The following is a 110,039-nucleotide window of genomic DNA, read 5'->3' on the forward strand; positions in this document are numbered from 1 at the left end:
TACAGTTGAAGGTGATTTTATCCAGATCGACTCAATGTGTAATTTATTTGATGTAACGGCATCTGTTATTGCTTTTACTGCATAAGGAACTTTGTCTTGTTTCTGAGCAGAAGCTTCTGAGGCAGCTGCAATAGGAGGCAGAATCTTATTTGTCATCAGATCAGCCTGTGACAAATTGTTAGGCCTTTGTTTCACAGTTGCCATTTTTCCAGTTGAATCAAAGTCAGTTTTCTCTGTCCAAGGAAAGAGATCAAATGTTTCAACCTTACGTCCATAACTGTATTTGAAAACTCATTATTAATTAGTGAATCAAGTAACATTAAGAATATTTCACAAATAGTATTGTAGCAGATTAACACCAACATAATAGGTTAGTCTTCTTTGAATCTCAGACAGTAAAATTAAACACAACTAATTAGTTACCTGAGAAAAAGTTTATGAAATACATCCAATTCAATGGAACATGTATGTTAGTGACAGGCATGTCAATTACATCCCCTTACAATAGCGGTAGCCCTGGAAATTAGATTTATTTGAGCATTTTATTGAATATAAGTCATAATGTATAGGGATTTGTATAGTTTTATCCATAAACAACTACAGACATGAAAGATTAATGTCTGTTTTTGGTAAGTTATTGGAATCCATTAAGGACAGAATGGCTGAGCACTATGAAGAAATATGGGATAATTATAGCGAAAGTCACCATGGATTTCTCAAGGATAAGGCATGTCTAACAATCCTAGAATAAAGGCAAAATCCTGCAGATGTCAGAAATCTGATATAAAAACAGTAAACATTGGATAAACTCAGCAGGTCTAGCAATATCTGTGGACAGAGAAACAGAAAGTGGAATTTCACCACCTCGCCATGTCTGGCACAAATGGTGGCGAGCTAGCATGCGAAGCTAAAACTTCATTAGCGTCTGGCATCCAAACGATTTATGATCTTCCCACCCCTTTCAGAGTTGCGCAAAGTCTAGAAAGTGCACAAGATTTATTTGCATGATATTGACTGGATTTCAATATCATTAGCGAGCTCAACATGCAATTGCCCCCTTCCCAGAGGCTACCCACCTCTCTGGCATGACCTCATGCTGGCAACAATCAGTACAAATTTTTAAAAGTATTGCTAAGGCGCAGCAGTAGTGAAGGAGAGCTAGCAGATGAATACTTCTAAGCACCAACCTTCAGGCTGCAGTGGGGGGGATGTCAGCCTCTGCCGTTGTGTGAGATGGAGTGGGGGCTTGCATGGGTGCGGGGAAATTGAGGGGGGCTTGGGGTTGTCTGAGGGTCCATAGGTTGGGGTCACCACTGGCTTGGGGCTCATATTGTGTGCCTTTCTCCTGGCCACTGAATGACCCCTGAGAGGTTACATATGAGGTCAAGTCCCAACTAATGTTGCGCTGGTTACCCTCTATCTATTTACTGGAAAGGCTCTGTTATGTACTGCGGACATTCTACCCCAGGCCCCACTAATAGTAACAAGCACCAGGTCTGAGACTCGTTGCCCCAATCAAGGGAGCTCTGCATGCCTCCTCACACTGCATGAATTTTGCATTGCTCCCTAAAATGATCACCCGTTGCATGAAAGTCACGAGTGTTCTTCCCCACTGTCGGCCTGTACTGCATGCCATTCCCAGAAGCCGTGGTGGGTGCACATGGGCCTATGCACGAGGGTTCTCATTGAGGACCTCCTCATAGCTACCCTTATGCTCTATGTGAAATTTGGAGTGCCCAGTCTGCCACATGCTGTTATTAATGGCCTGTAGCATTAGGGGAGTACTAGGGGAGTTCCCCCACTGCTGGGACTGCTTGATCATAGAAACATAGAAATCATAGAAAGCCTACAGCACAGAAAGAGGCCATTCGGCCCATCGAGTCTGCATTGACCACAATCCCACCCAAGCCCTACCTCCTTATCCCTACATATTTTACCCATTAATCCCTCTAACCTATGCATCTCAGGATACTAAGGGGCAATTTTTATCATGGCCAATCAACCTAACCCGCACATCTTTGGACTGTGGGAGGAAACCGGAGCACGCGGAGGAGAACGTGCTGACTCCACACAGACAGTGACCCAAGCCGGGAATCGATCCCAGGTCGCTGGAGCTGTGAAGCAGCAGAGCTAATCACTGGCAGAGACTGGAGCAGAAGAAACCAGACTGGAGATTCCCACATCAGGTGGAGGCCGATGACCTTGTGACCCTAACTGCAGTTTTGGATGAACGTTTGGAGTACCATGGCAGTCAGGGGTCTGGCACAGATGCTGGGAACTGGGAATTGCAGATTCGGTAAGCTGAAAAGTCTCTGTCACAGAGTGATGCTCTGAGCCTCTACGGGTATGACTGGGATACAAGACTCCCTGTGGAAGGGCCGGGGGGGGTGGTCACAGATGAGTCACAGCTATGGGATGCAATAACATTTAATAGTGATAATCGACTGAGCAATTGCTCAATCCCTAACTACAGTGTCTGCTTTCACACATGCTCTCTTTGTGAATCTACAATTTTTTAATCCTACCTTGCCTATACTACATATAGGCAACCTTTCAGTCTGCATATCATTGGGGGAGGTGATCAGCTGTGTTCTGCACCTCTTGTCTGTGATCCCCTTGGCAGGGGCCTCATGAGGACAGGAGCCTGGGAGCCCTTACTGACTTTCAGGTGTCATGGAGGTAGCCTGTATCCTTTTCAGCCCGCTGCCTGTGAGATGCACCGGTGTCAGGGAGGGGGCATTGTCAGTGTCTCTTGGGTTGAAGGCCCTGACATGGGCTCCAGCTCTTCATCCTCCCTCAGGGTGTCTGTGGGCCTCTAGGACACTCCATGGGATGGAGGGGCAGTTGGAGTAAACTCCAGAAGCCTCTGTGTCACCTGGCTTCGCCAGTCCTGGAGGCCCAACATTGACTGCACCGTGGTATGTGAGCCTTCCATGATAGCCATCAGAGTCTGGACAAAGTTCCAGAACCCCTTGCAACTGCCCACTGTGACTGGGCCAAGCTCTGAAGCCCCTCCACAAGTGTGACTGGGGCATTTGTTCAAGGCTCGCAGTCCATGGCTCTCTTGTGTCTCTGGCATGCTCCCAAAGCCATCAGCCATGGTCCATTGAGACTGGGCCACACATGACTACCATTTTCTGCCCCAGATTTTCCACTGCAGTCACATCCTTGTAGTGTTGGCCTGGGTGCCACACAATGGTGGCACCATCTCCTCCTGAAGACTGTTGAATTCCATCAAACAGCCTTACAGATGGTCAAATGTCACAGACATCCCCTCCTGCAATTCCAGCTTTGCTTCTGCATATCCAACAACGTCTGTAGACTTGTTCCCAGTGCCTCAGCGCCTGGCTGGATCCAACAGTCTCCCTGGCTCTGCCAGACCTAAAACTGCAGTGGGATGCATCAACAGTTGTGTGGCACACACCAGAAAGTGCCCCAGAAGCCTGACTGCTGAAATATTCCACCGAGGCAACTCTATGTGCGCCAGTGGATGGTGCAGGTGCTAACTGTTTGGTGCTCTCCTGAGAGGTTCCCTTTGGGTGTCGCAACAGGGGAACCAACTCCTGAGAGCCCGGCTTCATCAGGTCCTGCTCCTGCGAAAAATGACACATGGTTCAGTGCAAGGAAGCAACAGGTATCTGGGCAGATTGCAACTTATTTCAGAAAGGCCACACGGATGAAGGTTTTGTGGTTCTTCACTTCTGTGGGGCACGGCAATATTACTGTCAGTCACGGCTCTCTCAACTGCCTCCTCTGAGCTCCATGGCTTACTCCTCGAGAAGACGCAGCTAGAATGGGGGTCAAGAAGACCCTAACAGCAATCTCCTCTTGCTCCTTTCAATGATGTGCCATCTTATCCTGCAGAGATAAAAGAGGATGATTGAAAGCCTGATGGTTGGAAGACCACAGGATGTTGGAGAATGGAGTGGGGAGGTGGTACATTTTGGCACGATGCCACAGCAGTCCGGGATTATAACTGGGGGTGCCAGAGAGAGATTTGGAATGATGCTGGGGTGTGGGAGCTGGGGGGAGGTACTGGGTGCTGGATGATCACTGTCTACTGGGGAGGGGTGTTGGTTGAGGGGCACTGGGACACTCACCTTGCTGCTCAAACAAGGTTGTTCATTTTCCTGCAGCACTGAGCTCCTTGTCAGTGTGCAGGCACTGAATGTCTCAGCTACCGCATCCCAGGATACATTATTGTCCTGGCTTCTGGGTCATCTGCCTTCTCGGGGGTACAAGATGGCCTGCCTCTCTTTCACAGTGTTCAGCAGCCACCTGAGCTCTTCCTCCGTAAACTGTGGGGTGGTCAATATGCTGCCATCTTCTTGGCATGTCTGGTGGTTGATGTTTAAATGGAGCTCCCTTTGCTTAATGGTGCACAGCTGCGACCAACTGGGCTGAGTCACTGGCCTGGAGCCTCTGTGATGGCATGTTCCATGTGACGGATCTTTTGGTATCCTAAGTGTCAAAAGATCACGATGCGGAGCAGGCCTCAGAAGTTGGCGCAGATCCCTCCATCATTTTTGCTGTTTTGACACTCAGAAACATTTTGGGAAAATTCTGCCCAACGTTAACATTTCAAGTCCATATGACTCTTATAACAATCTTAATTGAATTTTCTGAGCTAAGGTAGCAGACAGCAGTTTATCCATATAATTTACATAGGCTTCCAGAAAGCAAGGATTTCATAAGGTTCGGCATAAAACAGTGAACTAAATCTCAAGCACATGCAACTTGAAGGTAAGTTTTGATCTGGGTAGTTGAATGAGTTTGATGGTTGAAATAGAAAGCAGGGATAATGGGTTTGCACTCATATTGGAAAGATGTGGCTGGTAATATCACTAAATGATCTGTGCTGGAACATTGGAGCAATAAACCTAGATCCTAATTTTTAAAAACTTGAATGCCAGATCTCACTCCCTTTGAAAACCACATCATTCAGCTGATCGGACAGGACGTGGATTATGTCTGTGGCAACGGTCAGATCAGCAGCAAAACCCCATGTGAATATCCTGCAGTAGCTCAGTCCTCACTACCCTAATGGTGTTTTTGGATGGGTGCTTGGAGTACAATGTCAGGCAGGGTACAAGTGCTTCAAACTGGGGGTCACAGACTCAGTAAGCCAGAGGGCTTCTCTCGATAGAACGGCGCTCTGAGCCTCAGTCGAGGTATGGTCATCCCTGTGGAAGGTGAATTACAGACAGGGGAAGCACAGCTGTGGGTTGCAATAACATTTATTAGTGAATTTTAACAGTGCATATTATCCTATCCCTAACTATAGTGACAACTTTCACTCTTGCCTTCCTGGTGATCCCACAACTTTTTAATCTTCTGTAGCCTACCGTTATGTCTCGGTGAACCCCCAAGGACGCACATCAGGGGTGCAGGCAGTCATAGAAACATAGAAACTAGAAGCAGGAGTAGGCCATTTGGCACTTTGAGCTTGCTCTGCCCTTCATTTTGACATGGATGATCATCAGATTCAATACGCTAATCCCCCCATATCTTTTGATCCCTGAAGCCCAAGGGCTATATCTAATTTCTTCTTGAAATCAGACAACGTTTTGGCTTCAACTACATTCTGTGGCAGTGAATGCCACAGATTAACTACCCTCTAGGTGAAGAAGTTTCTTCTCACCTCAGTTCTAAAAGGCTTACCTCTTATCCTCAAACTATGACCCCTAGTTCTGGACTCCCTCATCATTAGGAACATTCTTTCTGAATCTACCATGTCTAACCCTGTTAGAATTTTATAAGTTTCTATCTTCTAAGCTCCAGTGAATGTAATCCTAACTGACTTAGTTTCTCCTCATATGATAGATCTGCCATCCCAGGAATAAGCCGAGGAAACCTTCGCCGTACTTCCTCTAAAGCAAGGTTATCTTCCCTCAGATAAGACATCAAACAAAACTGCAGACAATATTCCAGGTGAGGCCTCGCCAATGCTCGATACAATTGCAGCAAGATATCCCTATCCCTATACTCAAATCCTGTTGCTATGAAGACCAACATACCATTTGCCTTCTTTACCATCTGCTGCACCTGCGCGCTTACTTTCAGTGACTGATGCGCAAGGACACCAAGATCTCACTGAGTATCCATCTCTCTCAATTTACAAATAATAATCTGGCTTCCTGTTATTGCTACCAAAGTGGATAACCTCACATTTATCCACATTATACTGCATATGCCATGAACATGCCCACACTCACAGCCTGTGCAAATCACACTTGGCCTGATGGTGAGTTGGAACTTGTTGATGTCATCATATAGTTGTTTCAGTAATTGTTCTCCATGAGTCCAAAGGAAGAAAATGTCATCGATGTATTGAGTGTTCCATCCCACCATCAGACTCACTATAGACTACTCTGTGGAATCGGTCACATTCTTGGAAACACGCAGCTCCATCAAGGATGGTCACTTCAGCACTTCACTGTACCGCAAGTCCACAGATAACCTTATGATGCTCCACTTCTCCAGCTTCCACCCTAAACACGGTAAAGAAGCCATCCCCTACAGACAAGCCCTCCGTAAACACAAAATCTGCGCAGATGAAGAGGATCGCAACACACACCGACAGACACTGAAAGATGTCCTCATAGGAACAGGATATGGAACGCGACTCATCGATCGACAGTTCCGACATGCCACAGTGAAAAGCCGCACCTCAGAAGACAAACACAGGACACGGCGGATAGAGTACTCTTCGTCGTCCAATACTTCCCTGAAGCAGAAAGCTACGACATCTTCTCCAGAGCCTTCAATACTTCATTGATGAAGACGAACATCTTGCTCAGACCCCACTTTTTGCCTTCAAACAACCGCACAGCCTCAAACAGAACATGCCCACTCACACAGCCTGTGCAAATCACACTTAGTCTGATGGTGAGACGGAACTTGTTGATGAGATCATATAGCCCACAGCAAACTACCCAGCCTTCAGGAAAACAGTGACCACGACATCACACAACCCTGCCACAGCAACCTTTGCAAGACGTTCCAGTTCATCGACATGGATGCCATCATTGCACATGAGAACACCATCCACAAGGTAAATGGTACACACACTTGCAACACGGCCAATGTTGTCTACTGATACACTGCAGGAAAGGATGTCCCAAGGCATGGTACATTAGGGAGACCATGCAGACGCTACGACAATGGATGAATGAACATCGCTCAACAATCACCAGGCAGGAGTGTTCTCTTCCTGTTGGGGAACACTTCAGCAGTCACGGGAATTCAACCTCTGATCTTCGGGTAAGCGTTCCTCACGGCAGCCTACATGACACACGACAGCACAGAGCTGAACATAGACTGCTCAGTTCTGCACAGATGAGGGCAGTCTCAACTGGGATCTTGGGTTCATGTCACACTATCTGTAACCCTCACAACTTGCCTGGGCTTGCAAAATTTCACTAGCTGTCTTGGCTGGAGACAATACACATCTCTTTAACGTGTGCTTAACCCTCTCTCTACTCACATTGTCTGTACCTTCATCTGTACACCTGTACCTGTAAAGACTCGCATTCCAGCCATTGTTTTGTGAATTGAGTTTATGCCTTTATATGCCCTGTTTATGAATAGAACTCCCACTCACCTGATAAGGGGCAGTGCTCCGAAAGCCAGTGGCTTTTGCAACCAAATAAACCTGTTGGACTTTAACCTGGTGTTGTAAGACTTCTTACTGTGTTTACCCCAGTCCAACGCCGGCATCTCCACATCATAACCTCCCCTGTAGCCAGTGAGGATTATACAAAGATTTCTCTCAAGGCCCCAGCAATTTCTTCCCTTGCTTCTCTCAGTGTTGTGGAGCATATCCCATCTGGCCCTGGGCACTTGTCTACCTTAATGTTTCCCAAGGACCCCAATTCCTCCTCCCTTTTGATCTCAGCATGACTCAAAGTATCTACACACCCTTTCCCAGACTCATCATCCACCAAGTTCTTCTCTTTGGTGAATACTGACGCAAAGTACTCATTTAATACCTCGTCCATTTCCTATGACTCAAGCAGGTTCCCTCCCTTGTCCTTGAGTGGGCCAACCCTCTCCCTGGCTACACTCTTGGTCTTTATATAGTATAAAAAGCCTTGGGATTTTCCTTAATCCTGCTGGCCAATGCTTTCTCGTTACCGCTTTTAGCCATCTTTACTCCTTGCTTAAGTTTCTTTCTAATATCACACAACGTTATCATTTTGCTCTGGGCTTTGACGATTTAAGTGCAAACTGCAACCTCGCAATATTGACAGGGGTAGGCTAGCCCAAATTATTGTGCAGTATTAACTCGGACACAAACAGGCTAGGTGGCAGGGAAAGGACACACTTTCATTTCAACTTATTCCCACCAAGTTATCAAAACTTGCTCCAGGAAAATAAGATCTATCCCCTCTAGACAAGGCTTATAATTCCAAACTACGGATGTCTCTCACTCATAGGCCGGAATTTTATCAGCAAGCTAGCCCCGATTCTGGGGGCAGGCAAGGCTTGGGGAATGGCATTGTCCGTTAGCCTCGGGTGGACATGCTGGTAAAATTCTGCCCATAGAGTCAAGATTGTTCTCCTGGGACTAATCCTCAGCAGTCCTTCAACTTGGTCGGAGTCACGATGACCTTGATAGAAAACAAAAGTGAGGTGACTGGAAGCTCCTGTCAATAAAGGCAAACTGGTAGCTATCTGAGCTGCAATGGCAACTTTGAGACTAACCAGGCAACATTAAGCTGCTGGGCAATACTGTTGCATTAATGGAATTTACTATTTGATCTATATTGCACAGAACGGTGTCCATGGTCTGCTAGGTCTGGATAGAAGTTGGAGTTTGAGTTCTCCATCTGCTGAAACATTGGGCAGAAATTCCCTGTTCCGACCACCACGGGAATTGGAGCGGGTGGGACACAGACCATGCAAAAGTCAGTTGACTTTGGGCGGGATTTTCCGGCATTGGGGAGAGCACAGCCAGAAAATCCCGCTCACTGTGTGCAAACTTGGTGGTAGCCTGCCATTAACATGTAAGTTGAACTAAAGCACAGAGAAGGTGCCTAATTTAAGGCCAATTCAAAACTTTGCAAAGAAAATAGATTACTATCAACAACTTGCATTTGGATCATCGCGAGGGAGTGAAATCATGGGTTTTGATGCTTCTCAGATTTCTGGTAATGGAATGCAAATGAAGGCCTGGAGTGAAACCATCTCCTCCAAGCTCAATCCTCCATTTTGCCAGTTGGAACACGTCTGGACCATTGTGGCATGTAAAAGACAGGATTTACCTGAATAAGTCCTGGGGCTGTCTTTGGAGACTGGGATGAAGGCCTCCAATGATCCTGGATCCTCGAGTACAACAGCAGTAGGTAGGGGAAACATCTATCACATGGTGTTCTGACTTTAGTGTCTTTGAGGAGATCCACCTTCTTTCTTCAGGAGGTCCATTTTCATTCTTCAATAGTGAATGAGTGACATTGGGCATCTTTTCATTATAGCACCCAGGTATGATGACAGGATGCAGGCCATCAAGCCCAGCCTGTCATGGTAAATGATGCAAAATGCCCCAGATGCATAATTAATTATGCCAGGGATGGGAGATCTGGTGTGGTTTCCCATCCCTATCATGGAATTAGTCCTAGTTGTGAGACATTGGTCCTATGCCTCACTGATGAAGGATCACTGACCTCTGTTTCTCTTGGCACAGACACTGCCAGACATGTTGAGCATTTCCAACACTTCCCTGTTTACCAGCCCTCCCAAAAAGCAATCAGACTTCCTGTAAGTCTCTCATTCTCTTTCAGCAAGAAGCAGCTGCCTAAGATCAGATCTGGCACAATAACTATAAATTTCAACAAAAAGGTTAAGTTTTGAGGAAAATGTAAACAATTTGCCCAGCACAAAAAATTCACTGTCAAAGAAACAATTAATTTTTTTTAAAACAGTAATTAATATAAATTACAATTTTAAAATGCCAAGCAGCAGAGCTAATTAATAAAAACATTTTTTGCCATTTTGCTTCAGAGGCCGAGTGAGAGGCAGACAGACTGTGCCCCATGTCCTTTCCATTCTCACGCCACACTCATGAAAAGCATGTCGGGGAAGGCAATTTATTTTTGATTTTGGTTTTACTTTATTTTGAAATCACACTAGCCCAAATAAAAAAGTAATTTCGAAAGAAGTTAGATAATTGGACTGCAAAGATATTTGCCTAGTGCATTCCAAGTATATCATAATAATATATTATCAGTTGACTTTAGTATTCCAAAAAAAATGATTTTATAAATTACATAAAAAGCTAGTAATTAAGAAATATTAAGACTTGATAAATAGATTAATAGTAAGGATCATTAACATGACTTTTGATTGCAATTAAGATATTAGCTAATCAGTAATTAATCAAAGAAATAAAGTGAGAGAAAGAAATAATAGAGTAATGGTCCAACAGTAATGTTCCACCAGCTGTGTGTAACCCATCATATACAAGCTAAAACAATTGTAATAAATCAAAGGAGATTGTACAGGAGAAAAGTAGGAAACTTAAAAACTCATATTACGTACTCGCATCATTACTTCGCCAAGCTTGGATGATGACATAAGAACATAAGAACATAAGAACATAAGAAATAGGAGCAGGAGTAGGCCAACTAGCCCTTCGAGCCTGCCCCGCCATTCAATAAGATCATGGCTGATTGTCGTGGCTCAGTTCCACATTCCTGCCCTCTCCCATAACCCTTAAACCCCTCTCTCATCAAAAACCCATCAACCCGCGTCTTAAAAATATTTAGAGAGGCAGCCTCCACCACTTCAACGGGCAGAGAATTCCAGAGATTCACCACCCTTTGAGTGAAGAAGTTCCTCCTCAACTCTGTTTTAAACCACCCCCCCTTTATCTTGAGGCTATGCCCCCTAGTCCTACTATCCTTTCTGAGCGGGAAGAGTCTCTCCACCTCTATCCTATCCATCCCATTCATCATCTTATACGTCTCAATGAGATCTCCCCTCATTCTTCTAAACTCTAACGAGTACAAGCCTTATCTATTCAGCCTCTCCTCATAGCTCAACCCCCTCAACTCCGGCATCAGCCTAGTAAACCTCCTCTGCACTCCCTCCAAGGCCAAAATATCCTTGCGTAAGTACGGCGACCAAAACTGCACACAGTACTCCAGCTGCGGCCTCACCAACGCCCTATACAGCCGCAGCAAGACCTCCCTACTTTTATATTCAATCCCCCTCGCTATGAAGGCCAGCATCCCATTCGCCTTCCTGACCACCTGCTGCACCTGCAAGCTGGGTTTTTGCAACTCATGCACAAGGACCCCGAGGTCCCTCTGCACCGTCGCCTGCTGCAGTTTTTCGCCACATAAGTAATAATCCTTCCTACCATTCTTCCTACCAAAGTGGACCACCTCGCACTTGCCAACATTAAATTCCATTTGCCATTTCCTGGCCCATTCGCCCAGCCTATCTAGATCCTTCTGTAGACTCTCCCCACCCTCCGCACAATTTGCCGTTCCACCAATTTTGGTGTCATCAGCAAATTTCGACACCCTACACTCAGTTCCCTCCTCCAGATCATCTATATAAATGGTAAATAGCTGAGGCCCCAGCACCGACCCCTGGGGCACTCCACTAGTCACCATCCGCCAATCCGAATAGCACCCATTGACCCCCACTCTCTGCCTCCTATTTGACAACCAGTCCTCTATCCACGCTAACACCCTACCCCCAACTCCCTGTCCCCTGACCTTCTGCAATAACCTCTTGTGAGGTACCTTGTCAAACGCCTTCTGAAAATCCAGAAAGACCACATCCACCGGCTCTCCTCTATCCACCGCCCTAGACACATCCTCATAGAACTCCAGTAAATTTGTCAGACACGACTTCCCCGGGAGAGTATACTTTAAATATAGCACAATTCCTTTAGTAGGCCTGTTTCCTGTGTGGGAGGGCAAGAGCATGGCCAAGGATGGAAAGGAACATCACCACCCAGAATTCATCCTGGTTGCCAAACAAAATGGCTGGACAGACTCAGTCTTTTGCTTCAGGATAATCAGATCCTGAGCTCTTGTCCCAGAGTGTCCACTTTGCACTTTATCAAGGATATTGAGTCATGAGATTGCCTCTTGAGAGAAAGAGCAGTGCCATTTGAGCCCATAAGAACATAAGAACATAAGAAATAGGAGCAGGAGTAGGCCATCCAGCCCTTCGAGCCTGCCCCGCCATTCAATAAGATCATGGCTGATCTGTCGCTGCTCAGTTCCACTTTCCCGCCCTCTCCTCATAACCCTTAATCCCCTCTCCTATCAAAAACCCATAAACCCGCGTCTTAAAAATATTTAGCGAGGCAGCCTCCACCACTTCAACGGGCAGAGAATTCCAGAGATTCACCACCCTTTGAGTGAAGAAGTTCCTCCTCAACTCCATTCTAAACCGCCCCCCTTTTATCTTGAGGCTGTGCCCCCTAGTCCTACTGTCTTTTTTGAGCGGGAAGAGTCTTTCCACCTCTATCCTATCCATCCCATTCATCATCTTATACGTCTCAATGAGATCTCCCCTCATTCTTCTAAACTCTAACGAGTACAAGCCCAGTTTATTCAGCCTCTCCTCATAGCTCAACCCCCTCAATTCCGGTATCAGCCTAGTAAACCTCCTCTGCACTCCCTCCAAGGCCAAAATATCCTTGCGCAGGTGCGGCGCCCAAAACTGCACACAGTACTCCAGCTGCGGCCTCACCAATGCCCTATACAGCTGCAGCAAGACCTCCTTACTTTTATATTCAATCCCCCTCACTATGAAGGCCAGCATCCCATTCGCCTTCCTGACCACCTGCTGCACCTGCAAGCTGGGTTTTTGCGACTCATGCACAAGGACCCCGAGGTCCCTCTGCACCGTCACCTGCTGCAGTTTTTCGCCCCTAAGTAATAGTCCTTCCTACCATTCTTCCTACCAAAGTGGACCACCTCACACTTGCCAACATTAAATTCCATGATTAGCATACACCGTCTCGTGGACCCCTGAGTTATACTGCAGGACCATTAATGTGAAAAAAAAATCCAGGGAAGGTTGAACAGGATTAGCAAAACTTCTGTATTTTAAGGGGAGTCGGAAATAGAAACTGGTACTCCTTAAAGCAGTAGATCAGCAGGCATTGTGTGAGGGAAATCAGTAATAGAAGAATTTCGTTACATCTGTGGAGGCTCAGTGATAGCTCTTGGAATCAGAAAATTGTGGGTTCAAGTTCTACTCCAGACCAGAGAGCGCACAAAATCTAGACTGACTGAAGGAATGCTGTACCTCCTTTTATGAAACTTTAAACTGAAGTCTGTCTGCTCTCTCACAAAGAAAAGTTCCCTGGTACTATCTTGAAGATGGAGTTCTGATCAAACTTTATGCCTCACTCAACACTACTAAAGCAAATAATCTACTCATTATCAGATTTTTCTTCCTGGGATATTGCTGGGTGCAAACCTAGCTGCCAGGTTTACTATGACTGTGACGGCACATACAAAACACCTCATTGCTCATGAATTGTTTTGGAAGTCACAAAAGACCATCGCTGGATGGCCAACAGCAACAGTGACAACAGGATTGGTTAAGAGCTACAATCAAGCATGCTGGGAATTTTGGCCAAGTTGAATTAAACACAGATATAGGTGAGAGAAGGCTGAAGCAAGTCGTGACCTGTTCTGGGACATGTGACCTGACACTTCCTGTGTTGACCAAATAAGAATGGTTATTTGGATAAATGCCGGACATCCTGATGCCGTTTATTCTCGCCTTATTCCATATATAATGAGGCTATGTGACCTGCATGCAACTTGGTGCAAACATTTGGGAGTTGTTTACAAGTGTCAATTGGCCATTGACAACAATCGAACATTGTGATCAGTTTCCAGTGGTCTCATTGGCTGAGGACATTGGAAGAATGTCCAAAGTTTGGAATAAAAGAGGTATGTTGAGGCTTTTTCCTCAGCGGAGACTCGAGAATCACATTCACGATGTGTGTCCTTAAGATCATCTTCAGAGAAGAACAATGGACCACGAGGGAGATCCATACCCAAGGCAGACCTGGCCAATTTGTTCTAGCGGGTATTATCAGTTTTTCAGTGAAAAAGTTTAACATTAAACTAACTCATTTAACCTTCAAGTTAAAGATGAAGGTAAATGAATTAAGTTGAATAAGTTAAAGTACGTGTTGCAACTAATGTATGTTTATACTGAGTACTGGTACCTAAAATGTTAAGTAAAGAGAAAAGTTTTGTTTACGTGAAATCTGAGTTGACTCTCTGTCTTTTGTTGCTTACACAAGGGGAAAATATCTGGGGGGAAAGGGTTTAAGTATTCCAGATGTATAATAAATGCATTTTTTTTTCATATGGACTGTGGATGAAAAGAGGCTATGTGGATTTCTCTTGCTTTGCACTTGCTAATATTATTCTTTTGGATGCGATAGATGTGATGTGATAAAATATTATTAGCCAAAAAATAATTTCACAAAGCAGAAATATGCTGTGGCAGCTCTGAAAAAGAATTACCCAGTGCACTGCTTATTGCCCATACTGTTTTACAATTTTCTTTAAAATATTTTCAATTTCCCTTTTTAAAAACTGTCATAGAGTGTAGTTTCATCACTATTTCTGAAAGGGTATTCTTTGTACTAACATCCCTTGTGAAATATAATTTTCTAACTTCTCTCCTTATTCTTTTGGTGACCATTTTAGATTTGTGCCCTCTGGTTGCGAACTTTTTGATTCCTGGAAATGTTCTTTCTGCATTTAATTTATAAAAAACTCTTCACAATGTTGAACAGCATAATTGGATCTCCTCTTAACCTTTTCTCCTCCAATGAAAAAGACAATCCACTTTCTTTAACCTTGCCTCATTATGATAGTTGCTATTCTGGTGTTATTTCAATATCACCCATTGTCTGTAGCTTTGACAGTCATCCTAAAATGGACGACCCAAAAATGAATGCAATATTCTAGTCGCTGCCTAACCAATGATTTAGGATTGCCCCTGAGTGACCCAATATCCCCATTTCTGCATTTTACAATATCCTGCTTGCCATCTAATCACTCCATTGTTCATGGATGCGTGCCTCAAATTTTGCCATTGCCACAAGTATTCAGTAAATACAAAATTAGGAAGCACTTCTACATGAAAAGAGATATAGAAATTTAGAACACACTTTTGAAAATGACAGATGATCTGGATCAATTGTTAATTCTATACCTATGATTAATAAGATTTTTGTTACCAAAGATAATTTGGGATATGGGCCAATGTACAGGAGTAAAAATAATCAGCCATCTCACTGAATGGTGAGACAGACTCAAGGAGATTAATGACCTATTCCTGTTCCCACATTTCTGCACATGTTACCATCAAACTGCCCATTATCAATCTTCATTCCCTTATTGTGGTCTCTCTCTTTCTCCCTCTCTTCCCCTCACCCCAAATCACAGACAGCCTGTAATTCCCCTCAAATTCGCTGGACTCCGGGGAAGTGCCAGAAGATTGGATAACGGCTAATGTTACGCCGCTGTTTAAAAAAGGTAGCAGACAAAAGGCAGGGAATTATAGGCCGGTTAGTTTAACGTCTGTAGTTGGAAAAATGCTAGAATCCGTCATCAAAGAAGAAATAGTGAGGCACCTAGAAAAGAATGATTTGATCACAGACAGCCTGTAATTCCCCTCTTCCTTGACCTCACAGCATATGCGGTATCGTACAGGAGAAAGGCAGGTTCATAGAGATTTAAAGCACAAAATGAGGCCTTTTGTGTCATCATGTCTGCATCAGCCATCAAGCACCTATCTATTCTCGTCCCACTTCCAGCACTTGACCCATAGTCTTCTATGCTATGACGCTTCAAATTGCTCATCTAAATGTTTCTTAAATGCTGTGAGGGGTCTGCCTCCACCACCCTTTCAGACAATGATTTCCAGATTTCCAAAACTATCTGGGTGAAAAAGATTTCCTTAAGAGGTCTACTTCTTTAATAGGGTCAGAAGCCCTGTAGACATACATTCTGAAGGCAATGAGAGAATGGAGCAATATCAGTTTTAGTCTCACAGACCTGAGTATGTGTATGAACCTATGAGGGAGCGAGCTATCTTAGATCTGGTGTTGTGTAACGAGGCAGGTAGAATTAGGGATCTTCTTGTGAGGGATCCTCTTGGGACAAGTGATCATAGTATGGTTGAATTTTTGATGCAGATGGAGGATGAGAAAGTAGGGTCCCGAACCTGTGTCCTCTGTTTGAATAGAGGGGAGTATGATAGGATGATAGCGGAATTGGCGAATGTAGATTGGGAGCGCAGATTGGTTGGTAGGACGGCTGAGGAACAGTGGAGGATTATTAAGGAGATCTTTTTCGGTACTCAGCAGAAATATATTCCAATGGTGAAGAGATAACCAGCTGTGGTTATCGAAAGAAATAAAGGAGAGTATTAAATTAAAAGCTGATGCGTTCAGAGTGGCTAAAAATAGTGGGCGATTAGAAGATTGGAAAAGATTTAAAAATCAATAACGAATGACTAAGAAGGTGATAAAGAAAGGAAAGATAGACTATGAAGCCAAACTAGCACTAAATATAAAAAATGACAATAAAAGTTTTCACAAATATATAAAGGAGGCTGGCTAGAGTGAATGTTGGACCCTTGGAGGATGAGCGGGGGGATTTAGTGGTGGGCGATGTCGAAATGGCTGAGGCTTTAAGTAAGTTTTTTGCCTCGGTCTTCACAGAGGAGGACACGAATAGTTTGCCGGATATTAAAGATAGAAGGAGGGTAGGAGTTGAGGGCCTAAATGCGATTACTGTCACTAGAGAGGTGGTGCTTGATAGACTAATGGGACTGAAGGTGGACAAGTCCCCAGGACCGGATGGAATGCATCCCAGGGTTCTGAAAGAAATGGCAGAGGTGATAGGAGTGCCTTAGTAATTATTTATCAAAATTCGCTGGACTCTGGGGAAGTGCCGGAAGATTGAAAATGACTAATGTTACGCCGCTGTTTAAAAAAGGTAGCAGACAAAAGGCAGGGAATTATAGGCTGGTTAGTTTAATGTCTGAAGTTGGAAAAATGCTAGAATCCGTCATCAAAGAAGAAATAGCGAGGCACCTAGAAAAGAATGATTTGATCGAGCAGACTCAGATTCGTTAAGGGGAAGTTGTGTTTGACGAATTTATTGGAATTCTATGAGGATGTGACTCGTGCGGTAGACAGAGGGGAACTGGTGGATGTGGTGTTTTTAGATTTCCAAAAGGCATTTGATAAGGTGCCTCATAAAAGGTTGCTACAGAAGGTTAGGGTGCATGGAGTTGAGGGTAAGGTGTTAGCATGGATAGAGGATTGGCTGTCTAATAGGAAGCAGAGAGTTGGTATCAATGGGTGCTATTCTGGTTGGCGGTTGGTGACTAGTAGAGTGCTGCAGGGATCGGTGCTGGGGCCTCAACTGTTTACCATTTATACAGATGATCTGGAGGAGGGGGCTGAGTGTAGGGTGACGAAATTTGCTGACAACACGAAGACGAGTGGAAAAGCAAATTGCAAGGAAGGTGTGGAAAGTCTGCAGAGAGATCTGGATAGGCTGAATGAGTGGGCAAGGACCTGGCAGATGTTAGCAACTGTGAGGTTATCCACTTTGGCAGAAATAATAGTAGGAGGGATTATTATTTAAAAGGCGAAAAGCTGCAGCATGCTACGGTGCAGAGGGACCTGGGGGTCCTTGTGCACGAGTCGCAAAAACCCAGTCTGCAGGTGCAGCAGGTGATCAAGAAGGTGAATGGAATGTTGGCGTTTATAGCGAGGAGGATAGAATATAAAAGTAGGGAGGTCTTGCTGCAACTGTACAGGGTACTGGTGAGGCCGCAGCTGGAGTACTGTGTGCAGTTTTGGTCACCGCACTTGCGGAAGGATATATTGGCCTTGGAGGGAGTGCAGAGGAGTTCACTAGGCTGATCCTGGAGATGAGGGAGTTGGACTATGAAGAGAGACTAAATAGACTAGGTCTGTACACATTGGAGTTTAGAAGGATGAGGGGGATCTTATAGAGACGGAGAAGATAAGGAAGGGGATGGATAGGGCAGAGGTGGAGAGATTCTTCCCGCTTAGAAAGGATAGCAGGACTAGAGGACACAGCCTCAAGATAAGGGGGGGGTGTTTAGATCAGAGTTGAGGAGGAACTTCTTCACTCAAAGGGTGGTGAATCTCTGAAATTCTCTGCCCGTTGAAGTGGTGGAGGCTACCTCGCTGCTCCTCAGCAGACCTACCTTCCAACGCGCTCCCCCAGTCAACATTTGCCAATTTTTCTCTCATCCTACCGTACTCCCCTCTGTTCAAACAAAGGACACGTGTCCGGGAACCCACTTTCTCCTCCTCCATCTGCACCAGAAACTTCACCATACAATGATCACTCTCCCCAAGAGGATCCTTCACCACAAGATCCCGAATTCTACCCGCCTCATTACATAACACCAGATCCAAGATAGCTCACTCCCTCGTCGGCTCCAACACACACTGTTCAGGGAAACTATCCCGGCAGCATTCCAAGAACTCCACCTTGAGCCCACCGCGTCCAACATGGGTCGACCAATCAATATGTAGATTGAAATCCCCCATAATTATCGCTGTTCCATTCCTGCACGCCGCACTTATTTGCGCGTTAACAGCCCGCCCCACCTCCAGATCATTATTTGGGGGCCTATAGACGACACCCACCAGCGTCTTCCTCCCTTTGCTGTTCCTAATCTCCACCCACAACGATTCCACTTTCTGCTCTTTGGTTCCTATATCATCCCTTGCTACCACCCTGATGCTATCCTTAATCAGCAGAGCTACGCCCCCCCCCCCTTTTTCCTCCCACCTATCCTTCCTAAACACTTGATACCCCTGGACATTCAGCTCCCAGTCCCTGTCACCTTGCAGCCACGTCTCTGTAATGGCCACCAGATCACATCCATTTGTGCTGATCTGCGCCACCAGCTCATCCACTTTATTCCGAATGCTTCGTGCATTCAGATAAAGTGCCTTCATCCCAGCCTTCACCTGGACCCTATTTGCCAGAACGCCACCAACCATACTCACGCCCCCTACTCCCTTTATTATTGGGACATCCTCGGCCTCTTCCCTTACCTGTACCTTCTCCTTAACTTTAGGCCCCGTAATGTCACCTACCCTCGCACCCCACCCCCCCCAATTAGTTTAAAGCCTTGTCTACAGTCCTATTTACACGATTCGCCAGGACTCTGGTCCCAGCACGGTTCAGACCAACCCCATCCCACCTGAACAGGTCCCACCTACCCCAATACTGATGCCAATGTCCCATAAATTCAAATCCATTCCTCCCACACCAATCCCTGAGCCACCCATTCACTTCCTTAATCTTATCAACCTTACGCCCGTCTGCACTCGGTTCAGGCAGTAGCCCAGAGATAGCCACCTTGTCGGTTCTACTTTTTAATTCCATTCCCAGCTTTTCATACTCCCTCCCCAGATCCTCAGTTCGCATTTTGCCTACGTCGTTGGCACCCACATGTACCACAACGACCGGATTCTCACCCTCCCATTCCAGGTTCCTCTGCAGCCCAGATGTGACATCCCGGACCCGAGCAGCAGGCAGACAACACACCCTTCTGTGCACTTTGTCATTGTGACAAAGGACAGTGTCAATACCCTTAACCCCACTATCCCCAATTACTACTACGTTCCTTTTCACCTTCTCTTTGAACATAAGAACATAAGAACATAAGAAATAGGTCTTGTGTCTGCATCACTGTACTGTGTGCAGTTTGCTCACCAACCTCACCTCCCTCGTTCTCGTCCAGACTGGAAGCAAGAACCTCAAACCTGTTATGCAGATTGAGAGGCTGAGGCATCCACTCCCAACCCTCCTTCCTCCGCTCCCCGCCCTCCTTCCTCCGCTCCCCACCCTCCTTCCTCCGCTCAGCAGCCCCCTCTTGTTCCTGACCCTTAGAGTTAGCCAGTCTAGGGGGGGTGGATGTCACTTGCACCCCATTGCCAACGGCACCCTCTCTCCCCCTGATGAGCCTCAGTGTCTGTAGCTCAGAGGCCAGCTCATCTACCTTGAGCTGGAGCTCCTCCAGCAACCTGCACTTACTGCAGACATGGTCACCGGGAAGGACCCTGGGGTCCACCAGCTCCCACATCATACAGAAACAACACATCACATGCCCCTCCATTATTCACTGTAGTAGTATTGAAAATTTCAACACGAACTTACCTGGCCCTTTTTCTCCCCAGCCCTTTTGCTCCTAAGCCCTAATAGCTCACTCTGCTTCCCTCTCACTCTGCTGCCCGCTGTCTACACCAGGCCTCCTTTTAAACCTGGCGCTGTTTTAAAGCCTGCTCCCCCACAACTCCCTGCTATCCACTCCCTTAGAATTCTTAAAGCGGTAGATAATAAAGCCCGCAAAAATGCTTTTAAATGATTTAAACAGTCTACAAGGTAAGTTCTTACTACAAAAGTGCTTTAAACTTATTTAAACAGGTTTTTAACAGGTAATTTCTCATCTGTCTCTCTGCTCCTTCACTCGTCTGCTCCAGCAAACAATGGAAGGCTTCAGATTGTAAATGCATCTTCAAATGCCATTCTTACAGAAAAACCACTGCCCTCACATGCTGTTCAATTCACCACACACCCTTTTCACTCACTATCAATAGTCTACATGTTAAGCACAACTCGGACTAACATTCATAGCCTCACCTCAGCTTCACATACTTAGCATTGCTGTGGCCTCACATCAACATTACAGCTTGAACAAGCTGCCAGCTATTTAATTATAACAGGCATGTCACCTAAACACATTATTGTATAAAGGTAGTTCATGCAAAAGGTAGGCCAAGCTTAAAATTTCAGATACATTTTATTGATCTCTGATGAACAGTTCTCCAGAGAATCAGCACTCATCACACAAGCTAACAATTTTTTCCAGAGGTCTTCTATCCTCTGAAGAGGAACCTCTTAAGATCTAACCTGATCCTATCCTTGAATAACTTATATGTGTTACCTCACACATGGGCAAAAGAGCTGAACTCGAAGTGAGTGACTGTCCTTCACACTGAAGCAGTATTTAACTGGATATGGTGTCAAGAAGCCAAGGCAAAACAACAGTCAATGAGAATTGGGCGGAAAGTTATTCACTGGTTGGAGTCATACAGGAAGGTGATAGTGATTGTTGGTGGCCAATCATCATACTCCCAAAACATTACTGGAGGAATTCCTCTGAATAGTGTCTTAGGCTTCAGCTGCTACATCAATGATCTTCCCAGACCACTCACTATGTGTAGATCCTGCCCCTGTGCAATCTTAAGTATGCGCAATGCCAGCACCAGAACTTGTGGCTGCATCAATGACCTTCCTTCCATCATGAAGTCTGAAGCTGGGATGTTCACTGATGATTGTACAATGATCAGTAGCATTTGCAATTCCTGAAGCAGTCCATGTCCACAAGTAGTAAATCTGGTCTGCATCTGCAGTCCAATTGCAACTGCTGTCAGGCCACATGGATTGGTTACAGCTGCAGTTGGATACACTTAGAAGTATGCAGGTGGCAGAGAATGTCATAGACAGGAGTTTTAGAGACATGGTCAACCTAAGGTTCAGGCAGGTGACTGCTTGAAGGGGCAGACAGACAGTGCAGGAGTCACCTGTGGCTATCCCTCTCTCTAACAAATATACTGGTTTGGATATTGTTGGGGAGTGGAGAGGAATTGCCTATCGGAGATGGTGACAGCAGCAGCCAAAAGGTGACTGCAAAGGTGGCTCTGTTGTATAGAAGAGAGGGTGCAAGTGCAGGAGTGATAGAGAGCTCTATATCAGGGGCATAGCCAGATGTTTGTGCAGCCACAAAAGAGATTTCCTGGTGCCAGGGTCAAGGATGTCTCTGAATGGGCAAGGAACATTCTCAAAAGGGAGGGCGAGCAACCAGAGGCTGTGGTACACACCGGTACTAACAGCATATGCTGGAAGAGTGATGGGGTTTTACAAAAGGAACTAGGTATTAAATTGAAAAGCAGGACCTCCAATGCTGTAATTTAGGGAAAGCAGTGACGTTAGGAATAAAAAGATAGTGCAGTTCAATATTTGGCAAAAAAGCTGGTGTAGGAGAAGGGGCTTCAGATATGTGGATTATTGGGACATCTTCCAGAGCAGATGGAACCTGTCCAAGAAGGACAGGTCGCACCTAAACTAGAAGGACAAAAATATCCCATCAGGTAGATTTGTTAGTGTCACTCGGGAGGGTCTAAACAGCGGGGTTGGAACCAGAGCATTAAGTCAGCAAGTGAAATGACCAAGGAGGAGTTAGAGTCTAAGGCCAGTAAGGGTAAAAGGAAGAATAGACAGTGAGAGGTTTCTGGCCATGGCAGGACTGGCAGTTGTTTTAACATGAGGTGTATGACAGGTAAGGCAGATGAAATTATAGCTTGGATTAGTACATATAACTATGATGTTGTAGCTATTACAGAGACTTGGTTGAGAGAGGGTTAGACTGAAAGCTTAATGTACCAGGATTTAAATGTTTCAGGTGTGATAAAGAGGGATGTAAAAGAGGTGGGGGAGCTGCATTACTGATTAAGAAGAATATCCTAGCTGCACTGAGGGAGGACACCTTGGAAAGCTTATCCAACGAGGCCATATGGGTAGAGCTCAGGAACAGGAAGGGTACAGTCACTCTGAGGGAGATGTGCTACAGCCAGTGAGAGATAGAGGAATAGATCTGTGGACAGATTACGGAAAATGTAAAACAATTGTGGTGGGTGACTTCCCCTATACTGGCTGGGATACTCTTAGTGCCAGGGGCTTAGATGGGGAGGGGTATTTTTGGGTGTGTCCAGGAGGTTTCTTGAAGCAATATGTAAATAGTCCAACTAGGGAAGGAGCCATACTGGATCTGATATTACAGAATGAGCCCAGCCAGGTGATTGAAGTTTCAGTGGGAGAACATTGGGTGGCAGAGTAGCACAGTGGTGAGCACTGCTGCCTCACAGCACCAGGGACCCGGTTAAATTCCGGCTTGGGTGACTGTGTGGAGTTTGCACATTCTCCACATGTCTGTGTGGGCTTCCTCCAGGTGCTCCAGTTTTCTCCCACAGTCCAAAGCTGTGCTGGTTAGGTTGGTAGGCCAAGCTGAATTGTGCTTTAGTGTCAGGGGCATTTGCAGGGTAAATAAGTGGGGTTAGGGGGCCAGGCCTGGGTGGAATTGTTGTCGGTGCAGGCTCAATGGCCGAATGGCCTGCTTCTGTACTGTAGGGGTTCTATGATTTTGGGAACAGTGACCATAATTCTATTAGTTTTAAGTTATTCGTGGATAAAAATAAGAGTAATCCTCGGGTGAAAGTACTAAATTAAGTAGGGCAAACGGTCATTAGTTTAGAAAGGCATCATATATCAGCGCTGGTTTGGTGGGGATTCTCCAGTCCCATTGCAGTAAATGGAGTTTTGGCTCAGCGCCAGATTTTCTACTCTCACTGGCAACAGTAGCAAGGCATTTAGGATCGGAGAATTCCAGCTGCTATTTCCCTTCCTAACTTTTAGCCTGAAGTTAGAAGTCAGATCCATGGCAGAAGGTGTCCGAAGCATGGCTCAGTCTCTGAGGACTTTGGCTGAGGGCTTCAACAGCACGGTGCAGACAATGATGGGCCTTCATGACTGGCAGTGCCAGATAACAGTAAGGCTTTTGGAACTCAGTCCAGCTGCCACTCCACCCCAAGGGGTAACCCAGGCACCCATAAGCACCCAGGAGGAGGAGCATCCACTAGAGAACAGCTGGGGCCTTCCATGCAGGAGACTCTAGGAGTGCCCAGCTAATCTGACTACCCACTTCTTGAGACCGTGCCACTCAGACACAGCAGGGAGAACAGGGTGACATGACATCAGTGCCCCCTGAAAGTAGGGCTCGGTCCTCAAAGCCTCCAGGGGATGCCCACAAAGAGCTCTTTTTTCGTTCATTCAAGGAAAGTAGGCATCGGAGGCTAGGTCAGCATTTATTGCCCATCTCAATTGTTCTTGAATTGAATGGCTTGTTAGGCCATTTCAGAAGACATTTAAGAGTCAACCACAATGCCGTGGATTTGGAGTCATGTGGAGGCCAGACCAGGCAAGGGTGGCAGATTTCCTTCCCTAAAAAACATTAATAAACCAGACAGGTTTTTACAACAATTCGCAATTGTTTCCTGATCACCATTAGACATTTTAATTCCATTTTCTTTTATTGAATATAAATTTCATGATCTGCCATGGCCCCCAGAGGATAACCCTGGGTTTCTGGGTTACTAGTTCAGTGACAATATCATTGCGCCACCACCTCCGCAATACCACTATAGGTTGCCTGTGAGATAGCACAAAGATCCCCTGTGGAGCTCTGGAGAACTCCACATTGAAGAAGCTCAGGGTTGCCATGAGCTTGACAGCTACGTGGACAGTCACATGGCCTCCTCCACTACTTGGTCATGGCACATCATCTCCTTTGTTAGACAGAGTCTTTGTTGGCACATAGTCTCAGATAGGTCAAGGAAGGACACATGAGTCCAGTAGATCTTGGGTCTTCTTCTGTACTTTGTGCTCCTTGCATAGCTGATGTGGCCTCCGGCTCCTTATCCTCACCCCGCCCACCCCCACCCAGTCTTATTCTGTATGGTTTTCCCTTGGAGCTGTCGCACATTGCATCTGTGCTCCTCCAGCATTGTGATAAATAAGATAGCCAGCTACACTGGCTCCAACCTGATGTCAATCAGAATCCTGTGAGAGATGAGGGTGAGTGTCAGTTTAGGGTTGCAGCACCAGTTTTCTCCCACAGTCTGAAAGATGTGCTGCTTAGGTGCATTGGCCATACTAAATTCTTCCTCAGTGTACCTGAACAGAACCAGAGTGTGGTGACTAGGGGATTTTCACAGTAATTTCATTGCAGTGTTAATGTCAGCCTACTTGTGACACAAAAATAAGAAAACTACTGAACTTCGGCAAGGGAAATCGGCCGTCCTGACCTGATCTGGCCTATATGTTACTTCAGGGCCACTGCAATGGGATAGACTCTCAACTATCCTTCAAGGGCAACTAGGGATGGGCAATAAATGCTGGCCAGCCAGCAATGCCCATGTTCCACGAATGAATAAATAAATCTCCCCTAACTTATTGGCCTTCGTGACCGAGAGCAGTCACTCCAAGAGCTTTGCTGACAACAATTGCACATTCACAACTCAGGTACCCTCCCCATCTCCAGAATAGGGCTGTTCATACTTGCCCTCACCAACTTAGACTTGCATTTGGCCATTAGTCAGAGTTGCCGCTCCCTTAGGTTCACCACCACTGGGGGTTCTTTTAGGAGGGGAATGTGCTTGCTTATCCCAATTGGCTGAAGTCAACTGTATGCTGATGTCCACTTTGGAAGGTTGGGAAGGGAGCTGGTGGATCTTGACTGACAGGCGTTGGGAAATTGTGACAGAAGCAACCCCCTTCCCTCTTAGTTGTTTTCGCTACCCAGCTCTTCTGGCTTAGCTCCATGGTTCTCATCACATCCACCCGATGTGCCCTGCAACCACCCTGGCATACATCCCTGCCCCAGATTCACATACCACAGACTGCCAATTCACAGAACACAGACAGCACACCCACAAACACTGACACCAACTGCAACCCCCACCTCCCTTCCCCCTTCTCCCCGACGGGTAAAGCCTTCTGCCTCTGATAGCTGACCTCCTCTTTCTGTTCTGATGAAGAGCCAAACAGATTGAAAGCGTTAATTCTGCTTTTTCTGCTTACAAATGCCGCCAAATTTGCTGAGTTTTTCCAGTATTTTCTTTTCAGAATTCTACCACCCCATCCACCACAGATCCAGAGCAGATGAGGGATGGACTTGATGGACAAATGTCCATCAAACTCAGGCAGGAATTTCCAGACTTACTCAAGCTGTATAATCTCTAACTTAGTTGTTGGCTGCTCTGCTTTCACCTTTATTCTTTACTCTCCTTCAGAATCTTTCCCATCTTCTTTACTTAATTGAAAACACAGATTATTTCTATATTACTTTAGTTCTCTTTTTCTTGATTTACAGGTAAATATTGCATATTTATCTCCCTGTGAGCTGTGAGATTCCAGCATCTGCATTTATTTCATTTATTTTAGCGCTATATTCTTCTGCCCTGTTTTACTCTGATGGTCTCCCATTGCTCAGAGCTGTTATAACATTGTTAAATTCAAATTTATACCGTCTTACATAATAACTGACTGACACAAAAAAAAGCTAATCACAGAGTAGCTTATAACAGCACTTATTCATCAATTAAATTCCTATTATTGTCTCAAATAAGCATAAGGATAATGCATCAAATAAACATATGTAAACAGCTTTTCATAACAAATAATTTGAATGCAATTACGTAGGGTCAAAATACAATAAAATAGAACAGTAAGAATGCCAGTATGCCCCAATCACTTCCAATTAACATTAGCTAATTTGTTTTTACATGTCATTTTCAGATCTAAAGTACTTATACATTAGCACTTTTTTAATATTGAATTTATTTTGAATCTTCTCGGTCTCTAATTATTTTGTAAAAGATCTGTGCCACTGTGCACCTCCTGAAAGCATGAATATTATGGCTAGCACAGTGGCACAGTGGTTAGCACTCTTTCCCACAGTGCCAGGAAACCAGGTTCAATTATGGTCTTGGGTGATTGTCTGTAAGGAGTTTACCCATTCTCCCATGTCTGCGGGGATTTCTTCCAGGCGCTCCTGTTTCCTTCCACAGTCCAAAGGTGTTCAGGTTAGGTGGATTGGCCAAGTTAAATTACCGCTTAGTGTCCCAAGATGTGTGGATTAGATGGATTAGCCATGGAAAATGTGTGGGGATAGGGCAGGGGAGGGGCCTGGGTAAGATACTATGACAGAGAGTTGGTGCAGACGTGATGAGTCAAATAGCCTCTTCTGCACTGTAGGGATTCTATGATGAATAACAGGGATGTTATTACCCATATGCTGCTAATAACTGCTGTTCGTGCTGCTCAAAAATCAGGCAGTTGATGGGTGCGCTCATGGCGGAATGAATTATATCAGAATGAGTAGCTCTTCAATTATGAGCCAAAGCGAATAGCCATACCCAAGCAGGAATAGAGTTAACTCTTTCATTGGCATATCCATGGAATTAGCAATCCTCATATTTAAACCTGAGAACCCTTTAATGAGGAATATCGCTAGCCTGACTGTACAGGACACAACCAAGACTGAAAATAGTAGGAGAGTGGGTGGTTAAAATTAATTAAATAAGTAATGATCAGATTTGGCAAACCTGTATGTTAAAATGCTATGGCTTGTCAGAGAAAATGGAGATTAGGGCAGCATGGTGAAACAGTGCTGTCCAGGTGCTCCAGTTTCCTCCCACAGTCCAAAGATCTGCAGGTTAGATCATGTTAAGTTGCATTTTAGTGACCCAAGATTGGTTAGCAGGATAAATACATGGGGTTACAGGGTAAGCCTGGATAAAAGTCGGTGTAGACTCGATGGTCTGAATAGCCTCTTTCTGCACAGTAGGAATTCTATGATTCATAGTTTCAACATCCTGAGAAAAACATGAATTAAAATAGATATTTCAGTGGGTAGAGATTTTACATTAGGTACTTACAGGGAGAAAAATATGCAATATTTACCTGCAGATCAAGAAAAAGAGAACAAAGTAAAATAGAAATGATCTGTGTTTTCAATAAAGTAAAGAAGATGGGAAAGACTCTGAAGGAGGTTAAAAGAATAAAGGTGAAAGCAGAGCAGCCAACAACCAATTTGGAGGTTATGCAGCTCGAGTAAGCCTGGAAATTCCTGCCCGAGCTCGATGGACATTTCCATTGTCCACGCCTCATCCGCTCCGATTCCGTGGAGGGCGGGGTGGTAGAATTCTGGCACAACTCCCCATGCTTTCCAGATTGCAAAAGAAATGCTATATGAGCCTCACCAGAAATGAAATCAGAGTTAAGGGTAAACAAAGTAAATAATAATTATGGAATTAATGAGACAATAAAACTTCTTGGAATCAGCTTTAGGAGATATGAGAGTGTTAGTTCAGACTAGTGAAGACAGTAAGGCCAAATTATCAAGAGACGATGAAAGACTAAAGTGTTGTTCACCCCTATATTGATTAAACTACAAGTTCATTGCTGTAATTCAACTTCTTAAACACTTAAATATCCTGAATACCTTCTCACCTTAAACCATTTTTAAACTGAAATCAATTTGTATTGTTTCAATGCAGTGCACCTACTCAAGCAATTCAAATTGTTACTTTCAGATCAAACACTTTGTTCTTTGAATTGAATTTGTTTGTTGGATTGATTATCAGTATCAGGTTACTTTCTCTCCAAATACCAATTAAATTACTGACCATTTCATTCTAATTGTACATGTTTACCTGACACAGTCTTTGTTATTTTTAAATCACTATCTTCTCTCAGATGTAACATAATAACTATTTCTTAATAAGTTTTTCATCTATATTTAGGGAGAATACCTTTTCTTGAATGCTGTTGATTCCTTTCTTCACGTGCTGCGTGTTCTTTAACATCTGATAGGCCAAATCTATCCAAAATAATGCCCACAATTATTTGACATAATGCTTTGATAGATTCTGGACTGAGTTGTATTGGGTGAGGGGCCCTGTCGCCAGGCAACATTTTTGAAATTGGTTTTGTGTCTTTGCCTTTTAATTTTGATTCTTTTTCAGTTAATCGTTTTGCCTCCTTCTCCGCTTCCTCCTTTGTTTCCTTCTCCACTTGCTCCTTTGCTTCCTTCTCCGCTCGCTGTTTTGCCTCCTTCTCTGGGCGCTCTTTTGCCTCCTTCTCCGCTTGCTCCTTTGCCTCCTTCTCCACTCGCTCCTTTGCCTCCCTCTCCGCTTGCTCCTTTGCCTCCCTCTCCGCTTGCTCCTTTGCCTCCCTCTCCGCTTGCTCCTTTGCCTCCCTCTCCGCTTGCTCCTTTGCCTCCTTCTCCGCTTGCTCCTTTGCCTCCCTCTCCGCTTGCTCCTTTGCCTCCCTCTCCGCTTGCTCCTTTGCCTCCCTCTCCGCTTGCTCCTTTGCCTCCCTCTCCGCTTGCTCCTTTGCCTCCTTCTCCGCTTGCTCCTTTGCCTCCCTCTCCGCTTGCTCCTTTGCCTCCTTCTCCGCTTGCTCCTTTGCCTCCTTCTCCGCTTGCTCCTTTGCCTCCCTCTCCGCTTGCTCCTTTGCCTCCTTCTCCGCTTGCTCCTTTGCCTCCTTCTCCGCTTGCTCCTTTGCCTCCTTCTCCGCTTGCTCCTTTGCCTCCCTCTCCGCTTGCTCCTTTGCCTCCTTCTCCGCTTGCTCCTTTGCCTCCTTCTCCGCTTGCTCCTTTGCCTCCTTCTCCGCTTGCTCCTTTGCCTCCTTCTCCGCTTGCTCCTTTGCCTCCCTCTCCGCTTGCTCCTTTGCCTCCTTCTCCGCTTGCTCCTTTGCCTCCTTCTCCGCTTGCTCCTTTGCCTCCTTCTCCGCTTGCTCCTTTGCCTCCCTCTCCGCTTGCTCCTTTGCCTCCCTCTCCGCTTGCTCCTTTGCCTCCCTCTCCGCTTGCTCCTTTGCCTCCCTCTCTGCTTGCTCCTTTGCCTCCTTCTCCGCTTGCTCCTTTGCCTCCTTCTCCGCTTGCTCCTTTGCCTCCTTCTCCGCTTGCTCCTTTGCCTCCCTCTCTGCTTGCTCCTTAGCCTCCTTCTCTGCTTGTTCCTTTGCTGCCTGTTCTGCTTGTTCTTTTGCCTCCTTCTCCGCTTGTTCCTTTGCCTCCTTCTCAGCTTGTTCCTTTGCTGCCTTCTCTGCTTGTTCCTTTGCCGCCTTCTCTGCTTGTTCCTTTGCTGCCTTCTCTGCTTGTTCCTTTGCCGCCTTCTCTGCTTGTTCCTTTGCTGCCTTCTCTGCTTGTTCCTTTGCTGCCTTCTCTGCTTGTTCCTTTGCTGCCTTCTCTGCTTGTTCCTTTGCTGCCTTCTTCGCTTGCTGTTTTGCCTCCTGTTCTGCTTGTTCCTTTGCCACCTTCTCCGCTGGTTGTTTTGCCGCCTTCTCTGCTTGTTGTTTTGTGTCCTTTTCTGCTTGTTGTTTCAAGTCTTTGCTTGTCTGTTGCTTTGAGCTGATTGTTTGCTGTTTTTTATCTTTGCCTTTGTGCTGTTTTGTTTGTACTTTTTTCTCTCTGCGACGACATCTTCTGGGTAAGGTTTGTGTAACTTTTTGCTTCCTTTCGGCAAGAAGGTCATCAGTAGAAGTTTCTTCAGATTTCTTGAACAATTTCTCTAACAAGGTACCCTCAGGAATGTCTTTTGGTTTGTAAGCAAGTTCCTGCTCATTAAGATCATGCAGCTTGGAATCCTTCCTTGGAAATTTACCTTTTTCTGAATCTAGTGGGCTTTTGGCAGATGGGATGTCACTAGTTTCTTCCATTTGTGGATAAATTACCATTCCAGGAATATTCACAGCTGGAAGTGTTTCAGCTGGCTTTTTATGAGTTGTGCTCAGTTTAGATTTTCCACCTGAAATTTTTGCTTTTTTCGCCAATTTTAGTTTAGTGAATTCACCAGCGGTTTTCCCTCTAAGGAACTGCAAAATAGCGGCAAGTATTTCATCCACTAAAATGGCTTCTTTTAGCAGAGACACATCAGTTCCAGTTTTAAGTCTGCAAACAGCTTTTCTTTTTACTTCATTTTGAACAGCTTTAAGTATACTAATTACCACGCCCTTGGCTTGCACACTGAAATCTATTTCTGAGTTTTCACATGGTGACTCGGGAGGATCAGTACATATAACTGGCATCATCTTAGATGATGTGACAGTCTCAATTCTTGATGAAACATAATTATTCATGTCTTGGATAATATTGAATACCGCTGAGCATTGCAATTCTGAAGTGCCTTCAGATAGATCTGTTGTACCACGCAAACAGATTTCATGTGTATATATTTCAGAAGACTCTTGTTCTATGTTAATCAGGTAAAGGTCATCGCATTTATCACTTTTCTCTTTGAGCTCAGAATTATGAACCTGTTCATTTCTTTTGGCTATGTTACCTTTATTAGGTAAACATGAGTCGGCAGGACTGTATTTTAAAATGGCAGAAACCACGTCATTTGATATAATACAACGCAGTTTTTGAAGAACATAATTTGCAATATCTGTGGCAAGACAATGAACTTTGCAATTAAAAATTAATTTTCTGGAATTTTCAGATGATTTTTGAGTACTGGGGAAACCAGTGAGGATATACACAAGATGAGGGTTGTCAGCAGTTAATTTCTCCAGCCTTGCCCTTAAAACCTTTTCAGTGGCTGGAAGTATTTGTGACCTGGAAACACCAAGGACATCCTTACAAGCATCGTCTGTCTTCTCCAGAGGTTTACATAGCATTTCTGAAAGATAGCTTAATGAGGGAAGTAGTTTCATAGGTGCACTGAACGGATCCTCATTAACTGATGTAATAACATCATTGACAATTTCATCAGCCATGTCACTGGCCTCTGATGGAGAAACCTGATCATCAGATGACATCATTTGCTCATCAATGGCAGCTTGCTTCTGTATGGCCATTCGGCTTTCAGTTAGTTTTTGACTTTCAGAGGAATCTTGCTTCCCACCCTGGCGTTCAGCAGCAACTCGATCTCTTGCAGCATCTTCCATGCCATCTTGACTTTCAGCAGGTGTTTTACTTTTGGCTTTAGCTTTAGCTTCAGCAGCTTCTTGGTCATGATCTATAGCGGCTCCTGGGCTTTTGTCAAGATCTTGGATTTTGGCACCACCTTCAGCCTCAGAGAAATCTTCACACTCAGTGGAGTAACTTTCACCAGATTCTTGGCTTCCAACAGATTCAGGGCTTTCTTGGCCTTCAGTAACATCTTCAACTTCAACAACATCTACACTTTCACCAATGACTTCACTTTCATCAATATCTTGGCTTTCACCAATGACTTCACTTTCATCAATATCTTGGCTTTCACTAATGACTTCACTTTCATCAATATCTTGGCTTTCACCAATGACTTCACTTTCATCAATATCTTGGCTTTCACCAATGACTTCACTTTCATCAATATCTTGGCTTTCACCAATGACTTCACTTTCATCAATATCTTGGCTTTCACCAATGACTTCACTTTCATCAATATCTTGGCTTTCACCAACGACTTCACTTTCATCAATATCTTGGCTTTCACCAATGACTTCACTTTCATCAATATCTTGGCTTTCATCAATGGCTTGGTCTTTACTGATGTCTTCACTTCCACCAGCTTCCTGACTTTCACCAATATCTTGGCTTTCACCAGCGATTTGGCTGTCACTTTTCTCTTTGCTTTCATCAATGTCTTTGCTTTCACCAACATCTTGGGTTTCAGTTTCAACCTCCTCATCAACAACTTCAATTGCTTCAGTTTCAACTTCTTTTTCAGCGACCTCCTTTGCTTCACTTTTACTTTCCTCTTCAGAACTTTCAACCAAGTCAGTTTCAGCTCCTTTTTCAGCAAAATCAATTGCATCAGTTTCAACTTCCTTTTCAGATACTTCAGCTAATTCAGTTTCAGCTCCCCTATCATCCATACCAACTATATCAGTTTCAACTCCTTTTTCAGCATATTCAGGCTTTTTGAGAACAATTTGACGTTCTGTGAGATCTTTACTTTCAGCACGGTGTCGCCGGACAGCGGGGGGTTGGCGGTCAGCGGGGGGTTGGCGGTCAGCGGGGGGTTGGCGGTCAACGGGCGGTTGGCGGTCAGCGGGGCGTTGGCGGTCAGCGGGGCGTTGGCGGTCAGTGGGGCGTTGGCGGTCAGCATGATCTAGTGCAATGGCTTCATATTTTTGAATTGCCGGATAGACGATATTGGTCAATACTGTCACCACAAATATTATTATATTCTGAATTAAATTGTTGAGTTCTTCCAGAGTCATCTATACAAATAAAAGAGGATAATTTTAGTGATTAAATACTGTTTTCATTTCATTTTGAAACAGAAGATTTATGACTAAGGAGGTAATTTGTTTGGGCAGGCTGAGAAAGAGCTATCCAACTGAATTCCATTTTCCAGTTCTAGATCTATAGCCTTGTAAGTTATAGCATTTCAAATATACATCAAATTATTTTTTAAATGAGCTGAGGGTTTTTACTTCAACCATCCTTTCAGTGAGTTCCAGACCCCTACAAACCTCTGGGTGAAAAGTTTCTTCTCAGCTGCTTTCTAATTCTTGAGCCAATTGTGTTAACTTTATGTCACCCAGTTATTGACCTCTCAGTTAAGGGAAATAGGTCTTTACTATCCACTTCATCTCAGTCCCTCACAGTTTAATTCACCTTAATTGAATTTATTTGCAGTTTCCACTGTCGCAAAGAAAACTGTTTATCAATAGGTAAAATTCTCGATTCCTGTCAACATTCTCATAAATCTCCTCTATATCTTTCTACATTGAATTGTAGAATCATACAGTGCAGAAGAAGCACTTTGGTTCATTGAGTCTGCGCTGACATGTGAGAAACATCTGACCTCCCAGCTAATACTAATTGACCTAAATTCTCACCTAATTGAAATAGAATTAAATAATCCATTATTTATAAGCTAGTCATTCTGGCTTTTTAACACAAGCATATTATAAGAATATTTTTAAAAATTATTCAGTAGTAAATAATAAGATTCTTTGAGCCTGTACTGCTATTTCATAGGATCATAGTTAATCTTCTATTTTGACTTCCATTTTCTGCCCTATTCCCATAGCCTTGATTCTCTTAGTGTCAGAAATTCTATCAATCTCAGCTGAGCATCTGTAGCCTGCTGGAATTGAGAATTCCAAATAATCAGAACTCTTTGTGTTCAAATTTCTCATTGTCTCAGTCTTAAATCCATCATATGACCATTAAGAGGAGCAGAAGTAGGCCATTTGGTCCACTGAGTCTGTCCTCGTGCCTAGTTGTAGGCTCTCCAGCCAGGGGAATCCACTTTTCAGCATCTGGTTTGTCAAGCCAACAAATTTTTGTTTACATTTTAATGAGGTCATCTCTCTTTAAATTCTGCACAATATAGGCCCATTTTACTCAATCTCTCTACATAAGAAAACCCTCTTATCTCAGAAACAATTCTCATGAACCTTCATTGCACCCCTTTAAGGGGGTATATTCTTCCATAGATGAGGAGATTAAGGGAGGAGTTTTACCTGTATTTGGCAGAGTATGATAGCAGGTCGAAAAAGTGCTTTATAGCCACTGGCATCAATGGTGGCTTTCTCTGCTGTATCATTGAGAACATAGTGAAAATAAAAAGTAAGAGATGGGTCTCATGAAGTCATACTGGCAGAGTGAGCTTTGATTCAAGTATCAAGCCCACAAACAGGGCAAGGGCAGGGAGCGATAGTTGGTAAAAACATTTAAAAAATCAGCAGAGTAAAACAGAAATGTTGAAAGCTGGCCCAAAGTTAACTCAGTGAAGCATTAATCATACAAAACAGGAGGGAACCAACCTCAAAAGCTCTAGGAAAACCAGCTGCAATGAACACTGTGATTGCATGATTCGGTAGTGGCAATACAATTGTTTTCACTGAGTAAATAAAATATTTGGGTCAAAAAGTATTAATTTTACAAATTCAAGATGAAACATGGCAGGAAAATTAGCTCTGAAAAACAACGGCTTTGAAGAAAGATGATCTCCATGCAGCCATGACCAAAGTGTGAGCAGCAGACAGATGTAAGCCATCCTTTTGGAAAGGATCAGTAAATTTTGAATGAAAATTTTAAATGAGGTGAATGTTACCATTCAAAATCTTTATTGCATCAGCAATTACAACAGGTATGGGCATAATTAAAATGGAAGCAATACGGGCAGGTGACGGTACTGATTTTAATAATATATAGATTTGGCTATGTTACTGCCAACATAATTAGGTTACATCATTTAATAGCATCAACTTCACCATCCGCATACCTGAGGTTTTGAGGGCCCTTTTTTTAACTTCTCTGTAAGCGCTACTGATTGACCTTCAGGGAGTATTGCACATTCACCTAGAAAGAAACAATTGTGAAATCTTTCATTAAATTAAGACATTTGAGAGTATTCTTTTCTGGGCTAGACTTTCAGGATAAGCCAGAAACAATGGTATACTATGCAATTTCCAGGAGAAATCCCCCTGTGGAGTGTTCTTAAGCAAGTTTGCACTGTGGCAAATGTTATTCTTTCAACACCGTTTCCCAATAATCCTGAATTAAAACACTTCAAGAATTTATTTCAACAGTACATTTTATCAATGATACATTGCACCATGAGCCTCAATTATCGTTATCTACTTGAGGGTGCTGGAACTCAAGGAAAGGATACAGCTGTATGAAGGCTTTAGTTGTTTTTATCTGTTCTATTATTTGTTCAGGTTCTTGTAAGCCTCTGTGACAACTGACACAAGTATTTCCCAACATCTTTCTTAAAAAGAATTACAACATTGAGTGCCTTCGCTGGGCTAAAGGGTCCTTCTTGGGATGGGCTCTCACTTGTTATTGCAGCAAGAGTGAACAGCAGTCAGACTAGTTAGAAAGAAGGAAGACTTCCTTGGCAAGACAACTACTGAAAGCCAATGCTTCCATTAGTGCTATTAAAGGGATACACAGAACTCAGTGGTTTCACATCACAGTTGCTTCATCTCCAGAGTAACACTTAGAAATATAGATTTTGTGAATGCAGGCAACAGTGAAGGAGGCACAGCTGTATCACATATGGTATTCCATCAATGAAAGCCAGTAATGTGTTCACCATAAATGTCATTCTTAACTGGCCAAATGGCTTCCATTCATTGACCATGAGCAACTTGATTGGTCATTAATATGACACATTAGAGACTGCAGTACAGAGCTACTTTGGGTTACTCGTCTCATTTACACTTTATCGTCCTACAGGGAGCTTCAGATATCACTTTTCTGGGATGCTATCTTGGTTACCCCAATGTGTGCGCTAGCATTTCAGGGACAGGGCTCCATCTTCCGCCATACTGTAAGGCAGGAAAACCTGTAGGTTTCAATGGGTTTCTTATTCTAAGCTTCACTTTCTCAACTCTTTAATCATTCTTGTCTTTAACATTTCGTTTCAGAGAGAAGGTAAGAGGACTAATGGATCCGGGACTCAATGCTGCCTTTGTCAGAGTCCTAATGCAATGGAAGGGTGAAGGAGGAAGATGTGTCATTGAGAGCAGTTCCAACAGGAAACCCCTCCTGGAAGAGATAGTCAAGAGGAACCAGAGCATGTGCAAGAAGTTCAGGAGGAGAGACCCAAACAATGTAGGTGACTCACCAGACCTATAGTTTATCATCAACGTGTATCCTATTTACAAATGAAAAAAGCAAAATACTGGGATGCTGGAATCTCAAACACAAACAGAAAATGCTGGAAAATCTCAGCCGATTTGATAGCATCTGTGGAGATGTCTGGATAACCTGGACTTAAATACTAGCTCTATTCTCTCTCCACAGATGCTGTCAGACCTGCTGAGATTTCCCAGCATTTTCTGTTTTTATTTAAAAATGAGAAAGAGTCAAGATTGGGCACACTTGCACTCATCCCAACATCTTGTACCTCAAATATACCACATTCTTCAAGAAGACCTGATACTACATGTGGTTGGAGACTTTCCTCTGCCAGTGGCTTTGAAGGTGACCACAGTGCTCAGTTTCTTTGCCTCTGTGTCATTCCAGCAATCAGTAAGAAGTCTCACAACATCAGGTTAAAGTCCAAGAGGTTTATTTGGAATCACGAGCTTTCGGAGCGCTGCCCCTTCACCAGGTGACTGAATAGTTCAGTTCACAAACAGGGCATACATAGACACAAACTCAATTACAAGATAATGGTTGGAATGCGAGTCTTAACAGGTAATCAAGATGCAAACAATATGAGTTAGAGGGAGGGTTAAGTGCAGGTTAGAGGTGTAAATTACCTCCAGCCAGGACAGTTAGTGAGACTTTGCAAATCGAGGCAAGATTTTGCTAACCCAGAATGGATTTCATAAGGAAAAAAAAGTGAGGGTTGATGAGGGAAATATTGTTGATGTGATGTGCATGGACTTCCATGGATTCAGTGTCACACAGACTTGTGAGTAATTATATCTTATGAATAAAAGGGACAGCAGCAATATGGATACAAAATTGGTTGAGTGACAGCAAACAGAGAAAAGAGGTTAGTGGATATTTTTAGGCAGTGTGCAGGTGAAACAAAACTTGGAAGCATCGTGAACTGTGAGGCAGATGGTGTAGAGCTTCAAAAGAACTTCAAGTTGGTGGTTCCCAGTTCTAGGGAAGAGTCATATTGCACTCAAAACGTTAACTCTCTGTCTCTCTCCACTGGTACTGCTGATTTTTCCTGCACATGTTACATTAGACAGGTTGGTGGAATGAGCAGACAAGTGACAGATGAATTCAATATGCAGTTATGTGAAGTCATTTGTTTTGATTGGAAGAAAACGTAGAGATATTACAAAATAGAAGATACAATTCTAAAGGCTGTGTAGGAGCAGAGGGAGTGAGATGCATATCTGCATTAGTCATTGAACATGGCAGGAAAGGTTAAGAAAGTGGTTAATAAACTATATAGTAGCCTATGCTGAATTAACAAGGTTATAGATAACAAAGGCAAGAACTTTATTTGAACTTGTATGAGACTCTAGTTTGGCCTCAGCTGAAGTACTGAGTTCAGTTCTGGAGGCTGCACTTTAAGAATGGTGTGAAAGCTTTGGTAGGAAATGCAGAAAAGATTCAGAAGAATGGTTCTAGGGATAAGGAACCTCAGTTATAAAGGCAGATTAGAGATGTTTAGACTGCTTTTCTTGGAGAAAAGAAGGCTGGGAGGAAGTCTGATAGAGGTACTCAAAATTCTGAAAGGTTTGGAAAGTGTTTATAGGGAGAAATTGTTCTGTGTCAGGAATGGAGCCTCAGTAAGAGGACACAGTTTTAAAGTAATTGGCAAATGAACCAAAAGTGGTACGAGAAAAAAAACATTTCCATGCAACAAGTGGTCAATGTTGAATGTACTGCATGATAGTGTGGAAGACACAGGTTCAATCGAAACATTGGAGGCAATTAACTGACCAGTCTCAGGGCTGCTGTCCATTAAGGATGCTCACTCCTGGGACTTCTGACCCAATCAGTGCCGATGGCCATTGCTCAGGTTACAAGCTGAAGGAGAAGCCCTTCATGGCAAGACATCCTTGAAGATCTGGTAAGTTAATTTTAAAGATGTGACCCTGGCTATTGTGGAGAGGGAGCAAGGCGGTGGTATGCGCCAATGGCATGCCATAGCCATGGTGCAGGTTGCTGTTCCAACAGAGCCATAAAGAGGGGCATATCGTAACACCATTCCCCCTAGAAACATTCTAGGAGATTATCCTTCCTCATGGTGGCAGGCCCCCCGAAATGGATACAATGCCAGTGGAACATAGGTACAGACATACGAATTAGGAATAGAAGTAGGCCATTCGGCCCCGTGAGTCTGCTCTGTGACTTAAAAAAAATTGCCGATTTGATTGTAATCTCAACTCCATATTTCTGCCTATCCCTATTAAGCTTTCACTGCCTCGTTAATCAAGAATCTATCTAACTCTGCCTTAAAAATATTCAAAGGTTCGGTGTCCACTGCCTTTTACGGAACAGGGTTCCAGAGATTAATAGTCCTCTGAAAGAAAAAAATTCTCCTCACCTCCATTTTAAATGAACGACATTATTAAACAGTAAGTCCTCAGTTCATAGAATCATAGAATCCCTACAATATAGGAGGCCATTCTTGTAGAATCTCCCACACAGGAGGAAACATCCTCTCCATATTCACCATGTCAATACCCCTTGAAGATTCTGATCAAGTTGCCTCTTACTCTTCCAAAATATAGTGGATACAAACCTAACCTCTCCAACCTTTCCTCAAAAGACAACCTGTTGAATCCTGGTTTTAGTCTAGTAAACCTTCTTGGAACTGTTTCTAACACATTTACATCCTTCCTTAAATAAGGAGATCAATACTGTACACAAAAGTCCAGATACGGTCTCACCTATGCCCAAAATAATTGAGTAAGAAGTGTCACAAAACCAGGTTAAAGTCCAACAGGTTTATTTGGTAGTAAAAGCCACTTCATCAGGTGAGTGGGATTTCAGTTCACAAACAGGGCATATAAAGACACAAACTCAATTTACAAAATATCAGTTGGATCCACATCTTGTATAACTGAAACATAACTTCGATACTTATAATCAGCGCATCTCACTTAAACAAAACATTCTATTATCTTTTCCAATTAATTGCAGTACCTGTACACTAACCTTTTGTGATTCATGCACAGAGCATCCAGATCCTTCTGCATCTCACAGTTCTGCAACCATGCTCTTTTTAGATAAAAAGCTTTTTTTTTATTCTTTCTGTCAAAATGGACGATTTCACATTGTACTCCATTTGCCAGATTTTGTCTACTCATTTAACCTATTTATGTCCCTTTGAAGCCTCCTTACATCCCCTTCACAATCTGCCTTCCTAGCTCTATCGTCAACAAATTTAGTAACCATACTTTGAGCTCTTCATCCATGTAATTTATCGTATCACATCCTGCCAACCAGCAAAAGACCCATTATGCCAACTATTTGTCTCCCAATTGTTAGCAAATTTTCGTGTTGCCACCCCGAATTCCCAGCAAGAGGTTGGTTTCCACTTTTGGTGCTGTTGGCAGGACCTTTCCTCTGGTGAAGAAAATTGGCTCCATGTTGTTGTCTGCCATCACCAGGAATCTTGTGAACTTTTCTTTCATTTTATGTTATATTTGCTTAGTTCGGAATATATCCAAGTTAGAAATTTACAACAATGGGCAGGATATAACAGCCTCGCTTGACCCGAGCCGGAAAATGCCGCCCAAGGTCAACGGACATTTCCATTGTCTGCCCCTCGCCCACTCCGATTCTGTGACGGGCGAAGGGGTAGAATTAAGAACATAAGAACATAAGAAATAGGAGCAGGAGTAGGCCATCTGGCCCTTCGAGCCTGCCCCGCCATTCAATAAGATCATGGCTGATCTGTCGTGGCTCAGTTCCACTTTCCCGCCCTCTCCCCATAACCCTTAATCCCCTCTCTTATCAAAAACCCATCAACCCGCTTCTTAAAAATATTTAGCGAGGCAGCCTCCACCACTTCAACGGGCAGAGAATTCCAGAGATTCACCACCCTTTGAGTGAAGAAGTTCCTCCTCAACTCCGTTCTGAACTGCCCCCCCTTTATCTTGAGGCTGTGCCCCCTAGTCCTACTGTCTTTTTTGAGCGGGAAGAGTCTTTCCACCTCTATCCTATCCATCCCATTCATCATCTTATACGTCTCAATGAGATCTCCCCTCATTCTTCTAAACTCTAACGAGTACAAGCCTAGTTTATTCAGCCTCTCCTCATAGCTCAACCCCCTCAACTCCGGTATCAGCCTAGTAAACCTCCTCTGCACTCCCTCCAAGGCCAAAATATCCTTGCGCAGGTGCGGCGCCCAAAACTGCACACAGTACTCCAGCTGCGGCCTCACCAATGCCCTATACAGCTGCAGCAAGACCTCCCTACTTTTATATTCAATCCCCCTCGCTATGAAGGCCAGCATCCCATTCGCCTTCCTGACCACCTGCTGCACCTGCAGGCTGGGTTTTTGCGACTCATGCACAAGGACCCCGAGGTCCCTCTGCACTGTCGCCTGCTGCAGTTTTTCGCCACGTAAGTAATAGTCCTTCCTACCATTCTTCCTACCAAAGTGGACCACCTCACACTTGCCAACATTAAATTCCATTTGCCATTTCCTGGCCCATTCGCCCAGCCTATCTAGATCCTTCTGCAGACTCTCCACACCCTCCGCACAATTTGCCTTTCCCCCAATCTTGGTGTCATCAGCAAATTTCGACACCCTACACTCGGTTCCCTCCTCCAGATCATCTATATAAATGGTAAATAGCTGAGGCCCCAGCACCGACCCCTGGGGCACTCCACTAGTCACCAACCGCCAATCCGAATAGCACCCATTGACCCCCACTCTCTGCCTCCTATTTGACAACCAATCCTCTATCCACGCTAACACCCTACCCCCAACTCCATGTCCTCTGACCTTCTGCAGTAACCTCTTGTGAGGTACCTTATCAAACGCCTTCTGAAAATCCAGAAAGACCACATCCACCGGCTCTCCTCTATCCACCGCCCTAGACACATCCTCATAGAACTCCAGTAAATTTGTCAGACACGACTTCCCTTTAATGAAACCGTGTTGCGTCTGCTCTATCAAGCAATTCCCTTCAAGATGCCTCGCAATTTCCTCCTTAATGACGGATTCTAACATTTTACCTACCACAGACGTTAAACTAACCGGCCTGTAATTCCCCGCCTTTTGCCTGGCACCCTTCTTAAACAACGGCGTAACATTAGCCGTTTTCCAATCCTCCGGCACTTCCCCGGAATCCAGCGACGTCTGGAAAATAACCACCAAGGCATCCACTATCACCTCCGCCATTTCTTTCAGAACCCTCAGATGCATTCCATCCGGTCCTGGGGACTTGTCCACAATCAGCCCCTCCAGTCTGTCGCGCACCACCTCTCTAGTAACAGTAATGTCATTAAGACCCTCCAGTCCTACCACCTTTCCATCGCTAACACCCGGCAAATTATTCACGTCCTCCTCCGTGAAGACAGAAACAAAAAAGTTATTCAAGACCTTAGCCATATCCCCATCCCCTACCACTAGGTCCCCTTTCTCATCCGCTAAGGGACCAACGTTCACCCTAGCCAGCCTCTTCCTTTTTATATATTTATAAAAACTCTTGCTATCCTTTTTTATATTAAGTGCTAGCCCAGCTTCATAGCTTCTTCTACCCTCCTTTATCAACTTTTTTGTCAATCTTTGTTGACATTTAAACCTTTCCCAATCCTCTTCTCGCCCACTGCTCTTAGCTACTCTAAATTCCTCCGCTTTTAATTTAACACTTTCCTTCACCTCCTTCGTTATCCACGGCTTATTACCTCTCTTCCTACTGTCCTTTTTGACCATCGGAATAAATTTCTGCTGAGCACCAAGAAAGATCTCCTTAAAGATCCTCCACTGCTCCTCAGCAGACCTACCTTCCAACGCACTCCCCCAGTCCACATTCGCCAATTCTTCTCTCATCCTACCATACTCCCCTCTATTCAAACAAAGGACACGTGTCCGGGAACCCACTTTCTCCTCCTCCATCTGCAACAGAAACTCCACCATACAATGATCACTCTCTCCAAGAGGATCCTTCACCTCAAGGTCCCTAATTCTACCCGCCTCATTACATAGCACCAGATCCAAGATAGCTCGCTCCCTCGTCGGCTCCAACACACACTGTTCCAGGAAACTATCCCGGCAGCATTCCAAGAACTCCTCCTCGAGCCCACCTCGTCCAACATGGGTCGACCAATCAATATGCAGATTGAAATCCCCCATAACTACTGCCGTCCCATTCCTGCACGCCGCACTTATTTGCGCGTTAACAGCCCGCCCCACCTCCAGATCATTATTCGGGGGCCTATAGACGACACCCACCAGCGTCTTCCTCCCTTTGCTGTTCCTAATCTCCACCCACAACGATTCCACTTTCTGCTCTTTGGCTCCGATATCATCCCTTGCTACCACCTTGATGCTGTCCTTAATCAGCAGAGCTACGCCACCCCCTCTTTCCTCCTGCCTATCCTTCCTAAACACTTGATAGCCCTGTACATTCATCTCCCAGTCCCTGTCACCTTGCAGCCACGTCTCTGTAATGGCCACCAGATCGTATCCATTTGTGTCGATCTGCGCCACCAGCTCATCCACTTTATTCCGAATGCTTCGTGCATTCAGATAAAGCGCTTTCATCCCAGCCTTCTTCTGGACCCTATTTGCCGTAACACCACCACTTGGGACATCCTCAGCCTCTTCCCTTACCTGTACCCTATCCTTAACTGTAGACCTCCTAACATCACCTACCCTCGCACCCTCCCCCCCCTAATTAGTTTAAAGCCCTGTCTACAGTTCTCTTTACTCGATTCGCCAGCACTCTGGTCCCAGCACGATTCAGACCAACCCCATCCTGCCCGAACAAGTCCCACCTACCCCAATACTGGTGCCAATGCCCCATAAATTCGATCCCATTCCTCCCACACCAATCTCTGAGCCACCCATTCACTTCCTTTATCCTGTCAACCCTACGCCCGTCTGCACTCGGTTCAGGCAGTAGCCCAGAGAAGACCACCTTGTCGGTTCTACTTTTTAATTCCATTCCCAGCTTCTCATACTCCCTCCCCAGATCCTCAGTCCGCACTTTGCCTACGTCGCTGGCACCCACATGTACCACCACAACTGGGTTCTCACCCTCCCACTCCAGATTCCTCTGCAGCCCAGCTGCGACATCCTGTACCCGAGCACCAGGCAGACAACACACCCTTCTGTGCACTTTGTCATTGTGACAAAGGACAGTGTCAATACCCTTCACCCCACTATCTCCAATCACTACTACGTTCCTTTTCCCCTTCTCTTTGCCTATGTCCTGCTGCATCACTGTACCGTGTGCAGTTTGCTCACCAACCTCACCTGCCTCGTCCTCTTCCAGACTGGAAGCAAGAACCTCAAACCTGTTATGCAGATTAAGAGGCTGAGGCCTCCGCTCCTCACCCCCCTTCCTCCTCCCAGCAGCCCCCTTTTGTTCCTGACCCTTAGATTTAGACAGTCTAGGGGGGGTGGATGTCACTTGCACCCCATTGACAATGACACCCTCTCTCCCCCTGATGAGCCTCAGTGTCTGTAGCTCAGAGGCCAGCTCATCCACCTTGAGCTGGAGCTCCTCCAGCAACCTGCACTTACTGCAGACATGGCCACTGGGAAGGACCCTGGGGTCCACCAGTTCCCACATCATACAGGAACCGCACATCACATGCCCCTCCATTATTCAATATAATTTGTTGTGGGAAAAAATATTTTCCTTGTTTTTTGCTGTAGTAGTTTTGAAAAAAAAATTTTTTTTTTTCCTTGTTCTTTCCACCTGGCCTTTTTACCTTCCAGCCCTTTTTGATATTAAGCCCTAATAGCTCACTCTGCTTCCCTCTCACTCCGCTGCCCGCTCCGACGCTGCCCGCTATCTACACCAGGCCTCCTTTTAAACTTGGCGCTGATTTAAAGCTGATGGGCCACAACTGCCTGATAATCACTCCCTCACAATTCTTAAAGCAGTAAATACAATAAGTAAATGCTTTAAACAGTTCTACAAAGAACAAAGTGCTTTAAACTTATTTTAAACAGGTTTTTAACAGGTAAAGTCTTAGCTTTCTCTCTGATGCTCCTTCCTCGTCTGCTCCAGCAAACAATGTAAGGCTTCACCGTGTGGACACTTGATAATTAAAGCTGATGGGCCACAACTGCCTGATAATCACTCCCTCACAATTCTTAAAGCAGTAAATACAATAAGTAAATGCTTTAAACAGTTCTACAAAGAACAAAGTGCTTTAAACTTATTTTAAACAGGTTTTTAACAGGTAAAGTCTTAGCTTTCTCTCTGATGCTCCTTCCTCGTAATTCCGGCGAACAGCCTTATTTTGCTTTATAAAATTTGTGTTTAGTTGTTGTGGCACTGAGAATAGGCATTACAATTGAATCAAATTTTTGTACTGATGGGCAGGATTCTCCAGCCATTCACGCCAGCTGGATTCTCTGGTCCCACAGCAGTGAATGGTGATTTGGCTGACTGCCAAATTCTCCATCCTCACTGGCAGCGGCAGTGGGGTGTGAATGGCCAGACCTGATGTGTCCTTCTTTCACATGACTTAAGATAGAAAAATATAGTGTTGTATTTTATTGGATAGTTTCTGGGAAATATGCACTGTGTATATTTTACTGTATAATCTATGATGCAACACAATATTGTTTGTAGGTCCCTTACAAACCTTATTAAATCACAGAGCAGACTCATGGGGCCAAGTGGCCTACTCCTGTTCCTAATTCGTATGTCCATACCTGTGTTCCACTGGCATTGTATCCATTTCAAGAGGGCCTGCCATCATGAGAAGGGATCATCTCCTAATATGTTTCTGAGGAGGGAGGGTGATATGATTTATCCTCCAACATCCAAGCTTGTCACCATAGGGCCAGAGGAATTCAGACCATACTTTCTGTCTATCACAAACATCCTACCTCTGTGTAGCCGGGCCCACTTTTCATCTAGACATCTTGGATCAGGTTTCTTTGGTTTTTTAGGACCTCCTGTTCAAACAAAAGAGTTACACGATGTAAGACTAGAAACACAAAAAGAATTTGTGAAACATTGTACCTCATTAAGTAAACTAGCATATAATTTTTCTTACTGCTATGTAATAACAATATGATTCTCCAGAAGCTCAAATACCAGATTTTGCTGTCATTCTGTTTTCTAATATTTCGATTACATCAGCTACCATTGCTCAATAGCTCTAAAGTCCAGGTCAGGAAAATCACTTTGATTGCATTGGATCCATATTTGCTCAACATTTTCATTGATTGTTGGCATTGGAATAGCATTTGTACTCACAGATATTGGGACATGTTCCATTTCCAACAGGATTCCGCTTCATAATGGCTGTATTCTGTTTTCAGTTTGACCTGACGTTCTTGCAGTTGGTCTGCCAACGAATTGTGATGAACCGTTGTTTTTCAGACTGGAGGATGAGTCACAGTGGGGATTCTCTGGGATCAGTATCAGGACCCAATGTTTTTCTAGATCTATATTAATGACCTAGATTTGAGTGTGCAGAGCACAGTTTCAACATTTGAAGATCAGCTACAAAGTCAATATCTTTTCCCAAAGGTAGGGGAGTCTAAAACTAGAGGGCATTGTTTAAAGATAAAAGGGAGAGATACAACAGTGTCCAGAGGGGCAATTTTTTCACACAGAGGGTGGTGAGTGTCTGGAACAAGCTGCCAGAAGTAGTAGTAGAAGCGGGTACAATTTTGTCTTTTGAAAAGCATTTAGACAGTTACATGGGTAAGATGGGTATAGAGGGATATGGGCCAAATGCGGGCAATTGGGATTAGCTTAGGGGTTTTAAAATAAGGGCGGCATGGACAAGTTGAGCTGAAGGGTCCGTTTCCATGCTGTAAACCACTATGATTGTATAACACAAAATTTACAGGTACCTTATCTTTGAAGAGAATAGTGATAGACTTCAAGAAGCCAATTACAGGCTGGTGGAACAGATGAAGATGTGACAGATAAAATCTAATGTAAAAAAGTATGAAGTGAAACAATTTGGTATGAAGAGTGAGGAGAATCAGTGTAGATAAATGACACAATCCTAAAAGGGGCACTGGAACAGATAAACTTGAGGGTATATGTGTACAAATCATTGAAGGTTGAAGGGAACATTTTTAATAAGTGGTTAATATGGCAGATTGGGCTTTATAACTAAAGACATAGAGTACAAAAGCAAATAAGTCATGGTGAATTTTTATGGAACATTAATTTGGCCTCCACTGGATTACTGTGTCCAATTCTGCGCACCATACTTTGAGAGGGCTGGGAAGGATGCAGACAGGAGTTACAAAAATGGTTCTGGGTATGTTAGACTTTAGTTATGAAGATAGCTTGTGAAAGCTGGCTCAGTTTTCTTTAGAGAAGGTGGAGAGGAGATTTGATACAGGCATTCAAAATCATGAAGAAAAAGCTGGAATTCTCTGCCCGTTGAAGTGGTGGAGGCTGCCTCGCTAAATATTTTTAAGACGCGGGTTGATGGGTTTTTGATAAGAGAGGGGATTAAGAGTTATGGGGAGAGGGTGGGAAGGTGGAACTGAGCCGCGACAGATCAGCCATGATCTTATTGAATGGCGGGGCAGGCTCGAAGGGCTAGATGGCCTACTCCTGCTCCTATTTCTTATGTTCTTATTATCGGAAGGATTGAGAACCAAATGATACTGATTGAAGGTGATTGGCAAAAGAACTAGGGGCAACATGAAGAAAGGTTCCTTTGCACAGCAAGTGGCTAATGTAGAATTTAATGTTTCAACAATGTGGTGGAAGCAGATTCAGTTGTGGCTTTAATCTTATCTAATGGGAAAAATATTGCAGGTTCCATGGAGAAGGCAGGGAAGGGAGTGCTAGCTGAGTAGCTCTCAAGAGTGTTGGTATGGACATAATGAGTGAACTTGCCCTCTGCTGTAATTATTCAATGATTCAATTGATTCTGGATGGCAGGGTGGCACAAAGCCTCAATTGAGTCTGATCTATTTCAACCCTTCCCCCTGCCTTCTCCTTCCAGAATCAAGCATTGTTCTCAACTTGCACATCTTCGATCTCCACATTCAACAGATCATTTTCTTTCATTATGATCCTACCACCAAACATGTTCCCCACTACCATTTCCCATTTCAGTATTTTGAAGGAATAGCCCTTCTGACACCATATTTCATTCTTCTGTCACCTGTTTCCCTTCCTTTGCTGTTTGTGACATCACTGCTACCAGCCACTTTGATCCTTCATTATATTCCCATTTGACCTCTCTGTCTATAGCCTGATACACTGTTCAAGTGAAGCTCAGGGATAGCACCTCATCTTTCCAATGGATATTGCACACATGCTGACTTCAGTAACTTCAATTTCAATTTCCTTTATGAGTGTACAAAGTAATACAGTGCACCAACACTTTTGTGAATGGATAATGGAGAGGGTGAGTGCTGGGGATGAATATCCCACCATTGTGTGCCAGTGAGATGATTTGCACCACTGGTGCCATTGTTGTCTGACATATTGATCTCTGTCTTCTCCTGGACCATGATCTCAACTACTGAACATCAATGCATTATATCCAGGACTGTCACTGACTTCATTTCTTCTGGAGATCTTTCCCTCCACAGCCTCCAACATCAACCTAACCCCAAACAGCCCACTTCTGCTTCCTTCCCAAAATCCATAAGCAGGACCGCCTTGGTTGAGTCTTTTCCTGCCCTAGTGAATTTGTTTCTTCCTATCTCGAATCTATTTTTCTCCCTTGGTCTAACCTCTTCCGACCTATGTCTGTGATTTTTCTGTCACTTCAACATTTATGTTTCCTGGTCTGAACAGTTTCCTCTTCTCTATGGACATCCTATCCCTTTACACCTCTATCCCCATCACAATGGTCTAAGCATTCTGCTTCTTCCTTGAACAGAGGTCCAGCAAATCTCCATCCACCACCACACTCCTGTCTGGCTGAATGTGCTCACATTAAACAACTTCTCCTTCAATTCCATTCACACGCTTCAAATAAAATGTGCTCCTGTGGGTACCTGCATGGTCTTAGCTGTGCTTATCATTTTTGTGTGACATGTGGGAATGCTTATTCCAGTCATACACAGGCTCCATCCCTCATCCTTTTTTCCAGCATAGTGATATGAATATTGAGGTTAGTGAGCGAAAGCTGTGGGCAAGGACATTCGATCATGATTTTGGGAGGGAGGAACCACCGATGATTGTATTGGTGCTACTTCCTGCTCTTGCCATGAACAGGAAATTTGCATTTACTTTTTTTCCAATTTCCACTCTTCTTTCACCTTCACCTGGTCCAACTCTGACTCTTCCCTTACCCTCCTTGGACTTCTGTCTCCATTAGTGGGGATAAGATATCAACTATGATTCACTACAAGCCCACTACAGACTCTTACAGTTATGATGAGCACACTTTCTCATATCTGTTTGGTTGTAGGACTCTTCTATTCTCTCAGTCTTCCCTCTGTTGCATTTGTTCGGAAGATGCAACCTCCCATTCCAGCGCTTCTGATATGTCTTTCTTTTTCCTCAACCCAGAGAGGGTGACAGGATCCTCCATCTTGTCCAATCTATTTCAAACACTTGGCTCTCACCTCTTTTCCTCCCTCCCAAGATTATGACTGATTCTCCTTGCCCTCACCTTTCACTCTCAAACCTCCATATTCAATGAAGCATCCTCTGCCACATCTGCCACCTATAGTGTTACACCACCAGAAAAAACATCGCCCTCCTGCACTCTCCTTTCAGCATTCAGAAGGGACCATTCTCTCTGTGACACCATGATTCAGTCACTTCCATCACATTCTCCCTTTCCTAGGGCACCCTTCCATACAAACAAAGGAGATGCAACACCTGTCCTTTTACCTCCTCCCATCTCACCATTCAAAGACCCAAAACAGCAATTTACTTGTACTTTGTTCTTTTTTATTATTCTTTCAAGGGATGGTCAGTTGGTCGTGAACCATATTCTCAAACTGCTGTAGTCAATCTGATGTAAGTATACCTACAATGCTGTTTGGAAATGAGTTCCAGGATTTTGATCTAGTGGTGGTGAAGGACTGGCAATATAGTTCCAACCCAAGATGGTTTGCAAGGGAACTTGCAGGTGGTGTGTTCTCATGCATCTGTTGTCTTTATCACTCTAGTTGGTAGATATCGCTAGTTTGGAAGGTGCTTTTGAAGGATGTTTTGCAAGTTGCTGCAGTGCATATATATATGGTACATACTGCTGCCACTGTGCATCAATGGTGGACAGAATGAATGTTTTAGGTGATGGTGGATGGGCTGTCACTCAAGCTAACTGCTTGGTCTTGGATGGTGTCCAGCTTCTTGAGCAACGTTGGAGCTACACTCATCCAGGCTCATTTATATTTGCTAGAAGCATCACACCTTCATACACAGAGACCCATTCTCTGCAACCAAAATAAATATTTTCAAGCCTTGTGTCTTTTTTGAATTACCAGTGAGCTTGGGGAATCTATAGTTCCCCATTCCTTGCCCAGTCAATTGACTTGTCAACCAATTGGCACCCTTTTTTCCTGTGTATAAAATGTTGTGATCATTTGAAAAAAGCTCCAGCAATATTTCTCTTGTCACTTTAATCTTGAACAGAGTGTTCTCAATCAATATTAAAAGTGTGAATGGTTACTTGCATTGCAATTATAAACATTCAACAATAAATCACAAACTACTTAAACATGAATCAATCAGAATTTGTTAAAATACAAAGGCATAGTTGGCTGGCACCATTTTAAACAGTTTACCATGCACTTTATTCTGGTTGACGGGGATGGGACGCTATTTTAGAGAGTTGGAAGCAGAATTGTCACCTCTTCTCGCACGAGGATGACCAAATCTCTCTCTGTGTCCAGCGCCCTCTCCTCTGCAATGATCGTACTCTTCTCGTCGCTCAATAAACTCATGCAGTTTTTGAATTTGATGGTCCATTTTCCTTTCAAATGATTCTTGCCTCTATCAAAATAACATATTTATCACATGCATTCATTTTGATAGACTTGTGATATTTCTATTCACTGATGAAACATGGTAATATTACATATTAATTGTGATTATTTAGAACCATAATTTTGTTCCAGTTCCCCACATTTATCCAGCCAATAGACACACATAGTGAGTTACCGGGACAGTAAAACTGGTACTTGGTTTGCTGTTGCAGAAGTCAACTTCAAGTGGTTTGATAGGGATCATTTTCTACAATAAATTTTAATCCCTTGGGTCCACATCCAGAAGTCCTAGTCAGAGTTAACATACTAACTTTCTGACAAAGATTACGTGGAAATGTCAAATCAAGACAGCCATTCAAATTTAGATATTTTATCTGTGCGACCAACATTTTATTGTAATCATGGTCAAAACAGCGACATAGTCACAAAATTCCACATGTCAAAAAATGAGAATCTTGCCATGTGATCCCATTTTCAGGTTCTCTGCACCCCCCCCCCCACCCCCACCCCCCCAGTGATATAACAAAGTTCCCATCTCTTCACTTAAATAAATTATATCATTAAAGGGCTTCCCAGCGTACGTGATGAGGGCTTTTAAAACTGTGAATTTAGGAGAATGGAATCTGCCGGGGATGCACAGGTTAAGTATGAACTGCTCGGGCACTGCCCCATGCCACCTGGCCATCTCCCCCTCCCCACCCCTGCCAGGGAGCTGCAAGACAGTTCCAGGGTGCCAGGGGAACTTCATGGAAGCAATCTAGTGCTCCTGAGAGATGATGGGAGGGGAGTTCCTGTGTCCCAAGTGGTGGGGGAGATGGGGGGAGGGTAGGGCCTGAGCCTGCATAGTGCAAAAATGATAAAATTCCACCCTATCAGTTGAAGTATACAAGGTGCCAGATTCCTTGTGCCTGTTTAAAATATCACTGGGGAATCCATTGAGGGGATTGCCAGCTGCTAGCAGTCATTTCTACTGAGAGAGCTGCCAGCTGATCAAATGCCAACTTCTAGCACTTCAGGATAGAGGCAGACAACATTGTATCCATGATTTGGGTAAATGTTTAGAAGCCTCATCAAGTGATCTGGGTCTGGAGAAGTCATGGTGGAGCAATCTGGGAAGAAGTCAATCTTTGGGGAGAGGAAGATGTCTGACGGATCACAGCATGCAGGGAAACCTGCTGGGCCTGCTGTGTGGTATGGTTCTCCTGCTGTTGGTTAATTCCCGATGGCAGCAGGATGAGGCTCTACAAAGGTATTAAGGGTTTCAATTGGTCCACTGATGGTTAGGCCCAATATCACATCCCATTCTGGTAAAATTTCATAAGGTCCACTTCACTATATTGCATTTCATTCACTATTCACTGTTCACCTCAATAACTTATTGATAGGTTTCTGTAGTCTACAGCTTTCTTTTTAAGGGTTCATTACTCCTTGGTTTGAGACACTAGGTCTTGATTTGTAAGAATTAAGATCCTGGTCTTTTATATGCCAGCACCAATCCATATTTTATCTCTGACAGGGGAGGCGATGCCTTTTGATATTATCGCTAGACTATTAATCCAGAGACTCAGCTAATGTTCTGGGGACCTGGGTTCGAATCCCATCACAGCATCTGGTGGAATTTAAATTCAATAAAAAACAAATCTGGAATTAAGAACCTACTGATGACCATGAAGCCATTGTCAATTGTTGGAAAAAACTCATCTGGTTCACTAATGTCCTTTAGCACATTAATGTCCTTATCTGATCTGGCCACAGCAATGTGGTTGATTCTCAACTGCCCCCAAGGGCAATAAAGATAAGCAATAAATGCTGACTAGCCAGTGCATCCATGTCCCACAGATGAATTCAAATAAAATCTCTGACAGATCTACTGTGGAATCAGGCCAAGGTGATCTCAGAGGAGGATAAGAACTCTAAAAATGTATTATCACATGCCTCATACACATCCCCCACTAGCACACTTTGGTGGATGCAGGACTGGAGGTAGCCAAATTGTCACGTGAACAGGGTTAGGTGCTGGTGAAAGGGACAGTAGTGGAGAATCTCAGTTAGAAGGCACACAACATTCAGCTGGATGTAAATCCTGAATCTCAGAAGTCATCCATGAATTGAGAACTTGTGGAGCAGCAATGAGGAATGTGTGTGCTTCTGCCAGCATTTCCTGAAACAGAATGCACTCTTGGAGAGAGATTGGAGGAGTCCATCTCTAGAAGGAGTGCCACGATATTTCAAGCATTTATGCTGATGCTACTTGAGAAAAGCAACCATCTGCATGGAGAAACAGGTGAAGTAGGCAACTAACTACATGCTGGCCAAGACCATTGGCTTGCACAGTCTGGTTAAACTTTATGCAGGATAACACAAAGCCTCAATTTCATGGCTCAATATCTCGCTGACATGCAAATACATTCTGTGCCCTCTCCTTTCCTTCGCTACGAACAGTATGCTTTGTCTGCATAGTAAGAAACAATATTTTTCACTGTATACCAATACATGTGACAATCAAATCAAACTCTTCACCTCTTGGTTAGTATAGGTGGGCCACATGAGACAGAAGATGAAGAAAAGTCACATGACAGTTGGGAATCTTCTCAAGGCAGTTCCACTTCTGCCCTCACACTCCCTCACTTCCCAACAACTGAACAAAGCCACATATGCTGCCTCCTTTCCCAGTGACCCGAGTCTATCTCTGCACAGAAACAGGGTGGCTGTTATTGAAGGGGTCCTCATGATTTCCAAAACCTATAGGAAGCATGTCAACTATCAGAACAGGAGAATGAGCAGTCTGCCTCTGGCTCTGCTGTAGCCACTAGGCTTAAGTAAGAGGAAGTAACGTGAAAGACTTAGCAGTTGTACTTCTCATTGTACTCTTCACTATCCTTGCCCCTACAGCATTGCATCCTGCATTCATCCTGGACATTAGCCTTCAGATGAATGACATGATTAGCTTTTTCAGAGGAGGGAAGAATGTGAATATTCTGTTTAGTTTGTTGACAGTTGGAATGAATTGTGCGTATTGGGGAAACTAGCAAGGCTTATCGTAGCACTCTCACATGACCTCACGCTCACAGATTAAGTAAAACAAGCCTGGATGAATCTATTGCAAGCAAGTTAGTGAAGTAAACACGTGACTAAAGGAGTGGTGCAGGAAAGAGGTGTTCCATTTCATGGGACACTGGCATCAGTATTGGAACAGGAGGGATCTGTACTGTTGGGACAGTCTTCACCTGAACTGATCTGGGACCAGTGTTCTAGTGGAAACGATAAATAGAATGGTAACAAGGACTTTAAACTAGCAAGTGGGGGGAGAAGAGAAGGGTAATATTATAGGACGTATATTGATTGATGGGAAGCATAGCAGCAGGTTAGCATGTGGGAAGGAGGTTTCAACTACATAGAAAATTAGGGAAAAAAGTCAAAAGGAGAACTCAGGAGATGTTATTAATGGAGGTTTTAGGATTAAAAAAAGGTGTAAAAATAGCATAAGGGCACTTTACTTAAATGCTCATAGCATTTGAAACATGGTAAATGAATTGATGGCACAAATCATTGCGAAAGAGTATGATTTAGTGGCCATTACAGAGACAGGGTTGCAGGCTGGTCATGACTGAGAGTTAAGTGTCCAGGGGTATCAGACTATTTGGAAGGACAGACAAGAAATTAAGGGAGGTGCTGTAGCTCTGATATTTAAAGATGACATAGAGACATGATATAGGTTGTATGAGAAAAAGGTTCAATCCATTTGAGTGGAAATTAGAAATAGTAAAGAGAAAAAGTCACTATAGCCACAGTTTATAGGGCGGCAAGTAATAACATCACAGTGGGGTGAGCAATAAACAAATAAATCACTGATGTATGTAAAAACGGTACATCAATTATTATGGGAGTTTTAATCTATACGTTGATAGGTCAAAGCAGGCAGCTTTGAGGAGGAGCTCATAGAATATATCCACGATAGTTTCCTCAAACAGTGTGTAATGGAATCTACAAGGAAGCAAGCAATTCTAATGTAATGAGAGGGGAATAATTAAGATCTTACAGTTAGGGATCCTCTTGGAAGGAGCGATCACAGTACAGTTGAATACACAATACAGGTGGAGGATGAGAGGGTAAATTCCAATACCAGTGTCTTGCGCTTAAACAAAGGAGACTACAATGGGAAGAGGGAGGAGTTGACTATGGAGACTGGGAGCAAAGACTTTATGGTGGGACAATTGAGGAACAATGGAGGACTTTCAAAGCAATTTTTCAGAGTGCTCAGCAAAAATATGTATCAGTGAAAAGGGAGGACTATAAGGAAAGTGATCATTAACCATGGATATCCAAGGAAATAAAGCAGGGTATTAAATTGAAAGAAAATACATACAAAGTAGCAAAGATTAGTGGGAGACTGGAAGCCTGCAAAGGAATATAGATAGTTTAAATAAGTGAGCAAGGGTCTGGCAGATGTTGATAAATGTGAGGTCATCCATTTTGGTCAAAGCAGCAGCAAAATGGACTACTTTTTCAATGATTAAAAAAATGTAGCATGCTGCTGTGCAGAGGAGCGTGGATGTCCTTGCGCATGAATTGCAAAAATTTGGTTTGCAGGTGCAGCAGGTAATTAAGAAGGCAAAAGGAATTTTGTCCTTCATTGCTACAGGGATCAAGTTAAAAACAGTGAGATTATGTTGCAGCTGCATAAGGTGCTGGTGAGGTCACACGTGGAGTTATGTGTACAGTTTTGGTTTTCTTACTTGAGAAAGGATATACTGGCATTGGAGGGGGTGCAGGGAAGATTCACTAGATTGATTCCGGAGTTGAGAGAGTTAAAGACTGAATACACTGGGACTATGCTCATTGGATTTTAGAAGGATGAGGGGGGATCTTGTAGAAACATATCAAATTATGAAGGGAATATATAAGATAGAAGCAGGGAGATTGTTTCCACTGGTGGGCGAAAGTAGAATGAGACTCAAATTAAGGGGGTGCAGATTTAGGGAAAGAGTTGAGGATTTTGATTTTTGATTTGATTTGATTTATTATTGTCACACCTATTAGCATACAGTGAAAAGTATTGTTTCTTGCGCGCTATACAGAGCATACCATTCATAGAGAAGGAAATGAGAGACTGCAGAATGTAGTGTTACAGTAATAGCTAGGGTGTAGAGAAAGATCAACTTAATGCAAGATAGGTCCATTCAAAAGTCTGGCAGCAACAGGGAAGAAGCTGTTCTTGAGTCGGTTGGTACGAGACTTCCGACTTTGTATCTTTTTCCCAATGGAAGAAGGTGGAAGAAAGAATGTTCGGGGTGCACGGGGTCCTTAATTATGCTGTTGCTTTGTCGAGGCAGCGGGAAGTGTAGACAGAATCCATGGATGGGAGGCTGGTATGCATGATGGATTGGGCTATATTCATGACTTTTTGTAGTTTCTTGCGGTCTTGGGCAGAGTAGAAGCCATACCAAGCTGTGATACAACCAAGAAGAATGCTTTCTATGGAGGAGAAACTTCTTCATCCAAAGGATTGCGAATCTGTTGAATTCCTGCCCAGTGAAGTAGCTGAGGCTATCTCATTGAATGTTTTTAAGGCAAAGATAGATTTTTGAACAGGAAAAGAATTAACAGTTACAATAAGTGGGCAGGTTAAGTGGAGCTGAGTCCACAAAAAGATCAGCCATGAACTTACTGAATGGCAGAGCAGGCTAGAAGGGACATATGGCCTACTCCTGATCCGAAATCTTATGTTCTTATCTAGCTGTCAGGGATGTGCCTACTGGCAATACAACATATCTGGCTCCTCCTGCTTTTCCTCTCCCTCCTCCTCTTTGGAGAATGCTGCTCAATCTGCCCCTTTCACTTCCTACAGTTCCTTCTGCAATTTATAGTGTAAAAGGCACAGCAGATCAGGTCTTTGATGGAGCATGTTGAACGTCGTCTCCGGATCTGATGAGGCACATCTTCAGCAACCCAAAAGCTTCTATTATTGAACTTATTGTCACATGACTCATTTTCTGCCTTCCTTGTGCTTCCTTACAGGAGTCATCATCTAGGGTTTTAGAGGATAACTTTGTATTCCAGGAGCCAGCCACTGAGACTGTGTGGTGGAAAAAAAGCTGCAGGAAATGAGACTGCTTCAGAATAAATAAACTATGACAGCTCCCTGGGTATCTAAGGCTGATGTGCATCATCAGCTTCCCATTGTCAAAATAACTGAACACTGAGGGCCTGGAATCCCTTGTGATTAATGAAGATTTCAGGTTGATCTGAAGGCGCCCTGATTGTTACATGTATACAATCAATGCTTCCCAATAGACAATTCGAAGTATTCATGAAGAACCATGATAACATCTGCTGCCTCCACACACAAGTTACCTTCTTGCTTGCTAATGGACCCTACCTATTCTTTAGTTATTCTCTTGCTCTTTATGTATTTATGAAAAGTCTTTGGATTTTCCTTGATTTTACTCTCTAATAAGACTTTTTATGTATTTTCTCTGCTTTTCTAATTTCTTTATTAACATTGTTTTGCTTTCTATATACTCCTCAAGGCTTTCTGCAATATTGAGCTTCCAGTGTTTGATGTGACCTCTACCTTTTTGCTTTATCCTACCTTGACTGCTCTTTAACATCCAGGGGTCGGAACATATTTGTTCTAAACTCTCTTTACCACCTCTTCAAGTACCTCCCAATGATTTGATACTAACTTACCTTCAAGTAGCTGTTTTCAATCTATCTTTGGAAAATCATATCTTAGCTTAATAAAATTGACCTTACCCCAATTTAAAACTTTTGTTTTGATCTTTTCCATAACTATGCTAAATCTTGCTGAACTATGACTACTGTCACCAAAATGCTTTCCCACTGCACCTGCCTCATTTGACATCCTAAAATAAAGTCTGTAAACTGCCCATTTTCTTGTTGTGATTATTGTATACTTATTTTTAAAACCATGAATACATTTTAAAAATTCAGAGCTTTCAGTACCTTTTACACTGGTTATCTCTATTTATATTAGGGTAGTTGAAGTTCCCTACCATTGCTATTGTTTCTGTACCTCTGACCAAATGACTATATACTTGCTCTTTCATTTCTCTTCGACAATATACTCCCAGCCATGTGATTGTCCTTTTTTTGTCCTCAATTCAACTGATATGGCTTGCCTCTAATGCTCCTCCCAGCATAACATCCCTCCCATAGCAGTGACTGTATCTATTGCAGTTGCTTCCTTTATTTATTCCTCTCTATTTCATCAGAAAACACTGCAACCAGAAAGGTTATTCATGGTCTTCTTTAAGCCAGGGCAAATGCTATGTCAGAGAAAACATTTTGGGTCTGGGAGCAGTTTGGGTCTGAAAGCAAGTTCTAATGGGGCCTTCAAGAGGGCATTAGATAATTATTTGAATAGAAACAACGTGCAGGATTACAGGGAAAAGGTAGGAGAAGGCATTAAGTGAAATGTGCTTTTGGAGGGCAGGTGCAGATACAATGGGTGAAATGTCTTCCTATTGCACTATAAAAATTCTGAGGTTTCAGCAATAGCTCTATTACACTTCCAAGAGTCTATGTGTGCCTTCTGATCATTTATCTTATTTACTAGACTCCTTGCAGGGAAGTACATCCCACTAATAATTGAACAACTCTCTCTTGCCTATTTTCTAGCCTTTGTTTTCTTTGTCTTTGACCTTAATAATTTTCTGCTTTTCATTTACAGCTTTGGCTAAGATGCAGAGTGAGCAGAACAGATTGTGCAAGAGAACTGCCCAATGGCAGTGATTAAATGGATACTAAGAAAGGCAAATCTAGTTTAGGAAGATGGTGGGGTGGAGTCCACCTGAGCTTTTGCCTAAAGGTTTAACAAGGCTTCTGGGAGTCAGCCATTGTCATTCACTTTCCAGTGGGGTCGGGCCACCAGCTCTCCACAAATGGAGAGCTATAGTAACCCCTGCTGGAGTGAAATACTCCTAACGGGGGAGAAAGAGGCTAGTGGAAATTTCAGTTCTGGGCCCACTAATACTATTCAAATTTTAATACAAATTACCATAATTTTGCAGCTCCGCACCAATCTCCAACTGACGGCACCAGAAATCTGGCACTGGACGAAACACCCCCTGCTAGAGTCTCCTGGCCCAATGCGCTAAAAAAGCGCAGTAGGATGGGAGAATGGCCCCATTTGTCTTTCATCGTTCTGTAACTACAGGTATTTATCAATCGTACCAACCAATAAATCATTAATGAAGCAATCAATGGATTCCCCTAACCTCTGGCTCCTCTGATTGAATTTTGTTCTATAACCAATCTTCGTGGGACTGAAGTACTCATCAAAGATCACCATAACCTTCTTGTATTATGCCTTGCCACATGAGGACATCATCTGCTATGGCCCCCATAGCAAATAAAAGTACCCAGACCTTGTGTTTCTCAGTTTTGCCTTGCATCCCTGAAGCCATTCAATACATTTCCAACTGCCTTTTCCAGAGATAAGACCGTTGTCCTTGCTGCAGACCTTTGATGTATTGGAAAAGCTGTGGAAGAGGGACAGGCTGTTCAATAGCAGCAATCAACATTGTATCCTCACCACAATACTTTTCAGTTTGATCTTTGCTGCTGATAAGTCCATTTTCTTTAAGCATTGGTTATCACTTATGGGTCACCAATTTGTTGTCGCAGTTTGCTAGACTATGGCCTCCAATATTGCTATCATGTTTCAACGTTGTTGGCGAACTTCAGTGAGATTTTACTGAAGTTGTGAGGCTCGGCAGGACAGGGGGACTGGAGTGCATTTGCTTCAATGCAGGGAGCACAATGGGTAAAAGAGATGAACTGAGAGCCTGGATTATTGCACTGAATTGTGACGTTATTGCAATTAATGGAGAAATAGTTAAAGGAGGGACAGTTCTGGCAGCTTAACATTCTGGAATATCATTGTTTTAAACAGGACAGAAGTGGGAAAGAAAAGGGGTGGGAAAAAAGAGGTGGGGGAGTTACACAACTGTGTTGAGGGAGGACATTTTGAAGGGATACTGTTGTGAGGCACTTTGGGTGAAGCTCAGGAATAGAAAGGACAAATCACAATGTTGGGAGTGTACTATAGACCTCCCAACAGCCCACAGGATGAGCAGATATGTACTCAGATCCTGAAAAGGTGTGAAAAAAGCAGCGTAGTTGTGCTGGGTGACTAACTTTCTCCATATTGACTGGGAATTCCTTACAGCCAGAGGTTCGGATGGAGAGTAATTTGTTCGATGTGTCCAGGGGGGCTTTTTGACACAACATGTTGACAATTCAACCAGGGAGGAGGCCATACTAGACTTAATATTGGAGAATGAGCCAAGCCAGATGATCAATGTTTTGAGGGGAGCTTTCAGGGCTTAGCGACCATAAATTTTTAAGATTTCGGGTAGTCATGGATAAGGACAAGAGTGGCCCTTGGGTGAGGGTGCTTAATTGGGCAAGGACCAATCACATCCAAATTAGACAGGAGCAGGGGAATGAGGATTGGGGGCGGCTATTTGAGGCAAATCCACATCTGACACGTGGGAACCTTTTAAAGGCCAATTGACTGAAGTGCAGGACATGCATGTTCCCACAAAAATGAAGGATCGAAATGGCAGGATTCTGGAAATTGTAAGCTTAGTCAAAAGGAGAAAGGGAACATATGATAGATGTAGGCATCTAAGACAAAGACCTTGAGGAGTATAGTGAAAGTAGGAAGGAATTTAAACATAGAATTAGGAGGGCTAAAAGGAGCCATGAAATGTCTTTCGCAAACAGGGTCAAGGAAAATCCCAACACTTTTTATGCATTTATTACAGCAAGGGGAATGCAAGAGAAAAAGTAGGCCCACTCAAGCACAATAGAGGGAGTTTATGCGTGGCGCCACAAGAAGTGAGTGAGGTCCTTAATGAGTGCATTGTATCTGTATTCACCAAAGAGAAGAACGTGGTGAATATCGAGGTAAGGGATAGGTGTGTGAATGTCAATATATCAAAAAAGGAAGTGTTGGATATCCTAAATTGCATTAAGGAAGACAAGTCCTCGGAGCCGGAAGGGATCTATTCCAGGTTACTGCAGGGGGCAAGAGGAGAAATAGCTAGGGCCTCAGTAGATATCTTTGCATCCTCTGACCTCAGGTGAAGTTCTAAAGAACTGGAGAATAGCCAATGTTGTTCCCTTGTTTAAGAAAGAAAGTAGGGATAATCCAAGAAATTATAGACCGGTGAGTCTGACGTCAGTGGTGGGGAAGCTTTTGGAGAAGATACTGAGAGACACTTTATATGCACATTTGGAAGAAAATGGACTAGTTAATGACAGGCAACATGGTTTTGTATGGGGAATGTCATGTCTCACCAACTTGCTTGAGCTTTTCGAAGACGTGACAAAGATTATTGATGAGGGAAGGGCTGTGGATGTAGCTTCTATAGACTTCAGTAAAGCATTTGAACGAGCCCCACATGGCAGACTGGTACAAAAACTAAAATCACATGGGATTTGGGGTGGGCTTGCTAGTGGATACAGAACTGGTTAAACAAGACAGAGCAGTGGTGGGTGTTTTTCAGAATGAAGATCTGTAGCTAGTGTTGTTCGCAGGGATCAGTGCTGGGACTTCTGTTTTTTGTGGTATATATAAATGATCTGGAGGAAAATGTGGGTGGTCTGATTAGTAAGTTTGCAGGTGACATGAAGATTGGCAAGTTGCAGATAATGCCAAGGATTGTCAGAGGATACAACAGAATATAGATAGACAGGAGACTTGAGCACAGAAATGGCAGATGGAGTTTAATCTGGATAAATGCGAGGTGATGCATTTTGGAGGATCAAATTTAGTTGCAAATTATACTGTTAATGGCAGAACCCTTTGGGACATTAACATACAGAGGGATCGGGGCATGCATTTCCATAGTTCCCTAAAAGTGGCAACACAGGTGGCCAATGTGATTAAGAGGCATATGGCATCTGGAGTATTGGCAAATCATGTTGCAACTATATAAAACCTTAGTTAGGTCACATTTGGTCACCACACTACCAGAAGGACATGGAGAGAATGCAAAGAAAGTTCACCAGGATGTTGCCTGGTCTTGAGAATGTTTAAAATGAGGAGAGGTTGAATAAACCAGAACTGTTTTCACTGGAAAACTGAGGCTGAGGGGAGGCCTGATAGCAGTCTCCAAAGTTATGAGAGGCACAGACAGGGTGCATAGACAGGGGCTATTTCTCAGGGTGCAAGTGTCACTTACAAAGGGGCATAGATTTAAGGTGAGAGGGGGTAAGTTTGAGGGAGATGTGCAGGGGAAATTTTTCACACATGGAGTGCTGGTGCTTGGAATGTGCTGCCAGAGTGGGTGATGGAAGCAGGTGTATTAGCAACATTTAAGAAGCATATGGATGGGTACATAAATATGGAGGGAATAGAGGAATAAGAACCGAGTAAGGGCAAAAAGTTTTTTGTTTAGTTAGGGCATTGTGATCAGCACAGACTTATAGGGCCTGTTCTTGTGCTCTACTTTTCTTGTTCTTTATTATTGTCTTCTTGGCTTACTGTAGCTTGAGGAAGACTTACTTCTGCCATGGCTATGATTTGATTTATTATTGTCATATGTATTGGGATACAGTGAAAAGTATTGTTTCTTCTGCACTTTTCAACAAAACATAATGTTCATAAAATACAAAAGGAGAGGGAAAGAAGAGGGTCCAGAATACAGTGTTATAGCCATTGCTGCGTGTAGACAACGATTAACTTAATATATAGTAGGTCCGTTCAAAAGTCTGATGGCAGCAGCGAAGAACCTGTTCTTGAGTTGATTGGTAATTGATCTCAGACTTTTGTATCTTTTTCTTGATGGGAGAAATTGGAAAAGACAAAGTCCAGTTTTGTGGGTGTTCTTGATTATGCTGGCTGCTTTTCCAAGGCAGTAGGAAGTGTAGACGGAGTCAACGGATAGGAGGTTGGTTTGCATGATGGGCTGGGCTACATTCACAACGCTTTGTCATTTCTTGCACTCTTGGTCATAGCAGGTGCCATACCAAGCTGTGATACATCTGGAATGGATGCTTTACTATGGTGCTCCTGTAGAAATTACTGAGAGTCATAGAAGACATGCCAAATTTCCTTAGCCTCCTGAGAAAGTAGAGGCTTTGCTGGGTTTTCTTAACTACAGTGTCAGCATGGAGGGATCAGGACAGGTTGTTGGTGATCTGGACACCGAGAAACTTGAAGCTCTCAAACATTTCCACTTCATCCATGTTGATGTAGACAGGGACATGTCCTCCACTATGCTTCCTGAAGTTGATGACAATCTCTTTCGTTTTGCTGACATTGAGGGAGAGATTATTGTCATAGCACCAGTTCACCAGATTCTCCATCTTTCCTGTATTCCATCTCATCATTATTTGAGATCCGATCCATTACAGTGGTGCCATCAGCAAACTTGAAACTGAAGTTGGAGGGGAGTTGGACCACGCGGTCATAAGTATTTAAGAGAAAGGGTTGAGGACATAGCCATGTGGAGAGCTGTCGTCACATCTGGTCATGCTCAACCAGTTAGGGCTTCAATAGCCTCCAATTCCCCAGCGTGGCATGGCACTTTATCTTCACTGGTGGAGACCTATAATGATTCTCGCCTGCATGACATCTCACCAGCAAGAAGAAAAATTCTGGGAAGTCAGAAGCAGCCGTGCAGGAGCAGGTAAGAGGTTTTAACTCTTTTCAGTGTTATGTAAATTTGTGCGAAGGCAATCTCGTTGGCAGAACAGTGCTGGGAGGATACGAAACAGATTCACCTCATCTGCCATTGCACCCACTGTCTTTTGAATGAGATGTGAAACCATGATCACAACTGCTTTCTCAGCTGGATACAAAATATCCTATGACATTATTCAGCAAAGCACAGTGGAGCTCCCCTTGACATCCTGCCAATACTTATCCTTCAACCAATATCACTGGCCTGAATTACATGCGTGACATGCTGCATGGCAGGCAGAAATGAAAGCCGCGTATGCTCTGATACCACCTGAGATCAATTGAAGATCATAATATTACATTAGTTGGCCACTTAAGTGGCAGCCAGCGTGAATCGCAACTGCATTGGGTCAGTGGGGGTGGACACAGAGCAGGCGCTAATGCCAATGGTGGCCTGGCGTGACGTATAAAGGTGCCTTCCAGAGGCCATAGAAGACAATGGAAAAGCCAGAAGAAGGAATGAATCGACACAGTAGGAAAGCTCACTAGATAGCAGAGAAGTTCGGTGGGCAGCATGTCCCCTGTTTCTCCAATGATTGGCTGCGAGCCCTTGTGGAGGCACATCCTCATGCCAAGGGAAGGAAGGACGAAGCCAGCCCAACTCACCTAGAAAGCCTAAGCATAGGTGACAGCTGAGGTCAGCGGGTGTTAACTTGTCCACCCACCGCACATGGATTCAGTAGTAGAATAGGTTCAATGACCTTCTGCGCAAGGCAATGATGAGTTCAGGCATTTTTCAGTATGGAAAACTGAGGAAATGTGCCTGCTCTTGGCTGCAGTTGAGTGTGTGGGATTCAGGGAGTCTCAGAACGTATGTACATCACAATGCTGGAGAAAATATCTGAAGCCCTAAGATCATTGAAGGCCCCAGAATCCAAAGGGATAGGAACGTTCTCAAGCCTCTGAGGGGTGATCTGCAGAGCATGGTATCTCACTGAAGTTCGAAAGTTGAGTGCTCAATGGAGCTCTGCACTTACTTGCAGGAGAAACAAAACTATAACAACTAGGAGGGATCTGCCACTGGTGGTAGGTACTTAACCTGGCAATCCTCACCAGCCATGAGCTGGGAGCCCTGGAACTTGATTGCAAGCGGGAAGGAAGATCATCAGGTCATGTAGGGACTGGCCTCTCTGGGGAAGGTAAGAGCCCAGTGGGCTGAAGCATAACAGGCTGAGCGAGAAAAAAAATGTTGGCCATCTCATCCCTCATAAGGATTTCAGTGATGCACTAATCACTGAGCCAATGTAATGTCCTTGACACTAATCACATTGGGCAGCATGTAGTTGAAACTGACTGTCCAATGTGACTAATAGTACTGAACCGTTGTTTTCATCATTCACATGAGCCATCCACCTAAGCCACCTGGGAGGCTGATGACATTCCATTGACACCTGAGCAGGCGATAATAGAAGACTGCACCTGTGGCACACTCTTTCTGAGCATCAAGCACCAGTGCAGATACTGGCACTTCAGTGGGCCATAGTGCATTGGCTCATTTGGTAGTGCACAGTGGGGAGGGTACATCATACTCAGTGGAGCAGATGGCTGGGCATGCTAATGATCCGTGCCTGCGCCTGCCCACCTAATTATCGCATGGTGTACAGTAATATCGGGATGCATGCCTGACGTCATCACTAGCTATTTCACATGCTTCCAGGTTGGGCACCCACCCAGGCTGTGTAAAATTCTGCCCACTATGAAAATAGTTTGGGCCAGACTTTGCTGAAAAGAGTAATGATGTGTTAATGGTACTCTTATTACAATAATGACATTTTTCAGGAGGAATGAGGCATCATATTTGGGGATTAAGATATTTTCCAGGAGTTGTGACTCTCTAAAACTTTCAGATTGACATATGCAGCTGTCATTTTCTTTCCATTAACCACATCTCCCATTTTACTTCTGTTATTTGATTGAACTTACTTGGCTTCCGTGTTAATAACACTTTAAAACTACCAAATTGTAGTTTGGTAATAAATAGCACGAGCACCTTCTTAATGACATGATAGTTGTTAATATATTGCCAATCAACCTCCCTGACTCAGAAGTTAAACGATTTGAACTATGGTAGTCCCAATCCTTCAGGTGAAATTTTGTTCTAGATATAAAAGAGGCAATGTCTTATTATTTAAAATATTTTTCTTATTTTTCTATTCCTTTTATCGTGTTTTTAAATTGAATCTTTCTTTTGTTTAGTTGTTTTACTGTGTTTGATTTGACTCCAATTAACCCATTCTAATGCACCATCCTCCTCAGTCATTCCTCTCTTTCTTTCTCAATTCATAAATCTCATTGGATAAGTAGATATACTGTTGGTCTTGAGATCTCTGGTGTCATGTTGCCTTACGAGCTGAAGGATGCAGAAAAAGTTTAACTGTTTGGCTACAAGATGAGAGGTCCTGTTCCAGCCCCATTATTTGGTTACATATTCTCTTTGTTGTTTCTGGGACCTTGCTGTGGATAAATAAACTGTCACATTTCCTTACATTACAAGAGTGACAGTAGCACTTAAAGTGTAAAGGTTACTTAATGCAAAGGTTTTCAACTTGAGGTGCATGACCACCAGCCCACCCACTCCCCTCACCAACAGTCTGTGAGATAGTTTCAACGGGTCTGCCAAATTGGCATCTTTCCAATATAAAACCGCTTTAAAATTTCATTATGTGATAGAAATGATTTTGCTGTGCATTGGCTGCACATTTCATGAAATTGTACATTCTAAACATGGAGATGACAAAAAGTAAAAGTAAGATCTGTCAGCACCATTGCTAGTGTTGGTGGAGGAGAGAAAACCCTGCCTTCTTCTCACCCACCAGGTTCATTAGTGCACATTTGCAGAAAATTCTTTACCTGCAGAGTATGCAGCACTAAACATTGGAAATGGTCACAGTTCCTTTGGAAACTATAGCAGAGCCAAGTCCATGATTAGTAAGTTAGTGAACAAGTTGGAAAGCAGAGAAAACAAAGACAGAGAAATAGACAATAAAGGAGCTTGGTAGTGCTTAATGGTAAATGCAGAGACTCCAGTGGATAAGGTGGGTGAGCTCAGTGCACAAATGGACACTTGGAAATATATTATCACAGGTATTACCAAAACATTGCTTAAAAAATACAGTAAGAAGTCTCACAACACCAGGTTAAAGTCCAACAGGTTTATTTGGAATTGCAAGCTTTTGGAACACTGCTCCTTCACCAAGTGTGTGGAGAGGTAGGCTTATGAACATGGCATATATATAAGCAAAGCCACAATTGCAAGATAATTACAGATTGGAATGTGAAGTATGGTTGGAATGCGAGTCCTTATAGGTAATCAAGTCTTTACGGATACAAACAATGTACGTGGAAAGAGGGAGAATCACAGGTTAAAGAGGTGTAAATTGTCTCAAGCCAGGACAGTTATTAGGATTTTGCAAACCCAGGCAGCATGGTGGGGGTTACATGTAGTGTGGCATGAACTCAAGATCCCAGTTGAGGCTGTCCTCATGCATGCGAAACTTGGCTATCAGTTTCTGCTCGGCAATTCTGCAGACAACTCACACCTCTTTAAACTGTGATTATCCCTCTCTTCATGCACACTGTTCATAAAGACTTGATTACCTGTAAAGACTTGCATTTTAACCATTTCCACTTTCCAATCTGAAATTATTTTGCAATTGTGCTTTTGCCTATATATGCCATGTTTGTGAGCCTACCCCCATGCACCTGATGAAGGAACAGTGCTCCGAAAGCTCAGGATTCCAAATAAACCTGTTGGACTTTAATACAGTGTTGTGAGACTTCTTACTGTGCCCACCCCAACGCCAGCATCTCCATGTCATAAAAAATAGCAAGAGCAACTTATCATTCATTTCACAAAAGAGGATGATGCAGTTATATAGTTAAGGAGGAAAGTAAAACAATAGATGATATAAACATAGTGAGCAAGGAAATTTTAAGGGTTTTCACATCTTCGAAAGTGGCTAAATCACCAGGCCTGGATGAAATATCTTCCAGGCTGTTAAAAGAAGCTAGAAATAGGAAAGATTCTGACCATTATTTTTCAATCCTCTCTAGCTGCAGGATGCAGTGCCAAAGGATTATGTGGCAAATGTTAATACGGTACTTTTGTTTGGCAAGGGAGCAAGAGATAGATAGAATAGTTATAGGCCAGTCATCCTAATCTTAGTGGTGGGAAGATTATTGGAGGAAGTTCTTGTTTAGATCAACACAAATTAATGGAAGACAGCCAATATGGATTTGTTAAAGAAAGGTTGTGTACAAGACAAAAATTGTATCATCTACAAACTTCTTAATCATGCCTCTTATATTTAAGTTGTTATCATTTATATACTAACTAATGTGACAACTCTGGGCAAAAAAAATTAGCTATGTAGTTGACAGTGAAAAAGAAGCCTGTAGGTTGCATGAAGATATTAATGGACAGATCAGTTGGGCAGAAAAGTATGAGGTAATGCATTTGGGGACAGCAAACAAGGTATGTGAATGCACAATAAATTATAGGATACTGAGAAACGTGGAGAAAAAGAAGAACCTTGGAGAACATACCCATGGCTCACAGCTTTTAGCAGGACAGATAGAGGAGTTAAGAAGAAATATTGGATTTTTTTTTCTTTATCAGCCAAAACATAGTTTACACGAGTAGGAAGGTTATATTAGAACTATATAGAATACCAGTTAGCCAGAACTAGAGTACTGCAAATAGTTCTGGTCACTATATTACAGGGAGGATGTGACTCATTACGAAGGAGATTTAAGAGGACATTGCCAAGACTGGCAAATTTTAGTTTGAAGGAAAGATTGGATGAGGGTTAACTTTTTTTTTCACAGATGTTGCTTGACCGGCTGAGTATTTCCAAAATTTTCGGTTTTTATTATGGAGAAGTGTTCATATCCATTCTGACTCCTTTATGTCCTTAAACTCATATTGTCACCTTTAAGAGTGCGGCATCTCAAAAAAATGTGTCCAGTGAAACATACCTTTCTAGCCCTCTCTTCCTTTGCTTTCCTTCTTCTCTTTTCCAGATTAAATTCACTCTTCACATCTTCTTCAAGTCGCATCAAAACTGATCTCTCCTTCATATTCAATTCCTGATTAACACCATGAAACAGAAAATCTTAATTATTTAATGGCAATTTGTTTGTACCTGTTGCACTTGCTCATTTCTGATTCAGTGACACAAATGTGGCAAATTGACAAAGGTGGAAGATTGCATCTTGACAAGGATGAGCTGATTTGTTTAAATAAAAACTATAATATTAAAAAATTAAATTGTATTTGAATCTGGGTCAGCCACAGATATTTGCCTGGGTTCAGTCACTCCCTCAAACAATCTGCTTTAACAGTAGTTGACTACCACTGTTCTGTAGTTGATGCCATGACAATGGGACCAAGATTGTAGCAACGAAACCCTCCTATAACCTGCACTAGATTGCTGTGCCTTAAATATATGCATTTGTGTCCTCCTGTAATCTCTGCAAAGGCAGACAAAGTTAATAACAAGCTTGATGTTGATAGCTTGATTCGTAGCTATTTTATTCTATGGTGGACCAAAAGATTGAGGACATTGATGAAATTCACTTAATAAAAATCAGTACAATTTTTGTTTATATGCTCTTAAAAAAATAAAGATGGTCTTTGTGGGGAATCTTATCATATAAAAGGGTAACCTCTCCCTCTATTTCTTGCCCAACCAGGGTGCCATACATTCCTCCCCACAAACTTTCTAGCATCATGATGATTCCTGGTGTTTGGTATTGATTCTTAAAAGTCTCTGGACTTTTGTCACTTGACAAGGTCACTGGACTGCTAATTTTGCATTGCTTTCCACCATTGTGCTGCCAAAATACAGGCATAATTCGATCCAATATACATTATTCTTTTTACATCTTTTTAAAGCAAGTTTGGAAAGATGGATATTTTCTCTGCGCACCTCTTGCTGAATTTGGTGTACCAATTCCTTAGCCTTCTGGCTATCTTTGTTCGAGTCTGCTAAAACAGCACAACATTTCTGCTCTTTTATCAAGTTTTTGATCTTTTCTTCGGTTTGAATCATGTTGAAATACCTTTTGGAAAAGACATACATCGTAAGATAAAAAAAACTTAATGTACCAACTCAAGATATCCGCAAAGTATCTCACAGTTAGTAAAATACTTTAAGTGTAATTACTGTTACAATATACAAAACAAATGGCCACCAAATTGTGCATAGCAAAGTTCTCCAAACAGTAATAAGATAAATGGCCAATTAATCTGTTTGATTATATTTATTAGTGGATTTCTATTGTCTTATACCAGGAGAATTTCCTTGAACTTCTTTAGCCAGTATCATGGGATCTTTTCAGTTTGTCTAAACAATCAGGCATGGTATTAATTTATTTAACTTCACAAGATACCAGCTCTGACAATGTAGCACTCCGTCAGTATTCTGTTGAAGTATTAACCTATATTATGTGCTGGTGGAGTGAGACATGAACCCATGGGCAAGTATTTTACATGCGACGTGCATGCACAATGGGCAGGATTGGAAGTGGCCATGTTCCCCAATTCTGTACTCGATCAATAAAGGAACATTATAACATTATGCTGGTTGGCCACTTAAGTGTCAGCCAGCGTGAAGCGCATCCAGAGAGGATCTGTGAGGTCAGTGGGACCAGAAACATGGTGGACACCAGATCCAATGGCAGCCTGGTGGGATGATTAAAGGTGGTTGCCAAGACCGCTGAAAGCAGAGAAAGCAGAAAGAGACCTCACCATGGAGGCAGCAGCACCCAAGTGAGAAGGTACTTCGGGTGGGCAGTAAGCCATCCTGTTCTCAGATGACTGTCCATGCACTCTTGTGGAGGTAGTGATTGCCAGGAGGGACATTCTGATGCAGGAGAAAGCCACCCCGCCTCACCAAGAAGGCCTGGGTAGTGATGGCAGCTGAGGTTAGCGGGAACGACTTGGTCTTACATACGTGGACACAATGCTAGAAAAGGGTCAATGATCCTCTGCATGTAGCAAGGTTCAGTGTGCAGATCTAAGGAAGGGTACCCATTCTTAGTTACATTCATGGGTGTTGGAATAAGGGAGTCTCAGAACACATTTTTTCCTGATGGAGAAAAGATCAGAAGCCCTGGATCTATCAAAGGGTCAGATGTGCTAAAAGCTGGAAACATCCCTATGGTTCACAGGAATGAAGATGGATGGGGGAAGCTTGTTATAATGCTGGTGCTGGGGGGTTGAGTACTGAATGAAGCTTTGTATTTACAGGAGAAACATAGCCATAATAACACCAAGAGATCTGTCACTGTGGTGGGATGGTGAACCTGCAATCCTTACCATGTACTAGGAATCCTAGAGCTCAAACACGAGCCAGGAAGAAGGTCCTCAGATCACAGAGAGGTTGGAGTATCTGAGGAAGGTTAAGAAGGTACAGACAGGCCAAGAATAAAAATAGTATAGGATTGTCTCATCCTTCAGCCGGTAGCTTGTTAGAATAATTTAAAAGTTAATGAAACCTATTATCAGAAGCCAGCTGGCATCAGAAACATAGCAACTGGAGGAAATCTCACAGTAGAAGAATGGACAGCCTATCTGGTCACAGCTTCGATTTTATGTTGTCCTTTGGAAGAGCTCCAACTCCAGAATGGGAACCTGCTCATTGTGGCCAAGTTTTACAGTAAACATTTTAAAAGTTGCTCACAGTCACCTCAAGCTGGAGGTGCATTCTGTCACCCTTATCGGCAACTTCCCCTTATTGGCCTCTGTCATCATCCTTAATTGGATAGCAAGTGCACCTCTAGCCACTAATTCACCTGCTCAGGGAAAGTAAGTGTTTATGCCTGCTCATGATATGGGCCCCCATTTGACCCTGATATAGAGGTGCTCACCCAAATATCCTGACTTGAAAGTTATGATATCAATTAATTTAATTATTTTATAGTTAACAGATACAGTGCAGGACTGGAGACAGAAATGCTTTAATTACTGCGTGCTGTATTTTTATCGTAAGTGGATTGCCACATCAAACTGATATTCCATAGTTGCAAAAAAGCTTATTGAAGTCATTTAGCAAAGGCCCCGTCCAGTCTGTTCCCAGATCCTTGGATATAGAAATTGAACCTTTCCTCGGTTTTCTTATGTGGCATTTATCCTGCTGCTATACATAGAACATAGATTATAGAACAGTACAGTACAGGCCCTTCAGCCCTCAATGTTGTGCCGAGCTATGTCCAAACCCAAGATCAAGCTATCCCACTCCCTATAATTCTGGTGTGCTCCATGTGCCTATCCAATAACAACTTGAAAGTTCCTAAAATGTCCGACTCCGCTATCACAGCAGGCAGTGCATTCACCCAACCACTCTCTGAGTAAAGAATCTACCTCGGACAACCCTCCTATATCTCCAACCATGAACCATGATACATTGCAAGAAAAGATATTCCTATTTTAACAAGTTTCTGCCAACGATAAACATGCATATTATGGGTATATATATTTGAATGGAATCCACATTTCAGATTTAGAAGCTGAGATTTTCTGATCACCACAATTTTGAATAGATTATCGCCAATGCTACAATAACACCAAATTGAAAATTTAGACTAGAATTTTGAACACGCAGCTTCAGTTGTTATTCCTTGTCTTTTAAATTTTTGAACAGATTTTCTTTCACCTTCAAACACTGGGTATAAATCTAGCCCAGATGAATTCCTTGTGCTAGTGGACATTATTTTGAGCTAAGCTCATCCCATTTGCTGGACCAACCCGCAACACAAAATTGCCTTGAGTCAATATAAAGTGACTTAATTCAGATGGCAAATAAGTTCTAATAATAGCCAAGCCTGATTGTGCCCTCACCATGTGGAGACACAGGTAAGTGCAGCAGAGAATCAGCAAGAGCAAATTAAGAATGAGAACCTTGAGAGTGAGAAACTTCCCTTTCTTACCCAGGATGGCGCTGGAGCAAGGTGACATTTTGCAAACTGTGCCCAGTATACCTCCTAATTCTATCATTTACTCTCATTCTATGCTTCTCAAACTTCATTCTATCTTTTTTAAACTCTTTTCACTGTAGCTATGACTGTAACATTAGATACTGCACTCGCTCATTTCCTTCGCTATGAGCGGTACACTCTGTATACTGTGCAAGAAACAATACTTTTCACTGTATGCTAATACATGTGACAATAATAAATCAAATCAAATTAGAAGTTGCAGTGCTTCTTTGGCATTAACTTCTTAAACTTAGGAGTTCGATTCAGAGAATTCCACCAACATTAACAGCAAAAAATTAACTTGATCATTTTTTTTGATAACTACAATAACAATTTGCAGCTTTGGCAATCTCCTTATTTGGCGCTGCACCATTTTTGGGATTTAGGGCACGAATTAGAAAAAATTAGACTTTGGAGAAATGGACTTGGTTACCAGTAGTGGGGTATGGAGACATAGGTTGGTTTCACAAAAGACTGCAGTCAACAGAATATAAAGTTTGGACAGGCAACAATTGTACTGCTAAAGAATGATAGGAGCTGGCAAAAAACAAAAAGAATGACACTAAACTAATAAACATCACTGAGAACGGGCGAATCAGAATTGATGTTGGAAAGGATATGGATGACAAAATTTTGGATGAGGTTACGTAAGTTTACAGGTTAAATTAGGGGATCATTAAAGCAGTCAGTTCCAGAAGTGACAAGCATACATGAGGACAACAGCAGCAGAAGGGTTGAAGTAGAAGCAGAGGGGGAAACACTTGGCCAATGTTAGGACAGAAAGAGGGACTTGACCCAGACTAGCATGCAGTGAGACCAGTTTAGTGATTTCCCTGGAGTACAATCTCATTGTTGGCCAATCAAAGTTGCTGAATTGGCTCCAGATGCTTTTGGTCCAACTAGAAAGCCAGCAGCTCCAAAGCCTCAGCAATGTCACAAGAAGTTGTTGCAACAGGCAGAAGACCTCAAGCTTTGAAGAGGTGTTAAATAGAAAAAAGGGTCATACCAGAGGCAGACCTTGTCAATTGGAGGGGAAAACCTTCCAGGGAAATAGCTGGGGCCGTGGGCCTGAGGCTTCCCTGTCTGTGGCCCTTCTATCTGGTACAATAGGGATCCTATGGCACCCCAGACCATTGTGGACAGGCTACATCCAAGAGAGTGGCAGGAGTTACATCACTGTCTACAAAATTTTGGGGCTCCATTTAATGGCAGATATCTTGCTTCCATCTGCAAGAGATGATGAAAATGCAGTCTCAGAACTTTGGTGAGATTAGATGCAATCATCTGCTTCACTTTATTTTGATGGCTGAACAAGCTGATTCTGGAATCATAAAATCTGCCACAAGTGTTACACACAAGTTGTCCCTTGCCTGTGGTGTAGGATGATCTTTGCTGACATCTTATTTGCAAAGCTGGTGTTGCTTTCAAACTCAGATTGCACGTTGTCACGGTAGCAACTTTGCCCACAGCTGAAGTTTCCATTTGCATCAGTTTTCAACCAGAGTTTCCCACTTATCCTGATTGCTTCTGAGGGTTTCATGTCAAGGAAGTCAAGAGTTATAGTGGGCAGACAGGAAAGTAGAGTTGAGGCCATGATCTATTGAATGGTGGAGCAGGCTAATTTGCCTGCTCCTGCTCCTAATTCTTGTAGTCTGTGTTTTTCTGGGGGTGTTTTGACATATCTTTGAATCAGAACTATGGATGTTCAGCTGGTCTCTTAGTAGGGTCCACCTCTCCCTATAGCATATCTTGGAAGCAAAGAGTTGGCATAAATGGGTCTTCTTCCAATTGGCAGGTAGTGACTAGTGGGATACTGCAGGGATTGGGCTAAGATCCCAACTCTTCACATTATATATTAATGATTTGGAAGAGGGAACTAGATGTGTTATCTCCAGATTTGTAGATGATACAAAGTTAGGTGGAAGGGCGATCTGTGAGAAGGAGCAGAGCTGCTTCAGCACAATTTGCACAGACTGAGTGAATGGGCATATGTATGGTAGATGCAGTATAATGTGGATAAATGTGAGGTTATCCACTTCAGCAGCAAAAATAGGAAGGCAGATTATTATTTGAGTGGGTGTAAATTGAGAGCGGTAGACACTCAGAGAGACCTTGATATCCTCATGCATCAGTTGTTGAAAGTAAGCATACAGGTATAGCAGGCAGTAAAGAAGGCAAATGATATATTGACCTTCATAGTGAGGGGATTTGAGTGAAGGGAGATATTTTACTGCAATTGTATCAGGTGTTAGTGAAGTCATGCCTAGAGTATTGTGCACAGTTTTGATGTCCTTATCTGAGGAAGGATATTCTTGTTACAGAGATTTACCAGGCTAATTCCTGGGATGGCAGGTTTGTCATATGAGGAGAGACTAGTCAGTTAGGATTATATTCACTGGAGTTTACAAGAGTGAGAGGGGGTCTCATTGAAATTTATAAAATTCTAACAGGGTTAGACAGGATAGATTCAGACTGGTGGAAGAGTCCAGAATTGGGGTCATAGTTTGAGGATGAGGAAAATCTTTTATAATAGATGTAGGAAAAATTTATTCACCCATAGAGTGTGAATCTGTGAAATTCACTAACACTGAAAGTATTTGAGGCCAAGAAGAAATTGGATTTGGCTCTGAGGGGATCAAGGGATATGGGGGGAGAGGTGGAATCAGGACACTAAATTTGATGATCAGCCATGATCAAAATGAATGTCGAAGAGGCTTGAAGGCTGAATGGCTTATGCCTGCTTCTAGTTTCTATGTTCTTAGATCCTTGAGATACAGCCATCTTTATTCCTGTGCACATGTCCAAGGTAGCAAAGCATTATTCACGTGATTAACACTAGGTTGCTAGGTGCATTTGCCCTTCAGTGCTTCATTGGTGAATCTGACTTTCCACATCATGCTAAGGGTGTGTCATAGGTCGAACCATTTTTCTTTGCATATGTAAGTTGTCAGGTTACTGCTGCCATACAGCAATGGCCTTGTAGGTAAATATCTCATGTCCTATGCCAACATGGTGCTTAATTATGCATATCAGCTTTTCATCTTCATGGAACAAGCAGCCAATGTGTAACTCAACCTGCCTCTTGCCTGCCACTCAGATTTCCCCTGCAGTGAGCAGGATAATATTGGCAAGTGTTCAAACAACATTTCATGCTATTTTACAAGCCCCTGCCTTGATTCATCCACCCAGGGGATGGTAAAATTCAGCCAAATATTAGAGAAGGAAAAATAGGTAGTCCTCAAGATGGAGAGCATAACATTTTAAATTCAGTTCAGGGTGAAAAAGACACCATAGAATGCTCACCCACCACCTCCCTCCATTCTCCCACATTTTTAATCATTCACTGAATGTGGCTGTTGCTGGCTCGGCCAACACTTATTGCCCATCAACCACCAGATCAAAGGCTGGGGACTGAGTGACATTCTTTCCTGAAATAAATCAAGACTAATTGAATCACACCTGCACAACGGTAATATTTTGAAATGTTTTCCAATTCGATGTTTCCTGGCCTCCACTGGAAAATTTCCATGCCTTTGCTCCCCACAATCTCAGTCCCTGTCATTAACCATTTCTGTCTGTGCTTCCTAAGCTCCTCTTTCTGTCCATGACATCCTCATCTGCAATTCAAGTTCTCGTCCTCAATCATCTTTCACTCCCATTTGTTCACAACATGAATCAGTAATTTAAAAAATGTTAAATATTGCCTCAAAAAAAGGATTTTTATCTATCTAATAACTAGATACAGTATAATCCTATCAATCCCTCACCAACAGTTCTGCACTTCAAATGAATAGGGTAGTTGGAGTCCACATGTCACAGAAATTAAGCTTATTCTGAATGCTTCTAAGAATATTCTGCAGTCAAAGAAACTATGCAAGTTATCTTACCTGTCCCTCAGAGCCTTTTTGCTTATATTTTTCTTGGATTCATTTGAGAGCCATTCTTGTAGGTCAGAAAGGTTTACCCCCTGCGCAAGACCTTGATCTTGAAGACAAAGCAATTGCTTTGCAAGTAGTCGCTTGTGAATCAAAACAAATGTAGTTATTCTCCATTTTTTTTTCCAGCAAGTTCACAAAACAACCTTGGTTCAAAAACATTTTTTAAACTCACCTGTTCTTGTGCATATTTCCTTTCAAAGTCTATTTTGATACTGGTTAGGTACTGCCTATACTGATTAAATTCCTTCAGGGTACATATGATCTGAAAAAGAGCAGAAAGAATTCACTAAATACAAATGAGTTTTTCAACCATAACGGAATATGGCTTATTATTAGTTAAGCAAATAATAATACTGGCTGTCATTCTGTCATTCCTGAGGATCATTTATGAGAAATAGGAATAGGATCAAAGAAGATAATGTTAGCGTACAATATCGAATAACCATGGCAGCTTCAATTGTTGACCATTCAAATATAAATTCTAATAACTTTTTCCTTTTTTTATATATTCAGGCTTTGATGGGGGTCTGATATTTTTCCAGAATCAAGAGGGGATTTTCACAGTAACTTCATTGCAGTGTTAATATAAGCGTACTTGTGACACTAATAAATAAACTTCAAACTTCACACAGTCTGTGCTTTGAAATTTAAATGACATCTATTTGTGCCATGACATGTCTGGTTCTGCATTTGTTCACTCTTACTCCATCCCTCTGATTATACCAACAAATTAGGCTGTTGATTTCCACACTATTAAGAACTTTGAAGTTATAATATCTTTGAAAGGAAATTTAGAAAATTTAAACAACATAGGACTGTTTCCAATTCAGTTGTTTGTACAAACATGGCATTTAAACAATAACGAAAGCATTTCTGGGGAATGCAAATCAATAAAATTAATGGCACAGTGACCTACAAATATAATTATCTCATACTGTGTATGTTTTGTCTTGGTTTCCTGTCATCTTCTAGAACATACCAAAAACTTGTACAGCAACTGTGAATCAGAAGAGGAAATCTTAAGGAGACTTTCTCAAAGTGGGGTGAAGTACTGCTGGTATTAATTCATAAGAAACACTAACAGCTATGCATTCAATAAGTTATAATTTGAGGCTGTGCTTTTTTGGATAAAAGCTTTTAAAGGAATCAGATGAGTTACATTTGTGGTAGAGTGGAGTATATGTTGGATGCATATTTCCATTATTTGCACGCTATTTATACAATATCTGTTCTAATGTGGGTAAACCTCTTTTATGTTTCCTCTACCACTACAAGCAAAACACCATAGCACTGGCAGAGAACTGATGGATCAGTTCTTCTTCATTTTACATTCACGCTCATTCCATTTTGTAAAACTAGAATGGGAAGGATGGAAGATCCTGGCATTGGGGACCCCATATGTCAGCAGATAGCAGGGTAGATTCCATTCGCAGCCAACTGCGCCCAAGTTCAGATCAAGTGGGGAGTAGATTATCCCACTAAGTGAAAGTATTCAAAAGACTACTGCTGATGTTAAAGGGCATGTTCCACTGAACAGCAACAAATTAAAAAATATGGGAAAACATGATGTTTCATAATGTCGCTGAAACAATCATCCGAAGACTCAGGCTAAAGCTTTCTGGGAACTAGAATTCAAATCCCACCAGTTTAGCAGATGGAATTTAAATTCCATTTAGAGGTCTGAAATTAAAACCATAGATAAGTTGCAGCACAGACAGAAGCTATTCAGCCCATCATGTCTGCACCAGCTGAAAGAAATTAACTACAGGTTCTAAGCCCATTTTCCAGCACATTGCAGGTTACAGCACTTCAGCTGCAGATCCAAGTACCTTTTCAATGAGCTGAATGTTTCTGCCTCAACCAGTAATCCAGGCAGCAAATTTCAGATAGCTCCTATCCTCTGGGTGAAAGGGTTTTTCCAATATCTGCTCTAAGCCTTCTACCAATCACCTTATATCTGTGGCTCCTAGTAAGTGACTGCTCCTCTAGGGAAAGCAAATCATTTTTGGCTACTCAATCTAAGCCTCTCATAATTCTGTGCATTTCAAGCAACCGCTCTGTTCAGGACAGCCTACCTAATCTTTCCTAATAGCTGCAATTTTTAAGGCCTGGCAACATTCTTGTAAATCTCCTCTGTACTCTCTCCTGCGCAATTATGTCCTTCCTCTAATGTCATGACCAGAGCTTAAAGTTTTTAAGTTTATTTGTTAGTGGCACAAGTAGACTTACATTAATACTGCAAGTTACTTTGAAAATCCCCTAGTTGCCACACTCCAGCATCTGTACATTGAGGGAGAATTCAGCATGGCCATTGCATCTACTCGGAATTTTGTTTGTCCTCCCCAGATGAACTATCTCCCACTTCTCCAGTTTGAATTCTAAGTGCCACTCTTACTCCCAAACCAACCAAAACCATTGAAATCATTTTGGAGTCCACAACTATCCTCTTCATTATCAACTACATGGCAATTTTTGTGTTATCTGCTAATTTTCCAGTCATGCCTCCTGCAGTTAAATCCAAATCATTAATATATACAACGCTGCAGCATGAACCAAATGCTGGGTTAAGGCGCCTGATGCTGACACTCATCATACCCGACAAATGTTGTTAATTGATATAGACAGCAGGACGGTGGCCATGGAAGTCAGAATCCGCTAAGGAGTATATAACAACTCACCTGCCAAATCAACTAGCCCTGAAAACAGATGGCACTGGAACATCAGGCCCATACCCAGCCATTGCCAGCAATGCAGAGCCCACAGGGTCTAGGCTGTGGCAGGTAGGAGGATTGATGCAGTGAGCATGGAAGCTCAAGGTACGGGCCCAGGTGGAGCTGTCACAGATACAGATCTTGGTGGTAGTAGCAAATATTTAAACAAGAACTTTGAAGGCTCAAAATAGCAGTTAACCATGGGTCATCAGTCCTAAGAGATAGGTGAATGCCATTCCAAGGGGACAGGCAATGGCCATCATTGTCCTCAGCCGATTGAAAGGGAGTCAAGTTCAGATCCCCGAATCCAGAGTGGCAGAGACGGGTGCCTCACAGCATCCAGTGTGGTTTATTCTATCAGTTTCAAAAAGTAATGATTTGCTATAATAATTTCATAGAATCCCTACAGTACAGAAGGAGACCACTCAGTCCATCGAGTCTGTACATACCACCCAGGCCCAATTCTCATAACCCCATACATTTACCCTGCTAATTCCCCTGACACTAGGGGCAAATTAGCATGGCCCATCAACTTAACCTGTGCATCTTTGGACCATCGGAGGAAACCAGTGTGCCCGGAGGAAACCCACTCAGACACGTGAGAAAGTGCAAATTCTGCACTGATAGCGACCCAAGGCCAGAATTGAACCTGGGTCCCTGGCGCTGTGAGGCAGTAATGCTTACCACTGTGCCACCATACCAGTAAGAAGTCTCACAACACCAGGTTAGAGTCCAACTAGTTTATTTGATAGTAATCTCACAAGTTTTCGGAAATGGTGTTCCTTTGTCAGGTGTATGGAAGGTTCTGATCACAGAAAAGCATATAAAGTCACACACAGTTTACAGAATTCTGATTAGAATGCAAGTCTTTACAGCTAACCTCTATTCAAGTCTTAAAGATGCAGACAATGTGAGTGGAGATAGCATTAGCAAAGGCTAAAGAGATGTGTATTGTCTCCAAACAGGACGCTACGTGAGATTTTACAAGCCCAGGCAAGTCATGGGGGTTACAGACAGTGCGACGTGAACCCCAGATCCTGGTACGCCCTTCTCTGATCAGAACCTTCCACACACCTGACGAAGGAACACCGTTTCCGAAAGCTTGTGGGATTACTATCAAATAAACTGGTTGGACTCTAACGTGGTGTTGTGAGACTTCTTACTGTGTTTACCCCAGTCCAACGCCAGCATCTCTACATCATGACCACCATACCAGGTCATGCAAGCCTTTGTTGTTCCAACCAATATTTATCTCCTAACACAGTTTCTGTGCAGCAAGGTCTCCCAAGCAGCAATGAATATTTACTACTACTTGTTCCCATTACCCCATCTTCCTGTTCAAAGTCAAATATAAAAGCAACTAATTGACACACCACCTTGTAATATGTTACACAATGAAAATTTTCAAATCTGTCACTTTGCCATAAGGCACGTTTGGAAAAATAAATTAGGATTCAAAATTAGAATGACATTATCAGCACTTAATTACCTTATTGTTTTCTGTGATAAGCCCCTGATTTTTTAACTTTTTCAGTATGTCTTTACGTCTGTAGTAGCTACTCAAATAAGGATCATGAAGGCTTTGGTAGTTGAGTTTTAACAGATGCAAATTGGGATCTGTGAGGTTGAACTCACTAGATGGCTGGTGAAGCTGAAATGAAGACATTTTTAGGAGTTACGCATTGTCATGAACACAAAACTCTTTAACTTTAATTCAGGGAAACAAAACATTCTAAAAAAGCAGATGGTGAAGTCAAGTCATGATAAACGCCTCAGTCTGAAGATATACCCATGTCATCTGGCTGCCATAGGGGGAAAAACTCAAACAGAAACCCGTTGAAGCGTGGGATGCCAATTTTAGCACTTTTTCACAGCATTTCACTGAAAAAGAACAGCTGCTGTTTGAGATGCAGAGATAAAAAATCTACTGACGTATGGAAGCAAGTGAATAATTTCCATTAACAACCAAGTGGGATGCTTACGAAAGTTCACTTTCTGTCCAGAAGAAAGGAAACAGAACAATAAGGGTTCTTGGTGATTTAAGCAATGGAGAATCACTAAGATGTGCCTTGCAGGTGATAATCACATCCAGAAAACTCAGACTGAATGGATCGATTGTTGAAGGACACTGGATATTTTGACCTGATGCAGCAAGAAGTGAACCTGCTGGAAAGTTGGGAGTGGCTGTGCGGTTATTCCTGTAATGCTACATATCTGCAAGTAAAAGTGTTTTGAAAGATGTTTTTTGATTGCATTAGTTGGTGTGAAAATACCTTTCTTAAATTTGATTTATTAGTTTCCTGTTGTTGGGAAAACCATATCTTCACAAACTATATTTTTCTTTTAAAATATGGAAACTCATAGTATTACTTGTTTTTAAAGATTATAAACTCACCTTGGACTGCCAACAGGCTTACCTTTTTAGGAAATCAAATGATATCAAATGTACCACCTTATCAGTGTGGTACATTTGAATTGCAATTAGTTAAACTGATAGGGAAAAAACTGGTTTAAAAAAAGGCTAACAATTTACTGCAAATTGCCAAACAAAGGAGCTTTAATTTTTGAACCTGTTGTTTGAACTTAGTTATGGGAAATAAGCCAAGAAGGCTGCCCTAACTTGCATGAAAGTCTGTGTGTGGTTATCAATTTGTCAAAGAATCCTCATCTGGGTGAAACTTGTGGCTATAACTTTGAAAGTCCAAAAAGCTGAGAATTGAACTAACTCTGTCTATATTCTCCTCCATGCCAAAGTTCCATTGGTGGGAACCTCAAGACATCTACTGCAGCCAGAAGTCTTCATATGAGGGAGCTACAGATCAACAATGTCAAAACACTGTGAACTTTATTTTTTGTTTATGAAGCCCATCCTTCAAAATCAATCTCAGCAGAGACCCAATCTGTTTGTCATGTGCATGTGCATGTGTGTCTGCAGTATTTTTAAAAAGGGGCTAGTTACACTTTTGGAGTACATTTGCATGTTAACCAGCTCTTACAACTTGTTCAAAAATAAATTGTTTTATAATAAATCAATCATTCTGAGTTTATTGAAAGCAGCCTGGTTTAGTCTCTTTTATTAAGGTCATTAAGTGGTTATTTTAGTGAGTGAATTAAACATTAAACAAATAGTGTGAAATCGTGAAATCTCGTTCTTCAGTTCTTTTGGAAGTTATTGGTCTCTGTGAGACCAACAACAACACCTGAGACAATTCATTTTCTGAGGTACAAAACAAAGTGCAAAATGCCTTATTTTGAGATGTGTCTGTGTGATCAAATGGAATTCAGTGAAATTATGATCTTCTTGCGACTACAATTGCAGACAAAGCTGAGATATTTAAGGCTAGATTAGACAGTAGGGGTTGTGATGGGAGTTGCTGCCATGAAGATGTAAAGCAATGTAGACCACAGGATGTTTCTGAGTGTTTTACCAAAATGGAGATAGAGCGGCAACATTATAAAACAGAAAATCATCAAACACCCCCAGCATCTTCCTTGGCATTTTACCAAAACAATCATAGATCTTCCAGAAAGAACAAACCAGCAGGAGAAATAAGAGGAACATAATTAGACGTTAATGCAGCTTGTGCTGAAGGCTAATTAAATGATTGTTATGCAACCAACACTAACCATACTGTTGAGTGGCTGTATGATTGGGCAGGGGGTGCAGAATTGCAGAATCATGAGACTAGCTTGTGCCATTAAAGCCAGTCTACACAATTAAGAAGTTGAATTTTATCTGGACCATTTGCTGGATGTCATCCTCAAGATGATTTTGACTTGGGGAATGCTCAATAATAACGGAACAATGGTTTTCCATGGTTTTCTGACATTGCACTGGAGGCTTTGTGCAGGAAACTGACAGCAAAGGAGATGTCATCTAAACAACAGAGACCTAGTGACCCTTCAGAAAAATTCTGAGAAGGCAATGGAATCAAGTAGCTATGGTAGTCAATGCCAGGTGTCAAGCCCCAAGGACCAGGATGCACTGCCATAAAACATTCAATGGCATCACACGAGTGTTCAAGATTAATAAATTTATCTTCAAATGCCACATCTGACCAACTTAGCTTGTCTGCCACTGATTAGGTTTACAAGTTCTGTGATTATGAATTAGATTTTTACTTCTTAGCTTACCTTTTCACCCAGGGTTGTTGTGTACAGCAAAACTCCACTACCTGGAAGTAAGGGTAGCTTGGCCCCGAGTGGCAAATTCAAAAGTTCTCTTGATCCTGCCCCTAAGATTGCTTTACTGCTCATACACTGTGGATCAAAAAAGAACATTTGGGTTGATTTATTTCTGGGTAAGGTGGAGCTGTGCTTTGGATTTTATGTGTAAAGTTCCACAGAATCCACCGTATCTCAATTAGTATAAAGCAGAGGTGTCATTATGTTATAGCTTCCCTATGTCTGCTTCACGGTGGCACAGTGGTTAACACTGCTACCTCGCAGATCCAAGGACCTGAGTTTGATTCCCAACTTGGCTCACTCTCTTTGTGGAGTTTACACATTCTCCCCATGTCTGTGTGGGTTTCCTCCCACAGTCCAAAGATGTGCAGGTTAGATTGACTGGACAACGCTAAATTAACATCCCAGGATGTGACAGGTTAAAGGGATTCTAACTAAGGTAAGGGTAGCTAAGCGGGGTTAGGTCCTGGGTGGGATTGTTGCCAGTGCAGACTCAAGGGACCAAATGGTCTCCTTCTGCACTGCAGAGTTTCTATGAATTCATAAACAATACAATCATGAGCTCCTCATACAATCATCCTAAGAGATGCATTTCCACTAGTGTAATACTGATATTAACAGTTACCTTTGGGTTTCTTTAGTATTACATTGACAAAGTGTTATCACACTAAGACATTTGAAAGTGTAGCAACAACATAACTGATAAATCAACCATCAGTGTTTTGGCTGAGTAAAGAGTGTTGGCCAAGACATTATTGTTACTCTTGACTCCTCTTCAATAGCATCATGAGATGATAATTGCATATCCAATTCACGGAAATTGGCAGGTGCAACCTCAGTTTCACATTTTACCCAAAGGATGACATTTCCAAAAATGCAGCCTTTCTTAGCACTGAATTTGTGGAGTAATTAATGGATACAAAAGTCCAGACAGGATAATTTCATCACAAAGCACTTACTAGATTCTAAAAAGTCATACTATCAGTTTAGTAATGTTCAGCCTCTGTCTATTGTTACAAATATAAAGTTTATAAGGTTTTCATGTTTTGGGAAACAGAGGAATGAAGACTGCCATGTTCTGAATTCAGCCCAACAACAAGCCTGTGTGGCTTGGTTGTTAAAGGTTAAATTGGGGATCAGGTTTTTCTACTGGAAAGAAGGTACAAGATGTTCGCACAGTGGCAAGGACACCGCTAACTGCACGTAGACTATTAGTCTCCGAGTTTCATAGGGAGGTGCTGGGAATCTTAGGTTTTTATAAACAGTTATGTTATAAACTGTCTATTTAATTCCAAGATAGGGGCCAGAGGATAGCTAATTAGCAATTCTTGAATGCAAGACCCATGTGATCCATGCTACAATGTAGCAGGGCTTTAGCGGAAAAGAGCCTAGAGCAAGCCATTATCGCATTGGCTTACAGGAGTTTTAAAAATATCACTGAACCTTAGCAAAATACTAAAAGCAAAACACTGTGGATGCTAGAAATTTGAAATAAAAAACAAAAAGTACTTGACTAAGTTAACATTTTGAGTCCATATGACACTTCTTTGCCTATATCTTAAGCAGAGAAAATTCAATCTTTATCATTCACCATACAGGATTGCAGGTGGGAGCTCACACTTAGGTTGAAGTTATCAAGTTCATGAGGATTTAAGCAAGACTAGAAGATTCACCTAGCAATGGTTAGAGAGAGGAATCTTTAGAATAACTGTCACCTTGAAAGTCACTTAAGGATTGGAAGTTATCCAGCTGGGAAAGGGAAAAGGAAGCAGGTCAACAGCACTGGAGAACAGCTTTGAACTGGTTTCAGGAGAATAAATTATCTACTTAAGCAGAAAGAAAGGGGTAGGACCTTGGAGTGTCATGCTGACAATTTCATCAAGTTTCCATTTGAAATGTGAGGGTGAAAGGTTATTGGTGATAAGTCAAAATGTGGACATGAAGTTACAATCAGATCAGCCATTGATTTGTGCAGCAGGCTCGATAGGCCAAGTGGTCTGCTCCTGCTCCTAATTTGTATATTCATATATTTGTTTGTATGTACCTTTGTCAAGTAACCTGTTTGAATAATTGTAAATCAGCTAATCCAATTAAATTATTCAATGTTGGATATATTATTTGTTTTGAAACCACATAAGGCTGACTCCTTGTCTATTCCAAAGAATTATACAAAATAATATAGAAATAATAAAAATATAAGAAATAGATGCCCAGGGGTAGATCACACAGCCCATCGAGCCTGCTCCACCATTCAATACGATCTGGGTTACAACTCCTTCTTCCCAACCACTCCCCATATCCCTTAATTCCCTGGGACTAAAAGTCTATCTATCAAAACCCTAAATGTATTCAATGATTGAGCATCTACAATCCTTTGGGGCATAGCATTTCAAAAATTCCCAAATCTCTGAGTGAAGAAATTGATCCTCATCTGTCCTGAGTGATCAGCCCCTATTCTGAGGCAGTGCCCTCATATTTTAAATTCCCCGAATAACAGAAACAATCTCTCAAGAGGACATCTGTATTCTGCAGATTGAAATAAAATCACCTCTCAGTCTTCTAAACTCCAGGCAATAAAAGCCCAATTTACTCAGCCTCTCATGATAGGACAACCCCCTCACCCTTGGATCAATTTAGTGAGCCTTTGTTGCACTCCTCCAATGCAAACATATCCTTTCTTAAATGTGAAGACCAAAGCTGCACACTGTATTCCAGATGTGGTCTCACCAAAACCCTGTACAATTGTAGCAAGAATTCTTTACTCTTATACTCCAACCAACATGTCTTCCTAATTGTTTGTTGTGCCTGTATGCCAACTTTCTGTATTCCATGTACGAGCACACCCAAGTCTCTTTGAGCAACAACACTTAAAAGATTCTCACCTTTTAAAAAAATTCTGCTTTTTTATTCTTATGACTAAAATGAATAACTTCACACTTCCCTATATTGTGCTCCATCTGCTATCTTGTTGCCTGACTTAACCTTTTTGTATTTCTTTGTAGCCTCTCTGTGTCTTCCTCACAGCTTACCATTCCACCTAGCATGGCATCATCCTCAAACTTGGATACATTAATTTCCTCCATCCCTCCATCTAAGTCATTAATATAGATTGTATCCAAGGTCCAGCACTGATCCTTGCAGCACTCCATTATTCACTGCCTGCCAACCTGAAATAGCCCTATTTATGTCCATTCTTTATCTATTAACCAATCCTTGATTCATGCTAATATGTTACTCCAATTCCATGAGTCCTTATTTTTTCCTATTAACCTTTTGGGTGACAACTTTTAATTTGTTTAGGAAACCAGGTATGCTATAGCTACTGGTTCCTCTTTACCTACCATACTAGTTACATCTCCAAAAAAAAAATACGTTTGTGAAGCAGAAATTTCTATTAGTAAAACCATGTTGGTTCCAATCAGACCATGCCTAAGTGCATTATTAAACTTCCTTAGTAATAGATTCCAGCATAACTGACCTATCATTTGTGTAAACCTGAATCCCCAGATGACTCTACTCTCTTCCACCTCATCCAGCTTTACCCCATTGTCTGTATAATGATTGCTCTTTTAAGAAGGCTGTACCACTTCATGTTTACAGATATGAAATTCTATTTGCCATTTTATTGCCCATCGTTCCACCTTATCAATAACCCCTTATGGGCTCCCTTAGTTCCTGAATTACTGACTAAGCCTGATATGCAGTGTCATCTGTTGCCCCCAAAGGGACACATCTTAAGATGGTTTGACAGCAGTCTTGAGGAAGCATTGCCAACTTAAATCTGAATGATTCATCAGTACAAGGCATTGGGTTAATTTCTTGGTGCTTAGATCATTTTACCTCTTGTGGCATTGCAGTGCACATGAGGTGATGCAACTTTCGTGAAAGAATAATAATTATACAGTGAATGGGGTAAAGCTGGACAAGGTAGGAGAGTGGGGTGATCTGGGGATTCAGGTTTATGAGACATTGAAAGCAGTGCCTCAGGTAAATGATTTTTCCTGTGAAGGCTTACAGGGTTAATATGTGGAATTACGGGGAGAGGGCCTAGGTGGGATTGCAAACTCGATGGACCAAATGGCCTCCTTCTGCACTGTAGGGTTTTGATGGTTTCAATCTCCTGCCATCAGCAACTGAAGCTAAACCAACTCCACTCCAAAGAGACAAAAACAGAAAATGCTGGAAAACCTCAGCAAGTCTGACAGCATCTGTGGAGACAGAATAGAACCTACACTTAGGAGTCTGGATGACCCACCCCTAAGACATTCCTGTTTACCTTCTCGCCCTCCCTCCTAGTAAAGTCCTTCATCTGTATAATATGAAGACCAAAGCTGCACACTGTATTCCAGATGTGGTCTCACCAAAACCCTACACAATTGCAGCAAGAATTCTTCATTCTTGTACTCCAACCACCATGTCTTCCTAATTGTTTGTTGTACCTGTATGCTAACTTTACCTGTATGCTAACTTATTTTAACTTTTAACTTTGTCATAATATTATATAATATAACATACTGTGGATGTTGGAATCTGAAACAGAAAATGCTGGAAAACCTCGGCAACACCTGTGGAGAGAGAACTTTGGAGTCGCTCATCTTTGGAGACTGGCCTCCAGGCTGGGGTAAATAAACCTTCTAAACAAACTCATACTCACATCTCTCTCCTCGGCGGTGCGGATGGCCGCATCCTTGGAGTAGGAGGACAGGTAGGCTTTCATGTTGGCGGCTGGGTGATGGGGTGTGGTGTGGTGCCCTGAGAGCTAAAGGGAGGGACGGAGGGAGTGGGGGAGGGAGGACCTCAGGGGCTTTTTCTCACATTCACTAGGAACAGCTTTCTGGGGCTGGAGACGGGCTGCCTCGTGCATTGGTTGCTAAGGCGCCCGTTTAGCCCGTTGGCGAGGCGAGGCGTTCTGTGGCGATAGGGCTGTTTATGTGTGTAAACAGTCGGGAGGACTCAGACCTGCCCACCGGCACCGGCCATGTCCAGTCATTAATAATTCACAAACAGCGGCTTGACAGGACAATGTTTACTCCGTCACCATGGAAACGGCAGCAGGACACAATCACCGCACCCTTGGGTCAACCATTCCTTAGCAACCAAAGCAAAAACAAAGAAGGCAAGTCTTTCTGGTTGAGATCCACATATAAATTCATATTGTGTTTTCTTTCACGCCCACCAGATGGGGCGAAGTGCTCCTGAGCCAGTTTTGAAGTGTAGTCACCATCATAACATGGGCAACCCAGCAAATTCCCCCAAACATTTTAAGTGTATTTATTAGTAGGCTCACATTCACTAAGAAGTCCCACAACACCAGGTTAAAGCCCAACAAGTTTATTTGGGATTGCGAGCTTTTGGAGCGCTGCTCCATCAATCAGGTAAGGAGTGCTTCGAAAGCTCGTGATTCCAAATAGACTTGTTGAACTTTAACCTGGTGTTGTGAGACTTATCACTGTGCCCACCCCAGTCCAACGCCAGCATCTCCACACTATATATTCACTAAGATGAAGTGTTAGATCGAGCCTGGGAGGGCTGTAATGCCTCTTCCTGTCAACTTGGATCTTGTTTGATCAAGCCCACAGTGGGATGTATATTCTTGTCCTGACAGTTCAGATCTGGTTTGTCCCTCATGTGGGGACTCTGATTGGACTTAATTGGCTTTTCTTAAAATTAGGAATAAAGTACCAAAAGGTACAAAAACAATTCATACTGCAATGAAGTTACTGTGGAAATCCCCTAGCCTCCATACTCTGGTGCTTGTTCAGGTATGTGAAAGGAGGATTTAGCATTGCTAATACACCTAACCAGCACATCTTTCAAACTGTAGGAGGAAACCGGAGCAGCCGGAGAAAACTCAAGCAGACAACAGGGAGAATGTGCAGACTCTGCACAAACAATGGCCTAAGTTGGGAATCAAACCCAGGCGCCATGGGGCAGCAATGCTAACCACTGTGCCATCATGTGATGATGACCAAATATGATATGATTGTGAAGTTGATTGTGGGATAAATATCATAACTTCTCGGCCTTTTGGCTAAGATCAAGCATCAGATCAAGCCTAAGATGGGATGCAATGCCTTATCTTGTCAGCTTGGATCTTGTTTGCCTCACTTGTGGGGACCTTGAAATGGATTCAATTGGATTTTGAATTTGGTTTTTGGAGCAAGCAAAGAATGGATTTGGGTTTGCCTGATCCATTCTGAGAATTCGCCTTGTGAACTTTAAGGATGGAGTAAAAAATTTTCTAAAAAGTATTGTGGATAAATATTGATTAGTATACTGGAGGATAGCTTGAACCCTCCCCCTCCCCAACTCTACTCACTCTTCTTCAAAATAATGCCAGTGGACCTTTCACATGTACCTAAGTGGGCAGTTTGGGGCTTGGGTTTAACTCTCAACAGTGCCGTGCTCCCTCTGTACTGCATTTGAATGCCAACCTTAATTTTTGTGCTCAATGCCTAGAATGCGATTTGAACCCGAAATACTGACTGAGAGGCAAAGCAGAGAATTTCCCCAGATGCAAATCCCCCAACATCTGCTTCTTACGAAAGGAAAAGTAGCCACTCATCTATTTGAAATGTTTAATATGTAATACATCACAGCTGGCGACACTCATGCTGTTGCCTACATAATTAGGGGCCTCCCATGAATAGAAAATGTTTCTTATTCTCCATTTATAAATGACAGAAGCAGAAATAACAAGGCAGAAACCACTGAACATATGGAACGGATGAATCAGTGTCCAAAAGAAATCTTAACTGTTCCGATTTTACCCTTTATGAGGACAACCAGGACTGTTAACTAATCTTGTTCTTTCAAATGTTATTCATTGTTTAATGTTTGAGTGAAGACATACAGGAGAAGGGAGGAAATGAAAAGAGCTGTAAATTACACCCTGAACTAGTTGCAGTTTCCATTAAATAAGGTGCATTCATGTGAATTTCTTACACAGTCCCTCCTAGTTTTGTTGAGTTTGAATATTATTTTGTTTGCTTATTGCTGTTGAATTAAAGAATTTGCGTGCGTTATTGACTAGGTAGAGTCTTCAAAAAATAATCTCAGCCATTGAAGAGATGGGACAGGGTCGAATTTGAACTCTATTTCACATCACTTTTACTCCTTTTGCTGATTATTTTGAATCAATGCTCACAAATGGGAGCCGCTTCTCACTATTTACCCTGTCAATATACCTCAGGATCCTCAATACCTCTATTAAGTATCCTCTCAGCCTTCTTTTCTCCAAGGAAAACAGTTCCAATCTTTTCAATTCAACCTCATAGCTACAGCTCTTTACCACTGGAATCATTATTATGAATCTCCTCTGTATTTCCTCCAATGCCTTCATATCCTTCTTTAAGTAGAATAGATCAAATAGATCAGAACTGGATGCAGGACCATAGATGAGGCCTAACTAGTGTCTGATATAAGTTTAATATGACCTCCTTATTCTTGTACTCAATGTCTCTATTGATAAATGAACAGATATTATATGCTCTATTAACTGCCCTCTCAACATGTGCTGCTATCTTCAATGACTTATGTACATATACACTGAGGTCCCTTTGTTCCTGCACCTCTGGTGGAGTTTCTCCCTTTATTTTCTATTATCTCTATTTTCTTCCACCTCACACCTCTCTGCATTGAACTTCTTCTGTCAGTCGTCTGTCCAATCCACCAACATGTCTTTGTCTTTTTGAAGTTCAGTACTACTCTCATTACTGTTGACAACATTTCCAATCTTTGTATCATCTGCAAATTTGGATCATATTCTGAACAACACAGCTTTGGTGAATATTATATATCAGAAAGAGCAAGGGGCCCAGCATTGACTCCTGGGGAACTTCCCTACTCCCTCCAATCCGAAAAACAACTATTTATCACAACTCTGGGCATAACTGTCTCTGATATTTGCAAAGTCCAATGTCAGGTGGGAGAAGTGGTTTAGAGCCTGCCTACGGCAGTGGTGGCTTTTTCTATTGTATTGTGCAGCACTAAGTGGAGAAACTAGGCAGATACTAGTTCCACTCCATATCACTAGTGGATGGCTGCTGATTCGCACACTTTGCTATCACCATAGCATTTCAAAGATCTGGGCGCGATATTTAAAGGCCACCCCTGCACCTGCTAGTACACTTTGGACTTTGTTGCAAAGACATGGATGCCAGATCCAGGAAATACAAGTTCCCTGATCCCTCCCTGGAGTAACTGCCGGACACAGTGAAGGTCCATTGCGATGTGATCAAGAGGGTGAATGATCTCCTCCATTCTGCCAGGATAGGTCATTCTTCTCATCACTCTCAACTTACACACTCACAGACCCATCATACATCCATAGGGATCTCACTCAATGCCAGCTCAAGGACATCATCACTCTCTCTCTCCCAGACACACCTTCAAATCCACTGCAGGTCATGCCCTCATGTGGTCCATGATCCACTCACCACCCATATGTGCCAGTCAGCCTTATGATCTAGCCTGGTAGGTATCCTGCTTACACTCTCCCCATTCAGGACAAGCTGTCACACAACAAGAGTGAGAGATCCCACAGTGGTGGGAGCAGAGGACCCAGACTGGTGAAGACCATTATGAAATTTGAAGGAAGAGTGCTTCGGATGTCCAGAGAGGATTTGGACCATTCCTGTGTGGATGGTGAGGTCAGCAACGATAAACCGAATGAGGATCCAGAACTACAGCATCCATCAGACATGAGTGATGGTTCCTGTTTCTCAGGCCCCTGCCTTGCACTTCAATGTGACCTAGTTTTAGAGCAGCCTCGGTGTCACAAGCTGGTGAACACATTGCACTGGTCCATCTATAGCAGATGGAAGCAGGATCATCACAGAGTTCCAGCACTAAGAGATTGCCAGAGGCCAGGAATCTGCTGAGTCTGAGTCATATGATGAGCTAAAACAGAAAATGGTGTTTGATTTGATTCTGATCAAAGATGCAGTAAACAACATTTTAAACTCTCCCCGCCTTTCTTGGGACCTTTAAAATTTGCACAATTATCTTTTTAGTCCTTAGAAATTGAAAGCAACCAAATCATAGTAACATTACCATTTCAAAGGGAAGATATCATCAAAGACAGCATTTTAGATTGAACTCTAATCTAATTTCCAAACAGTATAGCAGTCTTTTGTAAGATGTTTCTGACCAAAGGCCTCTTTGATACAACCAGAACCATGTCAAACCTCTTAATTTCCGATACACATCATACAACAGTCAAAATTCAAGCCTGCTGCTTTTACTTTTGTGAGCCATGTACTGGAGTTGAAGACACCCACATATTTTATCACACTAACCAGAACTGCACTGAACCACACTGAAATTCAAATTTTCAGCGCTTAACAGGTTACTTATTGTGACGTTCATGTATCTTTAAGAAATGTTTTTTTTTAAATCAGCTCTCACAGCTTCAGCTTATTTCATTGTTGCTGAGTTGTCTGTAGAAGTCCTTTTATTGCCCCTTCAGTGGTTTAAATGGGATTTGTTTATTTTTACTCTGGGATCTCTATGAACCTTCATTGTTAGGAGGAAGACTGGTAACAGGTCATGTGTTTTGGACAGCTTTTTTTCGTAGTGAATTCAAGGTTTCATTTTTGATTTGGGCAGCTGGCAGTCATACCTTTAGAAGGGACATCAAGCTGAAAAGACGTGTTTTTCTCTCCCTCACTTGTTTTGGAAATTCTGCTGGTTAGCTGAAAGCAAGGCTTCTTGCCTTCCTGGGGTAGAAAATCTGCTGTTATTGTTTTAACCAGAGTGTCTCCTTGGTGTACTGGAAGCTGTTCTGACTTCAAACTGTTCTGGATATATTGTTGTGGTTCAGGAGAGAAACTCCAAAATATTTTATGGAGCCTGCCTGGATCATAAGTTTTGCATCTTGAATTTGGCAAGGAGAAGCATGATAGGTTTCACTTCAGGTATGATTCAAATGACCCACATATCTAAGGTGTATCTGTAAGGTGAGCTAGCTGCAGCCAGACTACCAGCGGGATGGTCAAACCTCTGCTTCAAGATGCTTGCACGTATGACATGAATGCGCTTAACCATTGATTCTCTCACTTGGGAGTCATAAGAACATAAGAACATAAGCAATAGGAGCAGGAGTAGGCCAACTAGCCCTTCGAGCCTGCCCCGCCATTCAATAAGATTGTGGCTGATCTGTCCTGGCTCAGTTCCACCTTCCCGCCCTCTCCCCATAACCTTTAATCCCCTCTCTCATCAAAAACCCATCAACCCGCGTCTTAAAAATATTTAGCGAGGCAGCCTCCACCACTTCAACGGGCAGAGAATTCCAGAGATTCACCACCCTTTGAGTGAAGAAGTTCCTCCTCAACTCTGTTCTAAACAGCCCCCCCTTTATCTTGAGGCTATGCCCCCTAGTCCTACTATCCTTTCTGAGCGGGAAGAGTCTCTCCACCTCTATCCTATCCATCCCATTCATCATCTTATACGTCTCAATGAGATCTCCCCTCATTCTTCTAAACTCTAACGAGTACAAGCCTAATCTATTCAGCCTCTCCTCATAGCTCAACCCCCTCAACTCCGGCATCAGCCTAGTAAACCTCCTCTGCACTCCCTCCAAGGCCAAAATATCCTTGCGTAAGTACGGCGCCCAAAACTGCACACAGTACTCCAGCTGCGGCCTCACCAATGCCCTATACAGCCGCAGCAAGACCTCCCTACTTTTATATTCAATCCCCCTCGCGATGAAGGCCAGCATCCCATTTGCCTTCCTGACCACCTGCTGCACCTGCAAGCTGGGTTTTTGCGACTCATGCACAAGGACCCCGAGGTCCCTCTGCACCGTCGCCTGCTGCAGTTTTTCTCCACATAAGTAATAATCCTTCCTACCATTATTCCTACCAAAGTGGACCACCTCGCACTTGCCAACATTAAATTCCATTTGCCATTTCCTGGCCCATTCGCCCAGCCTATCTAGATCCTTCTGTAGACTCTCCCCACCCTCTGCACAATTTGCCTTTCCACCAATTTTGGTGTCATCAGCAAATTTCGACACCCTACACTCGGTTCCCTCCTCCAGATCATCTATATAAATGGTAAATAGCTGAGGCCCCAGCACCGACCCCTGGGGCACTCCACTAGTCACCATCCGCCAATCCGAATAGCACCCATTGACCCCCACTCTCTGCCTCCTATTTGACAACCAGTCCTCTATCCACGCTAACACCCTACCCCCAACTCCATGCCCCCTGACCTTCTGCAGTAACCTCTTGTGAGGTACCTTGTCAAATGCCTTCTGAAAATCAAGAAAGACCACATCCACCGGCTCTCCTCTATCCACCGCCCTAGACACATCCTCATAGAACTCCTGACAAAGGAAAGTAGTGACATCACCTGTGGGCTGATGTAAGCCAGCATGATAGTCAGTTCCAATGGGTTGACTACAGGTGTCAACACAGAAAACAACAACCCACTTCACATGTGCCACCTGCTCCTATGGGTCGGTCTGTAGCCCTCAGCAAAAGTGCACCATATGAAGGTACCCCGCCAGACAGATTTGACTTACTGCATGTCCATCGTCTTATATAGATGGGAGGAGCTGACAATTTTAACCAGCCACAATTTCTGTAGTTCTGTATGTGGCATTGTGAAAAGTGTGGTCTGTCTCTGACTCCTGTGGCACACCTACTACTTCTGTGTTTGAATTTGATCATTAGAATCATAGTATCAGTTACAATTTGAACTAATGCTTCTAACATTAAAGGTAAAACTATGAAAGATTAATAACTTCTCGCGCTGCAAAGAAGAGTTAATGCCACTGGCATGCACAGACTTTTTAAAAGGCAAACTTTATTCACAAGTCCAGAAGCTTCCTACACTCATATACATTCTTAGAGACTGAAAAGAAAATCCAATTGTCTTTTCCTTAAAAATAAGCAATGATTTTATGTCATTCTCACAGCAGTTTTAACCTTTGATATGGGCTTTTTTTTTCACTTAGGTGGGGTTTCAAGTGGGGGAATATCAGTTATTGCCAGGTGGACACCTTTCTGACTGTATGGCTGGAATTTTACTGTTCCACCTGCCACAGGAATTGGAGTGAGCAAAGGGTGGACAACAAAAAGGTCCATTGATCTCAGACAGGATTTTACGTTTTCGGGACAAGCGAGGCCGTAAAATTCCACCCTTCATCTCCTTTCAGCACTGACCAATGATACCCAAGTTCCTTCCCTGGAACCATTCCAGACCTGCAGGTCAGTCTCTGCATCCACTGTTCAGCCCCAAATGCATGATAATTACCATCTGTAATGATCTGTACAAACCCATCTTTTCAGAGTAATGATTCTCAGGTCTCTTCCCCAGTATCAGTCCTGGCATACAAGTGGACCCTTGGGTCACCATTACCTCTTAAAATTTGTCCGCTTATTGAGGTTCATACATTAGAATTACAGTGCAATAAAACTTCTGGATTGAATATTCAGCTTTATTAGGTCAGCTCAACATATACAAAATGTACAATACAAACCTATATTCTACTATGGAAATAAGATGCATAGAATTATCTGAGAGCAGTCAACTTCAGCGAGTCATAGAGGTATACAGCACAGAAAAAAGGCCCTTACACCCATTGCATCAGAACTGGTCAAAGACAAACCACTCAACTATTCTAATCCCATTTTCCAGCACTTAGCTCATTGTCTTACATGCCCTGGCATTGTCAGTGCACATTTAATAGTTCTTTAAATGTTATGGGGTTCTCTGTCTCCACCTTTCAGACAGTCAGTTCCAAACTCCAACCACCCTTTGTGTGAAAAGGTTTTTCCTGACATTCCCTCTAAACCCCCTGCCCCTTATCTTAAATTTGTGCCCCCTAGTTATTGATCCCTCCACCAATGGGAAAAATTTCTTCCTATCCACTCCACCTAGACCCTTCATAATTTTATATATCTCAGTCATGTTCCCTTCAGTCCCCTCTGCTCTAATGAAAAGAAACCCAGTCTATCCAATCTCTCTTCATAACTAAAACTCCTGAGCCCAGGTAACATCTTGGTAAATTTCCTCTGCATCCTTTTCACAGTTATCAATCCTGCTATAACATGAATTCTAGAACTGCACATTATACTCTAGCTGTGGTGTAACTAACATTTTATATAGTGTAACCTCCTTGCTCTTAAAGTCTATGCTTTGGCTAACTAAAGTAAGTATATCATGTGCCTTCTTAACCACTGTATCCATCTGTCTCTGTTACCTTAAGGGACTGGTGTACATGCACACCAAGGTCATTGATTTTTGGTGTTTTCCAGAGCCTGCCTTTTGTCATTTATTCTCTGTTTGTTCCACCCAAGTGCATCACCTCACGTTATTCAGATTGTATTCCGTTAGCCACTGGTCGGCCTGTCGGGCCAGCCCATCTGTATCCTCCTGTAATTTAAGGCTATGTTCTTCATATTTACTACCCTACCAATTTTTGTATCATCAGTGAACTTACTGATCAACCCTCCTACATTCAAGTCTAAATCATTTCTATAAATCACAATCAGCAAGGACACCAACTCTGATCCCTGCAGGACCTAACTAGACACAGTCTTCCAGTCAAAAAAACACCCTTTGACAATTATCTTCTGCTTCCTGCCACTTCACCAATTCTGGATCAAATTTGCCAAATTCCCTTAGGTTCCATGGACTCTTACCTTTGCTTTCAGTCTCCCATGTGGGACTGTGTCAAAAGTCTTGCTGAAGTCCTAGAACTCTACATCAAATGCATTACCCTCATCTACACACCTGGGGCAGGATTTTCCTGCCGTGCTCGTCCCAAGGCCAGAAGATCCCAACCATAGTCAATGAACCTTTGCATAATCTGTGTCCCGCTTGCTAGGATTCCCGTGGCAGACGGGATGGGAAAATTGTGCCCTTTGTCACTTTTGCAAAAAATTCAACCAAGTTGGTCAGACATTACCTGCCTTAACAAAATCATACAGACTGTTCTTAATTCTGTTTCTCAGAATCACTTCCAATAGTTTTCCACCACTGAGGTTAAGACTGATTGACCGTAGTTTCCTGGTTTACTCCTTCCCTTCTTGAATATGGGTACCAACTTGGTTGTTCTCTACTCACCTGGCACCTCTTCAGTGACCAGGAAGGAATTGAAAATTGCCCTGATATTTCCTCCCTTGTCTCACGCAAACAACCTGGGATATATTTCATCCGGCTCTGGAGATTTATTTATTTTTAAGTGTGCCAGACCACTCAGAACCTTCTCCCTAAGCTCATTTCTTTAATTTTATCACAGTCTTGCTCTGATTTCTATACTTACATTGTCTCTCTCACTAATGAACATTGACAGAAAGTATTCATACAATCCTACCTCTGTCATTCAACTCCACATACAAATTACCACTGTGGTTCTTAATGGCTTCTCTCTCTAGTTATCCTTTTATTCTTAATGCACTTGTAAAGCAACTTAGGATTTTCCTATATTCTATCTGCCAGTGTCCTTTCATGCCCCCGTTTTGAGCTTCTAATTTCCTTTTTAAGTTTCCTCTTGCATATTTTATATACTCCTTGAAGGCATTTTTGTTTAGAGCCTTTGATATCTACTATAACCCTCCCTTTTCCTCTTCATCCAATTCACACTGATAGTACTCCTTCCCTGTGATTGCAGCGACAAAATTTCTTTAACAATATCTTTTATACTTTAATTCTAAGAAGGGTCAACAATTGCTTATAGTCCAATCAGTATTTGTTTTCGGTGAAAATGTCCAATTACGCGAAAAGCTCATTCTTTGAGAAAGTCCACCCCTGTGTCAATCCAATTTGTCTCTCGTGACTGATTACAGAGGCTCACCATCAGACTTGGTGTCAGCAGGAGCCTAGCCTCCAGCAGCCCTCTGATTGTCAAATATCTCCACCTCCATCAGCTGGGGACCCATGTCTGTGAGCCTCAGGTTGTGAACCTGACCCTATTCTAGAACTTGGTGCCATTGAGACTTCTGCATCAGATGGTAGTCTGTTTCCTCCTTTTAGATGGGTTGGGATGGTCACATGGAGGAGGATATCCCTCCCTTTTCTTGCTGGTACCTGGAATAGGGAGAAGAAAGAATTAGTGATTGACTAGGTAAACTCATACACAGTAATTGTTTACATGTTGTTGATGGATTCTGGTGCCCTAATTAGGTTGTTGGAGGTGGCTGATCTCACCTTCCACACAGGTATGACTCCTATCCTCCCCAGCTATCTCGGCAATGTTCCTTGAACAGTGACAGTGTCCTCAATGTCAGGGACCCCACCCTTGTCTTGGCTCTCTCCATAGGGAGTCATAGAGTCATACAGTGCAGAAAAGGCCATTCGGCTCATTGAGTCTGCACTGACAATAACTATCACTCGAGGCACACTAATCCCATTTACCCTTGTTATCGGACAACAAATTTTATGAAATTGGGCACACAAAATGGAAGCAAATTAAAGCTATCCTCAGAACCCTCCACTAAAATCACAAAGTAACAGACACTGATCAGTCGGCAAGAGCATGCTTTTAGAATGCAAATGAGGGCTAGCACGTAAGGGAAATTGGACAGGATGGCACCTACAGGAACTAAATTAAAGAACACATCCCCACCCCATCAAAATCAGCACTTCTAAACCAGTCAAACAACCCATGGAGACACCTAAAATTAACACAGTTAAGGAAACAACCAGACAAAAACGATTAACACACACTTAAAACAATTGCTCCAACACTCGAAAACATCAAAACAGGATGACTGAAGTCAAATACTGTAAATAAAGGATTAGCATTTGAAATGCGAAGTTCAAATAGAACTGTAGCCCATTGTGGGGGAGTCTTTAGAGCGCTTTCGGGACAGTCCGATTGTATGTCCTGACTGTGCTTCTCCGTCAACATAAAAAGAAAATAAAGCTGTGCCGTTATTGAACTTCACCCTGAGTCCGTAGTGGTCGTTTCGCCCACTCGCGCTAACACCCCTATAGGAGATCTTAAGAACATAAGAAATAGGAGCAGGAGTAGGCCATCTAGCCCTTCGAGCCTGCCCCGCCATTCAATAAGATCATGGCTGATCTGAAGTGGCTCAGTTCCACTTTCCCGCTTTCTCCCCATAACCCTTAATCCCCTTGCCTACCAAAAACCTATCTACCCGCGTCTTAAATATATTTAGCGAGGAAGCCTCAACCACTTCAACGGGCAGAGAATTCCGGAGATTCACCACCCTTTGAGTGACGAAGTTCCTCCTCAACTCCGTTCTAAACTGCCCCCCCTTTATCTTGAGGCTGTGCCCTCTAGTCCTGCTGTCCTTTCTGAGCGGGAAGAACCTCTCCACCTCTACCCTATCCATCCCTTTCATCATCTTATACGTCTCAATGAGATCTCCCCTCATCCTTCTAAACTCTAATGAGTACAAGCCCAGTTTATTCAACCTCTCCTCATGGCTCAACCCCCTCAATTCCGGTATCAGCCTAGTGAACCTCCTCTGCACTCCCTCCAAGGCCAAAATATCCTTGCGCAAGTGCGGCGACCAAAACTGCACACAGTACTCCAGCTGCGGCCTCACCAGTGCCCTGTACAGTTGCAGCAAGACCTCCCTACTTTTATATTCAATCCCCCTCGCTATGAAGGCCAGCATCCCATTTGCCTTCCTGACCACCTGCTGCACCTGCAGGCTGGGTTTTTGTGACTCATGCACAAGGACCCCCAGGTCCCTCTGCACCGTAGCATGCTGCAGCTTTTCGCCATGTAAGTAGTAGTCCTTCCTACCATTATTCCTACCAAAGTGGATAACCTCACACTTGCCAACATTGTATTCCATCTGCCAGGTCCTCGCCCACTCGCTCAGCCTATCTAGATCCCTCTGCAGATTTTCCACACCCTCCGCACAATTTGCCATTCCACCAATCTTTGTGTCATCAGCAAATTTCGACACCTTACACTCGGTTCCCTCCTCCAGATCATCTATATAAATGGTAAATAGCTGAGGCCCCAGCACCAATCCCTGGGGCACTCCACTAGTCACCAACCGCCAATCCGAATAGCACCCACTGACACCCACTCTCTGCCTCCTATTTGACAGCCAATCCCCTATCCACGCTAACACCCTACCCCCAACTCCATGCCCCCTAACCTTCTGTAACAACCTCTTGTGCGGCACCTTATCAAACGCCTTCTGAAAATCGAGAAACACCACATCCACCGGTTCCCCTCTATCCACCGCACTAGACACATCCTCATAGAATTCCAATAAATTCATCAGACACGAGTTCCCCTTAACGAAACCGTGCTGCGTCTGCTCTGTCAAACAATTCTTCTCAAGATGCCTCGCTATTTTCTCCTTGATTACGGATTCAACCATTTTTTCTACAACAGACGTTAAACTAACCGGCCTATAATTCCCTTGTCCTGCATAGAGTCATATGGATTGAATGTCAGCATTATGGATGAAAGAGTAATTCAGAAGCATGAATGCCATGGGTAAGATGCTCTTTTGGAGTGTCTGTGCAGACTCGATGGGCTGACTAACTTTCTTCTGCTCTGTAGGGATCTTAAAGTGATTAACAGGTGTTCAATGCTGATATTCATCTGCTGGTAATGCCCAATGCCCTTCAGAGAGTGTGAGTTTAGAGTGAGTAGAAGTTTCACTTACCCTAGTGGAGAGGATAAATCATTCATTCTTTTGGGGCATTGCAGGGCTGGGTGTGATACTAAGTGCCATGGTCACTAGTCTCTGCTCAGACTGATATGATTAACTGGGAGGACCTTCTGCTCCAATCCCAAGGAAAGAGAACCTTTCACATTTCCTGAATAGCCTGGAGGAGAATCTCCAGGGAAGCTTTCTTCAATAGGGACACTGACGGTTGGGTTGTTCTGAGTGTCATAGATTCCATGCCATAGAATACCTGACCTGCAGTGAGTCATTGTCTGTCCAGGCACCACTTAAATGTGGCAACATGACCTTTGACCCATAAACTAACAGCAGGACAGATGAATCACTGTCCATCCCACCATGAGATTTGCTGAGCTTTTTGCTGATGCATAATTAATGAGCTAAAAAGTGGAAGATTGCAAGTTCAACCATCCTGCTACACAGTGGAATCACACCATTTTTACTGCCCACCATCACATTTGATTTCCAGAACAGAACATTCCGCCCTTGTCTCCAGAATGGAAAATTCTGCCCATTGTCTTTGATGGATAATGCAGACAGGCTGACTCTACACCAATGGATTAGAATGTGGAACGTACAGGACCATATCCTCATCAGAGTGGACATCAACATTGGATTGTCACTGCATACCCACTTAACTATGCTAAATTTCTTTAGTGTCTGTCTTCACTGATGTCCCTGACTCAGGCTGGACGAAATCCAAAGGTGCCATTAAAAATAACAGCAGAGGGAGAAGGTAATTATCTAAGGTCAGTGGATAAGATTTGGAGATGGGGTTTGGAAATTTGGAGGGGGGAGACTCAGCGCGAGTGAAGGGTGTCGGACATGGGAGGTGATAAGGTCCAGCTGGATAGAGTCCGGGGAAGATGCACTGAAGTTAGAAGTGGTTTTATTTCTTCTAACTTTTTTCAGAATAACTATTAACGTTAAATTGACAGAACCATCCGAAGTTAACAATTTAAATCACTTTGGTGGATGGTTTCCAGTGTATCTCAATTGTCTTGGGGAAGTTAGTGTTTCTGGAAAATTGCCACATAAAGCCTTACTTGGGGACTTCCAAGAGGCATTCTCCAGTGCATCATTGGGGTACCCCTTAATTTGATACTGGAGAGCTAGGAATTTACAAGTCATAGTAATGCAAATTAAAGTTAGACCTTTATGCTGTGAGTTTGAGTCACTTTGTTTTGTCTCTGTGTTTTTAAAAAGTCTGTTATTAAAAGTTCAATTCAGATTTCCAACAGGTGGATTAAAGATTATTTCGCACATCTTCACATCACTATGAATTCTACTTATAAATAACCTCCTCCTCAAAAAATCTACGGGGAAATTTTTTTAGCATATTTTTTGCATTCTACAGCATGTTACATTGATCTTTAGGAATGCCATATAATCTGAAGAAAGAGACATGTTGCTGAAGCTTTGCTTTTTGCTGCAGATTTTTTCAAGTCAGCCTTATCTATACCTTCAAACTCCATGTCCTTTGAGATAATGCAGTCTTTAGTTTAAAATTGTATTTATGTTTTAAGTAATATGGCATTTCAATGTCAATTGTTGCAGGCAAATGGTTTTGACAAGAACTGTTTTCTTTGAATTAATTGCTGGACTAAAAGATTACCCTCACATTCTCTGGAGCATCTCATACATCCCAGTGAGTGACAAAGCTCTGCTTTGATTCAGTTCCTGCAAAATAATTTTCAACAGGCTGATCATCCACTTCTGGTTCTCCAGACATTTAATTTTCTTGATTCTGTTTTCAGTTCTGATGGAAACCTTAAATTATCATCAATAAATTAACAAATCATAGAATCCCTACAGTGCAGAAGAGGCCATTTGGCCCGTCAAGTCTGCACAGACAACAATCCCACCCAGGCCCTATCTCTTTAACCCCACTTACCCTCTAATCTTCCTGACACTAACGGGCAATTTAATATGACCAATCCATCTAACCCACACACCTTTAGACTGTGAGAGGAAAACAGAGCACCCAGAGGAAACCCACACAAACACTGGGAGAACATGCAAACTCCACACAGACAGTGACCCAGGTGCTGTGAGGCAGCAATGCTAACCACTGTGCCACTGTGCCTGCCTAAAGTGCTAAAGTGAAAAATATATGCCTTGTTGCCTTAGAGGTAAATGTAATTAATTACTGTCCACTGATCTTGATTATCCATGGAGAAGGCAGTCTTACTTGAGATATTTATTGGTATGTAGGTGGTGGCAATCATCTTCAGAATTAGGCTATTTTGTTTCAGGTAATACTTATTAGTCAGTATAGCAATTTATTTTAATGAGAAATGTAACTTACCATTGTTAAAATTAAACTAAAAGGACAAAGTGTGTTTATGGAAAATCAGTTTTCATTAGCTAAAGGCCTTTCATATTATAGCTAATTACTCACCAAGCAATTGTATAATGGCAACTTTATTGTAAATTTACATCTGTTGAAGGGCTTTAAAAGTATCTGAACAATAGACAGCTCTCTACAAAATAAAATGCCAAGTATCATATAATGGCAAAAACAAATGAAAATTAGTGCATGTGATACAATTTCCTGATTACTTTCAGTGTTTATCTTCATGGTGTTTGGAGCTTCCAAATTGTCGCAATGAGCCCTAGAACTATCAACACGTAGTGAAAATCAATCACTACTGTTGTGCTTGTTATTCAATGTAATGCAGTGCTTCAGAATACTCCTGAGACTGTACTTTGGATAAACACATCACATTGATTATTGAAGGAATTTTATGAAGTATTCTTAATATGGATGAGCACTATGAGGGCGGACCTCAACCGGGATCTTGGCTTCATGCCATACTATCTGTAAGCCCCACAACTTGCCTCGACTTGCAAAATCTCATTAACATTTCTGTCTGGAAACAATACACATCTTTTTAACCTGTGCTTAATGTTCTCTCCACTCACATGGACTTTACCTTTAAGAATTGATTAACTGTAAAGACTCACACTCCAATCATTATTCGTGTGAATTGAGTTTGTGTCTTTATATAGAACATAGAACATAGAACATAGAACACTACAGCACAAACAGGCCCTTCGGCCCACAAGTTGCGCCGACCACATCACCTACCAACCTACAGACCTATCTATAACCCTCAATCTCATTAAACCCCATATACTCATCCAGAAGTCTTTTAAAAGACCCCAGCGAGTTCGCCTCCACCACCACTGACGGCAGCCGATTCCATTCACTCACCACCCTCTGAGTGAAAAACTTACCCCTAACATCACTTCTGAACATCATGCCCTGTTTGTGATCAGAATTCCCACCCACCTGACAAAGGAACAGCCAGTTCTGAAAGATAGTGGCATTTGCTACAAATAAAACTGTTGGACTTTAACCTGGTGTTGTGAGACTTCTTACTGTGTTTACCCCAGTCCAACGCCAGCATCTCCACATCATGAGCACTTAGGGGGCCAGAGACCACAATATAAGGTTTACGGAAAAAGTCAGTGTAAAGACTACATCACAAGATTGGATTAGAGTAGGTTTTATAAAGATGAGGATTAACTTAGTTGAAGTGATTTGGACAAAGTACTTGGTAAATAGTCATGCATAGGTTATGGTTCTACAAAAAAGGCAGAGATTTTAATTAGTACTTTGTTGCAGCCTTTTCTAACAGGAAGGATATCAGAGAGGAACTGTATTCTGAAATAGTTGAGCATGAGATCAGCAATATTATGAAGGATAAAAGGAACATTTAAGTACATTAGCCTAAAGGTAGACAAAGAATGAAGAGAAGGAAATTGCAAAGGGCTTAGAACTTATATTTTAGGGTTAATTAAATGTAGATGTATGCCACTAGACTTAAAAAGAAACCAGTTTTAAGATGAAAGACAAAACTAATGTAGGTAATTTAGGCCAGTTACATTAACATTTGTTGGGAAAACGTTAGTCTTTAATTAAATATGAAATTATCATGTATCTTGAGAGCAAGAAAATAGTTACAGGCAGTGCTCACAAATGTAAAGATGAATGACTGTGCACAACAAACCTCATAGAAGTAGTATACATGATAGAGAGTGCAAATGCAGTGGGATGCAGTGTACAGGCTTGTTAAGAAAAACCTTTGATTCCATTTCAGGTATTATTGTGGCAAATTGGAATATATGGAATTAGGAGAAGGCAGCAAACTCAAATAAACATTGATTAGAAGAGAGAAAACAGAGAATAAGAGCTAAGTGGTTGGAAACAGTAATGGTGACCCACTGGGTTCCATTCTGAGGGCATTTCTGTTCCTTGCATATATCAAAGATTTGGAAATGGGCCCAAGATTTTTAAGAAGATTTCACTGATATAACAGCTTTCAGGACATCAGGATGTTCCAAAGTGCTTTCTAGCCAATAAAGTATTTCCAAAGTTTAATCATTGTTGTATTTTAGTGAAACACAGCCACCAATTGTTGTTTGACTAGGTCCTATAAACTACACTGGGATGAAGGTTCAGTGACGTTGAAGGACATATATTGACCCGAACACCAAGTGAAATCCCAGCTCATCTTCAGATAACACTATGAATTTTATATTTCGTCCAAAAATAGATAACACCCCAGACTGCAGTGCATGAACTGCTCAAATGCCTGAAATGATGTTGAATCCTTATCCTTCTTCATCTCACACTTTTATCAATAACTATAGTTAAAGTTTATTTATTAGTCACATGTAAGGCTTACATTCAGACTGCAATTAAGTTACTGTGAAATTCCTCTAGTCGCCACAGTCCTTGCCGCCTGTTTGGGTCAATGCACCAGGCCAGCACAGACATTTATTTTCATGTTTCATCATCTAGTACTGCCGCCTTTGCTCAGTTGCTACTTTCATTATGCACAAGAGTTGATTTATCAACACATAAAGATAAAAATGAATTCCTATTTCTCCCTTCTAATTATATTTTGTCTTTGTAGCCAGACTTTCAGTTCTAAACTAGTTCAGAAATTTCTCTGCGTGGTCTTCCATTTTCTCCCCAAGTCTTAAGAACCCCTTGGCCTCCATGTTTTTGCTTGAATCATGCATTCTTTTCTGTTAGTATCCTATTCTCTCTACCAAACCCACCACTCATAGTTGCTGGCCTCCAATAATACTCCACTTCACCCCCTGTTCTACTCACTCACCAAACCCTTCACTGTCTACAATTTCTCTCATTTCATTTTCCCAATACACAAGTATTGTTCCTGCTGGCTATCTGATCATTGTAGCACCTTAAATTAATATTAAAATACTTCATTCATTTAAATCCACTAATGACAATTGAGAATCCTTCACAGCCTTATGTCTTTCCTATCTCTGTAACCCCAACATATCTTACAACCCTCTCCAAACTGCATTTCTATGACTCTAACCTCTGAGACATTCTCCCCTCCCTTCTAGCTACCATTAACACTGCCATAAGATTACCGTGAAAATCATCTAGTCGCCACACTTTGGCGCCTACTCAGATACACTGAGGGAGAATTTAGCACAGCCAATTCTCCTAACCAACACATCTTTCAGACTGTGGGTGGGAACTGGAGCACCGAGAGGAAACCCACACAAACACGGAGAGAACGTGTAGACTCCACACAAGCAATGACCCAAGCCGGAAATCAAACCCGGGTCCCTGGTGCTGTGAAGCAGCAGTGCTAACCACCACTTTCAACTACTTGGACCCACACTGAGGATTTTCCTCCATAAACATTTCTGCCTTGCCATCACTTTCATCTTTTTCTACTCCTGAGATTTCTCTTTCTTTGCCCCAGCAGCCATTTTTGTCGAATCATACCACTGGAAAGTGTCTTGGGATGGTTTTTGTTGTTAAAAATGTTGCATAAAGGATTAACATCAAAAGCATACATGATACTGATGTAATAATGATGTCAGATCTCATGACTGTAAAGAAAGTGAGATCTGGAAAGAGGAGAAAGTCTCACCCCGAATAGAAGTCCAAAGGTGCAAATAGTTGCTGTAAATAAAGAATAATGGATTTGTGAAATGATGGATTCCAGCAGCATAACTTGGGAGAATAGACAATTCCCAAAACTTGTGTTTGGTTCCCAAACACACAAAGTGAGTAAATGACCCAGTGAACCTTAAAAATATATGAGGCTGGCAAGAAAAAGAGACCCTCAAAGATGGATGATAAAATGATTTAAGACTCACCAAAGCATTAGAAATCCCATGAGCAACAGATGCAAACTGAGACAAGACCAAGAGAGTGGCAAGCACAGGTCCAAACAAGCAAGCAACAGCATAGATTTTTTAAAAAACTCATTTGTGGAACATGGGCATCACTGGTTGATCAGCGTTTATTGCCCATCTCTAGTTGCCTAAGGCAGTTGAGAGTCAACCACATTACTGTGGCTTTGGAGTCACATATAGGCCAGATCAGGTAAGGACAGCAGATTTCCTTCCCTAAAGGACATTAGTTAAGAATTGACAATGGTTTTGTGGTCAACAATAGATTCTTAATTCCAGATATTTCTTATTGAATTCAAATTCCATCATCTGCCGTGGCAGGATTTGAACCTGGGTCCCCAGAACATTAGCTGAGTTTCTGGATTAATAATCTAGTGATAATACCACGAGGCCATCACCTTCCCCAAATGCAGTAACTATTCCAGGGCTTAGCAGAAGCGCAGATTCCACACCGCCACTCCCAGAATCATTTCAGAGTGCAGAAGGTTCACAACAGGCCCAGAACTGGGATAACTAGTTTTGAGAATGTTTTGAGAAAAACATTCAGAAGGTTTAGTACTACTTCAGAATTGCACAAAAAAGATCAAGACCAGGTCAGCACATTACTTTATGCAGTTAGGATCAAACGCCAACAATGGGATAACAAGGTAGAGGGGATTGATGAGACTTTGACTTCATATGAAGAAATCCTGCAAGATTTCAACTCTTCTTTTAGCATCTGTGGGAATTTAATAATAGAGAGGGCAAAATTTAATAAAGGAAAGCAAAGACTAGGCGAAAGCATAGATTCACTCACAATGAAACTGTGGTTACAGAACTTTAAAGGATGAACTGATACTCAACAGAATTGTAGTCGAAGTGTGAGTCAAAACATTATCAGATTTCTTACTGACAAGAGACATTTAACACTAATAAAAGAAGATTACGAGACAAATGAAACTCAGGAAACAGAATTGGGCACATGTGAGTGGAAAAGAAAACCCGGTGGTGGTGGTCGTGGGTGAAGAGGTGGGCATCGAGTGCCACAACTGCAAGAAAATACTGACAAGCTTTAGATAAAGGAAGAGTTTTTTTAAAACAATGCCCCATATGTGAAATAGTTAAAGCAAAGATCCTTATCCTTTCTAAGGAAGAAAACAGGACAGTAGAACTTGTTTTGGATTACTGTAGCACACAGCCAGCAAAAATAAAATGGATCAAATAGTCTCCTGCTCTGCTGCAAAAATAGGTTGTTCTAAGTTCTCAGATGCAATGGATAAAAGCAAATTACTGCGGGTACTGGAATCTGAAACCAAACGAGAAACTGTTGGAAAATCTCAGCAGGTCTGCCAGCATCTGTAAGGAGAGAAAAGAGCTGATGTTTTGAGTCCAGATGACCCTTTGTTAAAGCAGAGTCAAACAGATGCTGCCAGACCTGCTGAGATTTTCTAGCATTTTCTCTTTTGATCTTAGATGCAATGTTTGCAGCCTCAACAAACTCATTCAGTAGCAAGCAGCCCTACACTTGGCCTTCTAGAATCATTGTGCCAATTCAGGGTTTGTGTATACTGTGGCCCTCCGTCTATTAGGAAGAAAGCCTGCCTAACTAATTACTGATGGATTTTTGCAGCCATCAAAGAATAACATGATCTGCTTTTTCTGGGTCGATTTATTTTTAAAAATCTATTTGTGGGAGTTGTAAATATATAGGGTGGAATTTTACCAGCTCGTCCCACGCATAAATGGGCGGGGCAAACCAGTGAAATTGTGCAAAATTTCTCAGTTCTTGAGATTTTATGAGAGTTGAATTTCCAGCAAGGTCAGTCTCTCGACAGAAATGGACGAAAGGCTAAATAATTTATTCAAATATATTAAAATCACAATTCACATCTGATTAGTGAGCCTGGCAATGAGGGGGCAGAGCCTATGGAGGGCACGAAGGGGCGTAGTGGGGCCTTTGGAGGTGGGGTGTGAAGGGGGCGGCCCAATCAGGAGGGGGCCCTGTTGTCACTCTGTAATGGGATTGGATTGGGGGGAATGATTGGTCTGGGTAGACTGGGCTGGATGTCTGTGCATTGTGGGGCTTGAGGTTGGCTGCAGGCCCCTGTAATTATGGGGGTGATGGAGTTGATTCAGGCAGGCTCCAGCAGCAGTGGTCTGAAAGCTGTCTTCTCCATCAGACCCCTGCTGCTGAAATTGTGCATGTGCAATGTCGGAAGTCTGCACATGCGCAGTAGTTCCCTCTACAGGCTGGCTCGCAAATTAAGCCCAGCCCACTTCCTGCAGTAGTGAGAAACAGTCTCGCCCATATTGTCAATGACTAAGTACATAGATTGGGTGTGAAAACTTACCCAAAAACCAGATCAGGAACTCTTCCATTTTCTAGCTGGACAATTAGAATCAATCTTGTAAAATTCTGCCCATAGTCATCCTTTCTTAGCTGTTCATTAACCAGAAATCCCCTGCTATGGGACACCTTTTAAAATTCCTTGTAAACTACACTGTTGCAGATACCAATCTGTTTATTTTTAACAAGTTAGCATGGCACTAAAATGGTTTTTATTCAATTGTGGAATGTAAGTATCGCAGCCAAAGCCAGAATTTGGTGCCCATTCCTAATTGCCCTTGAGAAGGAGGTGGTGAGTCTTGAACCATTTAAGTACACTTGTGTAAGTGTTGTTCAGGAGAAAGTTCCAGTTTTTTTGTCCTAGTGATAGTGAAGAAACAATTAATTATTTTAGAATCAAACTGGAGTGCAATCTGGAGTGAAATTTGGAGATGGTGATGTTCTTGTGCATCTCCTGATCTTGTCCTTTGAAGTTTGGAAGGTGCTGTCGAAGGATCCTTGGTGAGTTGTTGCAGTGCATCTTGTAGATGGTACACACTGCTGTCATTGTATACCAGTAGCAGAATGAGTGAATGTTTAAAATTATGGAAGGGGTGCCAGTCAAGTGGGCTGCTTTGTCCTGAAGGGTGTCAAGCTTTTTGAATGTTGTTGAAGTTGCAATCATCCAGGTCAGTGAAAAGTATTCTATTACACTCCTGATTTGTGCCTCGTAGTTGATGGACAGGCTTTGGGTAGTCAGGAAAAGAGTTACTCATTGCAGAATTCTCAGCCTCTGACCTGTTCACGTATTTATTTGGCTGATCATGTTTCTGATCAATGGTAATCCACGGGTCCAGGTCTTGCTGTATGTGGACATAGAGTGCTTCAGTATCTGAGGATCTGTGAATGATAGTGAGCATTGTGCAACAATCAGGGGACACATTCCCACTTCTGACCTTACAATGGAGGAATGATCATTGACAAAGAAGCTAAAGATGGTTGGGCCTAAGACACTACTACCCTGAGAAACTCCTGCAGTAATATTGTGAGTCTTAGAGGATTGGCCTCCAACAACCACAGCTTTCTTACTTAGTGTTCAGCATGACTCTAACTAGTGAAGTGTCTTTCTTCTGATTCCCAGTAACTTACATTTCACACTGTCTTTGATGCCATACAATTGAATGCTGCATTGATAT

The 110,039-nt window shown here is 42.6% G+C and overlaps 1 protein-coding gene and 1 pseudogene across 1 annotated transcript; one reads left to right on the forward strand and one right to left on the reverse strand.

Moving 5' to 3' along the window:
* Nucleotides 1–49,174: 49,174 nt before the first annotated feature.
* On the reverse strand, nt 49,175–87,469 carry LOC145342678 (fibrous sheath-interacting protein 2-like). The gene is made up of 8 exons (XM_080188232.1): nt 87,368–87,469; nt 82,663–82,788; nt 80,018–80,179; nt 75,990–76,079; nt 75,767–75,897; nt 68,831–68,963; nt 67,878–67,988; nt 49,175–50,189 (listed from the first exon to the last, which is right to left on the reverse strand). The coding sequence occupies exons 1-8, from the start codon at nt 87,428–87,430 to the stop codon at nt 50,016–50,018; spliced, it is 990 nt and encodes a 329-aa protein (XP_080044358.1). The 5' UTR covers nt 87,431–87,469; the 3' UTR covers nt 49,175–50,015.
* Nucleotides 87,470–88,724: 1,255 nt separating this feature from the next.
* LOC145342810 (U2 spliceosomal RNA) lies at nt 88,725–88,952 on the forward strand (annotated as a pseudogene).
* Nucleotides 88,953–110,039: the final 21,087 nt, after the last annotated feature.

The sequence above is a fragment of the Carcharhinus amblyrhynchos genome, chromosome 4 (assembly GCF_965287045.1).
Source record: "Carcharhinus amblyrhynchos chromosome 4, sCarAmb.v2.hapA, whole genome shotgun sequence".
Classification (NCBI taxonomy): domain Eukaryota; kingdom Metazoa; phylum Chordata; class Chondrichthyes; order Carcharhiniformes; family Carcharhinidae; genus Carcharhinus; species Carcharhinus amblyrhynchos.

What these genes read in the sequence shown, in the direction of transcription:
- LOC145342678 (XM_080188232.1), bottom strand. Translation starts at nt 87,430, where the DNA reads ATGAAAGCCTACCTGTCCTCCTACTCCAAGGATGCGGCCATCCGCACC. An exon ending in GCACCGCCGAGGAGAGAGAT is followed by an intron (nt 82,789 to 87,367) that starts GTGAGTATGAGT and finishes TTTGATCCACAG; the next exon opens with TGTATGAGCAGTAAAGCAAT. An exon ending in GGAAATATGCACAAGAACAG is followed by an intron (nt 75,898 to 75,989) that starts GTGAGTTTAAAA and finishes TTGATTCACAAG; the next exon opens with CGACTACTTGCAAAGCAATT.